Source organism: Mytilus galloprovincialis, chromosome 4 (assembly GCF_965363235.1).
Source record: "Mytilus galloprovincialis chromosome 4, xbMytGall1.hap1.1, whole genome shotgun sequence".
NCBI lineage: Eukaryota > Metazoa > Mollusca > Bivalvia > Mytilida > Mytilidae > Mytilus > Mytilus galloprovincialis.
The window spans coordinates 62,104,765-62,248,943 of record NC_134841.1 but is presented as its reverse complement, the minus strand read 5'-3'; the positions used below and the strand labels follow the sequence as shown (position 1 = coordinate 62,248,943).

The 144,179-nt window shown below is 34.4% G+C and overlaps 4 protein-coding genes and 2 long non-coding RNA genes across 6 annotated transcripts; 2 read left to right on the top strand and 4 right to left on the bottom strand.

Annotated features, from left to right (window-relative positions):
• Window positions 1-40,431: 40,431 nt before the first annotated feature.
• LOC143071063 (uncharacterized) lies at window positions 40,432-43,437 on the bottom strand. Its single transcript, XM_076245139.1, has 3 exons — window positions 43,210-43,437; window positions 42,389-42,585; window positions 40,432-40,676 (listed from the first exon to the last, which is right to left on the bottom strand). The coding sequence occupies exons 1-3, from the start codon at window positions 43,435-43,437 to the stop codon at window positions 40,466-40,468; spliced, it is 636 nt and encodes a 211-aa protein (XP_076101254.1). The 3' UTR covers window positions 40,432-40,465.
• A 31,387-nt stretch (window positions 43,438-74,824) lies between these two features.
• On the bottom strand, window positions 74,825-87,467 carry LOC143072643 (kelch domain-containing protein 1-like). The gene is made up of 8 exons (XM_076247685.1): window positions 87,181-87,467; window positions 83,294-83,446; window positions 82,478-82,623; window positions 80,587-80,668; window positions 79,602-79,754; window positions 79,078-79,230; window positions 75,720-75,893; window positions 74,825-74,970 (listed from the first exon to the last, which is right to left on the bottom strand). The coding sequence occupies exons 1-8, from the start codon at window positions 87,398-87,400 to the stop codon at window positions 74,909-74,911; spliced, it is 1,143 nt and encodes a 380-aa protein (XP_076103800.1). The 5' UTR covers window positions 87,401-87,467; the 3' UTR covers window positions 74,825-74,908.
• A 239-nt stretch (window positions 87,468-87,706) lies between these two features.
• Window positions 87,707-93,303, top strand: LOC143072644 (uncharacterized). The gene is made up of 2 exons (XM_076247686.1): window positions 87,707-87,836; window positions 92,026-93,303. The coding sequence occupies exon 2, from the start codon at window positions 92,030-92,032 to the stop codon at window positions 93,161-93,163; it is 1,134 nt and encodes a 377-aa protein (XP_076103801.1). The 5' UTR covers window positions 87,707-87,836; window positions 92,026-92,029; the 3' UTR covers window positions 93,164-93,303.
• Window positions 93,304-104,481: 11,178 nt separating this feature from the next.
• Window positions 104,482-114,755, bottom strand: LOC143070694 (uncharacterized). Its single transcript, XR_012976646.1, has 4 exons — window positions 114,641-114,755; window positions 111,344-111,424; window positions 109,169-109,273; window positions 104,482-104,672 (listed from the first exon to the last, which is right to left on the bottom strand). It is a non-coding gene; the product is annotated as an uncharacterized LOC143070694 (long non-coding RNA).
• Window positions 114,756-115,969: 1,214 nt separating this feature from the next.
• Window positions 115,970-122,154, bottom strand: LOC143072642 (uncharacterized). The gene is made up of 2 exons (XR_012977265.1): window positions 122,025-122,154; window positions 115,970-117,422 (listed from the first exon to the last, which is right to left on the bottom strand). It is a non-coding gene; the product is annotated as an uncharacterized LOC143072642 (long non-coding RNA).
• A 136-nt stretch (window positions 122,155-122,290) lies between these two features.
• Window positions 122,291-126,031, top strand: LOC143072641 (anti-apoptotic protein NR13-like). The gene is made up of 2 exons (XM_076247684.1): window positions 122,291-122,985; window positions 125,333-126,031. The coding sequence occupies exons 1-2, from the start codon at window positions 122,410-122,412 to the stop codon at window positions 125,447-125,449; spliced, it is 693 nt and encodes a 230-aa protein (XP_076103799.1). The 5' UTR covers window positions 122,291-122,409; the 3' UTR covers window positions 125,450-126,031.
• The last annotated feature ends 18,148 nt before the right edge of the window (window positions 126,032-144,179 follow it).

Below are 144,179 nucleotides of genomic sequence, written 5' to 3'. Positions count from 1 at the left end.
TACATAGGACATGGGTTTCTGAATTGTAAATTAATTTAGTTAGTTTTTGACCTTTGACCTATAAAGTTGAATTAAATTATGGAACACTCTTACAGACAGATGGACAGATTTTTTTTATACAAAGATAATGTTATTGCCCTTTATAGTCAATTTTTAATAATTTTGTAAATTTTGTAAATTTTTGTAAATTTTAACAAAATATTTTCCTCTTTAACTACTGGGCCAAGTTCATTATAAATCGACGGCAGCCCACAGTTCAAAAGTTAAGTTAATTGACCTTTTCCCAAATTGTCTTATTAATGTGAAACTAAATATATAATTTGTTTTTTTTCTTACAGATACACAACGTAGACGGGAGGGGTCCAGACCGCCACTGCAGACTCCACAGTTCAAAAGTTAAGTAGACCTTTATGTTAGTGGACCCTTTTTCCAAAATTGTCGTATTAATGTGGAACTAATGTGCACTTTGTTTTTTCTTGCAGATACAGACCTACAGACAGACGGGAGGGGTCCAGACCGCCACTGCAGACTTCACAGTTCAAAAGTTAAGTAGACCTTAATGTTAGTGGACCCTTTTTCCAAAATTGTCGTATTAATGTGGAACTAATGTGCACTTTGTTTTTTTCTTGCAGATACAGACCTACAGACAAGACGGGAGGGGTCCAGACCGCCACTGCGCAGACTCCACAGCTCAAAAGTTAAGTAGACCTTAATGTTAGTGGACCCTTTTTCCAAAATTGTCGTATTAATGTGGAACTAATGTGCACTTTGTTTTTTCTTGCAGATACAGACCTACAGACAGACGGGAGGGGTCCAGACCGCCACTGCAGACTTCACAGTTCAAAAGTTAAGTAGACCTTAATGTTAGTGGACCCTTTTTCCAAAATTGTCGTATTAATGTGGAACTAATGTGCACTTTGTTTTTTTCTTGCAGATACAGACCTACAGACAAGACGGGAGGGGTCCAGACCGCCACTGCGCAGACTCCACAGCTCAAAAGTTAAGTAGACCTTAATGTTAGTGGACCCTTTTTCCAAAATTGTCGTATTAATGTGGAACTAATGTGCACTTTGTTTTTTTCTTGCAGATACAGACCTACAGACAAGACGGGAGGGGTCCAGACCGCCACTGCGCAGACTCCACAGCTCAAAAGTTAAGTAGACCTTAATGTTAGTGGACCCTTTTTCCAAAATTGTCGTATTAATGTGGAACTAATGTGCACTTTGTTTTTTTCTTGCAGATACAGACCTACAGACAAGACGGGAGGGGTCCAGACCGCCACTGCGCAGACTCCACAGCTCAAAAGTTAAGTAGACCTTAATGTTAGTGGACCCTTTTTCCAAAATTGTCGTATTAATGTGGAGCTAATGTGCACTTTGTTTTTTTCTTGCAGATACAGACCTACAGACAAGACGGGAGGGGTCCAGACCGCCACTGCGCAGACTCCACAGCTCAAAAGTTAAGTAGACCTTAATGTTAGTGGACCCTTTTTCCAAAATTGTCGTATTAATGTGGAGCTAATGTGCACTTTGTTTTTTTCTTGCAGATACAGACCTACAGACAAGACGGGAGGGGTCCACACCACCACTGCGCAGACTCCACAGCTCAAAAGTTAAGTAGACCTTAATGTTAGTGGACCTTTTTTCCAAAATTGTCGTATTAATGTGGAGCTTATGTGCACTTTGTTTTTTTCTTGCAGATACAGACCTACAGAAGAGACGGGAGGGGTCCAGACCGCCACTGCGCAGACTCCACAGCTTAAAAGTTAAGTAGACCTTAATGTTAGTGGACCCTTTTTCCAAAATTGTCGTATTAATGTGGACCTAATGTGCACTTTGTTTTTTTCTTGCAGATACAGACCTACAGACAAGACGGGAGGGGTCCAGACCGCCACTGCGCAGACTCCACAGCTCAAAAGTTAAGTAGACCTTAATGTTAGTGGACCCTTTTTCCAAAATTGTCGTATTAATGTGGAACTAATGTGCACTTTGTTTTTTTCTTGCAGATACAGACCTACAGACAAGACGGGAGGGGTCCAGACCGCCACTGCGCAGACTCCACAGCTCAAAAGTTAAGTAGACCTTAATGTTAGTGGACCCTTTTTCCAAAATTGTCGTATTAATGTGGAACTAATGTGTCGTTTGTTTTTTTCTTGCAGACAAGACGGGAGGGGTCCAGACCGCCACTGCGCAGACTCCACAGCTCAAAAGTTAAGTAGACCTTAATGTTAGTGGACCCTTTTTCCAAAATTGTCATATTAATGTGGAGCTAATGTGCACTTTGTTTTTTTCTTGCAGATACAGACCTACAGACAAGACGGGAGGGGTCCAGACCGCCACTGCTCAGACTCCACAGCTCAAAAGTTAAGTAGACCTTAATGTTACTGGACCCTTTTTCCAAAATTGTCGTATTAATGTGGAGCTAATGTGCACTTTGTTTTTTTCTTGCAGATACAGACCTACAGACAAGACGGGAGGGGTCCAGACCGCCACTGCGCAGACTCCACAGCTCAAAAGTTAAGTAGACCTTAATGTTAGTGGACCCTTTTTCCAAAATTGTCGTATTAATGTGGAACTAATGTGCACTTTGTTTTTTTCTTGCAGATACAGACCTACAGACAAGACGGGAGGGGTCCAGACCGCCACTGCGCAGACTCCACAGCTCAAAAGTTAAGTAGACCTTAATGTAAGTGGACCCTTTTTCCAAAATTGTCATATTAATGTGGAGCTAATGTGCACTTTGTTTTTTTCTTGCAGATACAGACCTACAGACAAGACGGGAGGGGTCCAGACCGCCACTGCGCAGACTCCACAGCTCAAAAGTTAAGTAGACCTTAATGTTAGTGGACCCTTTTTCCAAAATTGTCGTATTAATGTGGAACTTATGTGCACTTTGTTTTTTTTTCTTGCAGATACAGACCTACAGACAAGACGGGAGGGGTCCAGACCGCCACTGCGCAGACTCCACAGCTCAAAAGTTAAGTAGACCTTAATGTTAGTGGACCCTTTTTCCAAAATTGTCGTATTAATGTGGAACTTATGTGCACTTTGTTTTTTTTTCTTGCAGATACAGACCTACAGACAAGACGGGAGGGGTCCAGACCGCCACTGCGCAGACTCCACAGCTCAAAAGTTAAGTAGACCTTAATGTTAGTGGACCCTTTTTCCAAAATTGTCGTATTAATGTGGAACTAATGTGCACTTTGATTTTTTCTTGCAGATACAGACCTTCAGACAAGACGGGAGGGGTCCAGACCGCCACTGTGCAGACTCCACAGCTCAAAAGTTAAGTAGACCTTAATGTTAGTGGACCCTTTTTCCAAAATTGTCGTATTAATGTGAAGCTAATGTTCACTTTGTTTTTTTCTTGCAGTTACAGACCTACAAACAAGACGGGAGGGGTCCAGACCGCCACTGCGCAGACTCCACAGCTCAAAAGTTAAGTAGACCTTAATGTTAGTGGACCCTTTTTCCAAAATTGTCATATTAATGTGGAGCTAATGTGCACTTTGTTTTTTTCTTGCAGATACAGACCTACAGACAAGACGGGAGGGGTCCAGACCGCCACTGCGCAGACTCCACAGCTCAAAAGTTAAGTAGACCTTTATGTTAGTGGACCCTTTTTCCAAAATTGTCATATTAATGTGGAGCTAATGTGCACTTTGTTTTTTTCTTGCAGATACAGACCTACAGACAAGACGGGAGGGGTCCAGACCGCCACTGCGCAGACTCCACAGCTCAAAAGTTAAGTAGACCTTAATGTTAGTGGACCCTTTTTCCAAAATTGTCGTATTAATGTGGAACTAATGTGCACTTTGATTTTTTCTTGCAGATACAGACCTTCAGACAAGACGGGAGGGGTCCAGACCGCCACTGTGCAGACTCCACAGCTCAAAAGTTAAGTAGACCTTAATGTTAGTGGACCCTTTTTCCAAAATTGTATTAATGTGGAGCTAATGTGCACTTTGTTTTTTTCTTGCAGATACAGACCTACAGACAAGACGGGAGGGGTCCAGACCGCCACTGCGCAGACTCCACAGCTCAAAAGTTAAGTAGACCTTAATGTTAGTGGACCCTTTTTCCAAAATTGTCGTATTAATGTGGAGCTAATGTGCACTGTTTTTTTCTTGCAGATACAGACCTACAGACAAGACGGGAGGGGTCCAGACCGCCACTGCACAGACTCCACAGCTCAAAAGTTAAGTAGACCTTAATGTTAGTGGACCCTTTTTCCAAAATTGTCGTATTAATGTGGAACTAATGTGCACTTTGTTTTTTTCTTGCAAATACAGACCTACAGACAAGACGGGAGGGGTCCAGACCGCCACTGCGCAGACTCTACAGCTCAAAAGTTAAGTAGACCTTAATGTTAGTGGACCCTTTTTCCAAAATTGTCGTATTAATGTGGAACTAATGTGCACTTTGTTTTTTTCTTGCAGATACAGACCTACAGACAAGACGGGAGGGGTCCAGACCGCCACTGCGCAGACTCCACAGCTCAAAAGTTAAGTAGACCTTAATGTTAGTGGACCCTTTTTCCAAAATTGTCGTATTAATGTGGAGCTAATGTGCACTTTGTTTTTTTCTTGCAGATACAGACCTACAGACAAGACGGGAGGGGTCCAGACCGCCACTGCGCAGACTCCACAGCTCAAAAGTTAAGTAGACCTTAATGTTAGTGGACCCTTTTTCCAAAATTGTCGTATTAATGTGGAACTAATGTGCACTTTGTTTTTTTCTTGCAGATACAGACCTACAGACAAGACGGGAGGGGTCCAGACCGCCACTGCGCAGACTCCACAGCTCAAAAGTTAAGTAGACCTTAATGTTAGTGGACCCTTTTTCCAAAATTGTCGTATTAATGTGGAACTAATGTGCACTTTGTTTTTTTCTTGCAGATACAGACCTACAGACAAGACGGGAGGGGTCCAGACCGCCACTGCGCAGACTCCACAGCTCAAAAGTTAAGTAGACCTTAATGTTAGTGGACCCTTTTTCCAAAATTGTCGTATTAATGTGGAACTAATGTGCACTTTGTTTTTTTCTTGCAGATACAGACCTACAGACAAGACGGGAGGGGTCCAGACCGCCACTGCGCAGACTCCACAGCTCAAAAGTTAAGTAGACCTTAATGTTAGTGGACCCTTTTTCCAAAATTGTCGTATTAATGTGGAACTAATGTGCACTTTGTTTTTTTCTTGCAGATACAGACCTACAGACAAGACGGGAGGGGTCCAGACCGCCACTGCGCAGACTCTACAGCTCAAAAGTTAAGTAGACCTTAATGTTAGTGGACCCTTTTTCCAAAATTGTCGTATTAATGTGGAACTAATGTGCACTTTGTTTTTTTCTTGCAGATACAGACCTACAGACAAGACGGGAGGGGTCCAGACCGCCACTGCGCAGACTCCACAGCTCAAAAGTTAAGTAGACCTTAATGTTAGTGGACCCTTTTTCCAAAATTGTCGTATTAATGTGGAACTAATGTGCACTTTGTTTTTTTCTTGCAGATACAGACCTACAGACAAGACGGGAGGGGTCCAGACCGCCACTGCGCAGACTCCACAGCTCAAAAGTTAAGTAGACCTTAATGTTAGTGGACCCTTTTTCCAAAATTGTCGTATTAATGTGGAACTAATGTGCACTTTGTTTTTTTCTTGCAGATACAGACCTACAGACAAGACGGGAGGGGTCCAGACCGCCACTGCGCAGACTCCACAGCTCAAAAGTTAAGTAGACCTTAATGTTAGTGGACCCTTTTTCCAAAATTGTCGTATTAATGTGGAACTAATGTGCACTTTGATTTTTTCTTGCAGATACAGACCTTCAGACAAGACGGGAGGGGTCCAGACCGCCACTGTGCAGACTCCACAGCTCAAAAGTTAAGTAGACCTTAATGTTAGTGGACCCTTTTTCCAAAATTGTCGTATTAATGTGAAGCTAATGTTCACTTTGTTTTTTTCTTGCAGATACAGACCTACAAACAAGACGGGAGGGGTCCAGACCGCCACTGCGCAGACTCCACAGCTCAAAAGTTAAATAGACCTTAATGTTAGTGGACCCTTTTTCCAAAATTGTCATATTAATGTGGAGCTAATGTGCACTTTGTTTTTTTTCTTGCAGATACAGACCTACAGACAAGACGGGAGGGGTCCAGACCGCCACTGCGCAGACTCCACAGCTCAAAAGTTAAGTAGACCTTAATGTTAGTGGACCCTTTTTCCAAAATTGTCGTATTAATGTGGAGCTAATGTGCACTTTGTTTTTTTCTTGCAGATACAGACCTACAGACAAGACGGGAGGGGTCCAGACCGCCACTGCGCAGACTCCACAGCTCAAAAGTTAAGTAGACCTTAATGTTAGTGGACCCTTTTTCCAAAATTGTCGTATTAATGTGGAGCTAATGTGCACTTTGTTTTTTTCTTGCAGATACAGACCTACAGACAAGACGGGAGGGGTCCAGACCGCCACTGCGCAGACTCCACAGCTCAAAAGTTAAGTAGACCTTTATGTTAGTGGACCCTTTTTCCAAAATTGTCGTATTAATGTGGAACTAATATGCACTTTGTTTTTTTCTTGCAGATACAGACCTACAGACGGGAGGGGTCCAGACCGCCAGGGGAGACTCCCAATTTTATGGTCCACTGAACAAAGAAAATGATAGTGCAAGTTATCTATTGAAATCAGGGATCGAAATTAGCGCTGGTCCGGTGGTCCGGTACCAGTAGAATTTGAGTCGGACCAGTATATTTTGTTACCTGATGGTCCGGCTGACCAGTAGAAATTTGTCGATAAAATCCCTGATTGAATCGCAATTTCGTTTTTTTTACAAAACAATTTACCTGCGAAATCAATTACACGGTACTGGAGGTACTAAGTATTACAATTGATTAAGTTTTTATTAATATTGAGGTTGAGGGTCCTTCACAACAACACAAAATGTGGAAATTTTTGCAATGAGTCAAATCCACGGACCAAAACATAAAAAATAAGTGACATTGGAAGATCTGAATAAATTTCATGAAATTGACAAAAAGAAACGTAAATATCAAAAATCATAGGTAAAAACATGTGAATGGTTTAATTATATAGTTGATTGCAATGTAATGAATTGTATTATGTATATCATGTGAACAATTTGCAGTGACAGACCTAGATAACAAATGTAGTTTTGTAACGAGATCTTCAAATTTTAAGTTAGATTCTGTACTTGCTAAAGAACAATCAGAACAGCACTAAAAAACTATGAGAATAAAGGAGAGGAAACAAAGGAAGGGAAAATCATGACAATAAATGTAAACATTTCTCATTTATATTAGTGGTTGTCAAATGAATTTCATTTGTGTAGGACCAGTAGCTTTGGAGCCGGACCAGTAGATTTTCAGTCCACTGGACCGGCTGGCCAGTACACAATAAAGCTTAAATTCGACCCCCGATTGAAATCCCCCCTCTTTATAAGCTAAAAAGCTACATTTTCTTTTTCCATTTTTACAGCAAATTAAGGGATATCCCTCATTTAGGGGGTCGGGTCCCAAGCTGTTATTTAGTTGTAAATCAGGCCATTACCTTTCTCGATAGAATTGTTACATACTTTTCATGTCAGGGGCTGTTTACAGCGAAGAAGGCTTTTCTTCATTTTTGAAGGCTGTATGGTTTCCTAAAATTGCTTACATCCATGTACTTAATTTGATCTTTGTTGAATATTTATTATTTATATACAATTTTGATGCTCATCAAATTGGCCGCATGGCAAGAAAACTGTTGATAGAACAGGTGACAGATGAAAAGACTCTCCAAAAAAAAATTCAAGGGTTAGAATTGGGAGAAGATGTTGACTTCAGCAATTTATCAGATCAACAACTGAAAGAATATGACAGTTATTTATGTAATGAAACTGAAGCTGACCTACATTCATCTGAAGTTTTATCCATTCTCCACTGGTCAAAAGACATGATTTTAAATGATCAGAAAAGTTTGCTTGTGAGAAAACATGAAATGACTGCATCACAAAAAGCTGTATTCGATTCCTTAATGTCTTATGAAGGCAATCAACTACTAGCATTTGTTACAGGTCCTGGAGGCTGTGGTAAATCCTTCCTGCTACACACCTTAGTTCTACAGTACGAATTTAATTGTGCAATTGTGGAAGTATTGGCAACATCAGGAAATGCTGCATTACTGGTAAATGGCCGCACTGTACATTCCTTTTTCAAATTGGATTGTAATCTGGATACATCTATACAATACAGGGATACTAGTTGGGAATCAATTTGTTGTACAAATGTTATAATAATTGATGAAATCAGCATGATGACTGCTGAAATCCTAGAAAAATTGAATCAGATTTGTAATGAAACTTCAACAATGATCAATGAAAAGCAATTGTTTGGAGGAAAGACAGTAATTTTATTTGGAGATCTATTACAATTGCCAGCAGTTACAAACAGTACTTCACAATCAAGGCAAATTTATGAAAGCCAACTATGGTCAAAATTTCATCCATTTTTCCTGCATGAAAATTGTAGACAATCACAGGATACTACATATGCAGCATTATTAAATCGTGTTCGTTTTGGAACCCACACCACTAAAGACCTTGAACTACTCCAAACTCGTGTTTGCGGAAGTGGACATGACCTAGATCATGAGTGTCAAGATATGACCTCATCAAATAGCATGGCTATCTGCTCAAAACATGTTGAACGCATGGCTTTAAATGAACAAATGCAGAATTCATTATTGCCTACCTCTCCTTTACACCATTTGCATGCCACTGATTATGATGCTGGCGGGGAATTGCTCAACAAAACTGAGTCACAACAATTAAATTTACTCAAATCTGTTATGCCACAGACTATTTCAGTCAAAGAAGGAGCCAAAGTTATGATCACACGTAACCTAAATGTTCAGTCGAAAATAGTGAATGGTACCGTGGGTATTTTAAAAACAGTAAATAAACAGGTCCTCATGATTCAAAGATTAGCATCTGATGAACTCATACCAGTAACAAAAGTTAAACAAAAGCTGTTGTTGCCTGTTGTAAATACTCCAGTTTATAGAGTCCAGTTTCCAATAATTGTAGCATATGCATGCACAGTTCACAGAATGCAAGGTGCAACATTGAAAAATGCATATATTTCTCTTGACAGTTCCTTCTTTGCTGCTGGACAAGCATATGTAGCTCTCAGTCGTGTGCAGACATTGCAAGGTTTACATCTTTTAAAGTTCTCTTCAGAAGCATTCCACACTAACGAACACGTCTGCAAAATGTTACAGTATGCTGAAAAACACAATCAACTTATTCCAACTACAATCAACCAGAACAGAAAACAACAGTGTTCTGCTGATACTACTTCTCAAGAACAAAACATCATGCCTGTTTGTATCACTTCAGCAAGTAGTAAATCCTTGCAACAAACAACAAGCTTGAACCAATACAATCTTCAAATCCTTTCACACCATTCATGTAAACTACTTAAGAAAATACCATTGATCCATCAAGGATTACAGAACATGAAAATCTTAATGCTGCAGAATCAACAACTGTTAACACATACTGCTGAACAATTGATTAGTATGATGGGGATAGCTGTTCCTGACTCAATTGAAGACAAAAATGTCAGTAAAGAATGTCATACATCTTTTCTCTCTGAATATATACCTGTTCACACACAATCAAGAGGTAACTGCTTATGGCAAATGATTTCGATAGGTCTGTGTAATAAAACAGTCTTAATGAAAACTCTACGCGTGCTAACAGCATATGCTTTACTGGAACATCAAATACATTTTGAACAGTTGCTCGCTGCAGATAGAAGTATTTTTAAACCAGTCCTGGATGAATTTGAAGATCTAATCAAAACTTCTTTGACGGATAAAGCATGGGGCAATGAATACCATTTGTATGCTCTGAGCATTATTTTACAGAGACCTATTTACATATATTCTACATTCAAAATAAATGACATTTTCAGATACGAAAAGGTCAATGCTATTGAGTTGAAAGAATTGTTTGACAATAAATCAATACTGATTGGCAGACATTTGAAATATATTCCAGATTCACAATTAGGAATACAAGTGAATTCCAGTATTCCATTATGTGGATTTTTCCGTCATTCTCACTACACAGCTATTTTGCCACGTACAAATGAATCACACAAATTTATTCCACAGTGCTCAATTTTACCATGATAACAAACTTTACTAACTACATCATGACCATAAATTATCGTCAATAGTAATGTACAATTATTCATTTTTAAATTTTTCAGAACATATCCCGAATATGGACGTTTATGTTCAAGGAATTTGTCAATCCCATTTATATTGTTTTGATGAAGAAGAAACACCTGAAACCTGCAGAGGCAAAAATTGCAAATTCGCCCACCTTAAAGAAACTTACATTGATTCACACTGCCATTTAGATTTACTGAACCGAGACTACCACTGTCATATTGATTCAATGAACATGCCTAAATATTTTGGTGGATGTATTACAAATTTCTGTTTCCCCATTGATTACAATCAATGGCAAAATTTGCAATCTTTAAGATACAAATCACATTTTACCATTGGGCTACATCCTAAATGTGCACACTTATATGATATAAATATTAGACTAAAAGTTGAAGATATGGTAACAAACAAAGATTGTGTAGCTATTGGAGAATGTGGATTAGATTATACTAAAAAATGTGCTGTAGCAATCCAAAAAAAAAGCATTCATAGAACAGTTGAAAATTGCAAATAGATTAGACAAACCAATTGTTCTTCATTTGCGTGACAGTTGCATGGATGCATTTCATATTGCAAAGGAATATTTACCTGCATCGCACAAGATTCACCTGCATTGTTTTACATCTACAATAAATGATTACCACAACTGGAAATATTTCTCAAACTGTAAAATTGGAATAACAAATATGGTGACATTCCCTACAGCATACAATATTCACCAATTAGCAAGAGAAATACCTTTGGGAGACATTCTATTGGAAACTGACAGTCCATACTTTTTACCCAGGAATGTTATAAATGGACAAAGATTTTCACATCCAGGACATGCACTGAATGTTGCAATGAGAATAGCACAGTTGCGCAACACATCAATAAATGAAGTTATAAAAACTACAACCGATAATACAAACTTCATATACAATCTCTGATTTTAAAGGTATGTACATTAACACATATCAAATCTTGCTAGAATGATTGCTTGCACATTTATTTTGCCAATGGTGTTATCAATTTTATTTCCTTTATTTGCATGTCATTTTTCATTCATGCATGTCATTTTTCACTCATGCATGTCACCATTCCATTTAGATAGAATATTACACAAATCAATTATTACCAATTTTTTTAAATTTTGAAATACAAAATTTTGTAAAAAAAGCTCTATGTATTATATAAAATTTAAACACAGATATAGCAATCAAATGATAATTAATTGTCTGAACAAAAAATTAATATTCCATAATATATATTTGCCCACCTTCCAAAAAAAGACAAACATATTGTTTAATGGTATGACTGCTAAAGACAGAACTATTACAACAACAATGCAATATATCAAAGGTATTTTTCTTAAAAAATAATAATGCAAGCAAATTAAACCTATTAACATGATTAATAGAAATAAATATCTGTTGGATTCAGCTATGCATGATATAAATAACCAATCATCCCTTTGTTTTATCATTGTCACATTACTTTTTCCAGATTCATATTTTCATAACACAAAATGGCCATATATTCCTTCAATAAAGTACTGAACCAACTGTTTCAATAACAAACAGTCCCTGCCAAACAAAGAATTCAACATCTATACATGCTTACAGATCTTCGAACTTTTTTTATTGAAAAGTTTATACAAACTACTCCACACTTTTAGAGCTTAACAATAGTCCTGTGATTAAAGTTTTCATATTACACTTTCAACAGATGTTTGATTATTTCATTAGTACAAAATTAAGGTATATATGGCCAAATTAAGTCTATTTTAACATGTTTAATGCACCATTGATTATGCACATGAACAACACCATGACACATACATGTTTAATCCTATTTATAACATAAAAACTTCTGAAAAATTAAAATAGTGCACTAAGTCTCAATTAGTTCCTTGCCTTCAATTCTAAATTATATCATGCAGACGTAAAAAAAAACATGCTCATCAATTTCCTGTATAAATATTGAAAGCAAATCATTTTTGAATTTTCTAAAAACAACAAGATGTAATAAAATATCTTAATTTTCATCTACAGAATGATGATTCCAACTCTGCAGTATTTGGCAGCAGAAAAAGTGCCGTCAATATCAAAATTGTCTGAATGTCAACTACATAACTTAACAGAACCATGTGTTTCATTTATGAAAGATATTGAGGCAATGAATAAAAACTGTGAAAGTGGTTATAGCCATTTCTGCACCTTATTGCAGGAACTAAATCCACCCCTTGGGCATATCACTTATGATATTTATGGATATTCTGGATTGCTGCACTATAATTCTGATATTACAATACACTTTATCCGTGCTCCAGATACAGACTTATGCGATACCATGTCCATAATCGCTACAAAACTACACAGTAAAGCAACTCTCCAAAACATAATAAGTTCTGCCTTTAACCAAGAATGCACTATTTTGAATATTTCAGTTGACAGCATACATTTACTCAATGATGCTGTATTTATGTTACGAGGTCTAAATCTGATTGACACGGTGTATCATCAAAGATTTTTAGTTTTCCTTTGTCTCTGTGGAAAAAAGGATACCCAAATTGCTCTAGACTATCCACAATTTGAATTGCATGTAAACCCATTTTTACCAGCTGACAATTTATTAGATTGTATGGTTACACTGTGGATAGATATACTTTGATTTGTATAATTAGCCAAGTACAAAACCACAACTCTTTATAACTACACACAATATTTCCTTGATTCTATAATGCTATGATGTTGTCGTCGCTGTCATTTTTTGTTGTCCCCCCTAAGACACATTTGGCCCCAGGCAACTTTTGATTTAAGTGAATGGATCTATGAAGGTTTACAAAAAGGTTCAATACTACAAAAGTAAGATTGGAATTGGTTTTAGGGGCTAAGGTAACTTTTTTACTACAAGGTTCCATAGTACAAATTTAAATGTAAGGTTGGAATTAAGTTTGTAGATAATTGCTGTAACTGAGGGTTAAAAAAAATTGTCATCAGTTTCCCCAATTTTTTACATAGGAGTTAATTTTTTTTTTTTAAGTTTCAAGAACTAATCATTACAAGCACAGTATTACTCATCAGATTTTCCGGATGTTTGACCACATTTATTTTGTGACTAACATCTATATCTATATAATGTCTAAAATTTTATCTCAATCCTAATTCAAAACGCTATCAAACTCTAAGTGTGTGTCCGAATTTGCTCAAACCATTCAGACTTCGACATCTGCAGTCGTATCAAGCTGCGTTCAACAAAGCATTTTATTTATCAATAATTTATTTTCATACAAATGCATGTTAATTATGTAAATGTTGGTTTTCATAAATATATAACCCAGTATAATCAATTGCAGATGTCTGACCTACCAGAACAAATCCAAAGACTCAAACAAATTGTTACTGAAAAGGCAAATGTTCAACCACAGATTTCAAAATTAAACCAGCAATTGAGAGCCATTGAGCAGCAAGAGCTATGTTTGACAAATTTGATGGTTAACCCATGCAAACCTAGTCCCCGTATGGACACCGTTAAAACACTAGAGAAAAACATATCTCCAAACCTAATGAAAGTGGGTCCAAAGAAAACCCTGTTTTCAAATCCCATACAGCCATCAACCAGTGGCCTACAAAATAAAATGCCATCCAATGATGTTCATAAGCCTGTCAAGCAGTCAGCATCAACATTCACAGATGCTGACTCTGACATGGAGTTGGCAGAGCTAACTTTTGAAGAGCCCAAAAAATGCAATAGAAAGTCCAATCAGCTCCGATTCTGATGCTGGAATACCGCTGGAGAAAATTAGGCAAAACAAAAAAAAATTGAAATTAAAAAGAAAAATTGTTATAACCTCCTCAGAATCAGAAGATGGACAGATAACATGTACCAAAAAATCAGACGATGATGATGGAAAACCAAGGAAAAAGAGTGCACGTGCACCAAAAAAGAAAAAATGCTATGATGTATAAATACAAACTTGCTTATAGGTGATTTGAACATCAAAAACTAAAACATTGTACAACACTTCATTAATTAATATTTTACTTCAAACTAAAAAACAAAAAATAGTGTTGTTTTCATCCCTGAAAATATCAACTACAGATATTGAAACATACCCTTTAAATCAATATTGGCCTTACCCCAGTAATTAAAATCATTAGTGTTCCTTACTGAAAATACCTATAAAAATATAACTGCTGAATGCCTCGCTTTTTTGTTATCAAATTTTTAGTGTAAAACATCACTCAAAGACCTTTGATATACTATTCTCATAAATTTTTTATACAACCGCAATTTTTATAATGTTCTTACGTCATATTAAGGTATCAAGTCGTCAGCGTCATCCAAAACCAGATGGTTTCCAGATAATAACATAAGTATAAGTAAATAGAAATCAATAAAATTTTAAACTATAACCACTAAAGGAAGGTTGAGATCGATTTTGGAGGTTTTTATCCCAACAGTTTTAGGAGCAAGGGGTCAAAAAGGGGTCAAAATAAGTATTTTTATAGTTTCAAGACAATAATTTGTGAATCTCTCTGGAATTGTACCACAAGGTTCCATTCGAAAAAAGAAAGTTTGATCTTGGGATTTATGGCCCCACTGTTCAGGAATTAGGGTCCAAAAACGGGGCCAAAAACTATACTATTCTTATAATTTGTATAAATTGCTTATTTCTCGATGAATTTCAATAGGGTTTTATTCTTGAATTCTTGGAGTTCTTAAATATGGTAAATCTAACAGTGTATAAAGTTTTTGAAATTTGGTCTTCATTTTTTAAATGGGTCCAAAGAGTCCAAAATTAAACTTATTTGATTTCATCAAAAATTGAACTGTTGAAGTTCTTTGATATGCCAAATCTAATCGTGTATTTAAATATTTAATCTTTGGTCTCTTTTTCAAATTGGTCTACATTATGGTCCAAAGGGTGCAAAATAAAATTTAGTTCATTTTTAAAGGAATTTTGAATTTTTGATGTTCAATGATATGCTGAATCCAAACAAGTATTTAGATACTTGATAATGAGCCCCATTATCAAGTTGGTCCAAATCGAAATCCAAAATTTAATTTTTTATTTCAACAAAAATTGAATGTATGGGGTTCTTTGGTATGCTTAATCTAACCATATATTTTGATTTTTACGCCCTGTTATAAAATTTGCTTTAATAGAGGTCAAGAGGATTTAAAATAAACCTCTGGTTGTATAAAGCTGTACCCTGGGAAGCATCTGGGTTTTTAATGGGCGGGGGGCAAATATTTTCCGTTCATGGACATGCAGTAGCTGTTCCTCCCCTTCTAAAACCACTTGATATCAGAAAATCATTCTGGGGTGTTGCATGATAAAGACATGTGGATATTTTTATATCTGAGAAACCAAATTATTTAGCTATCTACAAACTTGAATTTTGACTTTCATTTCAATATACATACTATTTGTTAAAACAGTAATTTCATCATTACCTTGAACTAATACCTGAAAAATCAAATTATTGTCAATACATGCAGTACACCAGATTTCACACAATTACACAAGACTTTTGGGTGTTTTTTATTGTCTCATTATATCATGATCTTACATGTATTTACTGTACAATGTTCATTACTCAGTAGAAAAACAATTATGAATTGTGTGTTATTTAATTACCAACAATTTCTTATGTAAGTCATGTGATACCAAAAAAAACATTTTGTATCTGCAGTAAGTGTACATGTATATAGTTATATTTATTGTTTAAACACTTCGGAATAGCTGACCGTGTTAACATCTGCAGTCCACCAAATAGTGGCAGATATAGAGTATATATTTTTATTGTATTCACTTTGGAATAGCTGACCGTGTTAACATCTGCAGTCCACCAATGGTGGCAGATATAGTGTAGTTAATTTTATTGTCTTCACTTCGGAATAGCTGACCCTGTTAACATCTGCAGTCCACCAAATGGTGGCAGATATAGTGTAGTTGTTTTTATTGTATTGTAACTTTGAAATAGCTGACCGTGTTAACATCTGCAGTCCACCAAATAGTGGCAGATATAGTGTAGTTCTTTTTATTGTATTCACTTTGGAATAGCTGACCGTGTTAACATCTGCAGTCCACCAATGGTGGCAGATATAGTGTAGTTATTTTTATTGTCTTCACTTCGGAATAGCTGACCCTGTTAACATCTGCAGTCCACCAAATGGTGGCAGATATAGTGTAGTTGTTTTTATTGTATTGTAACTTTGGAATAGCTGACCGTGTTAACATCTGCAGTCCAATAAATAGTGGCAGATATAGTGAAGTTATTTTTATTGTATTCACTTTGAAATAGCTGACCGTGTTAACATCTGCAGTCCACCAAATGGTGGCAGATATAAGGTAGTTATTTTTATTGTCTTCACTTCGGAATACCTGACCGTGTTAACATGTGCAGTCCACCAAATGGTGGCAGATATTAGTGTAGTTATATTTATTGTATTGTAACTCCGAAATAACTGACCATGTTCACATCTGCAGTCCACCAACTGGTGGCAGATATAGTGTAGTTATATTTATTGTATTATAACTTTGGAATAACTGACCATGTTCACATCTGCAGTCCACCAAATGGTGGCAGATATAAGGTGGTTATATTTATTGTATTGTAACTTTGGAATAGCTGACCATGTTGACATCTGCAGTCCACCAAATGGTGGTAGATATAAGGTGATTATATTTATTGTATTGTAACTTTAGAATAGCTGACCGTGTTAACATCTGTAGTCCACCAAATGGTGGCAGATATAAGGTGGTTATATTTATTGTATTGTAACTTTAGAATAGCTGACCGTGTTAACATCTGTAGTCCACCAAATGGTGGCAGATATAAGGTGGTTATATTTATCGTATTGTAACTTTGGAATAACTGACCATGTTCACATCTGCAGTTCACCAAATGGTGGCAGATATAAGGTAGTTATATTTATTGTTTAGTCTAATTGGAATAGCTGACTACCATTTTAACATTTGCAGTCCACCAAATGGTGGCAGATGTCATTAAAAGTTGCAAGCCACATATTGGTGGCTAATGTCATAAATCATGTAAATATTTCCTTTTTGAATTTCCTGAGGAATCTTTCTTTATAAGTAATGTTTCTGTAAAAGATAATTTCAATCTTGCCATTCCTACAAATATTATTGCATTGTATGAATCTCCAGTTAAGATAATGTATATTGTGTAGTTAGATTCTAAGAGTTCCATTCCTCATCTGCAGTCCACCAAATAGTGGCAGGTGCTACATTTTACCAAGATATTATTATTTATTTATACTGGTTTTTTTTTCCAATATAGCTATTTAAACCTCAACATATGATATTCAAAACATTCCTAAATTTTCTATTATAGCTTTAGATTTTACAATAGACATTTTACATTTTGTTTTTTATGCATAATACAAGGTATGTTTGTCATTTTATTACACATGTTACTGTACATATGTTTATTTCATATCATTTTTCAATTCGTCCCTTTATTTGTAAGTAAACAAACTAGCATCTTTTCTCTTATTAATTAAATATAATTTTATTAAATTATTTCTCACAATATCTTTTTATTGTTGCTTTAAAGCAATCTACAATTGCTTTAATTTATTTAAAATTATTCAACATATTCAGACTTTAATTGTAAACAATTTTAAAGATTTAAATAATTCATTTCCATATATTGAAAAAAAAACCAAGGAAATAAATTTCCCTGAATGCGTACCAACACAAATGCAAGTCCACTATCAAACTCCCACATTGACCTCAATAACAGATACAGTTTGTACCATCAAGCTTCAGTTTCTATAGACCTTCCTTGAAATTTTATCTCTATTTTTTGCATCATGTCAGCATTAATAAAAACCATGGCCACTTCTCCTAAAAAACATGATAGTTCATCATGCCAAAATTAAAGTTACTTGCATATTTCACAAATTGTTTAGATCAATAAAATTCAGTAAAGATAAAACTATGCCTTTCAATGAAATAAAGACGATTGGTCATTATTAAAAAAACAAATCCCTGTATAAAAATTGTGCTTATTTTTATAAAAAAAAATAAAACCTGACAACCAACAATCTAAAACTAACGGCACTCCTATCAATTAATAGAGAAATACATTTTACTAGAAACAAACTTATTATATCAAACAGTACAAACTATAACCATACAAAATCAGAACCTTTATCATATTTATAGAGTCTATTATCTTTTGATCAGTTAGCAGTATTATTCCTTCAAAGAAAATTTTAATTGTTCCAATTATATAATTTATTTATTTTGTTTTACATAAACTCTTATTAAATCACCACAAGTACTGCTACAATCCACTATTCAACCATATATTATGTAAAAAAACACATGTTTTTGTAAAACTAAAATTTTAAATGAATGAGCCATCAACACATGTCTAATCTATAAAAGTATTCAAATGTAACTTGAAAAGATGTACTAAAGGGATGAAACTCACAAGGCCAAACCGACACATTAAATTGATTATCCCATTAAAATATTTTGTTCATTATTTCATAAATGTAATTTATGTTTATCACATATTCAAAATTATCTCTAAAACAATTTTTCACTATTTAGACTTTTCCACATTTTAGACTTAGCCAACTCGGCCTTGGGGGTATAGGCAGTACTAACTTTTCAGAGTTTGCGATAAAATTCTTATTTCTTTTATTTGCGCAGTCACCAGAAACTGATTCACTGGATTTCAATCAATTGAGTTATATTTTTTTGTTGTTAATAATATTGATTATTTACTCCCTCGTTTCACTCCTCCGAAAATAAATTTTGTCTTAACTATATATCGTAGAAGAAATACCAAACACAGTATAGGGTTGTGCGTTCGCTACAAGATCGCCTTTTAATTCAACATGTTCAACATAAATATATACAATAGTCATACATAAATGAATCAATATTTACCATACACAAGTCGAATAGAAACGATAAGGTAACATATAAAAAGGGTGGGAGAGTGGGGAATAGTATACCAAACTAACCTAGTCCTTACTATCTTGTAACGAGCGTCGCATTGGTCAAACACACCTCAAATCTTCCTTATATACTGACTGCCAAAATCGTCCGTGCAGAAAGGAATTCAATGGGTAATACCCCATCTCATTTAAATTTAGAAAGACCTTTATATATATAAAACATGTAGCCGTAAAGAAATGTATTGTGTGAAACACCTACTGATGAGTCCTATTCACACATCCATATTATAATACTTTGTTACCAATTTCTATTAATTCCAGATTTTGATCTTTTACAACCTTACTACCACCTATATAATTAACATTTTGCAATAATTTTCCCCTAAAACATGCATAATAAAACAGTACCCATAGTCTGACCTATAGTCTAACGAATGCCATTAAACACGTATTATATCAATAACTGTATTAAACAGATTCTAATCATTATTCATTCAAAACCATTTTTTATACCACTGTCTCATACGCAACTTAATATACGACTGCAAAAATTTTGATTTTTATAGTATACTGTTGTCCATCCGTCCATCATCCGCACTTCAGACAATTAATAGAAAACACTTTCCCCTACTTTCATGAAACTTTTTTGAAATATTGACCTAAGGTCCCTTTTGATTTTAATAAATTTCAGGTTTTATGTTTCTGTGTTATGATATTTTATATATGCTCAAAAAAGGAGGGATTTTTTAATTTCTGGACGCCTACAGGTGCAGGAGTTTCTCGCTACATTGAAAACCCATTAGTGGCCTTCGCTGTTGTCTGCTCTATGGTAGGGTTGTTGTCGCTTTGACACTCACCCCATTTCCTATCTCAATTATTCTCATAACACTTTCACAAAATTTTATGAAACTATGGTTAATTATCTATGTCTTTTGACTTCAGCTACCTTTCAAAAATTAAAACAAGATTAACAACTACAGGTCCTCGAATAGCCTTCAACAATGACAAAAGCTCAAACAGCACAGTCAGCTATAAAGAGCCTAAAATGACAAATATAAAACAAATCAAATGAGAAAACTAATAGCCTAATAAATGTACAAAAAAAATCAGTTAAACCTTTAAGCAAGCATAAAAGGAATCGGGCACATAATGCGCCTACAGTGCAGCTATTCATTAACAAACTCCATATTCAAACTCTCAACAATTTAATTCATAGAGAGGGGTGGGGGGGGGGGGGTGGAAGTTGAAGCCCCCTTTTCCTATCAGTCAATCATTTGAATGAAGACATGTACACATCGACTAAGTTTGTTAATACACATTTCCAGTCTAGCTTTCAATGCATTTGTAACAACCTTTAACCCCTCTGACAATTTGCATCTGTGTCCATACTTGTATTTATATAAATAAATCCCATGTCAATGTTACATGTACAACATTGAATAAACAATACTGTTATTGCTTAATGTTTGGCTCAGGCTAGCTGTTGAAAAACACAATCTACTATAGAACCTTACGGAGAAAAACAGAACTCCTTTTGTCAGAAAACACTGTTGTCCACACTTGTATAGAAAAAACTAAAATCATACAGAAATGAACCTTATGTTTTCCTCCCAAAGCTATTAAGAATCAAATATGTGGAACATGATTTATCATAATCAAATAAAAGCAATTAATGTCTCCTCCATGACAGTCTTGAAATAAACTAAATATTAAATAAACAATACTGCTTGGCTCACGTTAGCTGTCAAGCAACATAGTTTACTATAGAACCCTATGGAGAAAAACAGAACTCCCTTTGTCAGAAAACACTGTCAAACATCCAAACCTACTTTCCACACTGATCTGTGTCCACACAGATATTGAAAAAAAAACAAAAATCATGCAGAAATGAACCTTATCTTTCCTCCGCATGCTATTCAAAATCAAAGATTTGGAACATAATTTATCATAATCAAATAAATGCGATTAATGTCTCTTCCATGACAGCCTTTAAATAAACTAAATATTGAATATACAATACTGCTTATGGTTTATGTTTGGCTTGGCTGTTAAGAGACAGTTTAATATAGAACTCTTTGGGGAAAACAGAACTCCTATTGGTACGAGACCACAATTAATTTGTAGTGCATTTCTTTTAGAACATAAATGAAAATTAAAAAAAATCCCACCTGCGATTTCTCAATGAAATTTTTACAGTGTGTTGTATTACTTTTGGGACAAATTATATCAAAATTATAGAAAACTTTATCGCCTCTAACTCAAAATATTGACAATTTTATGTTTAGGGTGTCTTGGAATCTTTTGACAGCTTCCTAAGTGCTCATTTTTAACCTTTTTCAGCCGGACCAAATCACTACTTTCCTTTAAAATTCTGGACCCAAATTTTTTTACAGTGTAATTTCACCCCCTACTTCCAATTTGAGGCATCAAACATGGAGAAATAAATTTGGAAGTAGTATGAAAAATATTGGCAAGTAACCCACTGTTAACACTAGGGACTATATTCGTGAACAACGAAAATCAAGGGACGACAATTGTGGTCTCGGACCTAATAGAATAGAAAAAGTTAACCAATCTTAATAAAACTTGGTATGACTAAAGCTTAATAAATTATAACACTGCTTACAAAGTTTCATAACAATAGGAGATATATTATAGACAGTATGTTAAATTCTATACTCAACTTTGCGTGTTAAATTTTGACATTAAAATTGAAAAATTTCAACTATCAACATTTGGGGCTTTAAAAATTTAAATATTGCAAACTTATACTTTTTAAATGCCTTAATATATCAATTATCATGTACTAAATACAATAGAGTACTCATTTGATTTGTCAGACTTAGCATAATTCAAAAGTCAAATTTATATGAGCCTGCCCCTAAAAATTGAGGTTTTTCAATGAAGGGGGCCTTACATGAAGATGTAATATTTTCCAGCAATTTTAAATTTGTGAAGCTTTTTGGTTATAAAGAATCCTTACATATGTATTGAATGTACTTTAAATGGAAAGAAAAGTTACAAATAACATATCATATTAGTATAAAAGGGTCTTAGGTCAAGTAAGACTGGAAATAATTTAGGGTCAATTTAGGCCATGCCACATATTTACATTAAAAAATGCATATTGAGGCTATAAGAAATAAAAAAATGTGTCTTTTTTTATCATTTCTATACTCATGTGACATGATACAACAAATCTGAGCACGAAAAGACTCTTGCATTTAACTTTTCTTGCAGACAGTATGGTCTGATACAAAGATTTTTGCCTTTTTAGTGAAAAACTTGCATGCAATTTTAGTCTCAACAGGCTTATATTTGAACCACTTGCTATTCTACAGAAGAAAATAAAGATATTTAAATTTGTGAAATGAAACAGGTACAATAGACATTGTAAAATGCTTTTTATACAAGTTTAGTGAGGTCTATATTATGGACTTCAACTTTTATGTACCAAGCTCCCCACTTTTGACTTCTTCCAAACAGGGCGTTAGACAAGGGTCATTTATACAACACATTTTGCACATATTGTCGGAGATAACCTTCTTTTCTGTAGATTCAGAGTTCATAAATAAGTAATAAAACTGGATAAAGGCATAAAAACACAAATATTGACACATAAAAATCTGTCAGATAGAAAGCCAGGATGCCATTTATGCATCAACATTGAAAAAGCTATAAAATGCCTATTTTGACCATAAAATACCAAAATTGGTAATTTTTGCAGAAATTCTATAAAATAAAACTTTAAATCTTTTAGTTTCATGCTATTTGACAAATTATCACCATCAAATAATTAAGGGAAGTTGCCAAAGTACAGATTCTATATTTACAGATTTCACCTCTTAGGTCCGAGACCACAATTAATTCGTAGTACATTTCTTTTAGAATATAAATGAAAATTAAAAACATCCCACCTGAGCTTTCTCAATGAAACGTTTACAGTGTGTTGTACTACTTTTGGGACAAATTATATCAAAATTATAGAAAACTTCATCGCCTCTAACTCAAAAGATGGACAATTTTATGTTTAGGGCGTCTTGAAATCTTTTGACAGCTTCCTAAGTGCTAATTTTTAACCTTTTTCAGCCGGACCAAATCACTACTTTCCTTTAAAATTCTGGACCCAATTATTTTTACAGTGTAATTTCACCCCCCCCCCCCCTTACTTCCAATTTGAGGCATCAAACATGGAGAAATAAATTTGGAAGGGGTATGAAAAATATTGGCAAGTAGCCCACTGTCAACACTAGGAACTATATTCGTCACTGTCAAACATACTATCCACATTGATCTGTGTCCACACTTGTATTGAAAAAAAAAAAAAAAAATCATGCAGAAATGAACTTTTTTATATATTTTCCAGTTTGAATGGTTTTACATTAGTAATTTTTGGGTCCCTTTATAATTCGCTTCTCAGTGTTAGCCTAGGCTCCTTGTTGAAGGCTGTACCTTGACCTTTAATGGTTTACTTTTATAAATTGTGACTTTGATGGAGAGTTGTCTCATTGGCACTCTTACCACATCTTTTTATATCTACTTATGTTTTCCTCTCCATGCTATTCAAAATCAAAGATGTGGTACATAATTTATCATAATCGACTGATTGATTGATGGTTGCTTAACGTCCAGTGGCAAATATTTCATGCATGTTCAAAACGAGAACGAATTTACAACAAATACAATAGGTAGGTCTTGTCATAATAGAGGCCATTGGGATTATGGTCGGGGAAATTTGGACTGCCACTGGAAAATGAAGGTATACTGAATAGGGACAGAAATTTTGCCTTGCAACAGGCCGCCTACGGACCCCTTAAAGAGTTCAAGTTTGCAAGGGTTCTTAACGTGCAAAGAGCGTGACACTCTCTTAACACAAGTCATCGGATTTAACGTCCCCATTCCGACCGGACGTGACTAACGTTGCGCACGATGTTCCTACAACACGACGTTACACCACCACGACGTCAAAGAGAGTTTTCTGAAACTTTTGACGTACATTTATTCACAATCTAATTAAAAACCAATTCTCATCGCTCCCGTTTTCTGACACGCGACATATCAGAAAACGGGTGCGATGAGAGATCGGTTTTTAATTTGATTTATTCAATTTGCAAGTTTCATTTGCTTTTTTTATGTAGTTGGTTGATTCTAAATCTGTCTCTATTAATTTTGTGATGTCTATTTACCATGAATTTATTTACCTTTAAGTTGTGGAAATCGATTAAATAATTTTTACCCTCAGTAATTCACCTTAAAATGTTGTATCGTTGTAAGTAATGAACTTGAAGGAAGGAAAAATGGGACAGAAGTATACGGTTTTCAATAAATGAATTATTATAAATAAAACTTTAATCGCAGGCTGCTAAAATTGCATGGTGCATAAAAAAATTATCATCTGTCATTGTAGATTTTTCATATCTTGATTCAACCCTAATACAAATATATCCGACAATCTGCAAGTAAATAAAAACATATTTACCCTTGATAAATTTGAATTGAATTGTACTAAAAATTTGCTAAACACATAACTTGTCGAAATACAACCATTAAATAAAACTATTATAACCCGATCTTGAATATTATTTTCCCAGTCATTTGAAGTTGCTTGCTTTTAAAATGTACTAATCTTCTCCTGAGTCGTCCGTATAATACGGGGTTGCATTAATTCAATGAAACTGTTTTTGTCGCTGTTTCCAATAAGTCTTTCAGTTACCTCCGTAGCATGCACCTTGGTTTTTTTTTCGACAACCAGGAATTATTTTTTTTAATTTCACCACGCGATTCGTTTTAAGTATCAGGAATATACAATGGAACAAATTTTGCACATGTAACGTCGAAAAAAAAGCGTTTGTTTGGATTTTTTGACGTTTTTCGACGTTTGGATAAAATGGCTACCGTTTTGTAATGTTTCGTAGCATTTATTCCTGTAAGACCCAAACATGCAGTTAATAAAAAAAGAATCTAGACTTTATGTTCTTTTCGTGTATCTAACTTTTGTTTTGGTAAATTATAAATTACTTATTGAAATATCAGGTAAAAAACCCGCATTAATTGCTTGGACAAATGAGATATCAACTTGGACAAAATGGCTACCGCTTGAAAAACGACTGTGTAGAGATGGTTTTATAGAATCTACAATTTTTGAACTCACGAACAATGAGGCAAATATTTGCTCTTTTGGTAGATGTTATAATTATCTCACATTTTTTAGACATTTTTAGCTATGTCTACTAATAAAACTACCTTTCAGCCGTTAAGTCAACGAAAAACGTCATTGAACATTTTTCTTATTCCAGCTTAATATGCAGCCACCGAGTCAAACGAAATTCGACAAAAGAAAGGCTTTAATTTTTAACCAAGAACTGACACTTCGTTGCTTCTGCCAAGTTTCGGGAAGATCAGAGAATAAAAAATAGGATCACTATACATAAGACACAAAACAGTTGTTCAAAAATGTAACGTTGGACATCCGTTTTTCCACATAGCTTTGTTGTTTTAATTCTCAAATGTACTAGATATTACTAAGCATATGACCAAGAGCTATAAGAACATAAAGGAACACATATACTGAATTAGTTTTTATAATGGTTAGTTTTTGTTAACATTTTGTTTTGTTTTGCCGAGGAAATTTCGAAGATTCTGTTTTAAATCATAGGGGTTGTAGGAAACAGAACTCCTTTTGTCATTAAACACTGTCAAACATCCAAACATACTATCCACACTGATCTGTGTCCACACTTGTATTGAAAAAATGAACGTAAATTCTTATATTTTCTCGAGGTAGACTTTCAGAAAAATAACAATTTTGTAATAGAGAAATAGAAATTGTCAAAGACTACAAGTATCTTGTTGTATTTTTTGGGTCGTTTTATCAAACAAAAAATATTTAAGAGACCAGGGAAGAAATAGCAATGTAGAGTTTATTTTAAAAAAAATGTTGAATGTCAATTAAATATGTTTGATAAAGCCATTTTACCAGCTAGTGTTACTTTCCAATTCAGAGGTCTGGTGTTTTGAAAATTTAGTTGTTTTAAAAAAAGTATGCTTGCGGTTTTACAAGATGAGTTAAATCTAAAGCATACCACACCAAATAGCATTATTTATGGAGAACTCGGATGATTTCCGATCTACCAATAAAATGTGAATGATAAAATTTTGGTGTAGTTTTACTTTAGTAAATGATGAAATGGAGAAAATCTCCTTAATTCTTTACAAATTGCTGTTTGTATATTATGAGAAGGGGGGTCCCAACCCAAGACAAAAGAGGGGTGGGGGTCCAACTATATGTTCTCATTCAAATGCATTGATCGACCAAAAAGGGGGGTTCCAACCCCCGGACTCCCCCCTCCCCCTGGATCCGCCAATGCACAAACCTTTAAATTCGTGTTAACCGATTTGACTCAAATTTTCTGATTTGATTTATTACAAAGTAAAACATTTATCCAAATTATAAAAAGTCTAAAGGAAACAATTTACAAGGCTTGGGTTCAATAATACGAAGCTTCGTTTTGTGTGTAATTTAGTCTAGTCGAAATCGTGCAATTATTTAGATCAATTGCAAGGTCTGTTTAATTTTTCATTTTATAGATTGAAAATATATGTTAATCATCGTTTTAACCTGTAGACGAATGATATTTTGTGGATCGAATCGGTCATTAAAAAAAGTTACCTTTGTTTCACTTTCAATGTTAACATTCTTTTTTCTTTAAATAACTTTACACGCACAATTCCTGTGTTATGCATCTTTAGCTTATATACCTTGTATAGCTAGTACCCCTTTAACGAAAATATCACAAACGAATATAAAAACTAAGAACTAGAAGGGAAAAAAAAACCACGTAACATGTTAAATAAGGAATATACGTCAACTAGACAGCGACCTAATGAACAGATCATCATAATATATAATAGCCAATTCAACAACTCTCTAGTCACGACCTAATGTCATTGATGTACGCAACTGGTGATTTTTAACACAGAGCATTGTTTTACACAGCATGATATCTTATAAAGATCAATGGGCCTTAAGGTTTATGACCACAGGCATCTCAGATAATTTTCCCCTTATATACCTTTTTTTCTGAGACGAGAGCCTGTGTTTATGACACCTTCTGTAGCCATTCAAGTACGAACTTTTTTAACTGAAATAGTACCAAAACAACAAATATAATGAATAATAATGATAGGCCATTTTGTACATATACAAAGGGTAAGCTTCGTGTAAAGCATGAATAGTTACTGTTTAGTTGCATCAGAGACATATAATGTATTATATGTCTCTGGTTGCATTCAATAGAAAAGGGGACTTTGTGGCAAATAAACCAATATTTTTATAGAAAATCCATAGCCTTTAATACAAAGATGTTTGTTATAAAATTTCAAACATAGATTACTCACTTGGTTTTCTATGATGTGCTGGTGTTTATTTTGTACAAAAAGTTCTAAACAACCTTTGAATTAAAAAAAACATATCCAACTAAGTTAGACATCACGTGACCTTTTTGACATTCTAGCCGCCATTTTGTCTTTAATATAGTTCCCCATATAAAATCCATAGATGCTTCAATAAAGCTTAATTTTCTCATAAACCTGACCCGTTTTCTAAGTTTTGCAAATCAATCCTTGATATTTAAACACATTTCTATCAAACAATGTTGGTCCTAACAGTTTAATTTTTGATTAAAAGTCTGTCATTTTATTTTAGACTTGTAAAAACAAGCACTTTTCTCGTCATTTCTCCGTTGCCTCCATGCTAAATTACCGATTCCCATGTCTACTTGTACAACAAATAAAGAAATTCCGTACATAAAAAAAAAAAAAAATTTGCAAATCGATTAAGTATATTTAAACATATATCTGGCGAAGAATACTACTTAAAACAGTTTAATTTCAAGTCAGAGTCTGTCAAACATCGATTTAAAAAAGGGATTTTTCAAGGTAAACGGACAGAAAGTCACATGCAGGACATAAAGTCACAAATTTGATAGGACAAAAAGTCACAATTATTTTTTTTACTATTGTTTGAATATATAAGAGAAAGATCTTGAAATGTTTTCTTTTAATTACATCTATTCATTTTTAAGTATAAGACATTGCTCACAAGCTTTGTTTACTGAAAATTTATTAGATTTGAATCGTGCAAAGGAGATATTTCTTGGCACCATGAAGCCATTTAAGTACCAAGTCACTTTGACATTTTGTTTTCATAATAATTATATGATCATTATTGATATTTATTGAATATTTTAATTACAAAGCTGCTTTATATATAACAGTTCAAGAAAAATAATTTAAATTATTTTTTTCTTGTTCAAAAAAATATTCTAAAAACTGAATTGTGACTTTTTGTCCTGTGACTTTCTGTCCTACATTCAAAATAGCGGATGATGTATATGGAAATGTTGCATCAAATCTGAGACTACTTTAACACATTATGAAGCTATTATTATAGTAGTCTCAGATCAAATCAAGGATTTGTATAGTAAGACTTTCATAGATTATATTAATATTTTCATGCAGAATCTCTGGTGTTATTCTTTTCTTTGGTGATATTTCGATATGATTGATTTCAAAATTTCTTGATAAAAAAAAATATTTAAAGTGTGACACGGGAACATTTATTTGACATATCCAGGATATACTGTTACCAGAAAATATAGCTTGCAATAAAATTATAATAAAATGTTTCTCTTCTTTTTTAAAGGTGTTTTTCTGTATATTTTATCTTTCTTTAGAAATATATTCATAAATCCTTTTAGAACAAAAAATGTTTTCATCCCATGAGAAAAAAAAACAATGCCTAACAATTATTATAATTTAAATTAATATTCTATACCTTTAAAATTTCATCCCTTTACAGAACAGGTGAACTCTGGCTTGGGTTATAATGATTGTCAGGTAGACGTGCAAACCAAAAGCAACCAGGTGACATTAAACATCCTGTGTACACATGTATTACCAGAGTTTAAATTTTGCGATAAACAAAAGTTTTTACAAATGTACAAATAAACGGCAACAGTCCTTTTGCGCCAATTACTGTTTTTCAGGGCTATCATTTGCGCCAAATTTTGTTTTCCAATATTCGGAACTCATTTGCTCCAATTTACCTGTACACATATTTATCATAAATATTATTGATAAATATATATTTATTCTTATTTTTGGCTTAAAAAGTATCATATGTTCGGAGGTATTTAGCCATGATGATGAGCATCTGGAGAGAAATGACTAAAAATGCATTAGACAGTCAATATACAGAGAGAGCATAAAACTTATTGCTTTGCTGAATATTTAATAAAGATATGCCAATAAAAAAGAAAAGCTTTAAATGAATTGTTGCATGTTAATGTCTAAATTAATTAAAATGTATGAAAGCTTTTGCTGATTATGTTGATGACACAGTGTTTTAATTGTTCCCATCATGCGTATGAACTTTAAAGTGAAGTTACAAGCTACTACACACATTAAATTTTATAGAGTACCCATGCAACAGCAGTAATTAAGAAGAAGATAGGTTTCAAAAAAGGAAACATTTGCCGTGGAAAATGCTGGTTCCAAGTCCGAATAAAGAAGTAAAGAAGTCATTTTTCTTCTAATTGGCGCAATCGTATGTTTAATTTTTGGCGCAAATGATACCATGTAATTTTAAAACATGTGACGCAAACGTAGCATTGAAGAAAAAAAGTTGTGGCGCAAAAGGACGCATTTTTGGCGCAAACGGATCTCACCCAAATAAACTTTCTCTTAATTTCCCGTTTCTAATCAGAAGAAGTATCTATCATAATAAACTTTAAGAAAATATGAATATTATGAAAATTTCTTTAAAAAAATTTTCTTTTGCTTCAAAGATATTCAAATATTTTCATTTTTCCATAATTATTATAAAGAAATATGATTCAAATTTTAATTCAAATGGATTTTTTTTTTTTATTTTTATAAGAAATTCAACGAGATTTCATTGCATATGATTTAATTCTTTTTTATTCAACATTTTAAGCTAAATCAACCACATGTCCTCATTCAAATGCATTGATTGTCCAAAAAAAAGGGGGTTCCAACCTCCGGAAACCCCACTCCTGGAATCTGCCAATGACTTTAAGTGTCCGACACCATCGCACTTTAGCGTCGGTACCCCTTTAGCGTAGCCGTAGACCATCTTACTAAGCGAAACCATTGCACTTTAGAGTACTTTCGCACTTAAGAGTCCTACATAATTTTTTTTTGGAAAAGGATGAAAATGTCTCATCTGTCATAACGACCTCCGTATCTAATATGGTTCTAAAGATTTTTATATTGTATATGATAATGTGTATTTAGATTATGACACTATAATAAACCATCGATTCACTAACTTACCTTTCTGTAAATATATAATATGGCGCAACACATCCAACGACTGAATACAAATACACAGGTATGAAAATATATTACAAGTAAGCAGGGATTTTTTTGGCGGTAGCTAGAAAGCATGCAGGTAAAAAGGTGTGCTTGATTTTGAATTAGTCATGTGTCTAGCATCAGTGTGATATGATGATGAATAATAATATAACATATGAAAAATACGTGTAAAGCATAGAAAAACATGAATTACATATATGACCAATTCATTATTTTCTATATAACGTCCATAGAGACGTTGTTCTTCAGAAGTGATTTTTTTTTGCACGGCGGGCTTTGAGCAGAATTGGCTTCCTTTTTTCAAGTCAGTCTGGTATTTTAAAAGCTCTTCATTCTCTCCCTCTCTGCTTATCAGAGCTTTTTTAATAAATTTTAGGTTTCGAGCTTCACTTAAGACACACACACAGGAGACATAACGTCCAGTGGTAAATATTTCACGCATTATTTGAATTAAGAATAAATACTGTAGATAGGTTACTAGTATCGTACCGGGAATGATGGATTGGACCTAATATTTTACGTTTATTAACGGGACTAACACTAGTTGGAGTTTTAATCTAAAAAAAAAATAAGAGCTCGTATAGACCGATTTTTTTTATATGACTTCAGTAAGAACTTCTTCAATCTCCACTATTTTTTTTTATGTAATAGGGCCGTTTTAAATAAAAGTCGTTGAAATTTTAAAAACATGTTGCCTTCCGAAATACAATGGCACCATTTAAGAGTGAAATGCTACAAAGGTTAAATGTGCAGAGAATAGGACATTCTCCCTACACGAGGTATCTGGTTATATTTAACATCTACCATTTTAATAACTGAGCTTCACTGCTTACATTAACATCCAGCATAGCCGGAGGGACGCCCCAACTTTTAATAAGCGCCTGTATTATGGAAGGGAATATCCGCCATAATTATTCAATTATTGATTTGTGAAATGCAAATTCTTAATGTGTAAACACAATTTCTTAATTTGTTCACGTACATTCTTCATTCGTGACATGAATTTCTAATTTTTTTAATTTGTGCAATGTAGTAAATTTGTTTGAGTCACGTATGGTGAGATCGCGTCTGTATAATTGTTATCGCTACCAGTCAATGAGAAGTGCCGTTTCTAAAGAAATACTACAAGTTAGAACACGCTCTTTTTTTGAAGTGACTGACCGACTCAATCCGGCTTAGTATAGTATAAACTATAGTATAAGATTATTGATTACGCTTTTCTTATTTTCTCAAGAGGTTTGCCCACTCCAACCAATTTCATGCTACACATCATGTGGCAAAATTTACAGCTGTTTTACTATCAAGCTGCCCCCCCCCCCACCCCCCACCCCCAAAAATAGCCTTGCATGACGTCATAAGAGGGTGGTAAAGGGGAGGTGCTTGCACGAAAAAAAGATGAAATAAGACATAATTTCACGTTGAACGTGAAATAATTTCTGTAATGAACGTTGCACGAAAAATAAATACTTTTATTTGAACCTTTTGTGACTGAGTCACTGTCTTCTTGTATATATTAACTCTTTGTTTTACTTGATATTCCCGATTAAGTACACACATTTATGATATAATTGGTTTACGGCTTTTAAAAAAGTTTTTCTTGACGATCTCTGCCAAGTGTTTGAATTCTATTTGAAAAATACCGAGCACGCAAAATAAGACTTTGAAAATCTCGATGCACGTAAAATTAAATAAGCAGAACACGTTGAACGAAGCACCCGTCTTGCACGACTGAACGTCAAATAAAAAAGTAAAAACACGTTGAACGTGAAATAAAAAACAGCGATCACGTTGCACGAAAATAACCCTTTACCACCCTCTTATAAGTACTCACCCCTCCCCTCCAGGATTTTCAGTAAAAAAAATGAAATCCAGCCCCTCTATCCAGATGTTCAAAATGCGTATTATAACCAATGTTCTTCAGTTAACTGAGGAAAGGAGAACAGTAACTGTTTTTATCATATCTCTTATAATATTGTCGAGTTTTCATTATGTTTGATCATGTTTGTTTTGTCAATGTATTTGCAATAACCAAAATTGGTTTTTGTATGTTTTGCAAATAAAGAATTTATTATTGTTAACCAATTCATGTCTTATTCTAACAACTTTTAGGGAAACATAGTGTCCCAGATAAAAAAAAAAGTGAAGTTGAGCACTCGCATGTTAAAACCGGCCACATTAGTCTTTATGTGCCTGTCCCAAGTCAAGAGCCTATCTTAGTCTTTGATATTAACCTGTTCTTGTCCTGAATATACATATTAAAATTTGTCGCTGGACGTAATAAAGTAGCCATCCATCATCATCATCATCCCTTGTAAAAAAAAAAAAAAAGAAACGACGCGTTCTCAACTTATTACAATAGGCTATTACTTAACAACAATGAGTTAATTTTAAGTCAGATTCACTCAAGGTCATACTATCAGAACCTGGGAGAAAAACATACCCTTTTCAGCTTGCGGCATGGAATTATCAGCTCGACATCATATGTTTCAGGTAAGACTTCTCTCCTTCCGACTGTCTCTGTCGCTGTACGGTCAGTGCCACTAAAGTTTCCGTCGGCAAATCACTTGAAATCAATTTTCCTTTTACGTGTGTTTGGCATGTGAATTTTTTTTTAGTAAATAACAGGGAGATAACTCGCACAAAAGGGTGGATTTAGTATAGGTCACGTGATTTAGCTAATGAATAAAGTACCCGCAATTTTGCCGTGTGTGAAGTCATTGGTTCATATTAGTCGTATTTCTTTTTCGTAAATTGTTTTGCCATAATAATGTTCTTATTTTTTATGTTGGGTCCCATAGACGGATCAAGGGGGTGACTGGGGGCCCTGGCCACCCCTTTTGTAGGAAAAATTTGATTTATTATAGATATAGGGAATCACTGAATCATCATGAAATGTGGTAAACAGTATGTTGGCGAGTCAGAACAGCCGTTTCACAAACGAATGAACGGCCATCGTAGCGACTACCAATGCAAGCCAGACTTCCCTCTCAGTCGACATTTGAGATCCCCTGGCCACACTTATGCAGATCTCAATCGACTGACCATTAAAATCATTGACCACAACTCTGCTTGATCTAAGGAGGATAGACTCGCTCGGGAAAGGTTTTGAATAAGGAAATTAACAACTTTGGCAACAAATGGGATAAATGAAAAGATGTATAGTTCGACTCCGTGTAGTGCTTCACATTCAGGTTATATTACTTATTATTACAGTTTCTGTTTCTATTTCTTAACCTTTCTCAAAGATACCAATTTAAATTGCTTAATTTTTTGAGGGATGTATAAGTACCAAGCCACGTTCTTCTAGTTATACCTATTCAAAACTTATTATTACATTGTAACGGCTGTTTGTTCGCGATCTTTAAATAATCAGAGTCTGTTGCAGCTATACTTTACTCTGTCAATTTAAAATATTTATAAATTTAGATCGTTCAGTGCTGTCTGTTTGCAGTGGCGTAGCTTGCCTTCTGATTATACCGAGGCAGGGGGTCTGGGGGCGCATCCCCCCTGAAGCTATAGAGGTTTTTACAATTTGAACAAGAAAAAAATCGTTAAAAATAGTTGCTGTTCAATGTTATTTCATCATAATAATGTTAATTGTATGCCTTACTATCTATACTCAAAGCTATAAAAATAACAAAATACGTGAAGGTATCACATCAGACAACCAATGAAAAGTCAGTTTCGACTGACTTGCTAGCAGTTACAGAAAGCAGGAACATATACATATTGACATACTGTTCCCAGCAGAAAGCCAGCTCAAATGCCGAATGGCTCCCAATATATTTCCAAGCCGTAGTACACTCTTATATAGTTGGCTGTACCTCACACGTCATATCACAAGAAATCATGACCTTGCTCGGTGGATAGAAGAAACCTGTACAAAATGTTCAATACAGAAAAAACAAAACAAACGCAAATATTAAGGTTTATTTGTAATAAGTTTTGTGATGATCATTTATTTGGTCGTAGGTCACGAATCAACGAATTATAGATAATCACCACAAAATGACAGCTGGATTGAACAAACGAATTTCAGGATAAACTAGGAGAAAACATATGCTACATGTAAAGTGTAGCACGGCACTTGTTTTAGTGGTGTATTCCTTCGAAGGTCTTGAAATTACATATTGAATGATTTTTTACTTTTTTTTTTCATTCACGATGAATATGACCGACGGCGAATAACTAACATTTACTTTATTCTGAAGTCTTCATTATAAATGAACAGTATTTGGTTGATTTTTTTTTTATATATAAACTGACATTATGTATTAACTAACAGACATATTTCTCTGGAATTAGTGATTCCTTTAAATATATTAAATTCCCTGCTTGTGAAAACGTACTACGAATTTAAAATAGCGAGAATAAAACTTGAGAACCACAACATATAAATTATTTTCTGTGCACTATTATATATAAATGCATATTTTGTTTTGTTTAGTACCAAAGTCAATGAACATAGTCGTAGGGGAACATGTCAACGGTTATAAATGAGGGTTTGAATGCTTAGAATGGGATTATCAAATATTTATTTTTTAATCATTGTCGCCCATAATTTGATTTTTCTTTATTTTATAATTTAGCACCATTTTAAATCCATATTCTTTTAAATTTAAATTAATTTCAGGGCCGATTTTTCTGTTTTCTTAAAACCTCATCCAGGCCCTCATATACTAGAAATTATTCTGACATTAACTAATTGACCTAATTCAATTATAGTGATTTGATCGGGTGACTCGTGAGTTGCATCCTCATCTATTCTACTCACTGTTTTCACTTGCAATGGGGTAGGACAAAATAAATCTGTTGTCGATTTCCTTTTACTACCGTAAAGAGTATTTCCAAGTAGAGGAGGAAAAATTAATTCAAATGTTCCCATAAGTCTTGAATAATTCGTAAAGGATATGAATCAATAACTGCGCCAAGAAGACATAACAAGTTGCTACATTATTGTTTAGTAGCCAGTTTGCTGCAATAATCATTTAAAAGAAAATACAGTGAAGGAAAATATATTTTTTTACCGAGGCAACTGCTGCCTCGGTTAGTTTCCTCGGTTGCCTCAACGTAAGCTACGCCCCTGTTAATTTGTCAACAACGAACATGTATTGTCTAAATTTATCAATAAATCTGATTATGTAAAAATGAAAGGCCACCACTCATTTTAATCCAGGGAGCTTATTCACAAAGCATCCGTTAGCTAACGGACCCGTTAACATTTCCGTTAAATTTCCGCTAATTTTATTTCGTATTCACAAAGCCTCCGTAAAGTAACGTATCCGTTAACGTCTCCGTTAAATGTTACGTTAACCTGAATATTTAACGGATACTCCAACGTACCCGTTAAACGGGCACTAAGAACATTTTATATAATGAATACAGTGATTGTAAACTTTTGCAATATTTTAACATGTGGTGGGTATGGATAGTTTTTGAGAGTAGCCAGGAAAAATAATAGTATGCACAAAGTTGCCCCTTACAATTGTTTAAAGAAAAGTGCAACATTTTAATATGTCTTTGCGACTTCTTGTCAATCTTTATATTGTCTATATATTTCAGTAATAATACCGCTTAAATAATTTTAAAAAAATAATGTAAAAAAAATGATACAGTCACAAACACATATCAGACGGTATATGCATGTAACATAACAATTTATGAAATATTGTTATTCTTCACAAGCAAAAGTGTTAACAACAGAACATACACAAAAATCGAAGTTTATGAACCTTTCATTTTTTTAACATCTTTAACACGGAAATGTATACATCAATAACATATCGTTTTTCACAAAATTCTATGCATTGAAGTCACGGGCGGATCCAGAATTTTTGATAAGGAGGGTCCTCTGACCTTTCCTTACAGATTTCAGGCAGTAATATTTTCGGAAAATAATAGAATAAAATGCATTATTTTTCCGATTTCTTGTAATAATTAAATTATCCCGATTTGTATGAAATGTTAATGAATAAGGTTACTGCATGTATTTTGACCTCAAAAGATTGTATATAATCATGATAATTTTATATATCTTTTTAATATATTTTTTTTTCAAGTTTTCTCTTTCAAAGAGGAGCGTAAAAAGGAGGAGGGGGAGGGTTATTCGCACAAAATAACGCGAAATGAAATTGCCATTTCACTATGAACGATCGAACACTTAACAATATCTTGCACGTTGTTCTTTTTACCGATTGTACGAAACAAGGTCAATAACGAACCTTCTTCACGGCTGCATGTGAAATAAAAATGGTATACCTATAGTCACCAGTTAAAATGGAGCACAGCTATAGCAAGCACCGCGTCACAACTGTCAGCGTGACGTCTTGATCATTTGACGTCACTCAGCTAGGAAACGTTGTCAAAAATGGCTTTGATGCAGTTATTCCATGCCAATAATCAAAACAATTTACGACGCAACAGAATTTTTAGAGACAGGTTGAATCCCTTAGACGCCTATGATGACCATGAGTTGCTGTATAGATATAGGATGTCCAGACAAACGTTAATGAGGGTGATCGATATGGTCCGAGATGACATTGTTCATGAAACTCAAAGATCATATGCCTTGACACCAGAACAACAGACGTTTGCAGCGATTAGATACTATGCCACAGGATCTTTCCAGACAGTGGTTGGAGATACAATGGGGATTAGCCAGCCATCAATGTCAAGGATTGTCCAGAGAGTGTCTTCTGCTTTATGTCGTCATGCCGGACAATACATCAGATTTCCGACAACTCCTAGATTTCAGCAAGCAGTTAAAGAAGGCTTCATGAATGAATTCACATTCCCAAATGTTCTAGGTTGTGTGGATGGCTCACTGGTACAAATTAAAGCACCCTCCACCAGAGAAGACATGTATGTGTGTCGTAAAGGATACCATGCGCTTAACATTCAAGGCATATGTGACAGTCAAAAGAAATTCCTAAACCTTGTTGTTCGTTGGTCAGGGTCATCTCATGATGCTTTTATTTGGAATGAAAGTGGAGTTAAAAGGTATATGGAAAACCATGCAGACTGTGGTTACTTGCTAGGAGATCAGGCGTATCCTCTTCAGCCGTATTTGCTTACCCCTGTTAGAAATCCCCAGTCAGACGGCGAGCTAGCCTATAACAGACTTCATCAGAGAACAAGACAGCGTGTAGAGGATACGTTTGGACGATGGAAATGTCGATGGTTAATGCTGCACAAATTCGGTGAGAACATACATATATCTGTCAGTGAATGGCCTTTTTAATTTTGTTGTTTAGATCCGAAATTAAACTAAAGACCTTTGTACCTTTGTACATATTTTAACTGTTTATATTGAATCGGTAATGTGCAACTTACGTTTTTGTATGTTGATAAACCTTGTAACATTTTTAAACCAAAATCGTGCTTAAAAATATTTCTTTCCAATGAGGGAGCTTCCTTTGATGACTTTTACTTTTTCTTTGACTTTATTTTAACTTGCGCTGTAACGGCTTTTGTCTTGTTAACGAAGTACATTATATCATGTATACGGAAAAGCATTCGGCAAATCTCGAAACAATTACATGCTGGAAGCAAATAATTCAGAAGCAGTACATTTCATGAAATTTTACATTAAAACAAAGGAGTTTACCCTAAAAAAGTATGCAAAAAATAGTTTTATACGGTACCCAACATGTTCAATTTCTTTTCAACAACTCGTTTCATAATTATGACTTTTTAAAGCTTTATTTGATACAAAGAAATTAACAAATATTCTTTAGATTAACAAAGTTGCAGCTATATATGCGAAGGAATATTTTTTGTCGTAAATATGTTCTTTTTGCCGGGCCCTAAATTTTAATTAGTGGTTCTACACCATAAGCATCTGTGTATTTTGCTGTCTTATTTATTGTTTGTCTTTACGTCGATTAAGTAATACGTGTTACCGAACCGTTTTGATACTTTGGTATATTCTCTCTTTAGATAGTCAAGGAAACAAAAAAAAAGTAGTTTAGGCAGCAACCATTTGATTTTCTGGGGGGGGGGGCTATGGTTTTTTTTGGAAAAAAAAGTTTGTTTCCAGTTTTTGGAGAAAAAAATAATTTGTTTTTGATTCTGAGAAAAAAAAATTGTTTGTTTCACCCTCAGCTGCCACTATATGTAATGCTAAAATTGAAAGAAAAAAATTGTTTTCGACTTGTCGCGAAAAAAATAGATTGTTTTTCGCCGCAGGCGAAAAAAAAAGTTTGCACAGAAAAAAAAACCATAGCCCCCCCCCCCCCCAGAAAATCAAATGGTTGCTGCCTTATGTTATTATTGTATAGCAATATAATATTTCCAACAGAAAAGTTAGCGTGCAATCAATTCTAATATTGCACTAGTGCAATAAATCTTCAAAATTCATGACGTCATCAACGACAAAATCTTAGTTTAAACCAATTTACTTTTAAACATATATTGCTATACAATAAAAGGGTTATTGCATGAATATTGGGGAATATTGTCCCTCGTAGAACATATATTGCATTTGCAAGCTCTTGCAATATAAAATTCTACTCGGGATAATATTCCCCAATATTCATGCAATAACCCTATATTACACATTTTGTCTGAATTCTGTATTTATATTATCAAATATTATCATTATTAGGAGGAGCAATTACCATTGAACTGAAGAACGCTATCAAAGCCATTATTGCAACTGGTGTATTGCATAACATCTGTGAAGAAGACGGTGTACCAATTCCTGAAGATGATGTACCACCCATGGGACGAAATGATAACGGAGATGATGTTAATGTAAATGACCATGATGACAATGCAGGAATAACTGTGAGGGCGAGATTGATTAGAGAACGATTTGAATGAGTCTGTAAATGAAATGTATTTAAAAACATGTAACATAATGTACAAGACATCTTATTCCAACATTTAAACTGCCTCTCCAATGGTAAACGCATATATCATAGATAATGTTTCGTTTATTTTAAAGCCTTACCCTTTTAAGCTATTATGACCGAATGTCAGGAGCCTGTAATTCAGTGGTTGTCGTTTGCTGCTGTGTTACATGTTTGTTTTTTTCTTCTTCATTTTTTCTACATTAATTAGGCCGTAAGTTTTTTTGTTTTGAATTGTTTTACACTTGTCATTTCGGGGATGTTTAAAGCTGACTATGCTGTATGGGATCTGTTTATTATTGATGGCTTACAGTAACCTATAGTTGTTACTTTCTGTGTTATTTGGTCTCTTGTGAAGAGTTGTCTCATTGGCAATCATACCATATATTCTTTTTGTTATAAAGGATGCTCATTGCAGCTTATCTGCATCCATCGTCTGTCAACATTGCTTCCCTGAAACAACTTTTGAACAGATATTCACAAAACTCGTTTCAAATGTTCCTTGTGGTGTCTATAGATTATATTAGATTTGTGAACTTTATGTCCAGCATGACACAAATTTGGCCGCACATGCTTAAACAAAACCCAGGGTACATATGGCAGGGCGTTAACTATTTCTAAACTATTATATATAAACATATGAAAAAGCCATTACCTACAAATGACCAACATGACAAGTGTTTTTGTATCGATGGTTGGCCTTTAAAGGTCAATTACAGTAAGAACGGCAAAAATGTCTTTGATAGTTTTTCTGGTACAGTGCTAATAAACAAGATGATGATGGAGTTGACAGGAATGTAAATGAATTTCAAGATAATGACGCAGACAGCTTAAAAGGAGCAAAAAAGGGATCTGATATTGCTGACTATGCGGTATGGACTTGCTCATTGTAGAAGGCCGTACGGTGACCTATATGGCTGTTTATTTCTGGTCTCTTGTGGATAGTTTTCTCATTGGCAATCACACCACTTCTTTTTTATGGCAATAAGAGAAAGATGTTAGGTAAATATAAAATTGACATCTATTCAAATGATCATATACACAATGTAGCTACAGGTTGTGCATAAATGCAGAACTGAAAAGTTTGAATTCAGATGGTATCTGGTTCTGTGTCTGGTTATTGCACTGGGCTGGTGTTTGGTAAGAGACGTGTCTGTTTTCTTCAATTTCTAGACGTCGGCGCTCTATCCTCAGCCTTTCCCTTTCAATAGCAAGTCTTTCTTTCTCGATCTCAATTAGTTGTTTTTGAAGAGTTACTAAACTAAAAAAAAATACAAAAACATTGTACATCCTAAACTTCCCTAAACTCACGCAACGAAAATATTACACTTCCAATTAAAGTTTACCGTATAATAATCGTATCATATGTCATTGCTATCAGGCCAGTGGGAATATATTGTGGTAACGAAATTAAACAGCAAGGGAAAAGGTGAAATTGGTCGAACGGATTTGTACTATCCCGGATCGATTGTTGACTTTCGAAACCCCTGTCAGAAGGACTGCACGTGTTTACTGTTCCTTTCAATTACGATCAATGCTTTGACGTTACGCGCGATGTTCGTACCTCATTTGAAAATCGTTGTAGTTGGCAAGATCATGCAAGTCCAAAAGATATGATTTTGTGAAATAATATTCAAAATAATGTTGTTGTTTTTTTTAAAATAAAAACGAAAACGACAATTGTTAAAACTATGTTTTATGCTGCATGCGATTAGTTTCATTTAAAAAAAACGGCTATTTTTTAGACCTTCCCGCGTAACATATATGTATTTCATTTATTGTAACCACTAAACTATGATTTTCGTCTAAACTGTTTAGTTGCACACGCTTAAAAACCAACGTTTCAGTCGAAGTTTTGGTTTGAACGTAACGAAAAATTTCGCGACGTTGTGTTACGCTTACATGTACGAACATCGCGCGTAACGTCTTTATGTGTTAACAATCAACCATTGATACTACATGCTTGATTGACATATCGTCACAATACAGTGCTAACAATTAAGAATTGGGTGCTTGTTTTGTTAAATTCATTGGGGGTGTACAAGCGTTGACCGAGGTACCTTATTTATTTTAAATGTGCGCACGGTCAACGCTTTTTCATCCCTATGAAATTACTAAAAAGAACAACTCAATACTTATATTAAGATTTTTTCGCTATGATCATGAAAACCTGTGCACTTTTTTTGTAGAAGCACGTGTCAACATGAATGTTTCAATTCATTATAGAATTGCAGTTAGCCAATCAAAATAACGTATTAAAGTGAAACATACACCTAATGTAAATATTGTAAACACGTGTCAATTGAAAATTAGGCCATATATAGTAAATCGCATATATATATATATATAAAGATATAGGCTTTTGGTTCAAGTTTATAAAAAAAAGTCTCCATCGGAAAATGGGAAATGTCTGTACCAAGTCATGACCATTGCAGTTGTTTCCACGGTTCTGGGTCATGCCTAAGTCGCTATTGCCGTTTGTAATACTTGTGCATGGACTTTCCTTCTTCTCATCATTCCTTGTCTATTTGAATTGTTTCTCATGAGTTGTCTTTTTTTATTTCCTTATTTTCATGACAATGCAGTTGTATTGATGAAATTTTGGTTGATTTCAAGAACAGTGTTGTGTTAGCAATATGGCTTTTTGGAGGGTAAAAAAGAACCACCAAGTTACAGACGGTCATTTATTTATCTATGTATTACGACTGTTAAACAATATGACATCTTATTATTCCGTCAATGGATATGTCATTAGTGTACGGATAGTTTGACACTAAACAATAATCTTTTAGTGGGTAAAAATTACAAAAGTAGAATGTTTGAAACACGGCATTCCCCGACTGTTTGCCATGTTGATTAAAAAATGTTTATACAAGAGTCATGTGTAAAATATAGGTCATAGTGGTCTCATCAACAGGAAACTTTTAGCCCAATATCCATCAATGTGTAACAGTTAGTTAAGTATCGAAGTACCTTTCATTTTCCTGGATTGATGCAGTAACCTTTGAAAATTTCTGTTTCTTATTCTGTGGCATGTCTGCATCTAAACATTGAAGTTCATCTGGGGCACTCAAGGCTGGTCTCGGGCTTTTCACTCCAAATCTATCCCGTACTTCTGCATGGCATACTGGGCTTACTGATTGTTGGTGTACACTTGCTATAACAGTAGTCTATTGAAAGGAAATATGATCAATTATGGTAAATGATTATTTAAAAAAAAATCATTATTTAAACCCGTCGTTCGTGCGTAAATGTTCTAGCGTTGCTACTCATGAAATGTTGCTTTCAAGATAGTTGCTCAAAAGATACAGCCCCTTAAAATTAAAATGCGTGATTTTAAGCTACTAAAGGTTTTTTTAGTTGTAGATGCCATGGCATCTTTGATATTTGAGATCAATCTGCGGATGGATCAAACACGCTGATATATTTCAATTTGCCTGACTGTTGATGACGTCCGATGTGTATGGTAAGCCATTAGGATCATAACATGAAAAACTTTACCCGTAGAAAATAAAGAAAGACATTATTTTTTACGGGTATTGTTTATAAAAGAATAAATACACATACAAAAAATAGACTTGTTATCAAATAAGAATGCTTTTCATAGTTACCCGTAATTGTTGGTGTAAATTAAGAATGGGGATTATTATATGCGTAACTATAGACTTGCGAGAAAGTGTTCCTTTGTTTGCAAATTTTACATTCGACTGTATGCGAATATGACTTTTTATGTAAATTAATTGACCACAGAAGTGTTTTTTTTTTAACTGTTTTCCTTTTTTTAATATACGAACCTCGGCTGTCTGTTGCTGGAAACAATCGAGTCCTTCGCTAATGCCATATATTTTCTTTTCTCCTATAAGGGACACCACTGCTTCTTCAACTGAGGACAGAAGCTCCACACAACTTTCACCCCCGCCTATCAGATTTCTGTCCCGTCTTACACTGTCTGCCCTCTTCTTTGTGTTTCTTTTGACATCGTCCCATTTTTTCTTTATTTCATCAACATTCCTATATACCATAGATGTGGCGTTTAGAACCTCCATCCATGCCGATTTCTTCTTTTTGTTTGTTAAAGTGTCACTAAAGCGTGAAAAAAGTGTGTCGGATTGACACCGAACCTTCTCTATGAGAACATCCACCTCCTTTTGTGAAAACCTTGGCTTTCTCTTTCTGTCATTTTCGTTCTCCATCTTTTTACCGACCGATTTTGAAAATTGTGACGTCTATTTATACAACAACATCATAAACGAAAATAACGTGAGAAATTGCAGAAAAGGTGACTTTTTTGCGTTTTCATTGGGACGTATCAATTCGGATAGCAAAAAAGAAAACTGACCCCGAGCAGTTCATCAAAATTGTTAATAACATTTATTGTAACACCCAGGTGTAGAGGTAGTAAATATAATTTATAATTCATATATTCTTATGTTACCCAAGGAAATTTCTTCAAAACACAAAAAAAAAAAGAAAAAGAAGAAAATTCAAGATCACTCCAAGGCATCATGCCGAACTTACCTCAAATTTTGGCGTCGATATCTTGGCAAATATGTTTTGCATTCAAGGAAGGCAGATGAGCTCCCATAAGTAGTGCGAAATGTGTTGAAATATTTAATTTCTCGCTGGTTTCAACCAGGCAGAAGCTAGCGAACAATAGCTAGCGAACAATAAGCCAGCGAACAATAAGGCGATATATCGAGAAACCAAAAAACAGAATAAGACAACAACGGCCGTTAAATAAAAAAATATTCAAAAAGGCAGAAAATCAGTTAAAATAGAGCAATTTTAACTCAATTTTGAAATGGTTTTATCCAATCCATTGATTTAACAAGTCGCATAACTTTTTAGGCTAATATTCAGTATCACAATAACTCTGCATCTATCAACGGATTATTTGTAGGTGTAGGGCCACCAATGCAGCCACTTCAATTAAGAACGTATGTAAAAGTAGTCCTACCCTGAAAAATATAGCACCTTTTATGTCATTGTTTAATCTAGAGCTCAAAATTTGAAAAAAATGTCAAAAAATTAGGGGGGTCGGCCTATTCCCGGGCTTCTAGAGAAAAATGATGAGGGGTGTCACGGCAAATGACTATATAGGTCTTGTAGAAGAGAAACAGGCGCTTCTTTTGCGCTGGGTATCGAAGGGCACTATGTTCAAAAATCTGAAATTAGAGCTCAAAATTTGAAAAAAATGTCAAAAAATTAGGGGGGTCGGCCTATTCCAAGGCTTCTAGAGAAAAATAATGAGGGGTGTCACGGGGAATGACTATATAGGTCTTGTAGAGAAGAAAAAGGCGCTCTTTTTGCGCTAGGTATCGAAGGGCGCTATGTTCAAAAATCTGAAACTAGAGCTCAAAATTTGAAAAAAATGTCAAAAAATTAGGGGGGTCGGCCTTTTCTAGGACTTCTAGAGAAAAATAATGAGGGGTGTCACGGGGTATGACTATATAGGCCTTGTAGAGGAGAAACAGGCGCTTCTTTTGCGCTAGGTATCGAAGGGTGCTATGTTCAAAAATCTGAAACTAGAGCTCAAAATTCGAAAAAAATGTCAAAAAATTAAAGGGGTCGGCCTATTCCAAGGCTTCTAGAGAAAAATAATGAGGGGTGTCACGGGGAATGACTATATAGGTCTTGTAGAGGATAAACAGGCGCTTCTTTTGCGCTAGGTATCGAAGGGCGCTATGTTCAAAAATCTGAAACTAGAGCTCAAAATTTGAAAAAAATGTCAAAAAATTAGGGGGGTCGGCCTATTCTAGGACTTCTAGAGAAAAATAATGAGGGGTGTCACGGGATATGACTATATAGGTCTTGTAGAGGGGAAACAGGCGCTTCTTTTGCGCTAGGTATCGAAGGGCGCTATGTTCAAAAATCTGAAACTAGCGCTCAAAATTTGAAAAAAAAAATGTAAAAAAATTAAAGGGGTCGGCCTATTCCAGGGCTTCTAGAGAAAAAATAATGAGGGGTGTCACGGGGAATGACTATATAGGTCTTGTAGAGGATAAACAGGCGCTTCTTTTGCGCTAGGTATCGAAGGGAGCTATGTTCAAAAATCTGAAACTAGAGCTCAAAATTTGAAAAAAATGTCAAAAAATTAGGGGGGTCTGCCTATTCTAGGACTTCTAGAGAAAAATAATGAGGGGTGTCACGGGGTATGACTATATAGGCCTTGCAGAAGAGAAACAGGCGCTTCTTTTGCGCTAGGTATCGAAGGCCGCTATGTTCAAAAATCTGAAACTAGAGCTTAAAATTTGAAAAAATGTCAAAAATTAGGGGGGTCGGCCTATTCTAGGACTTCTAGAGAAAAATAATGAGGGGTGTCACGGGGAATGACTATATAGGTCTTGTAGAGGAGAAACAGGCGCTTCTTTTGCGCTAGGTATCGAAGGGCGCTATGTTCAAAAATCTGAAACTAGAGCTCAAAATTTGAAAAAAATGTCAAAAAATTAGGGGGGTCGGCCTATTCTAGGACTTCTAGAGAAAAATAATGAGTGGTGTCACGGGGTAAGACTATATAGGTCTTGTAGAGGGGAAACAGGCGCTTCTTTTACGCTAGGCATCGAAGGGCGCTATGTTCAAAAATCTGAAACTAGAGCTCAAAATTTGAAAAAAATGTCAAAAAATTAAAGGGGTCGGACTATTCCAGGGCTTCTAGAGAACAATAATGAGGGGTGTCACGGGAAATGACTATATAGGTCTTGTAGAGGAGAAACAGGCGCTTCTTTTGCGCTAGGTATAGAAGGGCGCTTTGTTCAAAAATCTGAAACTAGACCTCAAAATTCGAAAAAAATGTCAAAAAATAAGGGGGGTCAGCCTATTCTAGGACTTCTAGAGAAAAATAATGAGGGGTGTCACGGGGTATGACTATATAGGTCTTATAGAGGATAAACAGGCGCTTCTTTTGCGCTAGGTATCAAAGGGTGCTATGTTCAAAAATCTGAAACTAGAGCTCAAAATTTGAAAAAAATGTCCAAAAATTAGGGGGGTCGGCCTATTCTAGGACTTCTAGAAAAAAATAATGAGGGTTGTCAAGGGGTATGACTATATAGGTCTTGTAGAGGGGAAACAGGCGCTTCTTTCGCGCTAGGTATCGAAGGGCTCTATGTTCAAAAATCTGAAACTAGAGCTCAAAATTTGAAAAAAATGTCAAAAAATTAGGGGGGTCGGCCTATTCCAGGGCTTCTAGAGAAAAATGATGAGGGGTGTCACGGCAAATGACTATATAGGTCTTGTAGAAGAGAAACAGGCGATTCTTTTGCGCTAGGTATCGAAGGCGCTATGTTCAAAAATCTGAAATAAGAGCTCAAAATTTGAAAAAAATGTCAAAAAATTAGGGGGGTCGGCCTATTCCAGGGCTTCTAGAGAAAAATAATGAGGGGTGTCAAGGGGAATGACTATATAGGTCTTGTAGAGAAGAAACAGGCGCTTCTTTTGCGCTAGGTATCGAAGGGCGCTATGTTCAAAAATCTGAAACTAGAGCTCAAAATTTGAAAAAAATGTCAAAAAATTAGGGGGGTCGGCCTATTCTAGGACTTCTAGAGAAAAATAATGAGGGGTGTCACGGGGAATGACTATATAGGTCTTGTAGAGGATAAACAAGCGCTTCTTTTGCGCTAGGTATCGAAGGGCGCTATGTTCAAAAATCTAAACTAGAGCTCAAAATTTGAAAAAAATGTCAAAAAATTATTCCAGGGCTTCTAGAGAAAAATAATGAGGGGTGTCAAGGGGAATGACTATATAGGTCTTGTAGAGAAGAAACAGGCGCTTCTTTTGCGCTAGGTATCGAAGGGCGCTATGTTCAAAAATCTGAAACTAGCGCTCAAAATTTGAAAAAAATGTCAAAAAATTAGGGGGGTCGGCCTATTCCAGGGCTTCTAGAGAAAATAATGAGGGGTGTCACGGGAAATGACTATATAGGTCCTGTAGAGGAGAAACAGGCGCTTCTTTTGCGCTAGGTATCGAAGGGCGCTATGTTAAAAAATCTGAAATTAGAGCTCAAAATTTGAAAAAAATGTCAAAAAATTAAAGGGGTCGGCCTATTCCAGGGCTTCTAGAGAAAAATAATGAGGGGTGTCACGGCAAATGACTATATAGGTCTTTTAGAAGAGAAACAGGCGCTTCTTTTGCGCTAGGTATCGAAGGGCGCTATGTTCAAAAATCTGAAACTAGAGCTCAAAATTTGAAAAAAATGTCAAAAAATTAGGGGGGTCGGCCTATTCCAGGGCTTCTAGAGAAAAATAATGAGGGGTGTCACGGGGAATGACTATATAGGTCTTGTAGAGGAGAAATAGGCGCGTCTTTTGCGCTAGGTATCGAAGGGCGCTATGTTCAAAAATCTGAAACTAGAGTTCAAAATTTGAAAAAAATGTCAAAAAATTAGGGGGGTCGGCCTATTCCAGGGATTCTAGAGAAAAATAATGAGGGGTGTCACGGGGAATGACTATATAGGTCTTGTAGAGGAGAAACAGGCGCTTTTTTTTGTGCTATGTATCGAAGGGTGCTATGTTCAAAAATCTGAAACTAGAGCTCAAAATTTGAAAAAAATGTCAAAAAATTAGGGGGGTCGGCCTATTCTAGGACTTCTAGAGAAAAATAATGAGGGATGTCACGGGGTATGACTATATAGGCCTTGTAGAAGAGAAACAGGCGCTTCTTTTGCGCTAGGCATTGAAGGGTGCTATGTTCAAAAATCTGAAACTAGAGCTCAAAATTCGAAAAAAATGTCAAAAAAATGGGGGGGTAGGGTCGGCCTATTCCAGGAGTTCTAGAGAAAAATAATTGGGGGTGTCACGGGTAATGACTATAAAGGTCTTGTAGACGGGAAACAGGCGCTTCTTTTGCGCTAGGTATCGAAGGACACTATATTCAAAAATCTGAAACTAGAGCTCAAAATTTGAAAAAAATGTCCAAAAATTAGGGGGGTCGGCCTATTCCAGGGCTTCTAGAAAAAAATAATGAGGGATGTCACGGGAAATGACTATATAGGTATTGTAGAGGAGAAACAGGCGCTTCTTTTGCGCTAGGTATAGAAGGTCGCTTTGTTCAAAAATCTGAAACTAGAGCTCAAAATTCGAAAAAAAATGTCAAAAAATTAAAGGGGTCGGACTATTCCAGGGCTTCTAGAGAACAATAATGAGGGGTGTCACGGAGAATGACTATATAGGTCTTGTAGAGGATAAACAGGCGCTTCTTTTGCGCCAGGTATCGAAGGGCGCTATGTTCAAAAATCTGAAACTAGAGTTCAAAATTTGAAAAAAATGTCCAAAAATTAGGGGGGTCGGCCTATTCCAGGGCTTCTAGAAAAAAATAATGAGGGGTGTCACGGGAAATGACTATATAGGTCTTGTAGAGGAGAAACAGGCGCTTCTTTTGCGCTAGGTATAGAAGGGCGCTTTGTTCAAAAATCTGAAACTAGACCTCAAAATTCGAAAAAAATGTCAAAAAATTAGGGGGGTCAGCCTATTCTAGGACTTCTAGAGAAAAATAATGAGGGGTGTCACGGGGTATGACTATATAGGTCTTGTAGAGGATAAACAGGCGCTTCTTTTGCGCTAGGTATCAAAGGGTGCTATGTTCAAAAATCTGAAACTAGAGTTCAAAATTCGAAAAAAATGTCAAAAAAATGGGGGGTAGGGTCGGCCTATTCCAGGAGTTCTAGAGAAAAATAATGGGGAGTGTCACGGGATATGACTATATAGGTCTTGTAGAGGGGAAACAGGCGCTTCTTTTGCGCTAGGTATCGAAGGGCGCTATGTTCAAAAATCTGAAACTAGCGCTCAAAATTTGAAAAAAAATGTCAAAAAATTAAAGGGGTCGGCCTATTCCAGGGCTTCTAGAGAAAAATAATGAGGGGTGTCACGGGGAATGACTATATAGGTCTTGTAGAGGATAAACAGGCGCTTCTTTTGCGCTAGGTATCAAAGGGCGCTATGTTAAAAAATCTGAAACTAGAGCTCAAAATTTGAAAAAAATGTCCAAAAATTAGGGGGTCGGCCTATTCCAGGGCTTCTAGAGAAAAATAATGAGGGGTGTCACGGGAAATGACTATATAGGTCTTGTAGAGGAGAAACAGGCGCTTCTTTTGCGCTAGGTATCGAAGGGCGCTATGTTCAAAAATCTGAAACTAGACCTCAAAATTCGAAAAAAATGTCAAAAAATTAGGGGGGTCAGCCAGCAGCGGCATAACAAAAAAACTCATCATAAATACCAGACGCGCGTTTCATCTACAAAAGACTCATCAGTCACGCTCGAATCAAAATAATGGTTGAAAGGCCAAAATAAAGGACGAAGTTGAAGAGCATTGAGAACATAACATTTCTAGCAGTTTTGCCAAATACAGGTAAGGCAGTCTATTCCTGGTGTAGAAAAACCTTAGTTTTTTCAAAAATTCAAAGCGGTGTTAATTTATAAGGTTATATCAATGGTAAGCCAAGTCAATACAAGTGCTGACTACTGGGCTGGTGATACCCTCGGGAAAGTAAATCTCTACCAGCAGTGGCATCGACTCAGTGGTTGCATTTTAAGTTTTAATTCATCATAGATACCAGTATTTAAATTTTATATTTACGCCAGTCGCGCATTTCGTCTACAAGATATCAGTGAATGTCCTGTGAAGGGAAAACAGGCGCATCGTTTGCGTAAGACTTCAAAAGGTGCTATGTTCAATTTTGTCGAAAGGAACTAAAAAAATTTAATGAAAAACTCAACTGTCAGACAAGAACGCGAAAACCAAAAAAAAAAACAACATATCATAGTTAGCAAAGACTAATTTTCAATTTCTTGTCGAATAAAGTCATAATTTCCCCATCCGAATGACATGATAAAAGAGTTTGTAGAATGTGTTATGTAAATACTGATAAAAAGAATGCTGATTACTGGCTGATTTTCTTTTTCAAGGGTAAGTCGAAAAGAAAACGACGAAGATGAAAGAACTTTAGTGCGAATGCCAGCTGGTATATAACCAAATTGGAATTGAAATTAAAAAAACACTCTTTGTCTTTTTCTGATATAATTTGTTAAAATAAAACTAGTTAAAAACACTATTAAATTTCACCTGAGTTTGATCAATAATTATCGACTCGATAAGTTCTTATCTGCACATGCAGCTCCTGTACCCGTACACAGCAAAACGTGTGTTTCATCTTCATTGTTTTCAACACTTTAAATAACCAAGTTTATAAAGTTATGTGATTGACACCTTGAAATAGGTCCTCCACAACTCATAACAGCAGCAAGATGGCAGATTATCAGCATGAGAGAGGCAGTAATGTCGCTGTGTCAATTGCACGTATTGTCGGTCATCATTTTCCCACTATAAGTCGTTTAGAGAATAAAAATTAGGCAATACACGATATATAAGACTATCCGAGATCAAAAAGAACCCCTATGCCACCTGCTAGGGAAAATCAAGCATGATGAAGCTTAGTCAGAAAGAAACCCATTGCATACAATACAATCCTAAAAAGAGAGGGATGGGCATACAGGAGCCTTTTAACAATAATTGTTCGAGATTGAATCATCTCTACTGGTTATTGTGCGATAAGACCATTTCAGGGACGTTTGCTTACGAACAGACACACAGTTATCCGTATCCAATGTAGTGCAGAGCTCGCCAAAATTGGAAATTAGCATCGTGGAGGAAGATCCAATATGTTCAAATGGAATTCGGTTCGTCTTCCTTGGCCAGATTGTAGCCCGGATTTGAACCATATCGAGCATATTTGGGACACTATTGGGCGGAAAGTGCACAAAACGACACACCAGTTCAAACACATCATGAAATAAACAATGCCCTTCATCCGAAATGGTTGCTGCTACCTTAACAACATATTAGCCGATTTATGGCAGGAAGCAGAAGACGTTGAGATGCGGTAATCCGTTAGATTGGAGGCTGCGCACAAAGTACTAATTCTTTGGCGTATAACGACCAACCATGATGCGAACAGTCATCTGAAGATTAATTTTGAAATACCTGACATTGTAAAGTTCGACTACAGTAACAGTTGACAAATGCATTTTTTGTACAAAAAACACTACATTTTGTTATTAAAATTGTGGTTGCCAATGTTATCATAAACTATGTTTCAATAATATCATACACATATTTTTATTATATTTCATAAAAAAAAGAGGATGATTTTTCAAGTTTTAAAAAATCAAGGTGTTGCAATACTTTTTTCCATGTGTATAAAATACAGCCGTTCTAAAGATGGGCCCATTAGGTTTGTTAACTAAGCGTCATTTTGAAATAAGTCACTCGTCTATTGCAAATTAGCAGTCGATGCTCAACATAAGAATACAACGACTCGCAACTATGTGAGTTAAAGAACATGGGTTGTTAACTATGCACTATATAACCGACTTCATCTAGTCAGCCGTTTAACAAACCTCATCTTCACAAAAGTACAAATCGGTCTAGGTGTCTCTATAAAAAAGTTTGTTAAACGGATAAAATATTTCGACGTGTATTCGAGAAACGATGCTTGATCGGTGTTCGTTTGAGTGAAACTTGGATTACAGTTCTGTTTCAACAGAATAAAGAATTCACGTTTATTCTTCGCATCATTTATGTTTTACTTGCCAATATGACTAAGTGCCGCCCAAGACCAAGAAGTTGTGATGATCCAGGTTGCTTTTCATACCATATTCAAGTCAAGCATTTTCATAAAACTATGGACGGAAAAGATTACCGAATTCAACAACAAAGAGATCAAAGTACTATGTATAAAACACTGCGTTGATGTCTACTCTATCGATCCCGCAAGATTTGAGGAAACTCGAGTTTTTCTCGACCACTGAGATCATACCATGATGGGGAAGATGAACAAATACTTTAAAGCCAAATAGATTCGCACTTGCGTAATTGGTACTTTAGATGATCTCATTAACCAACAAAAACACCACCGAACAGAGATCGACTTAGGACATGTGGCCGCAACTTATAAGAAATATAAAAGATAATAAGGTGAAGTGTAACTTGTATGCAGACATACTAACTATACAGCAGTTTCAGTTCCGCGTGATTACCAATTCCAGAATTTTAACAATGAGAAAAAACAGGGTTCCCGAACTTCTGAATACCTCGTGTCGCATCTATAATCGTATAATTGGGGTGGTGTAAATGATATCTTGGAGGAATGGAAAGGTATTCTCAGTCATTTATTTCTTGGTTCAAACAATAAGACATGGAGTCAGAACCTCTATTTTCAAACACAAAGGTTCGTGGTTTCATCTCCGTTTCTGCGAGACAATTTCAGGGACCGAATTTTCGGCTCTTCCTTCACACCATTTGCGAGTATTGTCTTCTGGAACAACGATAGTCTGTCGGAAGGATACGCGACTGATCACGTGTTAAAAGAGAGCCATACCACTTGCACGTAAAAGACAACTTGTTAGCTTCCAAAAAAGAGCAAGCTAATGGCGCTACAAGGCATCACTCGCACAATAAAAGTAGAAAGGGGTATGATTAATTTAACTAATAATAACTTGTTTCCAAATACACTTAAAATAACTATGCTTAAACATCTCTAGAAGGTCTATAATCTTGATGATTCTCCAAGACTGTAAAGGTTATGAGAATGTAAAGGGTACTACTAGTAACCAATGATTCAGCGGATTTCTCTGATAAATCAGAGTAACTACTATGAATATATGCTGCATTCTATTAAACAAGAGATGTCGACGTGCATCAATTTAATTGGCGTGCCGGTGCTATTGAGAGCAGTGACTTGCGGGTACACATTGTCTGTAGGTGAATTTATGATATGTATTTGTGTATTAGAGGCAGTAACATGGCTACCTTGAAAACACGATAGTATTGACGGGTAAGTTATAACTAGATGATTGTGAGGATTGAATTAAAAAAATCTAATTTGACGGATTTCTTAATCTTAACGAACATTTACTGATTTGTTTGCTAAATCTCTTCCACCACCTTTTTATACGAGCAATCTTCTGCAATTTTATCATGATGACCTATATAAATATCACTTTTTTGTGAGTATGAATCTAAAATTCCTCAATTTTTATATCGAAACTATCCAGTTATTTATCCAAAATTCTTCTAAAGTCTTGTAAGTGCTCGTTCATTTCAGGAACAAATGGCTTTAAGCTTTGTATTACTTTTCCTTCCTTGAAATAGAAATAAAGGACTTCTTAACTATGTGAGAGATGTATTAATCATAGAAAGATGTCAAAGTGACGTGACATTACATTGAGTGCGGCACATAGTAAACGCCATGTGTGTGGTATTTACGAGAGGTATGAGTATGATGCAACGTATTAACCTCAATTTTTAAGGTTTCGATATCTACTCTAGTTTGTCTCAACACATCTCACTCTGTGAATCTATTCAATTTCTCTTTCTTGTTCTTCTTGTTTTGCTTACCAAACATTCATCACCTGGATCTCAGCTGCCGTTTTATTTTCGTGAAGTTAACAAATCAATGGTTCTGCATGTTTGCATTTGTGGTCATACTTGTCCAGCTTCTTCATTATTTTTTCTCACGTTCTTTTATTGCTGCATCATATTCTTTTTGCATTCATTTTATATCCGTTTCATACGTGCTTTTGAATGAACCAACATTTCAGTACAGCATCCGAAATGGCCCTCAGAGATTTCAGGAGGGTGATATTGTGGTCATTCATGTTCCAGTATCTGAAGAAACTACACTTGATCGTCCCTTTTTATCAACGACCCTTTCTGTTGTTATTTTCCCTGAATTTTTTTTTTCAAGTTGGATGACCGTTTCCGATGGATTTGGGCTCTTTTTGGTGAGTCGTCCAAGTTCGTCCCAAAGATGTCCCATTGGCGATAATCTGAAGACATTACTGGCCACGGCAACACTCGAATGCATGCGATTATTCTCCAAAACTCATTAAAATGTGTTTACAACGGGCGTTTTCTGTTAAAAATGTAGTTTAACGATGCCTTCGGAGAAACTATAGCTAGTGGACCCAGAATTTCGTTCCTATACCTTTTTGCAGTTAGGTTTCCTTCACTAATTGTCAGATCGGGGCGTTCCTTGTAGGTTGTCCATTAATTCGCCACCCTAAAGCCAACTTGTTTCCTGTACGCACGCATCAAAAAGCATGCCTTGCACCTGCGGCAGACCATGTCTCTGCCGTCGATAAATGTCAAGTTGAATTTCGATTCAGCAGTAAAAAGGATTTGACTCCATGTTAGTCTATGTCATCGAATCTGTACCCTCTCCATTTAACTCGCGACATCCTTCGATTCTGCGTAAGGATAGGTCACTTCAACGAACGACGAGCTCTTAGGCTGCCTAGATGAAGTTAGTTACAAACTGTTTGCGCATATAGCCTATTTTTGTTTCTTCCATGAGTTTCTCCAAATCGATTACGGAGATGAATAATGCGGATTTGCCAATCTTCACATAACTGCGTTTCACGTGAGTTACAACCTCGGGGACGTTAAAATGTTGTACCAGTATCTCTAAGACGAGTCTTTAGCGCCTTTCAAAGTCATTCTAGAGACATTGAATAGTGCTCGATACATTTAATGATCAAAAGGACAACTCAGTTCCATCTCTATAAAGGTAAATGGTTGAAAAAAATTTGTTTGAAATCGGAAAATGGCGTAAAGTTATCTTCGAATTTAAACAAAAATACTAAATGATCACGAATAAATTATTCAGGTTATTAGTTTTAATCGTGAAAATATTACAAACTAATATTTTAAATATATTTTACTTAAAAAACAAAGTAATGTTTCTCTTTTTATATGTACACATGGAAAAAAGTATTGCAAAATATTGATTTTTTAAAACTTGAATAATCATCCTTTTATTTTGGATGGAATATGATAAAATATTTGTAAAATAATATTGAAACATAGTTTATGAAAACATTGGCATTTTAACGAACAAAAAATGTTTGAAAAAAAAATATTTATCTAACCACAATTCTAAAAAACAAAATGAGGTGTTTTTTTGTACAAAAAACTGCATTTTACAACTTTTACTGTTGTCGAATTTTAAAATGTCAGACATTTCGAAATTAATCTTAAGATGATTGTTCACATCATGGTTGATCGTTATACGGCAAAGAAATAGTACTTTGTGCGCAGTCTCCATTTAAACGGTCAGCCGCCACTTAACGTCTTATGATTTCTGCCATAAATCGACTAATTTGTTGCTTAGGTAGCAGCAACCATCCAATTCTGATGAAGGGCATTGCTTATTTAATAACGTGTTTGGACTGGGGTATCCTTTTGTGCAAAGTGTCCCATACATCCTTGATATGGTTCAATTCCGGGCAATGATTGGACCAAGGAAGATAAACAGAATTCCATTTGAACAACGGATCTTCCTCCACGATGCTTATTTCCAATTTTGGCGAGCTCTGCACTACATTGGATACGGATAACTGTGTGTCTGTTCGTAAGCAAACGTCCATGAAATGGTCTTATCGCACAATAACTAGAAGGGATGATTCAATCTCGAACAATTATTGTTAAAAGGCTCCTGTATGCCCACCCCTCTCTTTTTAGGATTGTATTGTATGCAATGAGTTTCTTTCTGACTAAGCTTCATCATGCTTGATTTTCCCTAGCAGGTGGCATAGGGGGTCTTTTTGATCTCGGATAGTCTTATATATCGTGTATTGCCTAATTTTCATTCTCTAAACGACTTATAGTGGAAAAGTGATGACCGACAATACGTGCAATTGATACAGCGACATTCCTGCCTCTCTCATGCTGATAATCTGCCATCTTGCTGCTGTTATGAGTTGTGGAGGACCTATTTCAAGGTGTCAATCACATAACTTTATAAACTTGGTTATTTAAAGTGTTGAAAACAATGAGGATGAAACACATGTTTTGCTGTGTACGGGTACAGGAGCTACATGTGCAGATAAGAACTTATCGAGTCGATAATTATTGATCAAACTCAGGTGATATTTAAATAGTGTTTTTAACAAATTATATCAGAAAAAAATAAAGAGTGTTTTTTTTTTATTTCAATTCCAATTTGGTTATATACCAGCTGGTATTCGCACTAAAGTTCTTTCATCTTCGTCGTTTTCTTTTCGACATTCCCTTGAAAAAGAAAATCAGCAAGTTATCAGCATTTTTTTTATCAGTATTTACATAACACATTTTATAAAATACTTTTTTCCATGTGTATACATCTATTTTTATCAGACAACACCCGCACGCGTACGTGGACGAGGGTACTTATACCGTCTTTAAGGTTGTGGCGCTTGTATTGTCATTGATAAAGTTCACTGGTCTGTATGTAGTTTTACTATCATACTTTTTTAACAATGCAGTACTCTTTGCTGATTTTGGTTATATGGTACAAAACCTCTGATATGAAAAAACTGTTGAAAGAATAAAAAGTAGACTGTCTATTAAGTCTGTAAGTGTATATAGAACTTTAGGTTATATACCAGCTGGCATTCGCACTAAAGTTCTTTCATCTTCGTCGTTTTCTTTTCGACATACCCTTGAAAAAGAAAATCAGCTAGTAATCAGCATTCTTTTTATCAATATTTACATAACACATTTTACAAACTCTTTTATCATGTTAATCGGATGGGGAAATTATGACTTTATATGACAAGATTTAGAAAATTAGTTTTTACTGACTCTGATATGATTTTTTTTTTTGTTGGTTTTCGCGTTCTTGTATGACAGTTGAGTTTTTCGTTAAATTTTTTAAGTTCCTTTCGACAAAATTGAACATAGCACCTTTTGAAGTCTTACGCAAACGATGTGCCTGTTTTCCCTTCACAGGATATTCACTGATATCTTGTAGACGAAACGCGCGTTTGGCGTAAATATAAAATTAAAATACTGGTATATATGATGAGTTAAAACTTAAAATGCAACCACTGAGTCGATGCCACTGCTGGTAGAGATTTATTTCCTCGAGGGTATCACCAACCCAGTAGTCGACACTTGTGTTGACTTGGCTTATCGTTAATATAATCTTACAAATTAACACCGCTTTGAATTTTTGAAAAAAACTAAGGTTTTTCTACACCAGGAATGCACTGTCTTACCTGTATTTGGCAAAAATAGGAATGTTTGGTTCTCAATGATCTTCAACTTCGTCCTTTATTTTGGCCTTTCAACCATTATTTTGATTCAAGCGTCACTAATGAGTCTTTTGTAGACGAAACGCGCGTCTGGTATTTATGATGAGTTTTTTTTTGTTATGCCGCTGCAGGCTGACCCCCCTAAATTTTTGACATTTTTTCAAATTTTGAGGTCTAGTTTCAGATTTTTGAACATAGCGCTCTTCGATACCTAGCGCAAAAGTAGCGCCTGTTTCTCCTCTACAAGACATATAAAGTCATATTCCGTGACACCCCCCATTATTTTTCTCTAGAACTCCTGGAATAGGCCGACCCTACCCCTATTTTTTTGACATTTTTTTTTGAATTTTGAGCTTTAGTTTCAGATTTTTGAACATAGCGCCCTTCGATACCTAGCACAAAAGAAGCGCCTGTTTCCCCTCTACAAGACCTATATAGTCATATTCCGTGACACCCCCCATTATTTTTCTCTAGAACTCCTGGAATAGGCCGACCCTACCCCCCATTTTTTTGACATTTTTTTTCGAATTTTGAGCTCTAGTTTCAGATTTTTGAACATAGCACCCTTCGATACCTAGCGCAAAAGAAGAGCCTGTTTCTCCTCTACAAGACCTATATAGTCATACCCCGTGACACCCCTCATTATTTTTCTCTAGAAGTCCTAGAATAGGCCGACCCCCCTAATTTTTTGTCATTTTTTTCAAATTTTGAGCTCTAGTTTCAGATTTTTGAACAAAGCGCCCTTCGATACCTAGCGCAAAAGACGCGCCTGTTTCGCCTCTACAAGACCTATATAGTCATTCCCCGTGACACCCCTCATTATTTTTCTCTAGAAGCCCTGGAATAGGCCGACCCCCCTAATTTTTTGACATTTTTTCAAATTTTAAGCTCTAGTTTCAGATTTTTGAACATAGCGCCCTTCGATACCTAGCGCAAAAGAAGCGCCTGTTTATCCTCTACAAGACCTATATAGTCATTTGCCGTGACACCCCTCATTATTTTTCTCTAGAAGCCCTGGAATAGGCCGACCCCTTTAATTTTTTGACATTTTTTTTCAAATTTTGAGCGCTAGTTTCAGATTTTTGAACATAGCGCCCTTCGATACCTAGCGCAAAAGAAGCCCCTGTTTCCCCTCTACAAGACATATATAGTCATATTCTGTGACACCCCCCATTTTTTTTCTCTACAACTCCTGGAATAGGCCGACCCTACCCCCCATTTTTTTGACATTTTTTTCGAATTTTGAGCTCTAGTTTCATATTTTTGAACATAGCACCCTTCGATACCTAGCGCAAAAGAAGCGCCTGTTTCTCCTCTACAAGGCCTATATAGTCATACCCCGTGACACCCCTCATTATTTTTCTCTAGAAGTCCTAGAATAGGCCGACCCCCCTAATTTTTTGACATTTTTTTCAAATTTTGAGCTCTAGTTTCAGATTTTTGAACATAGCACCCTTCGATACCTAGCGCAAAAGACGCGCCTGTTTCGCCTCTACAAGACCTATATAGTCATTCCCCGTGACACCCCCTCATTATTTTTCTCTAGAAGCCCTGGAATAGGCCGACCCCCCTAATTTTTTGACATTTTTTCAAATTTTAAGCTCTAGTTTCAGATTTTTGAACATAGCGCCCTTCGATACCTAGCGCAAAAGAAGCGCCTGTTTCTCTTCTACAAGACCTATATAGTCATTCCCCGTGACACCCCTCATTATTTGTCTCTAGAAGCCCTGGAATAGGCCGACCCCTTTAATTTTTTGACATTTTTTTTTCAAATTTTGAGCGATAGTTTCAGATTTTTGAACATAGCGCCCTTCGATACCTAGCGCAAAAGAAGCGCATGTTTCCCCTCTACAAGACCTATATAGTCATACCCCGTGACACCCCTCATTATTTTTCTCTAGAAGTCCTAGAATAGGCCGACCCCCCTAATTTTTTGACATTTTTTTCAAACTTTGAGCTCTAGTTTCAGATTTTTGAACATAGCGCCCTTCGATACCTAGCGCAAAAGAAGCGCCTGTTTCCCCTCTACAAGACCTATATAGTCATATCCCGTGACACCCGCATTATTTTTCTCTAGAACTCCTGGAATAAGCCGACCCTACCCCCCATTTTTTTGACATTTTTTCCGAATTTTGAGCTCGAGTTTCAGATTTTTGAACATAGCACCCTTCGATACCTAGCGCAAAAGAAGTGCCTGTTTCTCCTCTACAAGGCCTATATAGTCATACCCCGTGACACCCCTCATTATTTTTCTCTAGAAGTCCTAGAATAGGCCGACCCCCCTAATTCTTTGACATTTTTTTCAAATTTTGAGCTCTAGTTTCAGATTTTTGAACATAGCGCCCTTCGATACCTAGCGCAAAAAAAAACGCCTGTTTCTCCTCTACAAGACCTATATAGTCATTCCCCGTGACACCCCTCATTATTTTTTTCTAGAATCCCTGGAATAGGCCGACCCCCCTAATTTTTTGACATTTTTTTTCAAATTTTGAGCCCTAATTTCAGTTTTTTGAACATAGCACCCATCGATACCTAGCGCAAAAGAAGCGCCTGTTTCCCCTCTACAAGACCTATATAGTCATATCCCGTGACACCCCCATTATTTTTGTCTAGAACTCCTGGAATAGGCCGACCCTACCCCCCATTTTTTTGACATGTTTTTCAAATTTTGAGCTCTAGTTTCAGATTTTTGAACATAGCGCCCTTCGATACCTAGCGCAAAAAAGCGCCTGTTTCTTCTCTACAAGACCTATATAGTCATTTGCCGTGACACCCCTCATTATTTGTCTCTAGAAGCCCTGGAATAGGCCGACCCCTTTAATTTTTTGACATTTTTTTTCAAATTTTGAGCGCTAGTTTCAGATTTTTGAACATAGCGCCCTTCGATACCTAGCGCAAAAGAAGCGCCTGTTTCTCTTCTACAAGACCTATATAGTCATTCCCCGTGACACCCCTCATTATTTTTCTCTAGAAGCCCTGGAATAGGCCGACCCCCCTAATTTTTTGACATTTTTTTCAAATTTTGAGCGCTAGTTTCAGATTTTTGAACATAGCACCCTTCGATACCTAGCGCAAAAGAAGCGCCTGTTTCCCCTCTACAAGACCTATATAGTCATACGCCGTGACACCCCTCATTATTTTTCTCTAGAAGTCCTAGAATAGGCCGACCCCCCTAATTTTTTGACATTTTTTTCAAACTTTGAGCTCTAGTTTCAGATTTTTGAACATAGCGCCCTTCGATACCTAGCGCAAAAGAAGCGCCTGTTTCCCCTCTACAAGACCTATATAGTCATATCCCGTGACACCCCCATTATTTTTCTCTAGAACTCCTGGAATAAGCCGACCCTACCCCCCATTTTTTTGACATTTTTTTCGAATTTTGAGCTCGAGTTTCAGATTTTTGAACATAGCACCCTTCGATACCTAGCGCAAAAGAAGTGCCTGTTTCTCCTCTACAAGGCCTATATAGTCATACCCCGTGACACCCCTCATTATTTTTCTCTAGAAGTCCTAGAATAGGCCGACCCCCCTAATTCTTTGACATTTTTTTCAAATTTTGAGCTCTAGTTTCAGATTTTTGAACATAGCGCCCTTCGATACCTAGCGCAAAAAAAAACGCCTGTTTCTCCTCTACAAGACCTATATAGTCATTCCCCGTGACACCCCTCATTATTTTTTTCTAGAATCCCTGGAATAGGCCGACCCCCCTAATTTTTTGACATTTTTTTTCAAATTTTGAGCCCTAATTTCAGTTTTTTTAACATAGCACCCATCGATACCTAGCGCAAAAGAAGCGCCTGTTTCCCGTCTACAAGACCTATATAGTCATATCCCGTGACACCCCCATTATTTTTCTCTAGAACTCCTGGAATAGGCCGACCCTACCCCCCATTTTTTTGACATGTTTTTCAAATTTTGAGCTTTAGTTTCAGATTTTTGAACATAGCGCCCTTCGATACCTAGCGCAAAAAAAGCGCCTGTTTCTTCTCTACAAGACCTATATAGTCATTTGCCGTGACACCCCTGATCATTTTTCTCTAGAAGCCCTGGAATAGGCCGACCCCCCTAATTTTTGGACATTTTTTTGAAATTTTGAGCCCTAATTTCAGATTTTTTAACATAGCGCCCTTCGATACCTAGCGCAAAAGAAGCGCCTGTTTCTCTTCTACAAGACCTATATAGTCATTTGCCGTGACACCCCTCATTATTTTTCTCTAGAAGTCCTAGAATAGGCCGACCCCCCTAATTTTTTGACATTTTTTTCGAATTTTGAGCTTTAGTTTCAGATTTTTGAACATAGCACCCTTCGATACCTAGTGCAAAAGAAGCGCCTGTTTATCCTCTACAAGACCTATATAGTCATTCCCCGTGACACCCCTCATTATTTTTCTCTAGAAGCCCTGGAATAGGCCGACCCCTTTAATTTTTTGACATTTTTTCAAATTTTGAGCTCTAATTTCAGATTTTTGAACATAGCGCCCTTCGATATCTAGCGCAAAAGAAGCGCCTGTTTCTCTTCTACAAGACCTATATAGTCATTCCCCGTGACACCCCTCATTATTTGTCTCTAGAAGCCCTGGAATAGGCCGACCCCTTTAATTTTTTGACATTTTTTTTCAAATTTTGAGCGCTAGTTTCAGATTTTTGAACATAGCGCCCTTCGATACCTAGCGCAAAAGAAGTGCCTGTTTCCCCTCTACAAGACCTATATAGTCATATCCCGTGACACCCCCATTATTTTTCTCTAGAACTCCTGGAATAGGCCGACCCTACCCCCCATTTTTTTGACATGTTTTTCAAATTTTGAGCTTTAGTTTCAGATTTTTGAACATAGCGCCCTTCGATACCTAGCGCAAAAAAAGCGCCTGTTTCTTCTCTACAAGACCTATATAGTCATTTGCCGTGACACCCCTGATCATTTTTCTCTAGAAGCCTTGGAATAGGCCGACCCCCCTAATTTTTTGACATTTTTTTCAAATTTTGAGCCCTAATTTCAGATTTTTTAACATAGCACCCTTCGATACCTAGCGCAAAAGAAGCGCCTGTTTCTCTTCTACAAGACCTATATAGTCATTTGCCGTGACACCCCTCATTATTTTTCTCTAGAAGTCCTAGAATAGGCCGACCCCCCTAATTTTTTGACATTTTTTTCAAATTTTGAGCTTTAGTTTCAGATTTTTGAACATAGCGCCCTTCGATACCTAGTGCAAAAGAAGCGCCTGTTTATCCTCTACAAGACCTATATAGTCATTCCCCGTGACACCCCTCATTATTTTCTCTAGAAGCCCTGGAATAGGCCGACCCCTTTAATTTTTTGACATTTTTTCAAATTTTGAGCTCTAATTTCAGATTTTTGAACATAGCGCCCTTCGATATCTAGCGCAAAAGAAGCGCCTGTTTCTCTTCTACAAGACCTATATAGTCATTCCCCGTGACACCCCTCATTATTTTTCTCTAGAAGCCCTGGAATAGGCCGACCCCTTTAATTTTTTGACATTTTTTTCAAATTTTGAGCGCTAGTTTCAGATTTTTGAACATAGCGCCCTTCGATACCTAGCGCAAAAGAAGCGCATGTTTCCCCTCTACAAGACCTATATAGTCATACCCCGTGACACCCCTCATTATTTTTCTCTAGAAGTCCTAGAATAGGCCGACCCCCCTAATTTTTTGACATTTTTTTCAAATTTTGAGCTCTAGTTTCAGATTTTTGAACATAGCGCCCTTCGATACCTAGCGCAAAAGAAGCGCCTGTTTATCCTCTACAAGACCTATATAGTGATTCCCCGTGACACCCCTCATTATTTGTCTCTAGAAGCCCTGGAATAGGCCGACCCCTTTAATTTTTTGACATTTTTTTTCAAATTTTGAGCGCTAGTTTCAGATTTTTGAACATAGCGCCCTTCGATACCTAGCGCAAAAGAAGTGCCTGTTTCCCCTCTACAAGACCTATATAGTCATATCCCGTGACACCCCCCATTATTTTTCTCTAGAACTCCTGGAATAGGCCGACCCTACCCCCCATTTTTTTGACATTTTTTTCGAATTTTGAGCTCGAGTTTCAGATTTTTGAACATAGCACCCTTCGATACCTAGCGCAAAAGAAGCGCCTGTTTCTCCTCTACAAGGCATATATAGTCATACCCCGTGACACCCCTCATTATTTTTCTCTAGAAGTCCTATAATAGGCCGACCCCGTAATTCTTTGACATTTTTTTCAAATTTTGAGCTCTAGTTTCAGATTTCTGAACATAGCGCCCTCCGATACCTAGCGCAAAAAAAAAAACCGCCTGTTTCTCCTCTACAAGACCTATATAGTCATTCCCCGTGACAACCCTCATTATTTTTCTCTAGAAGCCCTGGAATAGCCGACCCCCCTAATTTTTTGACATTTTTTTCAAATTTTGAGCCCTAATTTCAGATTTTTGAACATAGCGCCCTTCGATACCTAGCGCAAAAGAAGCGCCTGTTTCTCTTCTACAAGACCTATATAGTCATTTGCCGTGACACCCCTCATTATTTTTCTCTAGAAGTCCTAGAATAGGCCGACCCCCCTAATTTTTTGACATTTTTTTCAAATTTTGAGCTCTAGTTTCAGATTTTTGAACATAGCGCCCTTCGATACCTAGCGCAAAAAAAGCGCCTGTTTCTTCTCTACAAGACCTATATAGTCATTTGCCGTGACACCCCTGATCATTTTTCTCTAGAAGCCCTGGAATAGGCCGACCCCCCTAATTTTTTGACATTTTTTTCAAATTTTGAGCTCTAGATTAAACAATGACATAAAAGGTGCTATATTTTTCAGGGTAGGACTACTTTTACATACGTTCTTAATTGAAGTGGCTGCATTGGTGGCCCTACACCTACAAATAATCCGTTGATAGATGCAGAGTTATTGTGGTACTGAATATTAGCCTAAAAAGTTATGCGACTTGTTAAATCAATGGATTGGATAAAACCATTTCAAAATTGAGTTAAAATTGCTCTATTTTAACTGATTTTCTGCCTTTTGAATATTTTTTTAATAACGGCCGTTGTTGTCTTATTCTGTTTTTTGGTTTCTCGATATATCGCCTTATTGTTCGCTGGCTTATTGTTCGCTAGCTATTGTTCGCTAGCTTCTGCCTGGTCTGGTTTCATGTGTATTTAAGTAATCTACCTTGAATCGCTGCATTTGTATAAATTTTGAAGGAACTCTTAAAAGAAAAATTTTAAAAAGAAGAACAAAACATATTTGATATGAAACAATTCAATTTATTCAAATGAGCAATCGATATCCAACAAAAAGCACCGTTTCATCTATCCTAATTAATTTGCATGCTAACGGACCCGTTAATAGCGCGTCCGCTAACTCAGTGTTAACGGAGACGTTTGTGAATACCACGTTAAATTTTAACGGACGTACCCGTTAACGTCTCCGTTAAGTTAACGGGTCCGTTAGTTAACGGAAGTTTCGTGAATAAGCTCCCAGGTGATAGATTAATTACTCAATATGCTGGCTCCTTTGAGCCTCTTATTTTGTATGAAGTTTTGTCTAATATACATTTAGCATATCTTTTTCTTCCATTGAATGTATACAAATTGTATATTTCAGACATTATGGAGGATCATGTTGATTTTCCCCTTAAAGGCAGACTATCTGCTGCAGTTCTTAAAAAAAATGAAGGCTTATTTAACAGCTACTTGCCTAATGTAAGATAAAACTGTATGTGTATTTATGTTTATTTTTCTTTATGTGTGGAAGGATTAATTTGGAAGATATTGATTTTATGTTTTATTAATACACATCTTTTGATAATACTTACCCATGTTGGTCTCTGAGCTAGCTCAGCTCTTGCTAGACTATCTGACATAACCAATCTAAAGATATATATTGCAACAACTCTTAAATAGCTTGAAATCTTTAGTCATTTGTGGTTTGACAAGGCAAATTGCTTCAGACAAATGCCTTAGATTAGCTGAATAAATTGTGTCTATAAAAACTCTGTATTATTTTATGTTGAAATATAAGCTGCTCCTCAAAAATCATTTTAGCTCAAACTCCTTGTCCACTAACCACAAAATATATAAACTTTGTGCAAGTTATCCATGTACTAACCTGATGGTTGATACTTCATATTATTCTATTGTATAAAAATGATAAAAACATTGGCATTGTTTGTGACAGGAAATATTAGATATTGACCTCAGCTCTGACTCAGTAAATAATAGTGTTTTTTGTTGTTTTTTTTATCAAAACCATTCTAACCACTTCAAATACATGTATCAAAGATTGTATAATAGCGATGTTTTTAATTTTTAGCTATATTGTTAAACCTTCTTTTCGTCTTATTTGCATTATAATTATTAATCAATTGTAATTTTCAGGTTAATGAGGCTTCAAATCTTTCTCCTGGTGACTTTACCACGTCTTTGACGTCTAAAATGGATGCAAAAAGAAGAAAAAAAGAAAGCACAGACATCAAATAAAAAAGAAAATAAGAAAAGGAGGATTTCCTTAAGGAAAAAAAAGAATTTAAACGAAAGAAAAACACCGTTAAAGAGGGACCCACTTATGAGACACAACTTGGAGGATTTCCTTAAAGAAAAAAAAAAAGATTTAAAAAAAACTGTGTTAAAGAGTCACCCACTTATGAGGCACAACTTGAAATGAACATTGATGACACTGTAAATCTTCCTCAGATTCCTCATCAAATTATAATTTCTGGTACAGAAAGCAGTTTTCTTTGACCTGGAAACTACTGGCTTAGGAAGGAATAGTGACGTTACACAGATTGCTGCACAAAATGGTAATAATTTATTCCAGAGGTATATAATTCCAATGGTTGACTTACAAATTGAGACAAGCAGGCTCACTGGCATTACATGTATAGTTAGAGTACCAACATTATGTATGTTCATGGAGAAAAAGTGGAACCAGTTTCTATACAGAAAGCAATGTCAGATTTTTTAGAATTTTTAATGTTTTGGAAAAACCTATTTTAATTGGTCATTTTTTGATATACATGTATGTACCTATTTTAGTAAGAAAACTTAAAGAATTTTTATACACAACTTATTGCAAATTAGCAAAGTAGTTTTTTTTTTAATGTAAAACTGTCATTTTTTTTAATAAGTTTGATGTTTATTCGCTTATGTATCATACTTGTGTGGAGTCTTATTCAGAATTATCAAGAAAAAAATAATAACAAAACCAGCAAGTGTATAACTGGCAAGACATGGTGTTTCTTTTGAACACACCAAGACTGTATATAGCAGGGATACAAAGGGTGGGAAATTTTGTTTGAAGAATATAAAATTTCACAAAAGATTGTTAATGCCATCAATACTTTTTTGGACGAAGAATAAATAGAAACAATATTGAAAATAACCTGAAACCGGTATATGACATGAACATGATGGCGTATTTGAATCTTATTAAAAACTAGAAAACACCCGTGACTGAATTAAAGTATATAACTATGCGTAAGCCTTATTTTAGTATTGGGATTGTCATGCCGATTATAAGACGCACAGTTTTCTCTGCTTTCAAAATCTTTCTGTTTTCACCCGTCGACCCTGAACTTATCAATTATTGGTAATTTTAATTTTTGGAAAACAAAAGGTCCTGGAATGGAGTATTCTTTAATCAACAGCATTGTCCTATATAAGTTATAAATAAATTTGAATTCTTTGATTTGCTGTTTTACGTCATGCCCGCTAACAAATTGAAAACTGTACCCACGGGGGTCAAGTCTGAAATTCAGTACCTATAGTTATATAAATATTTAAGAAAGAATGACCTATATTTTTGGCACATCCCCGTATACCCAATAATAGGAAGTTACCCCCCCCCCCCTCGACATATGACTTGACATATCAACGATATAAGGATGAGGCTTAGAAACGGGGAAATGCGAGGCTGTGCCGAGCTATTTCCCCGTTTCGGGCCGAATCCTTATATCGTTGATATGTCAAGTCAATGCACTATTATTGTCTTTATACTGCAATCTAAAAAAAAAAAAACGTTTTCAATTGTTGTTTAATTAAGGTTATTTATTTGAGTTAAATATTGGGGGAAATACCCTTTAAAAAGGCCTCACATCATGCTCGCGGAGAAATATACAACACAATGAAATTTACATTTACCTGTTGAAACCAACACTCGATGGTGAACGAAATCGTTTGAGTATGGACTTAAATATCAACCATAAGCATAAAACATAATGATTTTTATCCTGCAATTGGGTGTCCTACTATACAGATACAGCCCTACAGATATCGCATTACTGTATCTGTATATCGATGTGTGACACTCAAATAAAATATATAATATTTAATATTTGTATACTATACAGATATCACTTTAAAACTCCGCCCACTGCCGGACTGAGTATTGTTTGAACCTGTGTGACCTCAGAATGTGTATTCCCGTTGCATTCCAATGACGATGACAATTGTCGATTCCAAAACTTAAATGTGTATGATTGTGTTACAAAATCACCATGTCAATTTCAGCATGCATGTTTAGTGAATGTCAAGTCTGAAGCGTAGGACAACTCGTACACTTCTGTTTCAAATTTGACAATGTTTTGTTATTTGTTTTTACTGTTGAAATTAGTTGTTATGTTAAAATAGATAATTATTCACCTTGAGCAATGTATTATTGTTGACCATTCGAGATTTTTTTTTTTTACGAACCCGTCTTCAGCGTAATGTGTGATTTTGATATTACTACGCGGGCCTCAAGGGATTACAAATCGAAAATAAATGCTAAATATGTTAGTTTTTGTGTCTTTCAAAACACACACAATATACAGAATTAATTGCAGGATAAAAACAATAACTGTTTAGTGTCTTTAAATATAAGCTGTATTTGTACTCGGTTCGAAACAGGTGTAGTAGCTCGCTAAAAGCTCGCATACACCTTGTTTCCTAGCCTCGTACAAATACAGCTGATATTTAAAGACACTAAACAGTTATTGTCCATATAGGTTGCAAACAAAAAATATTAACAAATTAAATATGTTTTTCCAATAATTGCAAAAGAAACAATGTTGAGTCGTTCCACGCATCGTTGTATGCATTTAAAACAAGAACAGGTTGAAGAGGTCGTATGAATAATTTAATATTATTTCGGCAATTTCTATTTAAATATTCATGAGGAAAAGTGATATCGGGTTAGTTAGTGACTGTATATGACATAGAAATATACAGTCAACGCATTTTGACTGCTCAAATAGAACGAGTGCAGTATAAACTGTGATATTAAGAAACTGTGATAGAAAGAACTGTGATTAAGAAACTGTGATAGAAAGAACTGTGATATTAAGAAACTGTGATAGAAAGAACTGTGATTAAGAAAATGTGATATTAGGATACTGTGATAGTAAGAACTGTGATTAGAAATCTGTGATGTCAATATACTCAATGTAATTATTGTAAAAAAATTTTTAAATTATAACTTTATTGTATCACAATGTTATTGCTGAAAATAAATATTTATATGTCTTGCATTTCTGTTAAATTTTTTCAGTTCAGGATATGATTTCTCAATGATTGGTCAACATGCATGCATATTAAATCAATAGCATGCTTAACTATTGACTTTATTGTTTTTTTTTTGTCTCATCTGCATTGAAGTCACTTAAAAAGAGTGGCGAGAGATACCAGAGGGACAGTCAAACTCATGGATTGAAAATAAACCAAGAACCCCATGGCTAAAAAAAGAAAAATACAAACAAAATGATTTATCAGACAAGAGATATTTTTTGTAAGTATGTATACATCTGCAGGAATTTTGTATAAAGTAATATTTAAACTCCAGATTTTTGTGGTAATTTTAGTTTACATACAGCTAATACGTTTAGAAACTGTCCTTTGAATGTTTTGATTAAGGTAACAAGTTCTATAACACCAGATTGCCAATGACTAGTTACTTTAAAGCAATACGAAGTACTATATAAAAATACGAAGATTTGGTATGATTGCCAATGAGACAACTATCAACAAAAGTTTATTAGGCAGCAACGATTTTCTTGGGAGGGGGAGCTATGGATTTTTTTTGGCCACAAGTCAAAAACATTTTTTTTCTTTCAATTTCAGCAGTACATATAGTGGCAGCTGAGGGTGAAACAAACAATTTTTGTTTCTCAGGGTCAAAAACAAAATTATTTTTTTCTCTAAAAACTGGAAACAATTTTTTTTCCCAAAATATCCATACCCCCATATCCAAGACTGACATGTACATCAAAATATATATTACCATACACCAAATAGAGTTGACCTATTGCATAAAGTATTGGAAAAAAGACCAAAACTCAAAAACTTCAACCACTGAACCATGAAAATGAGGTCAAGGTCAAATGACACCTGCCAGCAAGACATGTACAACTTACAATCATTCCATACACCTATTGCTCATAAGAGAGAAAATAACATTACAAAAAATTCAAGTAGTCATTGAACCATGAAAATGAGATCAAAGACAATCGACATGCAACAGACAGAAACTTTGAAACACGAGTCATCTAATCTATATACAAAGTATGAAGCATCCAAGTATTCCACCTTCTAAAATATAAAGCTTTTTTAAAAGATGTAAGCTAACGCTGCTGCTGTCGGATCACTATCCATATGTCAAGCTTTCTGACAAAAGTCACAGGCTCGACAAAAACTGCATACAAAATACCATTGATTTATCATAAGTGGTTCATACCTCAACACAAACTTGTTGGAGCCATATAAGCGACTTGTAAATGCCAATATAATTCATACCAGTAACCTACATCATAGACCTAACACTAGTGGTTCCCCTTAAATTGACCTGATCACAAACTAATTTACTAAATTTTATCATCAGTATAAGGAAATAATTCGTAAATATAACTCAACATGCAGACATCTTATACATTCAGGTATTTCACATCCAATCTTTTATAATAATATTCTTTACAAAGCACAACTAGAGGCTCTCAAGAGCCTGTGTCACTCACCTTGATCTGCATATTAAACAATGGACACACATAAATTCATGACAAAATTGTGTTTTGGTGATCCTGATGTGTTTGTAGATCTTACTTTACTAAACATTCTTGTTGCTACAATTAGCTCTATCTATAATGAACTTGGCCCAGTAATTACAGTGGAAAATATTCTCTAAAAATTTACAGAAATTTGTGAAAATTGTTAAAAAATGACTATAAAGGGCAATAACTCCTAAAGGGGTAAACTAACAATTTTGGTCATGTTTGACTTATTTGTAGATCTTACTTTACTGTTTACAGTTTATCTCTCTCTATAATAGTATTCAAGATAATAACCAAAAACTGCAAAATTTCCTTAAAATTACTAATTCAGGGGCAGCAACCCATCAATAGGTTGTCTGTTTTGTATGAAAATTTCAGGGCAGAAAGATCTTGACCCGATAAACAATTTAACCCTGTCAGATTTGCTCTAAATGCTTTGGTTTCAGAGATATAAGCCAAAATTTACATTTTGCCCCTATGTTCTATTTTTAACCATGGCGGCCATCTTGGTTGAGTGGCAGGGTCACGCCACACATTTTTAAAACTAGATACCCTAATGATGATTGTAGCCCAGTTTGGTTAAACTTGGCCCAGTAGTTTCAGAGAAGAAGATTTTTTAAAAGAATACTAAAATTTTAGAAAATGGTTAAAAATTGACTATAAAGGGCAATAACTCCTTAATGGGTCAACTGACAAATTTGATTATGTTGACTTATTTGTAGATCTTATTTTGCTGAACATTATTGCTATTTACAGTTTATCTCTATCTATAATAATATTTAAGATAATAACCAAAAACTGCATAATTTCCTTAAAATTACTAATTCGGGGGCATCACTCAAAAACGGGTTGTCCGGTTTGTCTGAAAATTTCAGGGCAGATAAATCTTGACCTGTTAGACAATTTGACCCCCGTCAGATTTGCTTTAAATGCTTTGGTTTCAGAGTTATAAGCCAAAATCTACATTTTACCCATATGTTCTATTTTTAGCCATGGCGGCAATCTTGGTTGGTTGGCAGGGTCACGCCACACATTTTTTAAACTAGATACCCCAATGATGATTGTGGCCACATTTGGTTTAATTTGGCCCAGTAGTTTCAGAGGAGAAGATTTTTGTAAAATGACGGACGACGGATGTCCAGTGATGAGAAAAACTCACTTGACCTTTCAGGTCTGGTGAACTAAAAATGTCAGTATTCACCTCAAAAGCTTACAAAACCTTTAAACAGACTTAGGCAGCAACCATTTGATTTTCTGGGGGGGGGCTATGGTTTTTTTTTCTGTGCAAACTTTTTTTTTCGCCTGCGGCGAAAAACAATCTATTTTTTTCGCGACAAGTCGAAAACAATTTTTTTCTTTCAATTTTAGCATTACATGTATATAGTGGCAGCTGAGGGTGAAACAAACAATTTTTTTTTCTCAGAATCAAAAACAAATTATTTTTTTCTCCAAAAACTGGAAACAAACTTTTTTTTCCAAAAAAAACCATAGCCCCCCCCCAGAAAATCAAATGGTTGCTGCCTTATTAAGAAGGGATATAGGTACAATACTGTTGTCAGGTCATTATATAAAGATTGCATATTTTGGCTTTAATATTGATTCACTTATAGGGTCTTTGCATCGGAACTAAACACATTTATTTTTAAACCAGAAGCTCTGCAGGACGCAGCTTTTTTACGACCGCAGAGGTCGAAGCCTGAACAGTTGGGGCAAGTATGGACACAACATTTAAGCTTGATACAGCTCTGAATTTGGATTGTGATTAAATAGTTGACACAACATAGGTTTCTGACACAGAATGAATGTTGTCTAAGAACTTAAACTTAAAAATTTATTAAATTGGACATTTACCTATTATGGTCCAATATCCAAAATCTAAATACATGGTTAGATTCAGCATATCATAGAACTCCAAGAATTAAATTTTTGATGAAATCAAATAATGTTCAATTTTAGTCCCTTTAGACCTCAATATGGACCAATTTGATAACTGGGCCCAAATATTATTAATCTAAATACATGGTTAGATTCAGCATATTGAAGAACCCCATATATTCAATTTTTGTTGAAATCAAACAGTTTAATTTGGGACCCCGATTTGGACCAACTTGAAAACTGGGCCCATAACAAAAAAAACTAAGTACATGTTTAGATTCAACATATCAAAGAACCCCAAGAATTCAATTTTTGTTAAAATCAAACTAAGTTTAATTTTGGACCCTTTGGACCTTAATGTAAAACAATTTGAAAACAGGACCAAAAATTAAGAATCTAAATACAGTTAGATCTGGCATATCAAAGAACCCCCATAATTCATTTTGGGGATTTGTTTTTAATTTTGGACCCTTTTGGCCCTGAATTCCTAAACTGTTGGGACAAAAACTCCAAAAATCAATCCCAACCTTCCTTTTGTGGTCATAAACCTTGTGTTAAAATTACATAGATTTCTGTTTACTTATACTAAAGTTATTGTGCAAAAACCAAGAAAAATGCTTATTTGGGACCTTTTTTTGGCCCTAATTCCTAAACTGTTGGGACCAAAACTCCCAAAATCAATCCCAACCTTCCTTTTGTGGTCATAAACCTTATGCTAAAATTTTATATATTTCTATTTACTTATACTAAAGTTATAGTGCGAAAACCAAATGTCTTCAGACGACGACGACGATGACAACGCCACTGCATACCAATATACGACCAAAAAATTTTCAATTTTTGCGGTCGTATAAAAAACAATTGTTGTCATGAAACGAGTTATGTTCTTCTCATATATTTTATGATAGTATGATACTAAACCCCTAACGGGAGGGATTGTGCCAGATATTCATATGATGAAGACATAATCTTTCAATCAGTTTAATTGAGGTCTGGAGCTGGCATGTCAGTTAACTGCTAGTAGTCTGTTGTTATTTATGTATTATTGATTTTATTTATTTTCTTTTGTTACATCTTCTGACATCGGACTCGGACTTCTCTTGAACTGAATTTTAATGTGCGTATTGTTATGCGTTTACTTTCTACATTGGATAGAGGTATAGGGGGAGGGTTGAGATCTCATAAACATGTTTAACCCCGCCGCAATTTAGCGCCTGTCCCAAGTAAGGAGCCTCTGGCCTTTGTTAGTCTTGTATGATTTTTAATTTTAGTTTCTTGTGTATAATTCGGAGTCTTGTATGACGTCCATTATCACTGTACCAGTATACATATTTTTTAAGGGGCCAGCTGAAGGACGCCTCTGGGTGTGAGAGTTTCTCGCTACATTGAAGACCCATTGGTGGCCTGTTGTCTGCTCTATGGTCGGGTTGTTGTCGCTTTGACACATTCACCATTTCCTTTCTCAATTTTAATAAATGTAAAGTAAGCAATAGTTGCAAAATCGATAGACAATGACTGAGGAGGCAGGGCCAAATAATCTCCATGGAAACGAGTGTCAATGTTAATACAACTGTATACTAACTAGCATTGACTTAACATTAGTGGTTCCCTATGAATTGATTTAATCACAGACTAATACATTGTTATTGCTGCCGCCATAAAACAGCACACAACCCCTTGCTTTTCGAGGTTAGGACAATAACTAGTTTAAGCCTGCCATATATAATTATATGTGCCTGTCCCACGCCAAGCATCTTGTCAGTGGTTGTCTTATATTACAAATGTATATCCTGGATAGTTTCTGCTTTATTCCTTCAAATCTTTTTTGATTGAAGGATAAATTAGAGAGGGACAACTTTGTGTGCGCCAAGACTTTATATTGACATGTAGATGTCTTTTGTTTATGTTGTTTGGTTTCTGTTTATAGACACACATATCGGTTTTATTCATACTACTAGTAATTACAAAAAATAAAATTAGGTTTTAATAGAAAGAAACACCCATGTCTGGTTTGTCCGACTTATGATCATAAAAAAAGTATGTCAAATTACAAAATGTGGCAAACACAGCATATGCATGCATGTGTGATACCAAAAACAAACTTGATATTTTTGGTCTCATTTCATAACATTTACTGTTAATGCTTAATTCATGGAAAAAAAGTTCTACAGATTTTTTATTTAAATTTAATTTCTGAGTTTTTGCCCTCTGATATATATGCTTGTGTCAATATAAAAAATAAAATTGTTTGTGCTGAGTACCAATAAATAAGGATTCAACATCCAGTTTTATAATTATTTTGTGTAGGAAAAAATAATCTGTTAATGTCATAAAAGTATTTGCTTTTTATAAGTATTTGTCATAAAAGTATTTACTTTTTATAATTATTTGTCATAAAAGTATTTACTTTTTACAATTATTTCACAAAAACATATCCTCATCAATAACTAAAATAAATCACAAAAGGAAAGGTATTCAGATCATTTTAATATTGCAGGGAATTTGTATAACAAATAGTATAAAAATTAAATAATAGTTAAAATCTCTTTTGCTATGATGAAGATTCTGCATGTCCATTAGTTGCTTTTGTGCATTTGCCTTTCATGAAATCATCTGAAATAAAAAGGTATGCATCATAAAATATATCATTGAAAGTTGGCAAAAACAAAAATTTAAAATAACTCTGTTTAAAACTTGATATAAAAAAAAATCCAGGAACCTGTCGAAAAATATTAGTTCCTAAGTCAAAAGTCAGTAATATGAAAATGGAATAATATTGGAACTTATATTCTGTAGGAATTTATATTTGGTAACATTCCAAGTCAGGAGTCTGTGTTTCAGTGATTGTCTTTGGTTCATGTCTGTCATATTTGTTTTTTTATAAACTGTTTTGTTAAGAAAAATAGGCTGTTAGTTTTCTAAATTGATTTGTGTCATATTTTTCATGTCAGGCCTTTTATAGCTGACTATATGGTATGAGTTTTTCATTGTTGAAGGTCTTATCCACTTCTTTAAACTTTGGTGGATAGTTGTCTCATTGGCAATCATACCAAGTCTCATTTTTTTATATAGAGCACTATTCAAACATAGTCAATAGATCTGGTGGTGGAATCTGTTTTTCTAATGATTTTTAGCCAATATGCAAAAATATGTGTTCTTTCTACCTGACGTCAACATACATGGTCTCCTTTTTTCCTGACATCACAATAGGAATTTCAGAGGAAAACAAGAAAATTTGACATCATAATCGAGTTTTGACAATTGAAGAAATGAAATCAAACCAATCACATGTTAATTGAAAAAAAATAAACAAGTATGAAAAGAGATAAGTCCAGTAAGAATTAGAGAAAAACAATAATTACCTATACTTGCAACATATGTATCATTGAAAAAAGTCTGGCACTGCATAATTTCTGGATTAAAATCTGTTGTTCCACCAAATAAGACCAGCTTGTCATCTACAACACCTGCAGAATGTTGTCCACGTCCTTTTGGTAAATCTCCATTAGCTTTTGGTTGTAACCACTCCATTGTTTCTACAAAAAACAAATCAAATTAAAGGCTAAATCATTTTTGACCAAGCATTTTTATGGTACTGTGGATTCATATATTTCATGAGTACCAATTTTCGTGGATTGGAGAAAACTTGCATTTTCATGGATATATGAATTGGTGGTTTTGCCAAAGTCTGTATACAGTCATATAGAAAATTTGAAATTTATTGAACATTTAAATTTGGCGGTTCAACGGTATCCACGAAATTCTCGAAAAAATTGGTATCCCACGAATAATAGTAAATCCACAGTATTAAATTTGCAATAAATGTCAGCTACCAGCTACTAACTAAGAAATAAGTTTAACACTTATAGAAAACATTAAGTTGTTACTGATGTAGCTTGGAAATTTCATCTCATCATTAATTGGGTCAGAATATTTATTCAAAGATGCAATTAAAAAAAATGTTTTGTTTACTACTGCTAGCTGACCCCGAAAAATAGTGTTACTTTCTTTAAAATCCTCCTGCAAAAACCGCTTGAATGGATGAATGTCAATCATGATCTGTCAATATTTATCGTACTAGGACTAACATCACAGTACCCAAATTGCACCTATTCAACAAAAAGAGCTGAGAAATTCTTAAAAGTTTTCTTTGAGACTAAACCATTTGTATTTTAATTATTTGACATTATACACCGCTTACAAAATAGGTGAATATATTCAAACATACACATATGTTGTTATTCATGTATTATTGTCATTTTGTTCATTTTCTTTTGTTACATCTTCTGACATTGGACTCAGACTTCTCTTGACTGATTTTTTTATGTGCATATTGTTATGAGTTTACTTTTCTACACTGGCTAGAGGTATAGGGGGAGGGTTGAGATCTCATAAACATGTTTAACCCGGCCACATTTTTGCACCTGTCCCAAGTCTGGAGCCTCTGGCCTTTGTTAGTTTTGTATTATTTTTACTTTTAGTTTATTGTGTATAATTTGGAGTTTAGTATGACGTCCATTATCACTGAACTAGAATATATATCTGTTTAGTGGCCAGCTGAAGGACGCCTCCAGGTGCTGGAATTTCTCGCTGCATTGAAGACCTATTGGTGACCTTCTGTTGTTGTCTGTTCTGTGGTCGGGTTGTTGTCTCTTTGACACATTCCCCATTTCCATTCTCAATTTTACTAAATGTTCACAGTTTATATCAATAAATGAAGCTTTCACTGGAAATGAAAAATGTACGAAAACGCCTCTGTGCAACGTTCACAAAAAGTTTTCTTTTAAAAATGAAAAAAAATTATTGTTAAAAGCATCCATTTTAAAAAATATTAATAGCTTGAATAGTGAGTATATATGTAGGACTCAAATCTATGGCGGGTTCCAAATCTATGGCAGATTCCTAATCTATGGCAAAAGTGATGTTACAAACGTCAAAAAAATCAAATGAAATAACATTATGTGACAATTCGAACTGTTCATTTTTATATAAAAAAAAACTGCTGTCTTGTTTGATAAGGGACTTACTAGTTGGTTTAAATAAAGGGCTAAACAGGTACCATGCAAAGATTTTAAAATGTTTATTTTTACCGGGCGCATCATTTTAATCTTTAAGTCTGTATTAAGTTCTATGAAATATGGAATGTTCATTTCATAAATGTTTATAGACATGATCCCATTGTCGTACATAGATATATAGGAAGATGTGGTATGAGTGCCAATGAGACAACTCTCCATTCAAGTCAAAATTTATAAAAGTAAACCATTATAGGTCAAAGTGCTTTTAACATGGAGCCTCACAATGAACATCAAGCTATAAAGGGACCCAAAATTACTAGTGTAAAACCATTCAAACGAGAAAACCTACGGTCTAATCTATAAATTTATTTCATTTTGATAAGACATTGATTTAATTGAAAACAATTTTATCTGATGATGTATTTTAAAATGAAAAATTGCTAAATATGGTTAATCATTGTATTGAGATTACTAATTTATGATTGAACTTATCAATTCTAAATCTTTTTGTGTAAACCCTGGTAATAGTTTAAGCATGTCACTAATTCAGTTTGCTCCATCCTTTTACTCCAATTTGATAGTGTGTTCATGTATGGTACATGTTGCTGTATTTGTCCTATTAGAATCGAAATAATTCATGGGGGCTCGAATATATCGTGATTTAACCATGGGGTTGTCCCTTTATGCCGATATTCTACCCCTCGCTATCAATGAATTATTTCTTAATTAAAACGAGAAACCAGAAATCCACTTGTTTAATACATGTCAAAGGTCGTACATGTACTGCATTGTTTTCCATTTGCACAATATTTGCCATAGATTTTGAAACAACAAAAATACACCATAGATTTGGAAATTACAAAACTTGCCATAGATTAGGATTGAAAATAATGTGCCATACATTTGGGATGGCATGAAGTCACATTTGCCATAGATTAGGAATCTGCCATAGATTTGGAACCCACCATAGATTTGAGTCCTACATATATACTAATGTCAAATTGTTCTAAATATTTGCAAAAATAAAACAAAACATCTGCTATTTGATTTTTAATGATATGAATTTAAGCATGGGTGCATTTAAGGCACTCCTCATTACGGAATCATTGATAGTTTGGAGGTCGATTCAAACCCATTTTTCTATGACTCAATATGGATTAAAAATCAAATTGGTTTAAATTACCTATACAATAAAGAAGGATATGGCTACAAAATAAAACACAGAATGAATTTTTTTTTGTCTTGATCATAAAAAAGCGTTGGTGAAAAAACTGTCAAAATAGGTGCAATTTGAGTACCATCACATTAAAGATGAAATATCTAATCATTTGGTCCAGGCAATCACATTACAGATAAGTGTCTAAAAGCCGACCTTTTGAAGTATTTTATATGCTCTAAGTCTATCACTGCCACAAAATTTGCTAAAACAAAACTGGATGTTTAACCGCTATTTCACTTTTCTGTTTTGTCAAGTGTGAACACTGAATACTCTCAGATGGAACTTGCTAAAGCTTGGTGAATATGTATTTTGCAATACTTTTATACATTTATTCATCAAATTTTAAATTTCATGGAATTTAAGGGCCAATATTGACCCTTTCGAAATCTAATCCTATCGAAAATTTCAAAGTGTTAAAACATTTCAACACTTTCCTATTTACCTGTGTCAAATATATGTAGATCTCAACACTTTCCTATTTACCTGTGTCAAATATATGTAGATCAGCAAAGTGTTGATTTTGTTCACCTCTTCCTCCCATTACAACTACTCTTTTACCAATTGCAGTTGTTGTGTGAAAGGAACGTGGCTCTGGTTGTCTCCCTTGAACTTTACATTCCTTCCATTTCCATGTATCTGTTTGAATAATAATTTCATTTACATAAAAATACAGTGAAACCTGGCTAAACCGAATCCTGCACAAATTGAAAACCTGTATAAACCAAACATGTTCTAATGCACTGTAATATCAAATTGTATGCGTTGTGAACTTGATAAAACAGAACATTGGCCAAAAACCAAACAAAATCTTAAGTCCCGAAGAGGTTCGGTTAAAATAGGTTTCACTATACCAGTTAATATTTGTCCTATTTAAACCTTTGACAAGTTTTATTAAGGGATTTAAAACTAAACATTTTCAGAAGCTTTCCATACAAATGACTTTTTAACCACACTGGCATTTTTGTTCTTCCTGTTAATATAATACTACCATGGTCAGAGCAACTTACCTGTACTAAATATATGTAAATCATTTCGTCTACATTGTGTATCTCTTCCACCAAATATGACTAGATCTGTACCAACAGCACACATACCATGCGCTGCTCTTGCTGTAGGAACTCCAAGGTTTTTCTGCATGGGTTGAGACCATTTCTTATTTACTGCATTTAAAGACATTTTTAAAAGTAATAAAAATATGTCTTTATATAAATAATTGTTAATTACACATATAATTATAATTTTTTTCATAATTCTAATGCTTTTTTTTTTTAAAGCTGCCACCATTCAAATTTTTATTGATGTAAATAAACCCCAAGTCTCTTTTAATTCATAAGGGAAAAATTCTGTGTAATAAGTGTAATACAGCTTAATGTTTCACAGTGTATCCCAAACTCTGTCTGACCAACAAAATGTCAGACAAAAAATCCTTGGTCAGACAGAAATTTTCAAATTTTTTAGTTGAACATCTAGTACAATAACATAAAATTTTAATTTCAGTCAGACAAACTCTAAAACAGTTTGACACAGACTGGTTTCAGATTGAATTTAAATTTATTTTTCTTACCTCTTGCAAAAAGCATTTATTGAAAAACTAGAAATCTAAAGACACATTTCAGGTGTGAATCTAAATTAATTTACATTGTTAACTATTAGTTTCAACAGTTTTTACAAACTTAAGATGGTCAAACTGCTGCCAAATTTACAAACAAGACTGATAAGGAATTTGCATGTAACCATTCAACATTCTTTGGAATACTGTGGATTCATTTATTTCTGTTGGTACCAATTTTAGTGGATAAAGGAAAACTTGTATGTTAGAGGATATTTAATTTCAAGGTTTAGCCGAGGTCGAATACAAGCCTAGAACATTTACTCATTGAACATTTGATTTCATGGTTAACCTATACCGACTAAAATTGGTATCCAACGAATAATAATGAATTCACGTACAGTATGCAAGATGTTAAACATGCCTTAAACAAAGATAAATACCTGTATCAAAGACAAACAAATCATTAAACCATCCAAAAGAAGCACTTCCATCTGGTAATTCATCCTCTCCCTCTTCCTCGGACTGAAATATATAATGGAAGTTTGCTACAATACAAATACACTACAGCTTAGGTGGATTTTGCTTTTTCCACCTGCCTACAGTGGCATTGGGCACCCAAGTTTTCTAGTTTGTTAAATAAAGAAACTCGCAAGTACAATCAATTGAAAAATGCAGATAAGTATTTGTAATCTAAGATTTAAAAAAAAAAAAAAGGGGGAATATAGCTAGAGTAGGAACAAGCGGGCTGTTAATTGTGGGCAGTAAAAAAAAGCAAAATCCACAAGGGCTGTTGTGTATATCTTCAATGCAGGGACAGTTCATAATCATGGACAGAACGATGATCAAATGGCAGAGAAAGACAGATGGACTTCCTCCATCACTGTTATATAGTGTTTATAATATAAACTGTCCTCTTTACACAGACAAAAACTCATACCTATCATTTTGAGAAAGATATCAAAATCCAGTCAATAAATACACAAACAAACTAAAACAGTGGGAACACTTTTAGTCAAAACTAAATGTGTTGTAATAACATGAATACCAAGTCCTTACTCCTGATTGATGTACATTTTTTGGAATCTGCATGCATAACAACAAGAGAAGAACAAGTTATGCTTCTCTGAGCTTCAAATTAATTAATTGGACCCAGCATACCCATATACTAGTGATGGAAAAATAATAAGTCATACTGTCATGGTTATCTAAAAACCACTATTGTATTAGGACTTTCTTCAAAGCCCTTACATTCAGAATCAAAGTGGTCACATGAAGGTGAAGGTTTCATTCATTTTGCAGTTGGAACAACAATGTAAAAATAAACATTGCATTGGAAAACATGGGTTCAACTAAAATTGTGGACAAAGGAAGATAACTCCAATACTAAAAATTACTTTTGTATTGACATATATATATTTTGGCATCTTTTAGTCCACATAATTGATTGAAAAGCAAACACAATCTGTAAGTCCCCATTAAACACTAATGTAACAATAAACGAAATCAACATTTTAATGCATTATGAAGGACAGTCTGGACAACTGTTGGATTCCAGTTGGACTGTCATGGGCATTATTATATGAACCAGTCACTAAGGGGGAATTCCTAAAATTTATACAAGGAGTTCAATGAACAGCACAGTATATCCTAATTGAAAAGCAGTTTTACTTAGTTGTTTTTGCAAGCTTATTACATTATTTGTCCACTGAATGAAAGAAAATACTGTTTGCATTTGATATATTTAAAAAAATTTCAATGTTCAAAAATATTTTCACCAAAAAGCCTCACTTCTAGATCTAGAGTATTTTTTGTGTCTTTTATAATGCTAAATTGTCTTAGGTCTTTTAGTAGTTTTTACTCCATCTGCGGATTTACATGATTATATAATGACTTCAATTTCAAAAAAAAAATCCAGTGTCCCTTCTTCACTTACAGGGATCAGACAATGCAAGCAGTGGCTGATGCAGAAATTTCATAAAACAGGGGAGAGGATCCACTGACTGCCAAAGAGAGGGCCTTCTCCAGTCATGCTTCTGTGATTCCCTAAATAATCAACCAATTTTTTCCCACCAAAGGGGAATCACTGTCCCCCTATAATTTGCCTCTGTCTAGGTTCTGTTCTGATAACAATTTAATCAATCAATCAATCAATGAAATGTATTCATCCAAAGTTTTACAGATCAAATATAATTCATATTGTTTGGGTGATCATCAGTGATCATTTTCTGATATTCTTTTTGGTGCGTTTATAATAATCCAAAATGATAATCCTGTTAATCCCCTTTATCTGTATTTTATAAATGGAGTAGTTAGAAAAAAATGTGTTCGTACATCATATATATCTAAATCTGCCTCAGCTGACTTAGGTCCAAATCCACCAAAATAATAAATGTTGGTTCCTATAGAAACACCTCCTACTTTGTCTCTCTGTGCTGGAGGTGTACCTGTGGTTTGTATTTCTGACCAAGTTTTATTTTCTGAAAAAGACAGGCAACATAGATGACATATATGGCATTTTAAAAAGATTATTCTCTACAACTTAATCATGTTAATATCAAACACAACCATGTGCTATTTGTGTTTATTTTTGGTTGGAGTCAGCCTCAATCTGGCGTTTGTATGGTCTATTGTAATTTGTACTGTCCAATATTTTATGTGATCCCTGTACACCATTTTGTGTATCATACATGTTATATGATACCTTTTTCTGTGTCCATGTGATCCCTGTACACCTTTTTGATTCTCAGGTTTCAGTAAATTTTAAGAAAGGTTCAGAAGGATTCTAATTTGTAATTTGTAATTTTTATTTAACCACAATGAGTTAAGTTTTGAGATAAACAACTGGACACTTATAAGTATGATTGGATGCCCTTAAATGGACATCCTTGGATTTAAGACTTAATTTCCAAGTTTCCACTATAAAGCCTGTGTCATACAATATGAACAACAAAACTGTTAACACTAATTGACTTGACAAGACATTTTCAACCCCAATATATATATTTTGATATACATGTATGTTCTATAATTTACTTGTATGAGTGTACGAGTTTGTGTTAATTTTTCTGTTTTAAGTCATCCAAGATCAATGGATGGCTCACAATGAAGGAAACTTAATGTTTATTACTGTATAACTGTATTATTTACCAATATCATATTCATGCATAACATCAAACCAGCCTGACATGTGACTGAGACCACCAAACAAATACAACTTTTTTCCAACAGCAACCAGACTTGCAGTGGCCCTTGGTGATGGTACAGTCCCTCTTACTTCAATTTTCTCCCATTTCATTGAGGCTGTAAGAAAAAAAATGTTGTAAATGAAGAATCAATTAAAGAATTTTAATGACTTTAAGCATGTTAAGTGGTGAAAATCTTAAAAGTGTTATATTTTTTTGTCCCTTTTTGGTAATAATTAAGATAGCTACATTTGTTTATATACATGTAATTGTAATCAAAGTACAATCCCTATAGATAATACAACTATAATACAAGATTTCTATACTCTATTTGAGTTTTTCTCAGAATTACCTTTCAAGTGATATATCTCCACAGTTTTTTAAAGTTAAACATGTTATATCTATCAATTTAGCAGATTCATTTTTTACTCAGGTAGATTAATCAATGAGTGAAAGATTTCACTTAGAAGAAATTTAAAGGTCCCAGTGAATAAACTACACAGAGAACAATACCTGTTGTATTTGTTCAATTGGACAATAGAACTGCCAAAAGTTTAAATGGACAAGTAACTATCAAATGGGGAGCGTAGCTATAAACCGACACCGCCAAATTCCGACAGTCCAGTAGTCCGACAGTCCGATAGTCTGACAGTTCAGTGATCCGACAGTCCGTTAATCCGATGGTCCGACACAAAACCATGCTGCTGCAAAGGATGATTGTCTTCTTCTAAGCTTATAATTAGCATACTGCTGAAACGCGAGCAGTGTTTAAAATTTAACTAGAGGCTCTAAAGAGCCTGTGTCGCTCACCTTGGTCTATGTGAATATTAAAGGAAGCAGATGGATTCATGACAAAATTGTGTTTTGGTGATGGTGATGTGTTTGTACATCTTACTTTACTGAACATTCTTGCTGCTTAAAATTATCTCTATCTATAATGAACTTGGCCCATTAGTTTCAGTGGAAAATGTTAGTAAAAATTTACAAATTTTATGAAAATTGTTAAAAATTGACTATAAAGAACAATAACTCCTAAGGGGGTCAATTGAACATTTCGGTCATGTTGACTTATTTGTAAATCTTACTTTGCTGAACATTATTGTTGTTTACAGTTTATCTCTATCAATAATAATATTCAAGATAATGACCAAAAACAGCAAAATTTCCTTAAAACTAACAATTCAGGGTCAGCAACCCAACAACGGGTTGTCCGATTCATCTAAAAATTTCAGAGCAGATAAATGTTGACCTGATAAACAATTTTACCACATGTCAGATTTGCTCTAAATGCTTTGGGTTTTGAGTTATAAGCCAAAAACTGCATTTTACCCCATGTTTTATTTTTAGCCATGGCGGCCATCTTGGTTGGATGGCCGGGTCACCGGACACATTTTTCAAACTACTAAACCAAAAGATGATTATGGCCAAGTTTGGATTAATTTGGCCCAGTAGTTTCAGAGGAGAAGATTTTTGTAAAAGATTTCTAAGATTTACGAAAAATGGTTAAAAATTGACTATAAAGGGCAATAACTCCTAAAGGGGTCAACTGACCATTTCAGTCATGTTGACTTATTTGTAAATCTTACTTTGGTGAACATTATTGCTGTTTATAGTTTATCTCTATCTATAAAATAATTCAAGATAATAACCAAAAAGAGCAAAATTTCCTTAAAATTACTAATTCAGGGCCAGCAACCCAACAACGGGTTCTCCGATTCATCTGAAAATTTCAGGGCAGATAGATCTTGAACTGATAAACAATTTTACCCAGTGTCAGATTTGCTCTAAATGCTTTGGGTTTTGAGTTATAAGCCAAAAACTGCATTTTACCCCATGTTCTAATTTTAGCCATGGCGGCCATCTTGGTTTGATAGCCGGGTCACCAGACACATTTTTCAAACTACTAACCCAAAAGATGATTGTGGCCAAGTTTGGATTAATTTGGCCCAGTAGTTTCAGAGGAGAAGATTTTTGTAAAATATTACTAAGATTTACGAAAAATGGTTAAAAATTGACTATAAAGGGCAATAACTCCTATTAAAGGGGTCAACTGACCATTTCAGTCATGTTGACTTATTTGTAAATCTTACTTTGCTGAACATTGTTGCTGTTTACTGTTTATCTCTATCTATTATAATATTCAAGATAATAACCAAAAACAGCAAAATTTCCTTAAAATTACTAATTTAGGGGCAGCAACCCAACAACGGGTTATCCGATTCATCTGAAAATTTCAGGGCAGATAGATCTTCACCTGTTTAACAATTCTACCCCATGTCAGATTTGCTCTAAATGCTTTGGTTTTTGAGTTATAAGCCAAAAACTGCATTTTATCCCTATGTTCTATTTTTAGCCATGGCGGCCATCTTCAGACACATTTTTTTAAATTAGATACCCCAATAATGATTGTGGCCAAGTTTGGTTTAATTTGGCCCACTAGTTTCAGAGGAGAAAATTTTTGTAAAAGTTAACGACGGACGCCGTACGCCAAGTGATGAGAAAAGCTCACTTGGCCTTTTAGGCCAGGTGAGCTGAAAAGTGGAATGCATCATAATGGGATATAAATTAAATCCCATCTTGTTTGAACAATTTAAGGGGCAATATAGCTACGAGATATATAAAAAATCAAAAGAATGATTTTTTTTTGTTCAATTATTAATGAAAGTGAAATAGTGAAATAATTATTTCCTTTTATCAGCTAAAATGGTACGTTTTAGTCAAGTTAAGCTCAAACACATTGATAATGACTTATTCACTTGCAAGTGAATAATTCGACCTCATTAAATCTGTATTCATATGAACTTCAATTTAACCCAGCAGAAAGAGAAAGAATAACACATGAATTGTCTGTGTATGGGTATTTAAAGGAAAAGAATGTCAACATTGAAAGTGAAACAAAGGTAAATAATTTGATTAACTGATTCAATCCACACAAAATCATTCTCTTAAAGGTAAAAACAAATCAGTTAATCAAATTATTTTATTCATACTGACTGATTTGCTAATTTTCTGTGTGAAAAAATATACCAATTTTCTAATTAACAAACGTTCCATGTCTATATAGGCATACTTTTCAGAGACAAGCGACCTTGCGTTGGACTATCAGGCTGTCGGATTATAGGACTGTTGGACTATCAGAATGTCGGATTATGGGACTGTCGGATTATATATGTAGGTCTGACCCCATCAAATGAACCTGTGGTAAAGTATGATAGGGTTCGCAATAATAGGATAAAAGGTTCAAATAATTACATTATTATTAATAAAAAAGATACAAATGAATGTGTTTAGATAACACAGGGGGGTCAGTTAATTTTTTTAACCATGTTAACTGCCTTTTCTCTGTTCTCTAAGGATCTTTACTTAGCACAATCAAATTATATATTGATTTTATTGTTTTAATAGAAAATAAACTTTCTTGTCACTATTTTTTTTCTTCTTATCACTAATTAGTGAGACTGTATAAGTTTCATGACATTTGTTTGGTCAAGTTAAACTTAAGTAAGAAAACAGAAAACAATTTTAGGACGTACCTACAGATGTACAGATCAGGAGACAGACAATGGTAAACATTAATGCCCCTCTGCTACGACCAGGGCATAAATAAAGGCAACAGTACTCAGTAGTCTATCATAAATCAGTAGTCCAAATAATTATGACGTCTTGAAAGACGAAGTAAGGCGTCAAAGAAAAAAATTATAATAGCCTTTCAAGACGTCATAATTATTTGGACTAATAAAACAGTAACTGCTTGTAAAAATATGTGTATTATTAGTTAAATTTCCTATTTAATGAACTTTGATATGCCATTTTAAGATTGTACTAACTTTTATAAGAAGATGATTATTTTACCTGTATCAAGTGCAAGTAGATCATTTGATTCTTGTGGTTCTATTTCTGATTGTAAATGTAAAACACCACCAAAAACAAACAGGGTTTTTTCATAACCACAACAACATTGTCCTTCTCTAGCAGGGAATGCATTTGTTTTTTCTGCATTTTTCCATGTAATGTTTATGCTGTTGGGTAAAGATTCTAAATAAGAAACATTCTGACTTGTTTCGTTTCCCATTGTTGAATCATATGTTGATAAACACTTTTAATAGTAAAAATATCCTTTCCCGCGTAATCTGGTTTATAATGAGAGCAAGGTGCGCAAATGTGATATTATTCGTAAACCAGTTTACGATAACCGGATGTTATCAAAAACAGCTGATCAAGCAAAAAGAAAAACAAAGGATTAAAAGCTATTTTTAATCTTTTGATTTTTCGGTCATTTGACCCAATTAGGAAATGAAAAATGAGCTTCTAAATAGCTTTTAATTGTATAGAACATAGCGAAAAACGGCCCAAACTAGGAAACACAAACAAGGTTTACTGGTTTCTTTTTTTTTTACCACAGGAAATGAGCTAAAGTAGAAATGCATAGTTGAAACCAGTCGAAGAGAGAATGGAAAATGGCTGAAAACTAAGGCACTTCATTACTCAACAAGTTCTCAGTAATATAGGTAGATACGGAGTGTTTCTCGAGGGTTTAGATAGTTTTTATTTACATTAAATATTCATAATCATTTTGAAAATAATGACATGCGAACACAAAATGAGTGTCACCGAGTTTAAAAATAATTATTATGAAATAAGTTGGTATCCGGTCGTTCCGGCCCCAAACCGATCCGGCCCCAAGTCAATCCGGCCCAAAGTCGATCCGGCCCAAGTCGATCCGGCCCACGTCGATCCGTCCCCAAGTCGATCCGGCCCCATAATAAAATATGAATTAACTAGATTTTGGAGGAATTTGTCACAAACTTTAACAGTATAAATGGAATTTGAAAAAAGTGTCCGATCGATGATGGTGACAACAGGTCAGTGAAGTATTGGAGTACCAATTAACGAACTATTTTAAATCCATACGAAAATTAGTGTTATTGTGTCTGGTTGTATCGCAGTTTCTACATTTTTAAATTATGAAGTTATTTTCACTGATAACTTTTACTTTGAATTTCATGGCGATTTTAATTTATTAAGTTCACACACAGAATAGCTAAATAAATATTTACAGTCCAATGGAACTTATAAAATTTAACGCATAATAATGACTTATTTAATCAAATCATTAGTCTATAATTGGTTTGTTTATTCAACAATTGTCTGATGATTGTGAACTAAGGTAATGCCACTCGTAATCACTTAATTCAGTCCAATGCTGATTAATAAAAGTTACGTAATCTGTTTTTCAACAAGAAAATGCTAATTACTGCTGATTAATGTTGATGCCTGAATTCTTTTATATACGTTTTAATATAATTATACCCAATTATCTTGAAAACTTGTAATAAAGACATAATCAACCTATTTGTTTTATACTCATCTAAAGAACATATTTTTCAAAGGCCTTTTTTACTTTTTTTACCGTACATCTTTAACATTATAATAAAAATAATAAACATTTCTGAATTACAATTAATATATATATTTATTTTTATTCCTTAGAAATATTTTTTCTTATTGGGGCCGGATCGACTTTACATGTGGGCCGGATTGACGTGGGGCCGGTTCGACGTGGGACGGATCGACTTGGGCCGGATCGACGTGGGGCCGGATCGACCCGAAAGCAAATAAGTTTTCCCACTTTTTCCTGGAAAGTCCCTGATTCTTAATTATGATATCTTAAGATGGCATCATAATGATTGCATTTCATCTTTAAGAGAAAAAATTTAATTCAAGAAACAACACAGTAGACGGATCTTTATTGATGATCGATACATGTACAGTTATTATAATCCCTTATATATACATGTAAAATTATAAAGACTTATTTCATCATGAATTTGTAACACTTGAACCTTGATCCTGCTCGCTGGCACTGCTTGACAATGACAGATAAAAACATAACAGGGCTCCAGTAAGTTAGTGACTTGGGCAAGGAAGACACTTGATCACCTGTCACATTGCTTTGCCTGACTGTCAAAAGCGATATCTAGTGGCGCCAGTGTTCTCAATACTACATCAAAATATATTGCTTCTTCTTCCCGGTTACGAGTCAAACTCTATGAAAGTGTAAATGATTCAGGGGCATCTCATCTAGTTGCTTTCATCATCTGCCAATATATTGTATTCTGTATTCTGTAGGTGTCGCTGTTGACACTGGATTGTCTCCCTTGTAATTTTTCAAGTCTCGCGTGTATATATATTTCACTCTGGTAAACAACTCACTTGTACTTTAAAATATATACTATTAGGTGGCAACTGTGCTTAACATATTTTTACAAAAATTAAAAATATATATACATTTATTAATTAACATGAAAATTTTAAGGAAAAAAAAAAGAAAAAAAAAAAAAAAAAACAATTTAACATTACATTAATCAGAGACATATAAATTTTTAGTATACATGTCTCTGCATTAATCAAACTGGTGCGACTCGCAAATAAAGTCACCCAACAATCGCATTAGTGTTTCATTAGAGACGGAGACATTGTCGTTTTTTTCCATTGACAATAAAAGTTCCAAATCAATATGCAACGATCCTGTGTTAAAGTATATCTCATGTATAAGTTTCTGTCTTGTCTCTTAATATATACATACACCAATATATATATAAGTTTCTGTCTTGTCTCCAATATATACATACACCAATGTAAATACACAAGGCCAAAAATAAAATATTATTGACATGATTGATGGGAATCCTGGCCATGGTAAACCAGAAAAATAGTCATGACCACATGAAGATTTTTATTGTCAAAATCCAGAGATTTTTGTTTGTTTGTTGTTTGGGGTTCTCTTATTCTTATTAAGCAGCATTGTTGGCAGTACTCTTACTCATGAGTCATAAGTATTATTATTTATTCACATTCAAGTTTTTGGACCAAAGTGGGAATTGTACATGTACATGATTTATCATTTATAAAGCTTTTGTATAATTCCTTGATTTGGGTCACTTAATTATTGAACACATGGAGATTGAGGTTGCACTCAGTGTGTTCTTCTGTTGGATCAAATCAAAAACTTTTGGTTTCAAATGTCTAGAAAAAGAGTCACTATATATATTGAACAAAGGAAGACCATTTGGATACCCTTTTAGGATCTGTGGAGCTGAACAAAACTGAGAACAATGAGCCTCACTCGTGCTGAACGTTCTAGATCTGTACTGGCACAATTTAGATGTGGCATACTTCTTTTGAGGATCGAAACCGGACGGTTCATCAGCGAAGCAGAAGCTGACCTGCAAATGTGGGACTCGCGTTGTATTGAAAATGAACGCCACTGCCTGATGTTTTTTACAGAGATCTACGAATTCAACTTATACTGAATATAGAACACTCTTTTGAAGACATTTCTAAAGATGAACAATTTATTTTTAGTGCTTAATATCTGCAAATATCCTAGAAAAACTGCTAAATTTTAACAATGCATTTAATAATAAGAGAAAAAAACTTTTTGTATAGGAACAATCAAACATGAATTCTAATTTTGTCCGCTGTTAAATGATTATTCTTTTATACATGTTATAATTAATATGTATAAATGTTTAAGTGTTAAAGTGTAAAGGGCCGGGTGTTGATACATGTAATTACAACGGCTTATTGAAATATTGTATATTGTTATTAAACACATGTCACTATAATAAACAATTTGGTATTGGTATTGGTATAACCATGTTGTTATATTTTGGATATCAGACCAAACTAGGTAAATTAAATGTCCCATTTCAAATTTTTAAGATCTATGACCACATTTATTTTGTGTCAGAAACCTATATTATGCAAACATTCGATAACAATCCAAATTCAGTATTATAAGCTTGAATATTGTGTCCAAACTAGTACTTGCCCCAACAGTTCAGGGTTCAATCTATGCGGTGTATCAGGCTGCGCTTGGTGAGGCATTTTATTGTCATTTCTTTAATTTTCTCTAGACTGGTACGTATACTGTACATGCAATTTGTCTAATGATATTAATAGTGTGTTTTATTGTCTGTCATCAATAGTTGTCGTTACTATTCATTAAAGTATAATTTCATTGACAATGAAAATCTCAATTGTCTGTGATCTTCAAAATACTGCTCATTTACAAGCCTCCAGGGAGTAATTTTTGAACTCACAGAAGTTCTAGCCCAGTTTATACTTTACATGTACAACTGTGTGCAACAGTTTTATTTGTTTATTTTTTTTAGAAAAAAAAGGTTGTACTCTTATTATAAAAAAAAGAGCAAACCAGAAATTTTTGATGTTTTGAACTCCGAAATATTCATAGATAAAAGTTACCTGTGTAAAATCTAATTGCTAAAATAGAGAGGACAAATCCGATACTCTACAGGATTGAAGGACATTTACTAGGTTTGGATTGTTCTAACCAATCAATAAACTTTGATTATTCACGTCTCGTAATATCTTCCAATCAGGTAGCAAGAAAAATTCACGCACTTACTGTGCATCGTTCAATTCTTAATATCGACTCCTAGGAGTCGACAATTACTTAAAACCAGCTGGTTCAATCCACCATTTTCTACATTTGAAAATGTCTGTACCAAGTCAGGAATATGACAGTTGTTGTCCATTCGTTTGATGTGTTTTATCATTTGATTTTGTCATTTGATTGGGGACTTTCATTTTGAATTTTCCTCAAGAGTTCAGTATTTTTGTGATTTTTCTTTTTTTTGATACAACAATGTAACTTCCAATTTATTTTCACAGGTTGATGGCTGAGAGGAGAAGAAGTTTAAGAATAAGAGGAAGCCGAAAATATGACAACATCTTATTAGATGAACCTATTCTTAACAATGAATATTTTACATTTAATGCACTGCCAGTAGACTGCAAATTAAAGGTTTTTTCCTACCTGGACCACATAGAGAAAGGCTGTATTTTATCAGTATGTAAAGAATGGAATCACCTCCTGCTTCATCCAAGTGTTTGGGACCAACTGTCGATATGGAACTTCCCAGTGACATGCCTTCCATCACAAATTGTTCATGAAAGAGTTGAAAACTGTTACTCATGCTATAAGAAACGGGTCCACCTTTTTTGCAAGTTCATTTTATGCACTAAACCTCGGCCAAAACGTTTTGAATTTAAGTTTAACATTGGGGAATGTTCAAGTGGTTACTTAAAGCTGGTGGAATCATTAATGATAAATCTCAATTATCGTGAATGTAAAGTTTGCTCTTTAAACTGGAAAGAAACACCATGCCGGCCTTACTGGGTACCACCAGATGACGACAAAGAAAACGATATAATGTATAGACATCGTTTAAGAGCAAGATATTTTGGTAACATGTTTGACCTTTTTACTAAAAAGGCAACTGCTATACGGACACTAGTAATGCCATTTGATTGGTGTTCCAGAAGTGTGAAGTGTTTGACAAGATTGAAAAACATTCATAGTTTAGTTCTTGAGAAATACTTTGTATTTCAATGTCTTGACCAAAAAATGTTGACAGAAGTTTTAGCAGGGCTTCCTGCTCTACGCAGATTTATGTTGGAAGTTTGGACACCAAGTGGACCAACCCTATCACTTTACTCAGTATCTTCAAACTCAGTGACTTATTTTGATATCTCTCAGAGTAGAGGATTCTATCTAAAGAGAATTGACATGCCCCGATTAGAAAAGTTCCGTATATTGAGACATCCATGGAATGGACCATTGGTCACTTCAGATAAAATCAACATCCCCTGCCTCTACAGAATATTGGTGTCTGGAGCTCCAAATCTTTGTGCAATCAATGACCACTACTTAGAGCCAGAGTGGCGTGAGTTTTGTTACTCTAGGCTTGATGAAGTTCTACGCTCTGTTTGCTCTTGTAAACAACACAAAACTGGATGGGCAATGTAATAGTGTCAAAAAATTGTAATCACTTGACCAATGAACATTTTGATAACAAAATATATTCTTTGTCATGAAAGTTTACATGTACTTAATCAAAACATACATTTTTGCTGTATATTATAGTAACTGCTTAGTCATAAATTGTAATCTGGTATTGATATTTTCAGAAAGAATTTTTAGTTTGGCAATTATTAAGTATGCATTTATTTTGTACAAAATGCATATGATATTTTTAATTATAATATAAATGTATTGAATGACTTTGGTCTCATAATTTTTCATAAGACATCATTGGTGGATCCAGAACTTTTCCTAAGGGGGGGCCCCACTCCAGTCATGCTTCAATGAATCCCTACATAATGTATATAATCAACCAAATTTTTCCCACGAAAGGGAGGGCCCGGGCCCCCTAGATCCGCCTATGGACATGACAAAATACAAATGATTTGTCAGCAAAATCTTGAAATATTAAATACTGGGGTTTTATTTTTAATTGTTTGTTGGATACCAAAGTTCATGGATTTTGTGGGAACAGGGAACCCAAATGGTTTTTTCCCCTCTTTAATGTATTTTTTTTAATTTTTCCTCTTAAATAACATCTAAATTAACATCTTCTTAACTATCTAATTTCTTATATATTTAATTAGCATTCATAATTATCCAACAGTTAACAAATAAACTTAACTTACTAAGATGAATATGTTATTGTTATAATTGTTTGTTACTAAGTTACCATGGTTACAGTTATGCATTTTGAGTGCTGTTTATGTTAAAGAAGTTCAAGTGCCATAATATTTCATGATGTAAATTTTTAATAGTTAGTGATCATGTATATAATTAAGTGGTTTATTAAATACTTGTACATGTTAAGTCTGGACAAATCTTGTTTTGTGAGATGCAATAAAACTTAAAGATAGATGTTGATTTACATTTGTATGTTCACTGGGGGTCTCGTTGGGGGGTTCCGATCCCGGATCCCGCTTACTGTTTTGTCAGATTCCCGTATTCCGCTTACACTATGTAAGTAAGCAATTCTCATTTTTTAGTAATTTCCTGGGTCCCGCTAGACCTCATTTCCCATTTTCACGACACACTTATTTGACTTACAAAAAAATCGGCAATCCCGCGCCACGCTTAGACCCCAATGAGACCCACTTCACTCAATGTTATGTAGTTGATTTTTTTTTATAACCTTATTGGTAATAATAAAAAAAAGATTTATAAAGTCTTAATTTTATATTGTAAAATTTAAATTTCTGATGTCAAGTTTATCATATTCCAGTCCATGAATCAATTTTATTTTGAAACTTATTGTCAAGACATTTGAAAACATCACTGCAACAGTTGTTAAACATCACTGTTTTATCATAAGAAAAAAAAATCATGATATAAAGCTTTAAAATTTAAACCTTTTTTTCCCATAATTTTTTATTTAAATATATAGAATGAAAATCCCTGCTGAAATTGCTTCTAAGGGAGATAATTCATTGTTATTAGACCAATTATATAAAGTATATTAATGCATTCACATATATTATTTAAAGGAACAGCCCTTAGAAAAAAGTTTTGTGAAAAAGTTAATTATTACATTGTAAGACATCTACAAGTATTTGACATTGCTAAGAAAATTTTATGTTCGTTTCTGTTATTTTTTTTCATGTTGATAGTATATAAAATTATAGTTGTCTTAGTTTCTATGTATTGTTTATTATGTGTGATATTTTTTATGTTATAGTGTGAGGAAACAAAGAGGAAAACGTTTCTTCGTAACTGTTTAAATGGCATTGGGACCTTGATTGTACTATTTAAGTGATTGTTGATAAAATAGTGACCAAAACAATACATTCCTTTTCATTTGATGAACTCAAAAATGTATACAATACATTATGGTTAAGACAAATTCTTATAGGAGTTATAGCCCATGAATGACAAACTTTACAATTCTTTTTTTTCTTCATGAAAACAAGGATTTGTATAGCAACTAACTATACAAATCCTTGATGAAAACCATGATATTTAGAGCAAAACATTTTTTTTCTGTAATGCCTGGCATTATGATAGATAAATAAACACTCTAAGTCAAAAAACGTTATCAGCAAGGCAAGATCTATTAATAAGTCAAAGAAACTAAACAGACTAAAAGATCAGAAGTAGAAGATGAACAAAATGGAGATTTTTGTCATGGTCTATTCTCGTCTAAAATGTTGGAGAGTGTCCTTTGTTTGATATTTCTATAGACCCAGTGACACAGGCTCTTGAGAGCCTCTAGTTAAGGTAGTCAGAATTTTTCAGTTGCACCAGCTGCAATATGAGATGTGATTATAATCATCAAGTGTAAAAGATTTTTATTGTTTTGGTCAAATATGCAAATGATCTCAGATTTTATGTGTTTACATGTGTTGTATTACTATAATTTAAATATTATAAGTGATTTTTACATTTCCATTATCATTTTTTATGTTTCCTAATTACTCATACAAGTCTCTATTATTTTGAAATCCAAAGTAGTGTTAAATGCAGTTTTCTAAGATTGCTTAATGCTTTGGAATTTGACCAACATTGTAAATTGACTTAAGTGCTATTGTCATGCCATGCTTTACTACCCACTACCCTTTATTGTCCCATGATTTGTGTGTCTCCGGGGACATTCTAGTCTCAAATATATAAGAAAGAAAACAGGGACTATTTATTTGAAAATATTAAAGACATTTATGTTGATGAAAAAAGTCATTACTATAAATTGTGGAATGTCATAAAAATCAAGGGAGGCAAAAAGCAAGTTTCCCATGAACCCAGTCTCATCCTCAATAATATAAAACTTTGCATTACTCTGAATTTATTGTTTTAGGAGTATCTTTTGAAATCATTTTTATCCAAGTAGGTTTATATGCAAGGGACACGACTCCGTTAAATATAAAATGTTTAATTTAAGATTTTTTTGTCTTATCAGGAAATAGATTAATCATTGAAAACTTTTAACAATACTTTGATTTTCAATATTGAGTGAATAAGAGCTCACCACACACTTCTTGCATTTTAGTTTGCAGCAGTAAAGTCAGGAGTCTTCAAAATACTCTATACAAGTACATGTATTTTTAAAAGTTGAAAGATATTTTCGAACAGGATGATCTTCTAAATTTTTCGACCTTTGTCTACATTTATAATTAAATTATTTTCATGTATATATAAATGGCCTACGCAACTGTGGTATCTTGCCCATTGAATTCCTGTTTACTGGTTTTCAAAGCTGTGTAATTGAACTTTCTTTGAGAGACAGTTCATGCATTCATTTAGAATCATTTCTTCATTTGGGAGAGTTACAATATCTTCATGTAATCTAAAACCAGTCTTCATATCGATGAACAAGGATGCTAATTATGTATATATTTATCCATTATTTTATTGACACAGCTACATGTATATGTATGACTATGTACCATTTAAGTTTCAAACTTGAATTTTAATATTTAGCAGATTGAGGGGGGATGGGGGATGAAAAAAAATTGTGGGAGGACAATTTTTTTCTCATTTCAGATTTCAAGGGTACTAAATTGTAGAACATCAGAAAAAATGTGGGTCTCTAAATATCTTCACTTTGAAATTAAATGTTTATTATTGTACAGTAAACATGGTAAAAGAGTAATTTTATTCATTTTTACTGGATAGGCCCATACATGTATAATTTCAATTTTTATTTTTAAATAATTGCGTCATGTAACAATTAATAGTTTTCAAATACCATAGCTAATGACAACTGTTAAAGTTTACAGCTAATATCAAGTGAGAGATTTGAGTCTAAACAGTTCAGTTGTTTTATTTGTTTGTATTTTTACTGTGATGGAATCTCATAGTTATGATAAATAGATATATTGTAGAATTAATTAAATCGTTTCTCGTCTCTTTCTAATTTGATTTTTTATTTCAATTCTGGCTTTCCTATTTATACTTCTTTTTAACGCTGGTAATTTTAGTTTTTATACGACCGCAAAATTTGAAAAATTTTTCGTCGTATATTGCTATCACGTTGGCGTCGTCGTCCGAATACTTTTAGTTTTCGCACTCTAACTTTAGTAAAAGTGAATGGAAATCTATGAAATTTTAACACAAGGTTTATGACCACAAAAGGAAGGTTGGTATTGATTTTGGGAGTTTTGGTCCCAACATTTTAGGAATTAGGGGCCAAAAAGGGCCCAAATAAGCATTTTCTTGGTTTTCGCACTATAACTTTAGTTTAAGTTAATAGAAATCTATGAAATTTTGACACAAGGTTTATGACCACAAAAGAACGGTTGGGATTGATTTTGGGAGTTTTGGTTTCAACAGTTTAGGAATTAGGGGCCAAAAAAGGGCCCAAATAAGCATTATTCTTGGTTTTCGCACAATAACTTTAGTTTAAGTAAATAGAAATCAATGAAATTTAAACACAATGTTAATGACTACAAAAGGAAGGTTGGTATTGATTTTGGGAGTTTAGGTCCCAACAGTTTAGGAATTAGGGGCCAAAAAGGGACCCAAATAAGCATTTTTCTTGGTTTTCGCACCATAACGTTAGTATAAGTAAATAGAAATCTATGAAATTTAAACACAAGGTTTATGACTATAAAAGGAAGGTTGGTATTGATTTTGGGAGTTTTGGTCCCAACAGAATAAGGGGCCCAAAGGGTCCAAAATTAAACATTGTTTGATTTCATCAAAATTGAATAATTGGGTTTCTTTGATATGCCGAATCTAACTGTCATGACTGTGTATGTAGATTCTTAACTTTTGGTCCCGTTTTCAAATTGGTCTACATTAAGGTCCAAAGGGTCCAAAATTAAACTTAGTTTGATTTTGACAAAAAATGAATCAGTTAGGTTCTTTGATATGCTGAATCTAAAAATGTACTTAGATTCTTGATTATTGGCCCAGTTTTCAAGTTGGTCCAAATCGGGGTCCAAAATTAAACTTTGTTTGATTTCATCAAAAATTGAATAAATGGGGTTCTTTGATATACCAAATCTAACTGTGTATGTAGATTCTTCATTTTTGGTCCTGTTTTCAAATTGGTCTACACTAAAGTCCAAAGGGTCCAAAATTAAACTTAGTCTGATTTTAACAAAAATTGAAATCTTGGGGTTCTTTGATATGCTGAATCCAAAAATGTACTTAGATTTTTTATTATGGGCCCAGTTTTCAAGTTGGTCCAAATCAGGATCCAAAATTATTATATTAAGTATTGTGCAATAGCAAGTCTTTTCAATTGCACAGTATTGCGCAATGGCAAGAAATATCTAATTGCACAATATTGTGAAATAGCAAATTTTTTTTTAATTAGAGTTATCTTTCTTTGTCCAGAATAGTAAGCAAGAAATATCTAATTGCAAAATATTGTGCAATAGCAAGATTTTTTTTTAATTGGAGTTATCTTTCTTTGTCCAGAATCAATTTAAATCTTTGTTATATACAATATACAATGTATATTCACTTTTTACTACCAACTGATAAATTAAAATAATCTTTACCATTCAGTGATAACAAGCAGTTTTTTTACATCTTAATATTTTATGATGTATTTAAATGAGTAGTTATTGTTGCAAACTCCATTAGAAATTTTAATTGAGATTAGTTTTGGAATAAGGGAAAGGGGGATGTGATTATAAAAAATTTGGTTCAATTTTTCTCATTTGAAATTTCATAAATAAAAAAGAAAATTTCTTCAAACTTTTTTTGAGAGGATTAATATTCAACAGCATAGTGAATTGCTCTAAGAGAAAACAAAAATTTTAAGTTCATTAGAACACATTCATTCTGTGTCAGAAACCTATGCTGTGTCAACTATTTAATCACAATCCAAATTTAGAGCTGAATCCAGCTTGAATGTTGTGTCCATACTTGCCCCAACTGTTCAGGGTTCAACCTCTGCGGTCGTATAAAGCTACGCCCTGCGGAGCATCTGGTTATAAGCCTGTCTTACCTTCCTTCTATGCTCCATTCTTAAAGTTTATTTCATAGTTCAGAAGACTTTTTCTGAACTTCAACAGTTCTTTTTCATGTAGGGTAGGTGTGTATACACATATTATCTTTATTTTAAAATGATAAAGACATAAAAGTATAAGTGATTATGATATTTTTTTAAAGATATTTTGTAGGTGTATTATTTTTGTAACTGTCACACATCTTATAGAAAAAAGATGCACCTATTTCAAATGTGTTTTGTTTTTACAATTGGAAATGTTTCTTATGTGAAGATATGTGGCCACTCTTTGTTATGTTTACTTTTATTTTATACAGTTAATGACTGAAATACTTTTTGAATGTTTTTCATTGAAAAATCATTATTTTTATTTCTGAAAGCTGTTCACAAAAATACTGTACTAGTGTGGTTTTGTAGTAAAGCAAAATTTTCAAGACAATATTATCTTGTAGTACAACAATATTATATTTTTTTTTAGGTACATATTTAGTATTATATGTATTTATAGCAGTTAAATCAAATTCAGGGGCGTAGCTGCCATTATGCACATTAGGCAAGACTAGTGCCTACACATAATTTTTTCACAAATATTTTTTTTTAATTAAAAATAATAATAAACAAGGTTATCTGCAGAATTATTTTTAATGAAGGATCGTCATTATGTACTATTAATTAAGTTAAAAGTATATATCAGTCAGAACGGAATAGATATGAAAATACCAAACAGGGTGTACTGCTTAATTAAAGGGATACGCTGATCTACGCTGGGCAATGCATATTGTATTTTTTTTTTATATATATATTTCCGATTGTACTGGGTTATTTAATTCACCAGTCAGGTGTTATGGTAAATTATTTATAATTCTTTGACCTTTTCATCATGTATATTATAATTTTCATGATTAAATAACCAGTAAATTTAATATTTTTGTACATAAAATTTTGCAGCTAAAACGCTAAAAAACGTTTTCCGTCGGGGGGGCTTCGCAGACCCCCTGCCAAATGGTGCCTACAGTAGACTGAATACCTAGCTACGCCCTTGATTCATTGTTTAACCTTATTTGCTTTCTGTTCTTACAATATGAAAATGTTGTCATCCTTTAATATTTGTTTACATTTCTTACAAATTGGTCAAAATATGATTCTGATTAAAGTTAATCTTATTCAAATTGACTCTTATAAGTTACAGTGTCTGCCTCTGTATTCTGTTAAAATGTTGGATTTGTTTTCATACACTTTAAGTTTTGTCACCTGTGAGTTGCATATTTATAAAAAAAAGAAGATGTGGTATGATTGCCAATGAGACAACTGTCCACAAGAGACCAAAATGACACTGTACAAATATTTAGACTATTTCCTGTATAGTAATCACAGAGTCAAATCTGGTTCCAAATGAGACAATTGGAACTGCCAGTCCAGCTTGAGTATACCGGCTACAGTGAAATCAAAATTTGAACATTTGAACATTTTGGAACTGCACTGCATTTTTATTCCGGACAATAACTTAGTACAAGAAAATAGAAATCTATGAAATTTAAACACATGGATTATAACAACAAAAGGAAGGTTAGATTGGTTTTAGGGGTTATGGTCCTAACAGTTTAGAAATTAACTCATTCGCCCCAAAGAGATTTCTGGAAAATCAGGCATTTTCGAATATTTGCAATTGTATGCAAGTTATATGCAAATTAGCAGACTCTTCATGCTGTATCTGATGCCCATCTATTAAACTATATATTGGGATTTGGTAGCGGATGGCAATGGGGGGGGGGGGGGGAGTGGGAATATTTTCTCATGGGTTTGAACCCACCCCACGGAAAATGGCAATTTTCCGTCTATTTTCCGATTTTAAAATACATTGAGGGGGCCGTAGTGATAGTCCGACACTTCGATAGTCCGACAGTTTGATGGTCCGACGGTTAGATGATCCGACAGTTCAATAGTTCGATAGTTCGATAGTTTAGTGGTATTTCTACTTTATGTATGCAAGTCGGAAGTCATGTACAGGATTTGAGAACTGCGTATATATGATGAAAGTATCATGATCTGATTTAAAAGTAAAAAGATCCTACCTACCAACTTGAGGAAAAGCTGAACATGACTCTCTTGTGTGGTTTTTAAGGCCTACATAAGTCAGTTCTGGTCACACATGACTGTTTTCACGTATTCACAGTATTCATTTGACTGACTAGTGCTGCCCCCTGGCTTACAAATGCTGCACTATTTCATTTTTAAGATGGTTGTTTCTTAGATGTTCAAGACATCATTTGTAAGCCAGAGTTAAAATTGGCTCTTTGGTTTCAGACGACAAAACTTCTTGAAGTTATTTCCTAAATGGTCCAATATTACTAAGTTCATTGGGGCAGCCATCCTGATCGGCTGTCCGTTGTACTACGGATCGGGGCATTGGACACAATTCTGAAAGACGACCACATAAGGACCATTTCTGCCAAGTTTGGTTCAAATTGACCCAGTGGTTTCAGAGAAGGAGATCTTTAAGTAAGATCTTGACAGACGGACGACGGACGCCAAGTGATGACAAAAGCTCACATGATCTTTTATGTCTAAAAAAAAAGGGCCCCGTGTAAAACAATTCAGACGAGAAGAACCAATAAACGGAAAGCAAGTGTGAAATTACATCAACAAACAAAAACCACCACAGGGTTACGTTTTTTCTGGACCCGCAAAGTTTTCCGTAGACAGTGGTGAAACAGCACGATAAAAATCACTCTTTCCTCCAACATCGCCAGTATATAGCATGAATTCTCTGTCAGTTTTTCTGGTATTTGAAACTGTTGAATATTAAATCATTGCCCCTAACAGCCATTTCAGAGATATAATAGAAACGGGCAACAGAGTCTTTTGTATACCATCTTTTCATGTGAACTTTCAACTTACACAAAGATGTCAATTTAAAACAAATTGTTATCTGTGAAATAAGTTGAAAACAATAATGGAGATTCAGTTTTGGAAAAGTTAGGTCTGTCGCGTCTCGAAAGCCAGGTAGAACGTCTTGTGTCTGTGATTATTCTATATCATATCTAGTTGTATATATCGGACTATCGAACCGTCGGACTATTGAACCGTCGGACGATAGAACTGTCGGACTGTCGGAGCGGACCCCGACCGTGAGAGGTGAACATTGACAATACTGTGTTTCTTTGTCATTCAAGTATTACCCTATAGTTACAGCAGTCCATTCATACTAACTGGGAGTATGTGGGACTTGAGTGTCTTGCTGGGGAATTATTATTCTCGTCAGGTCTGCCTAAATGTCCGTTTTTAGTTTTTACTGATTTTTGACAAAACGGTGACCTAGATTTTACAGACTAGATTCCTATTTGCCATTTTATACCTCGTTGTGTTCCTGTACCACCTATGTATTCATTTATTATAATAGTTTATACATACACAGTCACTTACAGTTACGTAGTGGCCATCAAAAGATGCCCACCCCCACCTGATTTTGGTTGTCGCCATCACGCCTACAGACGGGATTGGGGTCTTAAGGGTTAAGGGCCAAAAAGATACCCAAATAAGATTTTTTCTAGTTTCCAGACAATAACTTGTGGAAAGGTTTTTTCTTGTTTCCAGACAATATCTTGTGGAATGGTGTATTAACCTCTCTGAAATCATACGACAAGGTTCCATACCAGAAGGGGCCTCGGTGTCCGAGTGGTCTAAGTAGTTACTACTGTAATCACTAGCAGGTCAACACTGAGGTTGTGAGTTCGAACCCCGCTAGTGCTGGTGCACTCGACTCCAATCTTAATTGACTAGGATATTGTCAGCTTTCCTATCGAAGGTCAGTGGGTTTCTTCGGGTACGGCTTCCTCCACCAATAAAAACTGGCCGCCACGAAATAGCCTAGATGCGGTGCTTAAAAGTGGCATTAAAACACAAAAATTCAAATCATATCCATACCAGAAAGGGATGGTTAGGATTGGCTTTGGGGGGTTATAGCTCAAACCCTTTAGGAATTAGGGGGAAAACAAGAGTGTCCTGGTTAATGGACAATTACTTTTAAGTAAAATTTGGATTACCTCCCTGACACTGCTTTTAAATTATTTGATGGGTAATTATCTTTGAAAAACTCCATTGGAAATTTGAATTGAGATTTTGACCATATCTTTGGGGAAATAATTGGGGGCTTTTTTTAAAAGGGGGGGGCAATTTTTTCTTAAGATATTACAAATTAAAAAAACAGGGGGAGGGGGAATTCTCAACAGCAGTGTATTGCACAAAAGCAAAAAAATGGGGTTACAATTTGCTACAGCATGGTGTATTACACATTAGCAAAACTTTGAATATAAATTCAAATCTTATAACCAATTCTAAGTTCTTTGACTACAGTTATTCTGTTTCAGAAACCTATTATATGTCAAATATTTAGTTACAATCAAATTTCAGACCTGTATCCAGCGAGAATATTGTTTCCATTTTTGTCCCAACTGATCAGTGTTGAACCTCTGAGGTCGTACCCAGATGCGCTCTGCGAAGCAATTTATATATAGGTTTTGGTTTGGCCAGGACAGAGTTCGAACACACGAACTCAAGGCACAAGCTACCACGACACCACAGAGGCGGTCGAAATATATGAAGTTCTAACAATCGTTATTCATTCATGCCTAAACACATGATTTAAAAGTACTTAAGTTATTTAGGAGTGAAAAGTAAAATATCAAAAATACGGAACTCCCAGGAAATCCAAACAGCAAGTTCCTAAGCAAATGGCAAAAAAACCGTTCAAACATCAAACACGAATGAATATCAAGTCATATTTCCGACTGGATACAGGCATTTTCTTATGCGGAAAATTATGGACTTAACCTGGTTTTATATAGCTAGCAAAACCTCCTTCTGATATGACAGTCGCATACATTCCATTATATTAACAACGATTTTTGAACAAAAACAGACGTTAAATAACAAAAATAGGGATACAATGATGTTAATATTCATGTTGTATTTCTAAAAGTAATGTTAACTATAATAAATTGATGTCAAAGTGTATCGTTCGTTACTTACAAATCAGTTATGCAATTACATATAGGTCATACATCTTATTACTATAAAACAGGGACAAATCTATACTGCATGGAATAGAATAAAAGCAGACACTGCATTGTACAAAGAAAACACGAACAGGTAAAGACCATCCCCTTATTCCATACACCGATATTTTTCAATTTTCTGCAAGAAATTCTCAATAGAAGTCTCTTTGTTAAATTTCGGCACATTTAACTTTTATTCTAATAATTTAAAATTTCACTATAAGTTTTTTCATTAAACTATCCCTGAAAAAAAGTCAAAAAACTTAAAATACACAAAATCAATCAAATAAAATAAAAAATCAAACCAAATAAACCATACAATTCAGGCATATATTTTTCATGTTTTTTTTAATGCCAGATATCAAAACACGTGACCTTTATAGACCCAAAGAGTAGAATTTCCTAGTTGACAGAAATGATTGAACCGCCTTAGGTCATGTTTATAATGATCCTTAGATGCTGTCTTGAAGTAAGTCGCACGATCATCGATCATCTTCAAAACTTTTGCCTGAAAATAAAATGAAATTACAAAGTTATGCGAAGAGGTAGAACCGGGCTAAACATAGTAGAATAGTTAACATAACTTTTGTACATGTACTTGTTCAGGTATTACAATCTTTAATTTAGTTAACATAAATCAACTGTTGGGGAAGCTGAGCTTTTTAAAATCTAGTTTCAGACAAGCTGGGACTAGAAATCACAATAATTATTATGATAGCGAATTAGCGATAACAAGTTTTCGAAAATTTTGACCTTCTATATTGCTCAGTAACTTGTAAAGTGACATCGATTACCAGAACGACCGATCATATGGTTAATATAATTCAAGCACGCATATTATAGCAGTTCAATATTCATGTATTACGGTCAGCTTGGTATTGGATTAAAAAAGAGGGACGGAAGATACCAGATGGACAGCCAAACTCATAAATCGAAAATAAACTGACATCGCCATGGCTAAAAATGAAAAAGACAAACAGACAAACAATAGTACACATGACACAACATATAAAATTAAAGAATAAGCAACACGAACCCCATCAAAACTGAGGGTGATCTCAGGTGCTCCGGAAGGGTAAGCAGATCCTGCTCCACATGTCGCACCCGTCGTGTATCGTATAAAATAAAATCCTCGTCATTTGGTCTATGTTAGAATGTTGTTTAATTTGCATGTGTTATACATGTATCTCATAGACTTTATATTATAGATTTTCGTGAGTCTTGCTACAAATTATACATTTTAAAAGGTTATAATCGGCATTCCTCTGACTGGAATGACCAATTCTAAAAATGCCTCCATTGAACAAAACATTGTATGCAAGTTAGGTATGGGTCCTTTAAGACAAAATTTGAGTAAAGTATACCGAAGTTTATTTTTAGGGTATATGGTATACCGGAGCAATGGCCTTAATGGATAGGTTTAGGTTACGAAATGAATTTAGATTTTTTTATGTACTAACTACAGTAGACTTCAGCAAATTTGTAGCTGACATGGATAATAGCGTCTAGATAAAATTGAGAATGGAAATGGGGAATCAAGGCCGTAACTACCCTTGAGGCAAGTGAGGCAATTGCCTCACTAAAATTTCGACACTGATTTTTTTTATGCATATTTATAAATATAAAAGTCATCTGTTGTTCTGTCTCAACCTTAATTTCTATAACTTGTCATAATTCCTTTTAAACCATTCTTCCTGGATATAACTCAGCATCTCAACGGGTGATGTTTCTCGATTACATTAACCTAGTAACGATAATCATCATGGATCTCTAGTTAAAAACAGGCTCTTGCAGAAAAAACGATAAGTAGACTGACAAATCAAGTACAGGTTTTCGGAAGGTGGCAGTCCTGTCTGAGTATTCATTTCTCCGTTTTCACCAACTTTTGACAAATCAAGTACTGGGAATCGCAAGGGGGCAGTCCTGTCTGCGTATTCATTTCATGGATTAGTTTTTATCCATGTTTCTTTAACCTTAAAAATTTAAAGAATGTATTCCATATTCCAATTTGATATTAATGAGGAATGGTAGAACCTTCAACACAAGATGTTGTCTTTACTTATTCGGGACTATGGAATTTCGTTTCTTTATATTCGGGTTTTCGGAATCGGACACCCCAACCCCTAAATTTATAGATTTTGGAACTAAAATACCACCAACTATTTCCAGAAATAATTTGAAATTACGGACCTACATGCATGTAAACGTTCAAAACTCCATTCCAATTCCCCTGTACCCATATCATATATACTTACTCTATAGATAGAATCATATACATGTATCTCATCTCATTCTATCCCTAGTTTGTCTACTCTTTGTCAGCATAAAAGAGTGTTTAATATTTTGTAACTGCGACTGTATGATGGTGCTTACAGGAAAGCTTTACTACCGATGCTGCTACCGAATTGCTGATGGAGTAGATTGTGCGGTCTTGCCATGCTCCATGTTCATCGCGATATGAATATCAGTAGACCAAATTAGGATTCTGAAACGATTTGACTGAACCGGCCATAGAAAAATTTGGCAAACTCTACTGACTCGATGTTTGCTCTATGTTCTGGCAGCAGACTCAAATCAGTGAAATTTTGATGATTATCTTGCATATGAATTTAAATAAAGTTGTTAAAAATTTGGTGTTAGTAAAAGTCTTTAAATATAAAAAAAATATATAAAAAGTGTCCAAATTCAAAACATTATCAAACTCTCTAAAAATGCCTAGAATGCAGGATTTTGCACCATTCATTTCATACACTCCAAAAACAATTTTCGCCTCGCTTCGCTCGGCTCAATTATTTTGCCTCACTAAAATAAGATGCCTAGTTACGGCCTTGGGAATGTGCCAAAGAGACAACAACCCGACCATTGAAAAAAACATGTATATTTACATCTTGTAATTTGTGTTAATAATTTGTTGCTGTTGTTGAAGTTTGCCCTCGATTCCTTTCTACTTATATTTGTTGCGAAGTTATTAGAACAAAGCCAGTAGCAAAAGTAGTAAAACTGGTGTCTTACGCAGCAAATCTTCTGTCATTTAAAAGGTACTTGACTTCTTTCTCACCCATGGATTTTTTTCCCCCCCTTTTTAATTGTGGTGTAACCATATTTTGTATGAAGCGTGAAGTGTTTGTACGCCCAAAAATACATTGGATTTCAGAATCATCAAAACTACCTAAAGAGTGCATACGCTGTCACATAAACTTAAAGTCATAAGAAACCTCAAATTAAAAAATAAATATGCATATGTTTTTTAAAACTAAATGGATAGTTTTCATTATACAACTTATGTACATAAACTTTTTTCTGAGGAAAATTCTTTAATTTGTTCACATTTAGAAGAAGTTTACTTATTTCTAATTGCTTGCTTCCAGGAAGCCATTCGCCGACATATTTTCCGTATGCATAGTGACCCGAGCGTAACCCTCCTCGTAAAAATCCGGTATCGCAATAGGCATGGGTCTGTCATTGAAATAAACAAATATCTGATTATACATGTTAAACACGTGCTCAATACCCATGCTTTTTTGTGATTTGTTTACTATAAGGTGACAATCGGTAAAAATCGGCTTTAAAACACGGCATTTAATGAGCAGCCATATTTTTTAAATCATAACAAACAGAGATAAAAAAAAATGACGATTATAATTATGATATATTTGCGAAAATAATGATAAAATCGTGCACAGAGGACTAAGTTTATGATATATACATGCATTGGTTCAAGAATTGGATAAACTTATTTTTCACAACTCACTCGTTTCATATGACTTTAACATTAACCAAGAAAACTAAACATTGGCCATTGAACCATGAAAATGAGGTCAAGGTCAGATGAACCATGCCAGACAGGCATGGATAGCTAACAATTCTTCCATACAACACATGTTGCTGTTTATAGTTTAAGAAAAACAGACCAAAACACAAAATGTTAACACTGAACAATGAACCTTGAAATGAGGTCAAGGTCATATAAAACCTGCCCGACTGACATATAGATCATAAAATATTTCCATACACCAAATATAGTTGACCTATTGCATATAGTATTAGAAAAAAAGACCAAAACTCAAAAACTTAACTTTTACCATTGAACCATGAAAATGAGGTCAAGGTCAAATGACATCTGCAAGCTACATGTAGACATGTACACCTTACAATCATTCCATACAACAAATACAGTAGACCTATTACATACAATATATGAAAAACAGACCAAAACACAAAAAAACTAACTATAACCACTGAACCATGAAAATGAGGTCAAGGTCAGATGACACCTGCCAGTTGGACATGTACACTTTACAGTCCTTCCATACACCGAATATACTAGATCTATTGCTTATAGTATTTAAGATATGGACTTGGCCACCAAAACTTAACCTTGTTTACTGATCCATGAAATGAGGTCGAGGTCAAATGAAAACTGTCCGACAGCATGAGGGCTTGCAAGGTACACACTTACCAAATATAGTTATCCTTTTACTTATAATAAGAGAGAATTTAACATTACAAAAAATCCATATTTTTTTTTTCAAGTAGTCACTGAACCATGAAAATGAGGTCAAGGACATTGGACATATGAGTGACGGAAACTTCGTAACATGAGGCATCCTTATACAAAGTATGAAGCATCCAGGTCTTCCACCTTCTAAAATATAAAATTTCTAAGAAGTTAGCTAACGCCGCCGCCGGTTCTCTATCCCTATGTCGAGCTTTCTGCGACAAAAGTCGCAGGCTCGACAATAAATCCTGTTTTTAATGTAAATCAACGACAAGGAATTTCAAAATTTCCGTTTAAATCACAAAACACCATTAAAGTTCTGGCTGAAATAGTGGTTATACGTGGTACAGTTCACACTTGGATATTATAAATATAAGGTCCTTTTTCGGGACGTCAGGATTTAAATTACTTTAAATTCGGAACCTCGGGATTTCATGTTTTTAATACCCGGGATTTCGGGATTAGAACCCCTCCGACCCCCCTCCCCCCCTTTCATATAACATTACCTCTAAGCCGATCATTGTTAGTGTGTCGTGCATGTCGTGTTGTTCCTGTTGCGTAGTGTTATACATGTAACAGTCATGATGGACTCTAACGGCTAGAAGATGATTCTAAAAAATGAAAATACAAAAGTTGATGCAATTTCTGTGGTAGTGCCTTAGTTTTTGTTGGTGGAGGAAGCCGTAGTGCCCGGCGAAAACCACTGCCACCTTCGATAGGAACACTGATAATCCTAGTCAATTAAGATTCGAGTGCACAGCTCGAGCGGGATTCGAACTCACAACCTCGGTGTTGACTGGCTAGTGATAACAGTATTAACTACTTAGACAATTCGGCCACCGCCTACGAAAAGAGATGGTAGGAATTTATACAAGTACAGAAATTGATATCTCTGCAGCAAGCGGTAAAAGAAAACTAAGATTTTAAGAACAGAGAGATTGTGCAAGACTGTGATATCGATCATTGTGAATCCTGTTATAACGACGGATACTGCAGGCGCTTTAATAAAATACCAAAAATTATGACTGAAACGTTTTCCCAAGAAATGCTAGAACGTCTGGTAGACTTTTGTCTTTATATAAATTGTTATTTAAAAAAAAAACCAACAATAATGATTTTGGCTTCGGTTTTGTTGAAATGTGCCCAACAGATGCATTTTTCAGGAGTTTATGCAATTAATATATCTGGCTGAATGGTGTGTAATCTGACATGAATTATTACATATATATCTTTTAGGTAGCAATCATTGCGGTGAGATCTTTTGTTAGAAAAATGTGTACATATTTTTTTCCTCATCTTTTATAATTTTACCAGCAAAGCCGGGTTTCTAAGTTATTGTGAAACTAATGCCTGGTTCGCATGTTCATTTATGCTTTGTTCACACTTACATTTAATTCGAATTGAATGCGAATCGAATTCGCTAAACACTCTTCTTATTCAATTCGAATTGGCTAATTCGCATTAACCAATTCGCATTAGAAATCCGTTTTTTGTTGATACGACGTTCGGATGTAAGTAAAGCAAATTTGAGACACATTGCAATTCGAATAAGAATATACGTTTGGACGTAAAACGTTTCGAATGCGAATTAAACTAATTCGAATAAGTTAATGCATGCGAATCGAATTCGAATTACGTGTGAACGCAGCATATACATATTCTAGAGTTGGCGGAAATCCGATGTGGATTGATACGATTATCGAGGGCTTGTATTTCCTATCATAAGTTCCTTGATAGAGGGTTGCCGCTGCTCACAAACCAAGATTTTCAAGTGGTGAAGTTGAAATAATCACATCGTAAGCTATAAGGACGCCATGACGAGACGGTTGACAATAGATAGGTTCCATTTGTCTTAACTACAATCCTATCCCCTTTTCACCAAATGCGACCTTCAGAATTAGCCTTATCACCGGGTGTAAATATATATACCATTGCAATTAAAATTAGTTTTAGTATTATAATTTACGTTTTTGATGGTAAAGCGTTGGAAATCATTAGGCCTACAAACTTCATACTTATTTGAGTAATGGTATCCTGCATCACACAAAGTAAGAGAGTAATACTTACTAAAATAACCAAGGTGAAATTTATTTAAGCGGAGTTTATATAAAACATTAATCACATGTATTTTAATTTGTAAATATTGATGCATTCTGAACTCTCCCGGTACCACCTAAAGACAGAAACAAAAAAGTAAAAACACACTGTAATTTGCAACCCCTTTCAATAAATGCTTTTATAGATCATTTTTGTTACATAACTTTACGTCGTTTTTTATTCAGAGTGTTCAGTTAGAATTTTAAACCCAAAAAGTTCTTCAAAAGAAGCAAAATTATATCAGTAATTTAAACTTTTATAAGCACAGCATTACATGCACCATAGTTTGTTTTATTTTCCATTGAACAAGTGTGAGGGTATCTACACATACACCACAGTTCCATATCGATCCTCTGATTGGTTTATCAGAAGATTGAAAATGGTCATGTGGTGTATGTTAGATATCTCACAATTTTAGCCAGAAACTACAATGTAACACATTTTCTTTCTTGAATAATCCAACCCTAAAGTAGTGTCGGGTAATTATCTCATTGGCGATTACCCCAGATTTTTTCTTTTTCTTAAAATAAATACAACAATGAACTTAAATAACTGTATTTATTCAAGTATCGAGTAGTACTCACCACATTCGGAACGTATTTGAAATTTACACCGTCATTTACAGAATGTTGTCCGTTCACGTACACCAAAACCACAACACATATCTATAATGTAAAGCATGCCATTTTACTACTGTGTTACCCTACGACAGGTGCACACAAGACCACCTTTAGTTTTTTGATGGGGTTCGTGTTGCTTTAGTCTTTAATTTTCTATGCCGTGTTTGTGTACTTTTGTTTTTCTGGTTGTCTTTTTTCTTTTTTAACCATGGCGTTGTCAGCTTATTTTTGACTAATGAGTTTGAATGCCCCTCTGGTATCTTTTGTCCCTCGTCGACTACAACGGAGAACCTAATCGTAATTTTATGCTCCATTTATTATGTCTCATTTATGGGCATTATGTTTTCTGGTCTGTGCGCCCGTCCGTCCGTTCGTCCGTCTACCGTTTCAGGTTAAAGTTTTTTGTCGAGGTAGTTTTGGTGAAGTTGAAGTCCAATCAACTAGAAACTTAGTATACATGTTACTTTTGATACGATCTTTCTCATTTTAATGCCAAATTACAGTTTTTACCCCATTTTCATGGTCCACTGAACATAGAAAATGATAATGCGGATGGGTCATCCGTGTACTAGGGACACATTCTTCAGTTAAACCTCAGATGAAAATATTACGTAAGGGTGTGTTGATTTGGTATTGTTTACTGGCAGCATCATATATATATATATATATGGTACGAGATGAATGTCTTAAACTTTTGCTGACAAACTGCAGGCGCGGATCCAGAGGGGGGGTTCCGGGGGTTGGAACCCCCTTTTTTTTTGGGACGATCAATGCATTTGAATGGGGACATGTAATTGGAACCCCCCCCCCTTTGTCATGGATTAGGAACCCCCCTTTTTAAAATGGCTGGATCCGCCCCTGAACTGACTTAAGTTTTGATTTTTTTCATTGTTGACAACCATACTGAATAAAATTCATCAAATATGAACAATGTTGGAAGTTTCCTCTGAAATAAGACCCCGTTCACACTAGGACATTTTTATCGATTTAAACTAGACCGGTTCACTTTAGATCGGTTTAAGGGCTAATGTGAACGCATTGAATCGATCTTCAATTGGTGTAAACTAAAACACCAAAAGAGGTAGTTTAGTTTGAATCGATCTAAAGTAAACCGATCTTACTTTAGATGTGAACGCAGAGATCGGTTTAAACTAGTACGATTGAATCGAAAATAACGTATGCGCATGTATAGCGGCAAAACTATCTCAGAGGTTCGTTGTTTAACCCATATTTCTCTGTTAAAAGACCTTTAAAACAAACTGTAAACATGTTGTCTTCGCCATAGCATAGATTTGCGAAATCTGTGTCTTCTTTTCTTATGTTGATTTTTTTCTTTGCAGGAAACGCAGTATTTCCGGCGTCGTGTTGTAACTTCGTTGCTACAGTTATTGTTTTCAAAATTAAAGAAAACTGCAACAACACCAGTATTAAAATTTTAAATTGTGATTCAAGAGAAACAATAACTTTATCCAATTCTTTTTTCCAAGTGTGTGTATCAGTGTATCAACACATGAATTTGATAAATCAATTCTATTTATATACAGTGTTTACAGTTTTACGGGCAAAAAGGTTAGATCGATTGCGTTTTTAATTGTAGTGTGAACGCAGTGGTTCATATTAGACCGATAGAGATCGATATGATTAAAGATAATGTGAACGCTAACTGGTTTTATTTAGATCGATTCAAATTAGATCGATAAAAAAAATGCTAGTGTGAACAGGGTCTAAAACCATTATAAAATAAGCAGAATGAGCTATTTCAGTAGATGTAATTTCAAACTATTACTAGATGCATGGGTTTATTTTTTTTTGTTGGATTATCTCCTTAATCAGAGGTTACAAAACTGTCAATGAAGTATTTTTTTAAACTTGGGGCAATAATTGAAATCTAACACATCTTTAAACACAATTGAAATCAAAACAAATTTTGCATGTCAATGTTTTAAAGACTTTCATGGTCTGGTCAGTAGAGGAAGATAAATAATCTTTTCTCTGTTTGGCCATGGAAGTATTAATAGTAATTAGTATAGTCAATATAATACTTTCATGGTTTGGCATGTTGATTGACAGTTTCAATACATTGCCTATTTGGCTTGTTGAGGTTTCTTGTCGACGGTTTCACAAGCCCAATAATCAGAACTTCTGTGATGTCACGATTTATCATTAATATAAAAAGATGTGGTATGATTGCCCATGAAACAACTCTCCACAAAAGACCAAATGAAACAGAAATGAACAACTATATGTCACCGTATACGGCCTTCAATATTGAGCAAAGCCCATACCACAGAGTCAGCTATAAGGTCCAGTAATGACAAATGTAAAACAAATCAAACGAGAAAACTAACGGCCAAATCTATGTACAAAATAATGAATGAAGAACAGATATGTTTTACAGCAACAAACGAATTACATATAACCTCTGATTTCAGACAGGCACATACAGAAGGCGGTTAAACTCGTTTGAAGGCGTCAATCCCCCTAACCTGGGATAGATGTTTCACAGTACAACTGAACATAAGAACAAAGTTACAACAATCAGTTTACAAAGACTATATACATGTAGTTATTTGTAGACTTTTATCTGCTCTATGGTCGGGTTGTTGTCTCTTTGACACATTCCCCATTTCCATACTCAATTTTATTTATCTTTCAATCATTTAATCATTCCTGTCATTTCCAGTTTCGAATCCCTTTATTGTTGTTGCTATAAAAATAGACAAAACACAATACAAAACTATTAAGACTTATCTTTGTAAGGTCAATTACTCATAAAAGAGTCAATCAAACAATTTTAATTGTTGATTTATTTGTTCAGAAATTAAAGATAAAAATCATGGGGGAAATGAGAAGTCGCTAGATCTTGATCGATATTCTGAAGGGCCGATTCTGAATAATTTGAGTGGGAAGTCGCTAGATCTTGATCGATATTCTGAAGGGCCGATTCTGAATAATTTGACTATCTTATTATATATTTATCAATGTATTAGACAATTCATTGCAATTTCTCTCTGTTTTATTTTGTGTCATACGAAAAAAACAACTTTATACTATAAAGTACCCTACTGATCTTTCAACTAAAATTTATTTGAAATTGCGGTCCCTTCTTAATTAGATTCAGAGGACGACGACATCACACATGGGAACCAAGGAATGGTAAAAAAGTAACATAAAACATTCATCATATACTAGTAACAACTGAAAACATGTGAGATTAAGATTGCTACAGCACTTATGCACTCATTTGAAAATGATACAAACCTTAAAAATAATACAAAAATGTGTAACATGTCCCATTCTGCAAGATAGAGGAGTTCACTTCATATCATTAACCTTATATTTCTTTCTTTCTTATCTTCACAGTAAACATTCAGGCCTACTTCTTTTCGTGTGTTTGTTATCTTTGCAATATCATAAACTAGAAGTCACTGTAAATGAGTCTGCAACTCTGCTTAAAATCTTACAAATATTTCATGCATATTCATGACAAGAACTTGTCACAATAAAAAGGGAATGTTACGCTCCCCTCAGATTGTTGTTGAAATGGTCTTTGAGCATGCCAGTTGCGGATCCCTTTTTTAGGACAATCAATGCATTTGAATGGGAGCATATAGTTGGACCCCCCACATTTTTAAAATGACTGGATCCGCCCCTGCATGCAGAGTGCACAGGGGCGGATCCAGCCATTTTAAAAAGGGGGGGTTCCTAACCCAGGACAAAGGGGGGTTCCAATTACATGTCCCCATTCAAATGCATTGATCGTCCAAAAAAAAGGGGGGGTTCCAACCCCCGGGAACCCCCCTCTGGATCTGCGCCTGCTGCATGGTAGTGACACACTATCCAAACAATGCATCAGACATTCCAAGCAGCCAAATTGGCTTACTTTACCTTTTGATGAAGAACTCTAGGTGATCATAAAATATTGTCTCAAGGGTTTTGCTCTAAATTACCTTAGCTGTATTTAGCAAAACTTTTAGGAATTTTTGGTCCTCAATGCTCTTCCTTTTTTTGGCCTTTTAACATTTTTTGATTTCCAGCGTCACTGATGAGTCTTTTGTAGACGAAACGCTGTCTGACGTAAATATAAAATTTCAATCCTGGTATCTATGATGAGTTTATTTACCTTACTTACATGTAGTTTGTTCACCTTGGCTTTCTCTGTCTGAACCAAACGTTATGATTTATAAGATTTGAAAATCGCTCATAATAGTTGATGTGTTCCCTCAGTTTAAGTTTGTTACCCCAATTTGTATTCGGAATTATCAAATTATGTCTATTGTCAATTTGATCAGTGGTATACTACTGTTGCCTTTATTTGTTGTTTGTTGTAAGTGGCAAAGCTTTCTTAATGACATTGACATGACCTCATTGAGTATTTACACCAAAAACATAAAAAGATAAAATGTGAATTGTCCCATAAAAAGTTTAATCCTCAAATCTGTACCAAGGTCACAAGCCCAGAAGTGTGTTTCAGTGAACAGGACTGTTACCAAAAGACCTTTATTTTTTCTATTTCCTTTTATCTTTGAATTGATATATACTTAAAAGTCATTCTGAATATACACTACTTATAATGAATAAAGTGAATAATTTCATTTTTAAATAATTTAATAATAACAATCTATGTATGTATTACATTAACATATATCAACATGTAAAAATTTACATAGTATGTACATCATGTACATATTTGCTTAAATATAAACAACATGTTATAGTTAATGTTTAAATATTTTACATAAGTCTTAATTTTTTTTTGACAGATTGAGATACAACAACTATATTTTGATATTTTATACATGTACATATAATCTTTGATATGTTAGAATAACTTTACTTAATACACCTAAAATGATTGAGTTGTCTCCCATTGTAAACAATGCTATGGACTTTCATTTGTAAAGGTTTCATTTTTTAAAGGCTCTTAAAGATGTTGAGGTAGGAAAGGAGTTAAATTCAACATAAGCACCTGTAAGTTCCTATAAAAAAAAATAATGCCTGCTTTAAATTTTTCACACCAAATGCCAATAAAAATTTCAAAATAAAAGTACAATTTTTTATAACATATTTTTCTATCAATACACATCATAAACATTCATGCTGCATTAAAATCTATGTGTGAAATTAATTAAACCATTTGGACAATGTTGGATAGTCTATAATTTTATCAGACCAAAAATAATATTTTCTGTTTAATATGGTTTCCGACTGACTTTGTTTATTTCTTTAATTAAATTTTCTACATGTTATTTAAAAAAAAATGTCGGTGTTCTCCCCAGGATTTTTTTATAACGGTGTGGTAATTGCATGATTTTCGACTTTTCTCAGTAACTAATGTGCAACGTACGTGTTAAATCCTGACCCTATATATATATATATATCAAGGATGTTATCCCACTATTTTTTTAGTAGACACAGTACATTTTACTGGTCTAATCATGTTCCAAAAAAACTCATTTTCATGCTGATACGCTTAAATACACCAACTAAAGTTGACATAAAGGGTATAGATACTGAGTACATGTTCATAACTGGCACCCAATTAATCATTCATTCAATTCTTTGATAAATTTGGTGTTGAATTGGAATTTGTCAAAGCATGAGAATTTTGATTCTGGTGCTGAAACTCTCCTGAACTTCTGATGACATTTCTAATGAAGTAGTTGTAGCATAACTGGTCACCCATACATCTTAAATGCCGACCACAAGCCATAGAATATTGCTCATCACCCATGTATCGTAACATTTGTCCACATAAACTATTTATCTCGCCATTTTCTAATAATCCAGGCGGAAGTGAAGATCGTCTTTCTTGATTTGATATTGGGTTTTGATTTTGTAAATCTTGTGTACTATTATTTTGTGTGGAATCAACAGTTCTAGTAGCAGCATCTGCAGATTTTGGCCGTTTATTGAATTTGACTGATTCTCCTGTTGCTTGAACTTTTAAATGATCTGACAAATGCTGTGGTACATGTACCTGGGTTGGTTCTTCAGCTTCCTCATCATCTGAGGCAGGAGATCCCATAGTGTCAATTGTTTACTGGAAATATAAAATGATTTTCTGTTAAGAAAACAATGGACCTTTCTAATACTATTCAATTTCATATCTCTTTTTTAAATACAACATACATTTTTAATCATTTTACTTACATATTTTGTATAAACCACAATATAAAAACAAACTGTGTATTTAACCTTCATGCCTGCCTACATATAGACATACATCGTACATGTACATGTATCTAGTGTATAAATATAAAAGGCTCAGAAAAGTTTTTCGAAACATTATTTCATTATAACCCTTAAAAAGAATGACATGTGATGTTGATTTCATTGACCAGTAATTATGATGCATGATTTTTTCAGTGGCGGATCCAGAAATTTTCATAAGTGGGGGCCCACTGACTGACAAAAGAGGGGGCCCGCTCCAGTCACACTTCAGTGATTCCCTATATAAGCAACCAATTTTTTTCCTAAAAAGGGGGGGCCCGGGCCCCCTGGGCCCCCCCTCTAAATCCGCCTCTGTTTTTTCTAAAAGTCAATAAGAGCTTTGCTGCTTTACTTGTGGTCAAACTTGTAAACATACATGACGATGTATGTACAAAGAGAGATAACTCTAGCTCCAAATTTAAAGGTTATGGCTGTCTTTTATTTACTGGTATCAGATAAAGCACTAGGGATAATTGTCATTATTATTTAAAAGAGAGTAGTTTTTTTCATCTGTTAAAAAAATGAAAGGCCTGGCAATTAGTGGAATCCAACAATAAGTTTATATAGCCTTAATACATGTACACAGTTTTTTTTACCAGTGATTTACATATTTTTAACAACATCCTGACATTCAATTTACAATACACAGCTACTTTAATACAAACACTATTGATGAACATTTATTTAGGTGCATTTAACATGTTTAAATGTATATAAGTACATATGTAAATAAATGGTACATCTGTAAAGCTGTATATAAATTTTAGATTCATTGTACATCTGCAAAGCTGTATATAAACTTTAGATTCATTGTACATCTGAAAAGCTGTACAATGTATATTAAATGTCCTTCCTGGAGATACATTTAAAATGTGCATCTGTGAAAATATATATAAACTGATGAACACGCATGTACAATGTGTCTTACAAATGTACTGTTTATACAATGTTATACATGAATATGCATCTCATGTGCATTTTGTAAAATTACCATTAATGTCATTTGGCAAGATTTTTTACCTTTATTCTTCATGAAGGTCAGATGCGTAGCTAAGTTTACTTTGTTTACCTCAATAGCTTCCTTGGAAGTAGCAACCTCATTCAAGGAAATCATGATGGGAAATGCAAGTTCTAAAATATTGTATAAACTGGGAGATATACACATAGATATAGGAAGATGTGGTGTGAGTGCCAATGAGACATCTCTCCATCCAAATAACAATTTAAAAAAAGGTAAACCATTATAGATCAATGTACAGCCTTCAACACAGAGCCTTGGCTCACACTGAACAACAAGCTATAAAGGGCCCCAAAATTACTAGTGTAAAACCATTCAAACGGGAAAACCAACGGTCTAATCTATATAAAAAATGAGAAATGAGAAACACATATATATTACATAAACAAACGACAACTACTGTACATGTATACTCCATATGCAGGTTCTACTGGAATGTTAAAAGTACTACAAAGAAATGGAAAGTTAACAACTGGGGAGCTGAAATCTCTCCTATGTAGTAATGTTTTGTTCTCAACTGATCAAGTATGTTGTTATTGATGAATTTTGAATGACAGAAATGGAATCTTTTTCACAATACAGCATGAGCTTCTGGGGGGTTTGTCCCCGACCTGGAGATCCTGGGGCTGCTGGGGGCCTTCAAACCCCTTGCCTAGGTTCAGGCTTACACTTATAAAAGGTCTTGCTTTGCCACGGTCTAAGTGTGACGCAGGATTGCTGATTTTTTGTAAGCGTGACATGTGAAAGTCAAAATATTGTGCCATGAAACAGGAAATGAAGTCTAGCGGGACACGGGAAATAACAAAAAAAATGAGAATCTTTACATTCATGGTGTAAGCAGGATACAGGAATTTGACAAAACAGTAAGCAGGATCAGAACCACTCCCCCATAAGACCCCCTCTTAAAGTCATAAGAAACCTCAAATCAAAAAAAATAATGCATATGTTTTTTTATAACTCAATGGATAGTTTTCATTACAAAACTTATGTACATATATATATACTTTTTTCTGAAGAAAATTCTTTAAATTATTCATATTTAGAAGAAGTTTACTTTATTTTAATTGCTTCCTCCCCCGACATATTTTCCTTATGCAAAGTGACCTCAGTGTGACCCATCTCGTAAAAATCCGGTGTCAGATCACAATACCCATGGATGTCCTTAAAATAAACTATTATCTGAATTTACATGTTAAACACGTGCTCAATTTCCATGCTTTTTTGTTGATTTTTTGTCGATTGTTGACAAACAGGTGACAATCGTTAAACTTCCGCTTCAAAACACAAACTTTAATTACCTGCCAAATTTTCACAACACTGACCGATTGAAAAAAAAATTGACGATTATACCAAATTTACACGAAAAAAATACAGAAGACTAAGTTAATTATGTTTGTATGCATTGGTTCAAGAATTGGAAGAACATTATTTTTCACCGGTCACTCATTTCTTATGACAGAGTACAGAGAAAAGCACTTATCCTATGTATGGATATGCCTACAACATCTGGCAGAGAAGCACTAGAAGTAGAATCAGGAGTTATGCCAATAGACCTGAGGCTAGAACAAATAGCCATTAAAGAGATTGCAAAGATTAAATCCAAAATCTGCACAGGAACCTGAATCAAACAGCAACTTGTAAGGTATGAAGAACATGACGCATAAGACAAGTATCCAACACCAATGGGCAAAGCACTAAGCCAAGCAGCAGAAATGGAAAAACAGACAAAGATAAACATCAATCTCATAGAACCAGAGTTTACCTACAGACTGGGAGAAACTCAAATGACTCAATCAAAACCTCTATATTGGAGTCGACTAGGCAACTCAAAATTGAAGACAAATGAGCAACAAGAACTTTGCCAGGAAACCCTTTACCAACTCATGGGAGACTGCACACAAGAACAAGCAATATCGTTTACAGATGGATCATGCTTAGGGAACCCAGGACCCTGTGGAGCAGGTGCAATTATCTATGCTGAACACATTAAACCTGCTGCCAGATTACATAAACCTGTGGCACAAAGAGGATCCATCCTTCTGGCAGAACTCATAGCAATTCTCATCGTCCTAGAATACTGCATTACAGAAAACATCTACAATGCAATACAAAGAATCAAAATTTTCTCTGACAGTCAAAGCGCTGTGGGATTACTTACACTGAACTGGGCCCCAAACAGCTACATCTCCGTAATAAGAGAAATAAAAGAAAATATTGAACATCTTAGGCAAAAAGGACTCAATGTAATTGTATCATGGACACCAGGACATGCCAACATAGCTGGTAATGATGAGACATCCTTGCAAAAACAGCATCAGAGGAAGCAAAAGAATTACCACCGGAAAATAACATCATAACACTACAGAACGTCAAACAAGCAGCGTACAAAAGAACAGAAAATAAATGGCAGACATGGCAGAGAAGATGGGAAATATCTGAGAGAGGCAGGGACCTTTATGAAAAAATACAAACTACAAAACACTCAATTATGTATGATTTTCCAACTAAAAGACATTTCAGTATATTCGCCCAACTAAGAACTGGCTATACAGAACTGAATTACTACAAGAACCGAGTAAGCCAAACCAACGCCATAGAGTCATGCAACTGTGGAGCACCTGAAACCCCTCAACATTTCCTTCTGGAGTGTCCCGGCTATGAAAACGAACGAGAAGATATGCTACACCAAATATCCAAAGAGGTTGGGGTCAGAAACTTGAATTTAGCTACTATGCTAACGAGACTGGACGGCGAGAACACAGAAGAGACAAAAGCCAAATTACAAACAGTGGCACATTACATTGACAGAACGGGCAGATTTAATACTGCTGTTCCTCAATTCCAATCTTAACCAGCGCATACCAAATTTAAAGCACAGAGAAGAAAATACGTCAAGGAAAACGCACCAGAGAGGATAACCGCACATTGGGACAATTCGTGCCAACAGGCCTTAAGATTGAGGATTGAGGATGACTTTAACAGATGCAAAGTCAGTTTATTTGCATATGATCTCAATAGACAAATGATAGATGTACAGTTTATATGCAGCTCCATAAATGTATAGTTTATGTACAAAAATGTATAGTTTATACATGTCATGCATGTTAATTTTGTTATATATATAATATATGCATCTTACATGTGTATGTTTCTTTGGCTACCAATTAATAAGTCTCTGTCAGATACATGTACTTGGGATACTTTTCTGAAATTGTACGAAGGCTATGAATAACACTCAGTTTAAAAAAACTTTAGATCAACACTCATTTCTTGTTCTAACTTCTGTTTGTTTTGATTCAAACCTCCCCCCCTTTTCTTTCCTCATAGTTACAGTATACCATCTATTTATGTCTGTCGATTAGTCCCGTAGTTTAGTTTGTTACACGTAAGGAAATAGATTGATCAATATCTTACCAACAGAATCAGGATTCGTTAGGGATTTCTTATAACTTTTTAATCGACTTCTTCCTGAAGGACAACCCTGTATAAGTTTCAGCTATTTCTGGTTTTATTTTGTATCCCAATTTCTGATTGGTTCGAATTCGTGAGTGAAATTCTGAAATGATTGTTTTGGGGTATCCTAAAATAATTGACCAATTAAATTTAAGAAGTATGACGTCTTCCGTACTAAAAATAACATTTTGTTTTGCCTTGCTCATGTGATTGGTATGAACCAATAAAACGACGTTTCAAGTCGATGTTGATCCTCAGCCATCTTTGATACTTCGTATATTAGATCAGGAATATAGGGACAGTTCGCCCAAAGTACGGCGAGTCCCCGTTAATTTACAAGACAATCATGTCGACTAAAGGGATCTCATTGATGGATCCTTCTAATAGTGGAGGAAATGGATCTTTTAAAACAAGTTTCTTCGCCGATATTCATAAACAACTGGGTTTGTTGCCAGGATTTCGAGGATTGTCACAAGACATGAATAAATTAGACCAGGAAACACAAACACCGGGTAGTGGGTCGCCATTGGAAAATGTAAGAACAATGTCAGAAACAATTGCAACAGATGTGATTATGAACTATGAAAAAGAGGAGAAGAAACCATCCAATAAGTACTGCAAAACAATGAGACGAACTGTTCGCGAACTTTCAAATCGCCATGATATTGCTTTCAAGGGAATGGTAAACAAGTTGAAAATAACAGAAACAAACGCTTTTCCAACTTTCGTTTCAGTAGTCGATGAAATATTTGAAGACGGGCAAATAAATTGGGGGAGAATAGTAGCAGTATACACATTCGCAGCAAGATTAGCACAACATTGTAAAGACTCCTGTCCAGATTGTGATGAAAGAATTTCACTGTATGCTGGAAAATATGTAGCAAATAAACTTGGTAGATGGATACTTGATAATGGAGGATGGGTAAGAATGAAAAAGAGATATTTTATCACCACAGCAGTCACAAGCAAGCTCTACCAACACCCCTTTTCAGATTTGAACTTATGGTCTGTCAGTCATGACGGCTTCAATTTTAAAGTTTATTGTAGTCTTATTTTCCACTTGCACATTGCATTCAGAGCAGGACAGTAATATGTAACGTACATTTTAAATGCATTACATTATTTTGCCGAATGCAACAATGAGTAAACTGCCATCTACATGAACATGATAAATTGTACATGTACATGTAATGATGTTTGTTTCTCTAGATATATTCAATGATGTATGGGTATATAAATTTGCATATGCATGACACACATGCAAGGACCTTGCATTTTTTGACATGTACATGTACATGTATGTCATACCAAATCAAAACCAACATGTATATGAAGTTAATTAATAGGATCCCTGTCCGTTGTATGATTAATGGGTTACAATAATGAAGACTTTTCTTCATTTTTTAGTACAAACATTCAGGTCAGAATTTACATCTCAAAAATATTCAATCAGTTATTGTCAAGTCGGCACCAAAATCTTAACCATTGACTAGTACACAGACAGATATTCAAACAATGTTCTACAGTTACAAATATTTCCTCTTTACAAATATAAAATTGCTGATTTTTTCATTTCTGTTCTCCAGCTTAAGTTTCCTCAACCAAATGTTATCATGAATCTTATACACAATGTGTATTGCCAGCTGGAAACTCTAGATCTGATCAAGCACAAATTTGGGTAACATCACCTCTATTAGCCATCTACAGTTCTTGAGTAATGTCCCTTTATAACATACATGTAATATGTGTCCAGGCCCCAGGGGGCACATTCCCCATTTCTTTTCAATGTACCCAGTATACCCTAAAACTGTTATCATTAAAAAAAAAATTGTCCAACCACAACAAAAATATTTTATTTTCAATGTCAGCTGTAAATTGGCTGTCATATATTAATTATATAAGCATTGTAAACAAACTGGTGATAGACAATATAAGGAGTTTTTAACAACCTACATGTATACATTTTGAAGAATATTGTTAAATGAGACAAAATTACAATTCTTGCTTGATCATAGCCACATTTGTATATATAATATATATATATACATTTTATTTTGCCAAAGGTCAATCACTCATGCAGTGTACACTCCTTTTATTTGAAGTAATCTGTACACTCAAACTGATCATATACAATGTTTATGCAGTCTGATAGTCAGTCTCCACTTTCCAATTACTTCTGGCTAACTGTACATGTACAGTCATTACAGTGTACGTAACATTTACAGTAATCATGAAGTGAACAGAGTTAGATTAAAAAATATAATTACAATTTTAATTACATCTTGGACTTGAAGTATCAAATATGTACATGTATCTATGGGTAACAAGTATGTATGTACTGCTTTTATTAAAAGTAGTGTACATGTGACCATTCAGTATACAATATATATACAAAACGTTTATTATGGTTGATATGAATAGGAAAAAAGATATTTGCCAAACATGCCAAAGGGTGAAATGAGGTGATTTGATCACCTGATCAAACCTTTAAACATGTGCCAGGTATTTGTGTTGAATGTATGTGAAACAGGATATAAAGATCAAAGGTGGCATATTTTGTTTAAATGGATATTTAAATGATTACTTGTAAATGTGCTATTTATAGGTACATTTACATTATTTGGGAATTCGTTTTGGTAAAACTTTTTTTTAAAGGCCCACATACAATATATATACATTTATCATGTTTAAGTCTACAACGTGTATATATGATTCACAACTACTTAGAAAAGTCATGAATGTTACTGTAATTTAAACAAATGGTAAATGTTCAAGTTTTGTATATATACAATGTAATAACAATGATCATGAGATGATACATTTACATATGTTTATAGACTCTTTACACAGAAAAATCAATCCATAGCCAATACATTCAAATTTTAAATTTAAAAAGAACCACAGTATTATATATTGCTATATATTGATTTGAATCGTTACAATTTAATTTTGTTTATTAAATTTTATTCAAGTTAGACTTTATTAATAAAGAAAAAATACACATTAATAAAGAACATGATTTTTTTCTCATTTGGTGTACATGTACAGTGTACATGTATTTACAGAAATGTAACAAAACTTGAAGTTCTTTGACCATGATGACAGCTGTATCTGATAATGTGTGATGACAAGAAGTTAAGCAACCAAAAGTAGAGTATTTATATATATCTTTATGAAAATACATTTTATATATATGAAACTAAAGGTTAGGATGATATTTAGAATGTACATAATATACATGTATAATATTTTATTTTATTTATTTTTAGGATGCCTTTGTGGATTATTTCCCTGAGCAAGGAGCTGTTGAGGATAAAATTTGGAAAGGACTTGTTTATACTGCAATGGGACTTGGTGCTTTAGCTACAGTGATTTCAGCCCAATAATAATCTCAATAGGCCACATGTAGTTGATTTTTAGCTTTTTCATCTGCCATCTAATTCCCCATACAGAATTTTAAAAAAAATAATTATAAAAATATATTTGACTATATATATATGTAGCTATCAAATTTAGGCCATTTTAAAGTGTGTTTGTTTCAACTCTGTCCAATATATTTGAAATGATTAATATTGAGTGATAAAAATGATTATAAAACCCCAAAAAAATAAAAATATGTAAAAGGTAATTAATTGTACTATTCTGACATACCTAAGTTGAATTAGAATGATTTTTACCATGGTATTTTGAATTTTCTGATTTGTTTTAGATCAATGTGATTAAGAAAAACAAAAAACAAAATATAGAGGCAGAGGAAACACACATAATCTTTAAATTTGGTTTAAATTGATTTTTTTTTGCTGCTGTGCCCTTTTAATGTGCAATGAGATAAAATTTTAGAAATCAAATTTATGTGGCCTGGTCTCAGGAACATTTCAGTTTTAGTCATTGTTTTACACAAGTACATGTGTGTTTTTTTATGTTACAATAAATGAAAAGAAGAAATATTATTAAATATTTAAAAATAAGTAACTTGAATATATGTTTACATGCACTGACATTACTGTAGATGTCAATATTATGAGTCATACAAACCAATGACCTTCATGAAAAAAAACACAAAAAATAAAAAAATAAATTCTATGAAAGGGAATCAGTATATTGAAAATGAAAATGAAAGAGGAAGTGAAATTCAGCAAGCAAATAATCAGTTTATCTTTCTATCATTTAAATTGCATTGAAGTTATTTTTGCATTATTTAAACCTTTATCTGGAGGAAATACATCAATGCAACTGATGTCAGCAAACATTACAAAGACAAGTTAGCATTTGATTCTGATAATTTTTAGCCTTTTGCAGCTATTTATAAAGAGAGTATGTTCAAGCTCAGGTCAATGAAAAGCTGCTGTAGTGACAAACTACAAAAAAAACCCCAAAAAACAGTTGAAAAAGCACAACATGAAACTAAAAACTGAGCAACAAACAATCCACAAAAAGCTGGGGTGATTTTAAGTGCTCTGGGTGGGTAAGCAGATCCTGCCACACATGTTTCCACATGCTTTATAGATATAAGCTATGTACAAATGTATGTGATTAGATTACCACATCCATGGTGGCCTAACTATTATTTGGTAAGTGGCAGAAAGGGCCACATCCTCATGTTGGGGTTGTATATTGCTATCATGTCGTCACCATTGTCATCCGAAGACATTTGTGTAACACAGTGTTCCAGATCTGTATAAAAGAACTACAATATCTTAATGGCTAATACATCTACAAGAACTAGACAATATCTTGAGTTTAAGTGTATGAATTTCTATGAAATTTAACCAAGAGGTTGAATACCACAAAAGGAAGGTTGGGATTGTATTTTGGGGTGATGACCAACTGTTTGGTTGACTGAATGATTGTTGGTTGCTTAACGGTGGTTGGTATTAGTAAACATCATCTTTGCTTAACGGTGGTTGGTATTAGTAAACATCATCTTATGTCTGTCTGTTGTCCATAAAGTTTAAAAGAAAAATTCTTCATTGAAACTGCTTCATGGTCTATTCATGCTATTGACATTGAAATGTTTCATACATTACATGTCAAAGAGTTTGTTTTGAGTCCCTTACCGAAAAAGTCGAAAGTGAGCTTTATGTTTCTGTCTGTCTTTGTCTGTCAGGAAAATCAATCTTATCTTCAACACTTTTTATGTGACCGCAAAAATTTGTTTGCATCGTATAATGCTATCATGTCGTCGTCGTCATGCAAAATTGCAAAAAAAAAGGGGGTGCATGATAGTAGTTTACAAATTGTTTTTTCCAAACTTCTCAAATTTCAAATTTTTGAAAACTGAAGAAGAAATCTTTAATTTCACAATATTGTGCAATAGATTTGTAAGATCTTGCCATTTGTTTTGTGTAAGAAACCAACCCATATAATGTGAAATATTTGATCACAATCCAAATTCAAAGCTGTATCAAGCTTGAATGTTTTGTCCATACATTTTCCCATTGCCCCAATGCAACTGTTCAGGGTTTGACCTCTGCGGTCGTATAAAGCTGCGCCCTGCTGAGCACCTGGTTTTCTTTGTGTTTGAAGACGATGAATGATTTGATATTTGGTCTATTGTTTTATGATTAGTAGCAGATCAAGTTCAAATTTTGTATTGGTCGGATGATTTTGTGTAGAGTTATGGTCCTTGTACTTAAATTCCCTCAAATAATCTGCTTTCCTCACTTTTTTTCAGCTTGGAAGATATTGATTAGATAATTGGTATATAATGTTATTACGGCAAGTTGCAGATCAAGTTCGAATATTTTTCTGTGCTGATGATTTTGTGCAGAGTTATGGGCCTGGACTTCAAAATTCACTTGCATGTTAAGAATCTATTCTAAACTTTTTTTTCGTCATAATTGGAAGTGATTGACTTGCTTTATGTAATATAGATACCCAATGACAAGTTATAGATCAAACATTTTTAACCGGTAGGGGACTATACATGTATTGCCAGACAATACTCACAGAATGCTTGTTTATAAAAATAAGGAGGTGTGGTATGATTGCCAATGAGACAACTATCCACCAAAGTTCAAATGAAATTGATGTTAGCAATTATAGGCAACGGTTACGGTCTTCGACAACGAGAAAATCTCATTCCTATAGTCGTCTCTAAAAGGTCCTGACATGAAAAATATGAAATGGAAACAGTAAATCTATATAAAAAACCTGTACATAATTTGTTTTTGTTTTCGTAGAAAGCTCGACACAGGGATAGTGATCCGGCGGCGGTGTTAGCTAATTTCTTAAAAGTTATATATTTAAGAAGTTTGAAGACCTGGATGCTTCGTACTTTATATATCGATGCCTCATTTTATGAAGTTCCGTCAGTCACATGTCCAATGTCGACCTCATTTTCATGATTCAGTGACTACTTGAGAAAAAAAAAAATAGGAATTTTTTATAATGTTAAATTCTCTCTTATTATAAGTAACAGGATAACTATATTTGGTATGTGCGTGCCTTGCAAGGTCCTCCTACTTGAAAAAAAAAAAATAAGATTTTTTTATAATGTTAAATTCTCTCTTATTATAAGTAACAGGATAACTATATTTGGTATGTGCGTGCCTTGCAAGGTCCTCATGCCCGTCAGATAGTTTTCACTTGATCTCGAGCTCATTTCATGGATCAGTGAACAAGGTTAAGTTTTTGTGTTCAAGTGCATATCTCGGATACTATAAGCAATATGTCTAGTATTTTCGGTGTATGGGAGGACTGTTAGGTGTACATGTCCAACTGGCAGGTCTCATCTGACCTTGACCTCATTTTCCCGATTCAGTGGTTATAGTTTAGTTTTTGTGTTTGGTCTGTTTTTCTTATACTGTATGCAATAGGTATACACTATATTTGGTGTATGGAATGATTGTAAGGTGCACATGTCTAGCTGGCAGGTGTCATCTGACCTTGACTGCATTTTCATGATTCAGTGGTTATAGTTAAGTTTTTGAGTTTTGGTCTTTTTGTCTAATACTATGTGCAATAGGTCAACTATATTTGGTGAATAGAAATATTTTATGATCTATAAGTCAGTCACGCAGGTTTTATTTTACCTTATTTTCACGGTTCATTGCTCTGTTAAGTTTTTGTGTTTTTGTCTGTTTTTCTTAAACTATAAGCAATAGGTCAACTATATTTGTTGTATGGAAGAATTGTTAGCTGTACCTGTCTGGCATGGTTCATTTGACCTTGACCTCATTTTCATGGTTCATTAGTCAATGTTTAGTTTTCTAGGTTAATGTTTTTGTGACTGTTGTAATAAAACTTTATATTTAGGGACTATCAACACAATATCAATGATTAGTAAAGAAAACGAGACATTTCAGCGTATGTACTCTTGTTGTTAAAAATCACACTTTCATCGTACCCACGGAGCCAAGTTATGCCTCTTTCTGAATGTTGGATATATTTTTGGACTAGTACTATACTTTACACGTTCAAAATTTGTTACAAAAAGACTAGATGCATTTTTTTAATGAGACAAAACGTTATCAAGAACTGATAGAAGTCATTAATTGTGGTCTGTGGTCCCTACTCTTAAATGCTAATTGGCAGTGAAGCAGTAAATGTTTATCATTTTTGTCGAAAAAACGAGACATAGCGATCCTACATTCCGTCGTCGTCGGCGGAGGCGTCCACAAATATTTACTCTGTGTTAAAGTTTTTAAAATTCTTCAACTGTCCTGGATTTCTACCAAACTTGAACAGATGCTTGTTTTTGATCATAAGCACTAGAAGTTAATTTTGTCAAAAAAATTTCATGTTTTCCTTATTTTACTTTTTCTGCCTAGCAGAACATGTGGTTAAAGTTTCTAAAATTTCGATATCTTTCTTAAACTATCCTGGATTTTTACCAAACTTGGACAGAAGCTTGTTTATGATCAAAAGCTAGTATCTAGAAGGAAATTTTGTAAAAATGTTTTTCCTATTTTTTCCGTATTTTACTTATCTATGGACTTAAGTTTTTTCTTAAAGTTCACATTACATACAGGCTGCAGTTAAAGTTCTTAAAACATTTATTAGATTCATAAAGTAGGCGAGACACTTGGGTTCAGCAGAACCCTTCTTTTGTTTTTACCTAGTCGATGGATCGAACATAGATCTCGCACACTAGTGGCAAACACGAGACGACCGAAAGGGGAATTGGGTGTATACTTTTTATAGTTTGACCCTTAACAATTTTTTTGTGCGATATCGCGGTCGACATATTTTGTAGACGCTCTTTTATTGTTCAATGTTTAAAACCATAGGTTGAACTAGTGAATGAATTCAGTAACTTTTCTGTGTTCCTTTAGGCAATTTAGTTCTCAAAGTATTGTAGTTTTGATACATCATTTGCTTTTCTGTTTGTGTTTTGGCTTTCCTGGTGAAGTTAAACCTAGAACATTGCGTATGACGTCTAAACTCAATTATGAACAATTCAATACTACTATTGAATGTTTTGGGTTATAAAGTCACATATGGAGGAAAGTCATTACATGTTTCATATACTAGTTTGTCCGAGTCTTTTTAGTAAAAGAAGGAAATATCGAAATCTTAAAACAATCTCAAATTCAGGAATATAATACGCGAATAATTAACTACTCATTTCTAAGACGTTTCACATAGTTTTGAGTCAGTTTCTTTTTATATTTATTGTTCTTCAAAAACATATATATGTACCAGTAAAAAGACAAAATTCTTTTATCATAACTTCGTACAAAAAATTAAAAAAAGACAAAATGCTTTTCATTGTTTTTTAGTTCTTTTGTCATTGCTCCTTTTTAAAAGGTGAAAAGTTCCATAGTTTTGGTTTTGACATAAGTAGGCTTTTTGGATTCAATTCAAAGTAATTGTTCAATATTTGAAAGCTATATATGGATAATCTATAGACGTCAGGTTTTTATTACCACAAAAATGTTGTGTAATTCACGGTAACTAGAGCGGATTATTTAACCTATACCTTTACGGTTTTATCTACCTACATATAAATATTTTAAATGTGATTAATTTCTATATTTAACTGAACGAATTACTTTATGTACCCGTACACCTTTCTTTACCTTTTATGAGGATTGTATATACATTTCTCAATTGAATAACTCAAATGATCAATTAAAAACCAATTCTTCAGAGAACAATTGAAGGTCTTTCCACCTCGATAATAAGAATGAAATTTAAAAAACGATGTTAGAAAATGTCACTCCTTGTTGATGTAATTTGGTTCTTCGAATTGATATAAAAAAATAAGATTAATAGGTATATGTAGAAGACTTAATTGTTTTAGTACGAACAGAAAATAATTTTTAGCAAAGGTCAAAATCTAGAACGTCAAATTGACCTTGACCTCAATTTCAAGGTCATAGGTCAGTGATCTCAAATCAAAAGACCCCAGGTCAATCATTTGTATGGTTTTGGAGAAATACTAATTTCAAATACATAAGGGGAGAAAACTCCTATAAGGGTTAACCAAAACACTTCGACTGAAATAGATTGAAGTTGCGCCTTTTTGTAAACAGTAATTTGGCAAACAAATCATATCATTAACTGTAACAGTTTCTTTTCAATAACGATTACAAGCAAAATTCAAAATTTATAACATGACCTTGAACTTCGACCTTGATCTTTATTTCAAGGTCATAGGTCAGTGAATTCAAAACGGAAGACTGGAGGTCAATCACTTGTATGGTTGTGGAGAAATACTGATTTGAAATACATAAGGGGAGAAAACTCCTATAAGGGTTAACCAAAACACTTTGACTGAAATAGGTTGAAGTTGCGCCTTATTGTAAACAGTTATTTGGCAAACACATCATATCATTTACTGTCACAGTTTCTATGGAATAACGATAACAAGCAAAATTCAAAATTTAGAACATGAATTTGACCTTGACCTCAATTTCCTTCAAATGGACCAAAGATTTCATATCAAAAGACTGTAGGCCTCTACGACTTATAACGTATGAATTTATCCAACAAATCGCCTATCTTGAATTTTCAAAGGGAAATAACTCCCATAAGATGTCTTCCGATCACTCAAGTCAAAATAAACCAAATCATTCTCAAGAGTAGACGAACAATTTGGTGAAAACAGTTTGCTAAAATCTTTTATAGTTTAAGAGATATAGCTATAACAAGAAAAAGGGACACGGGGAGATAACTCCTATAAGAATAAGTGTTCGGTAACACAGGATGAGTTTTGAAACCCCCATTACTGTACAACATTATTGGCCAAAACATCCATTCGATATAATGTAAGACAAAAAAGCATCTCAGACGGCAGAAAAAAAAAATAATCAGAAGAAAAACGAAAAGTGGAAAGACCTAATAATAATAATAAAAAAAAAAATCGTAAGGGGTTCTACGGAAAACTTGTGTCTTGCCTGCGATTGCTGCTGTCAATGTAAAAGTTTAATGTTGACTTAAAAAGTGAGTCCATTTATTTTTAAAATACAGAATTTAAAAAAAAATCGAACTTTTACTTTAAATGCAATTTCATGGTCTTGAGGATTAGCTTCTGTTCAAGTTTTATAGCAATCCACGAAGGTTTACAAATGTATACGTATAAAGTCGAAAAAAAAATAAACCCCAGTCTGTGTGTAAATGTTAACTGTAAACTGAAAACTACTAGTAATAGGCGAGTGACTTATTTCAAAAAGACGCTTAGTTAACGTCTTTAATGCACCCACCTAACATACGGCTGTATTCTATATCATTTGAAAGCTAATAATCTATACTTTCTGTTTTGCCCGGTCGTAAAAAAATCGTACGGTGCATTTTCTGTTAAACCAAGGTCAAAGGTCATGAATAAACATTCCAATTTTTGCGATTACTAAACAAAAAGCCATTTTCCAATTTTTGTACCGTAAAATCTTCCAAAAGATCCTACTTTATATAACATGATACATTATTTCCAAATCAAACAAAAGATAAGAGGTTAGATGCGCAATATTTCCCGAAAATTGAAATTCATCACAAATCCTCAAAAAATGAAAAATTGTTCCAAAAGCAAAATATATCCTAGGGGGTCGATATTTGTAGGCTAAACAAAATAGATAAATGTATATGTTTTAGGTCAAGGAATATTTGTTTTGTAATTTTAAGAAACAACTATTAATTATTGTTCATAGAACAGCCTTCTATTGAAGTGTTTGTAGTTGTCCAACAATCTGCCATCTGCATATAGCGATCATTTTGTTATTCTATGTTAATCTAGCACATTGCTTATTGTCAATATCAGGGAGAAGAATACTTTTCCATAATAAGAGAATGGATATTTAAAGTTCGAAAAGAATATATACGAGCTAAATGAGGTAAAAATATGTTTTTTACGAAGTCAATCTTATTTACTTTTTGTAATCATGTTTAAATGCAAACATGACTTTGCGACTAAATCGTAGGCAACATTGAAATAAGTAACCTTGTTTATATAGAAACACTTGGTTGTCTTAAAGTGGGATGTAAACGAACTAAATATACTAGTAATGCTGCTGCTTCTTATTTAGTTTAAAATCGTGTAACATATTAAATATGTTTAGACGTTTGATCTTTTTAATTATTTGAATAAAAGATGCTTTGAGTATTATCAACATAAGCTTTTAAAATACAAATGCAGGTCATTGTGTATGTAAAAGAGGGACGAAATATACCAGAGGGACAGTCAAACTCATAAATCGAAAATAAACTGACAAAGCCATGGCTAAAAATAAAAAAGACAAACAGACACACAATAGTACACATGCCACAACGTAGAAAACTAAAGAATAAGCAAAACGAACCCCCCAAAAACACTATAAGCAGTTGTGAAATAAAAAAAAAAATGAAAAAGTTGAATACCCTTCCCGACCTCATAAGATCATTCGTTGTTTTAGGCGGTGATCGTTTCCATGTTGTGCTGTGTTTTGTGGACTGTTGTTCGTCTCTTGGACTTTAATTTTATTTTGTTCATAGTTTTAATTAAGTTTATTTGATTCATGGTTTGAGATGTTGATTGTCCCTTTGGTATTTTTTTTTATTTTAAGACATTAACTTGCAGTAATGAAAATCGGCAAAAAGATTGCCTCAAAGTAAAGTGAAGAAGATAACAGCAATAAGACAAATATCCGCGAAAATAACTTAATTTGCTCACGGTGATATATATATAGAACCAAATCGTTATCATGATACATTTAGCTCCAATGATCTACAATTTTAAAAACTTTTACTACTTGAAGAGTGACGAAATATATCAAAGGGACAACAAACTCATAATTGAAAACGAACTGACAAAGCCGGGCAAAAAACGTACAAGAAAAGCAACAGTATACAAAACACAACATATAAAACTACAGATTGAGTAACACAAACCCCCAAAAAATATTTGGGGTGAACTTAGGGCTCCCAAATGGTAAGCAGATCGTGTTCCACAAGTGACACCCGTCTTGTGGCTCATGTAACTCCTAACTCGGTGGCAGCCTTATTCGGTAGGTGACATTCAAGGCAGAGATGACGGTATTTTGGTTACGTCGATTGGAACTTATCAGTCGTCTTCTAGAGAAAGAGATATTTCATAATTGTCAACCAACTCGTAGTGGAGTCCATGAAATTTTCAAAGGGATGATTTCAACTTTGCATTTGAACTCTGGTTCAAAACCATGTTCAAACCACCATTTTTCTTCAAATGTTCCGTACCAAGTCAAGCATATGGCAGTTGGTATCGAATAATCTGTTTCTTTGTATGTTGGCGTTTGTTTTTGTAGCAGTTCACTGTTTCTGTTATTCCGTTGTGTTCCTCTTATAGTTGATGCGATTCCCTCGGTTTTGGTTTGTGACCCAGATTTGTTTCAGTTACTAGTAAATCGAATGATGACTATTGAATGGCGGTATACTATACTAGTAGTTGCCTTTATTTAATATCTTCATTGTGAGCAATTACGCACTATCACGAAAATCATGATAGTAAATGCAAGCTCTGGAATATTGTATCAACTTCAGTGGAGATATGTACTCCAACAGAAGATGCCGCTAAATCGCGTTACAATTGGGCATGTGTTTAAATAAAGAGTTTTATTTAATTTCACGGGCAGTACGTCGACTGAGCATGCAAAGACAAATTTAGGAAATACAAAACCCTGCAGTTATACATAATATCATAAATATTCCCGACTTGTAAGTTGAGGCTCAATGGAATCGATCTCCTCCTTTAGCAGTAAGGATATGCAGGCGTTGCTTTAATGCTGCTACATAGAAATGAAAAGTTACAATTGGGTAGTAAGGAGTGTTTTTATTGGTTGATTATGATAATCTCTTTTGTCGTTAAACTTGTTCTCAACCAACCCTCATCGTCGATTTCAAGAAACGTGATAGAGTAAACTATATCTGTTGACTCTTTTATTTTCAATTTCAATGGAAAATACGAGTCCAACATTGTCACAATTTTGGCACTATTCAGTGAGATGACATCATCTTTATAGTGGAAAGTGAAGTTTCGAGATAATAGTAGCTTTTTTTCAGTCGTCATCAGAAGCTCTTGCATGAAGTCATCCTCGTATGAAAAATAAACTAGTAATTCAAGCTATTCAGGAAGTCTAGTTGTAACTAGAATCGTTGCGTATTAATGATTTTTTTTCTTAAAAATTATTGTTATTAATGAATTAATGCATTTAAACAATGAACAACGCAATTAAAGCAATCAAGTAGTCAAGTTTTATAATTGGTTTACTATTTTTTTTATTTATTTTTGTCTAAATTTTCAATTTCTTTTTTTATTGTTCACATTAAATAAATAATAGATCTTTTCACTACATCAATATTTATAATTAAGCTACAAATCAAAGAATTAGAAAAGTCGAAAGATGTTTATTTTAGTCTGTTATTGCAATCTCTTAGTTTTCCCCCTATATTTTAAGCCATAGTATGATTCGCGCACATATTTTTTTACCTTAAATTTTTCAGATTCTTAAGAATTTGTTTATTAAATATCATATTGACCACATACAATGTTTAGATAGGAAGAAATGCTTATAAGCTGTTTTTCGCAGATGGCGGTATTTTGGGCAACTGTATGAGTTGTTATGATTTGCTGTTCTATTAGAAGTAAGCATAATTCTAGGAAATTTATGATGTAAAAAAACTTCTTTGATAGTTATTTCAGGGTTTTACTTAGTATTGAGTGATAAGCAGTTGCATCAGAAAGAAAAAAAAATGGGTTTTCACAATTTTTTTTTTAACTTTTACTCGAATTTCAGGAAACATGTGCTGTCTATCAAAAACACGCTTTAAATATTAAAAAATGCATTTAATTAATGACTGTTAATCTCTCTGTGAATTTAGTATATAAAAGTCATATTATGCAATCAGCTGAAATCTTAGAAAATATGCACTTCTTCGTCCTTGGCCTTCGATCTTGATTTGACGGAAATTGCCCCGTACGATCGATATTTTACGATCGGGCAAAACAGATAGTACAGATGTGTAGCTTTCAAATAATATATAATTTAGCCGTGTGTTAGGTGGGTGCATTAAAAATTTAATTTTATGGTTAAAGTCACTCGCCTATAAACCCATCTTTCAGAAAAATACAGAAAATGAAAATTTCCTAAAATTCCCCGGAGGTTTGACAAAGTCATGATGACAGAAAAACTTTAACCTTGAACTGTATTTACTCGGTGAAAAAAAAGTCCATTTATCTTTCAAATACGGAAAAATGAAAATAAATATCTTTAATTCAACATTTTGGTCAGAAACAAGGTACTGTCCAAATTTCCTAAAATTCGAGGAAGGTTTGATAAAGTTATTGATATCTAAAAAAAATTAACCACAGATTTAATCTAAATGTAAAAGCCGCCGACGCCGACGACGAAATCTAGGATCGCCATGTCTTGCTTTCGCGACAGAAATGTTGCTGGCTCAGCAAAAACGAAGAGTCGACCAGATAACAAACAGGCAATTAGGAAAGACACTACACAGAAAACTTAAGATTGAGCAACGTGCGATGATACCCAACCGAAAACAATACATAAAAGAAAAGAGAAGCAACCAGGAGAATTGCGAAACATTTGCTTATTCAGGGTAAAAATGCATGTTCTCATGCAAAAATAAACAATATGTACGTATACATTTGTACAACACGATAATGATCGATAATGATGAATGAAAAACATAATACGATAATACAATGATACAGATACTTTCAATATAAAAAAGATGTGGTATGATTGCCACAGAGACAACTCTTCATAAGAGACCAAATGACACAGAAATTAACAACTTTAGGTCACCGTACGGCCTTCAACAATGAGAAAAGCCCATACTGCAAAGTCAGCTATAAAAAGACCCCGAAATAATAAATGTAAAACAATTCAAATGAGAAAACAATGTCGTTTTAATGTGTAAGTTTGTCAAATGACTGTGTGATGCGCATCTGTATGTGTGTTGTTGTGTCTGTGCTTGTCACTCTCGCTTTCAGTATTCATCACTGGCTAGCAGCTTGCTGTGAAAAGGAGAGCCGAGTGCGTAAGTTTTCCTGGCAGTTACAGCCTCTCATGCAGTAAGACATATGTGGCCCACATATGGGATCCTCCACCAGGTGATAGATGGAAACTGGGAACCTCACGGCCTCAGGCAAAACCACAAGGTCTCGGAGGAGGTTTGGTCCCTAGATGCAAGGCATGCTAGGCCCACCGGTGAGTGGATACGCCCTGGTGTCTGCAAACTAAACTCCCAGGTATGGATAAATAGCCCCACTACCTTGTTGGTGACTGTGGAAAGTCGAACGCTATGGGAGACAACCCAGAAAGAAATCCGGACGGATGCAATCCGTTAGCATGTGAATGCAATCATCTACGGGAAGGACTTCCAGAGAGAAAACGTCCACCAGAGCGGAGGTTGGACGTTGGACTAATAAACCAACTCTGTAAAAAAGGGCTTGTTACAAAAACCAGAAATTGTGAAGAAACCCAAAACTGGTGTTCTGCTGAGGAACCAAACATGACAGATTTGGGGGAAAGCCGAAAGGAAGCCCAAAAGCCGATAGGTTCCATAGTAGCGCAAAAACAGAATATGTATATAGGATGTTGGAATGTTAGACCAATGGCAGACATATCAAAAGCAGCACAAGTAGTAAAGGAAATGAAAAATTATGGTATTGACATACTAGGTATCAGTGAGAGTAGATGGAAAGGATCGGATGAAACCAAGCTTCACAAAGCGGAGACACAGTGATCTATGTCGGGGATGATGCACATCAAGTCAAGGAAGTAGCCATAATGATGAATGAAAGAGCTAAGAAAACATTGATGGAATGGACACCAATCAACAAGAGAATGATAAAAGCGAGATTCAATTCAAAGTATAAGAAGCTGACAGTTATACAATCATATGCTCCAACAAATGATACAAGAGAGGAAGAGAAAGAACAATTTTACCAACAACTACAAGACAATGTTTCATCCTGCAATACGAATGACATGCTTATAGTTATGGGTGACCTGAATGCAAAAGTAGGCAGAGACACCAGCCATATGCAAGAGATGTTAGGGAAACATGGATGTGGGACAATTAATGAAAATGGTGCAATTTCTGCCAAATCAACGGCCTTATCATAACAGGCTCCATTTTCCCACATAAGGAAATACATAAAATAACATGGAAATCCCCTGATGGAAAAACAACAAATCAGATAGATCATATAATGGTACGTGGGGACATGAGGACATCAATATTAGATACAAGAGTAATGAGAGGAGCAGATGTGTATACTGACCACTACTTAGTAAGTTCAAAGATCAGAATCAAACTGGCAAGAAATAGGGTTGACAAGAACAAATACAAAAGAGAGAGATATGACCTAAACAGGCTAAAAAATGTGGATGTAAGGAAAAAGTACAATATTGAAGTGAGAAACAGATTCCAAGTACTGGAAGAAGGTAACATGGAAGATCCAGTGTTGAAATATGAAAGTGCAGTAGATATATACACTGAGGCAGCTAAACAGGTATTGGGGAGCAGTAAAAAGATCAGTAAACCATGGATAACGAACAATACATGGAAAGTGGTTGATGAAAGAAAAGAAATCAAAAAGAGATTAGAAAGATTAAAAGGGAGACTAAATGAAGAATACAAGCAGAAAAATAAAGGTGTTAAGAAAAGTGCCCGAGAGGATAAAAAGTGGTACAATATGATGGCTGAAGATGCAGAAAAAGCAGCAGAATATGACAGAAGCAAAGATCTTTATAAAATCACTAAAATCCTAACAGGTGAAAGAAACATTTCTAGAAACATTGATAGAGCATGAACTAGTACAACACGTTCGTTGCGCGACACATATTTGTGGGCATATTCTTGATGTGGTAATTACTAGAGAGGATAGTCCGATTTTGCTCGAAACATCGTTAGTTTAAAATCCAAATCTTTGTGATAATAAGGGAAATCCATCTGGCGACCACTTCGCGCTCCTGACCAAACTAGATGTGACTAAACCTCCTAAACAACGAAAAGCAATTACATACCGCAAGTACCGTGACATCGATATGTCTGATTTAAAGGATGACTTACGAAACATCTCAAATCCCGAGATCAACCAAGAGTCTGCTGAAAAAATTTGTCGAAAGCTACAATTCTCAAATTAAGTCAATGATCGACAAACATGCTCCAATTAAATCAAAGACAATAACAATTCGACCTAATACTGAATGGTACACCGATGAGCTACGAAACTCTAAAATGGAACGTCGGAGGGCGGAGCGAAAAATGCGAAAAACCAAATTGACAGTGCATCAGCAAAGGAGTAGGTCCGGTAAGGGCCGATTTCGGCCTCAATTTTGAAGTTCATCTAACGAAAGATTTTAGACACTTTCTAAACACTTAAGTGTCTATTTCAATTGATTCAATTCGTTAATGTGGAAGATTTTAACTTAATAAGTCATTTAAAACGCCCCGATTCAAGCTTAAATATGAAAAATCTATCAAATATGCCAAAAATCGTCACTTTTCAGATGGTTTTTGTCAAAAATGAAAGTGGCCGCATCCGTGTTCATCCTCAACCTTTATATATATTATGTATTATCATCAAATACAACTTACATTTCATTATTATGAATGAACACGAATGCGGCCACTTTCATTTCAGACGGAAACCGTCTAAAATTTAACTAAAATGCTACAATTGTGAAGATTTCAGTAATTTAGCATGACTTAATGATGCTAGTACCCGATATATGTGCATTGTGTTGTCAAAAACAGCCCATATTTATGAAGCAGAGGCATTCTACTTTGCAATAAATATCTAAACGATTACATTTTCACAATTTTCTAAAACTGCTATATTTTGAGGCCAAAAAGGGGTCTTACTGAACCTACTCCTTTACAAAGAAAAGTGTCTCCAGACAAATAAACAGCTTCTAAAATGTAAAAGAGACCGAGATCAGTAACAATCAGAAACAGTTACATAAAATAACTGGAGATTTAATGAGGAACAAGCGTGAAGTGGTTCTCCCTTTGTCTTATGATGAAAAGGATTTAGCAAATAGGTTTTGTGAATTTTTTCTTGGTAAAATTGATACCATTCGAAATGGATTATATGCATCGATTGGCGAAATGTCGGGAAGTCGAAATTATCTATCAGCTGATCAGAAATTCAAAGGCGTGCATTTACATGTTCTACCTCCTGCAACACTCGAAGAAGTCAAGAAAATTATTCTGAAAGCGCCATCCAAATCTTGTGATCTGGACCCTTTACCAACACACCTTCTCGAAGAGTGCATAGACACTCTAGCGCCTGTCATTGCGAACATAGTGAACATGTCGTTGGCTGAATCAATAGTACCTTCAACTTTCAAAGAGGCAGTTGTGTGGCCATCACTTAAGAAAGCGAACCTAGACAAAGAAGTTCTAAAATATTACAGCCCAGTTTCAAACTAGCCATTTGTATCCAAAGTTGTCGAGAGAGTTGTTGACACGAGATTTGGATCTCATATCATGTTGAACTCTTTACATGACGATATGCAGTCAGCATATCGCACCGGACATTCAACTGAAACAGCACTGATCCGTGTTCATCATGACATTACATACGCACTCGACAACAACTCTTGTGTAATATTGCTGATGTTGGATCTCTCAGCAGCGTTCGACGTGATCGATCACGACATTCTATTCGATCGTCTACAGTATACTTTTGGTATATCTAGAACAGCCTTGTCGTGGCTTCGTTCATACTTGACTAATAGGTCGCAATGTGTCTCTATTGGATCTGTTCACTCCGACAAAATGGTTCTGAACTATGGCGTCCCACAGGGTTCCGTGCTTGGACCGAGACTTCACTCCATGTTTTCGTACCCGGTTAGTGAAATATGTAAGAAGCATGGCATGGCATACCACAGTGATGCGGATGATACGCAAATTTACCAAGTCATCAAGCCATTAGATAACTGGGATGACATTACCGAGCGCCTAGAAGCTTGTTTGGAAGATATCAAAAATTGGATGTGTACAAATATGTTGAAGTTAAATCAGGACAAGACCGAATTGATTGTTTTTGCTCCAAAACACAAAGTCAAAAGTCTTAGTAAGTTACAACTGAATTTTGACGGAACTATACTAAGTGCATCTACCTGTGTTCGAAATCTTGGAGTTTTTCTCGATCAAACCCTCAGCATGCAGCAATAGACAAATGCAATTACCAAATCCTGTTTCCATCAGATTCGTAACATAGGACGGATTCGATCATATATAACGGAGGACGCTTGTAAAACTCTTGTATGTTCTCTTGTTACGTCGCGACTTGATTACGGTAATGCTTTGATGTATGGTGTTAATGCCTCGAGTCTATCCAAACTTCATCGTGTTCAGAACACGCAAAAAGAAGTTTGAACATATAACTCCAACACTTATGATTCTTCATTGGCTACCATTCAAATTCCGATGCCAGTACAAACTGTTGCTTTACGCATTCAAAGACTTGCATGGACTTGCACCTTCGTATCTTAGTGAACTAATACATTTTTACAAACCAGCACGATCGTTGCGATCTGAAAATGCTTCTTTAATTGAGATGCCAAAAAATGCAGGGACCAAAATGTATGGTGAACGGAGGTTCGATGTGGCGGCCGGGACTCTGTGGAATAGCCTTCAAACAAATCTTCGAAATGAACAATCGCTAGAACTATTTAAGAAAGGACTAAAGACGCATCTATTCAAAGTTGCATGTGTGGATCGCTCATAAGTTAAGACCTGGAACTGTGATTTGTTGTATTTGACTGATGTTGATTTTTTAATATTTTGTACATTTTATTCTGATTTTATGTGTTTCTGTATATGGAATATTTTAGTAACTTATTTTTAAATACAAAATTCAACAAATTTAGAAATATTTAGTTATTCAAATTTATACTTATTCATTAATAATTCTTTTAAGTATTTTTTTACCAAGTTGCTGTAGTCTTAACTTTTTATAGTTGATATGATGTATGCTTTATACATATTTCGGTATATTTTTAACTTTGTAATTTCGTGTATGTACGAACTTGTGTACTTTTGTTTTAACATGTAAAGCGCTTAGAGTAATTGTATTTTTATATAATGCGCTATATATAAATGCCTTGTAATAATAATAATAAAAGAAAGAGGCAACACACAGGAGTAAAAAGTAAAGAAGGAGAACTGAAAAGTGAAGGAAACGACATACTGAATAGATTGGTAGAACATGGGCTGAAATTATAATAGACAAGTTCGATATAGGAGAATGGACAGAAGCAGAAGTTAAAAGAGCATTGAAGAAGACACAAAATGGGAAGTCAGCAGGAATAGACATGGTAACACCAGAGATTTTAAAGGCAGACATCGACCTTACAGCAGAGAAAATGGCAGAAATATTTAACAGCCTATGGGAAGAAGACAAATTAGACTGGAGAAAGGGATTGATTTGCAAGATCTTTAAGAAGGGCGATATGACAGATTGTAACAACTGGAGGGGAGTGACTCTTCTACCTGTTTTCAGTAAAGTATTCTGCAGAATGCTTATAGAAAAAATAAAGGAAGGAATAGACAAAAGATTGAGGAATGAGCAGGCAGGATTAAGACCTAAAAGAGGAACAACTAAACAGATTTTTTTATCCTTTGAAACATACTAGAGCAAACAAATGAATGGGGGGCAGCTTTAATAATACTTTTTATAGACTTCGAAAAAGCATTTGACTCAGTCCACCGAGAGAGTCTGTGGTATATCACGAAGAGCTATGGAATACCAAGCAAGATCATAAGAATCATAAAGGGAATATACACTGGATTTAAGTGTACCCTCATCGACCAGGGAGAAACATCAGAATGGTTTGAGATAAAATCAGGAGTGAAACAGGGTCGTGTAATGTCAGGTTTTCTTTTCCTTCTAGTCATAGACTAGATCATGCGGAAAACAACTGTAGACAAAGCCAGAGGGATAAGAAGGAACTTTAAAACTGTTCTAGAAGATCTTGACTTTGCTGACAACATTACACTTCTTTCCTCAAAATTTAGCGACCTTGATGAAAAAAAGCAGAAATTAACAACTGAAGCTGAAAGAGTTGGAATGAGACTTAACCCCAAAAAATGTAAAACTCTTAGATCAAAGCAAACAAAGAGTAAAGAGCTGATAACACTATACGACCAGAAAGTAGAAGATGTAGACAAGTTCACATACCTGGGAGCTGTCATTGACAAAGAAGGAGGAGGAAGTAGCGACATCAAGAACAGAATACAGAAAGCAAGAGGGACATTCCATCGCCTAAGAAATATATAACATACAAAAAGAATTGGCCGAAAAACAAAAATACACCTATATAAATCATTAGTTAGACCTGTATTATTGTATGGATGCGAAACATGGAAACTTACAAACATTGAAGAAAAGAAACTAAATACTGTAAAACACCAATGCCTACGAAAGATCCTAAAAATAAGATGGCAAAGTAAAACATCAAACAAAACAGTAAACGAAATTGCTAACACCAGAAACATCGGTTGTGAAATCAGAAGGAGACGGTGGACATGGATAGGACATATATTAAGGCGTGAAAGAGACAACAACAGCTATGTAGCCCTACAATGGACACATGAAGGGAAAAGAACCAACGGAAGGCCAAAAACTACTTGGAGAAGAACAGAGAGAGAAAGGAACCAACAAGGATGGACAAGTTGGAACGT

Coding starts and splice junctions, on each gene's coding strand:
- LOC143072641 (XM_076247684.1), top strand. CDS start 122,410: ATGTCGACTAAAGGGATCTCATTGATGGATCCTTCTAATAGTGGAGGA. Junction 122,986..125,332: donor TACTTGATAATGGAGGATGG/GTAAGAATGAAA, acceptor ATTTATTTTTAG/GATGCCTTTGTGGATTATTT.
- LOC143072643 (XM_076247685.1), bottom strand. CDS start 87,400: ATGGGAAACGAAACAAGTCAGAATGTTTCTTATTTAGAATCTTTACCC. Junction 83,447..87,180: donor TCTACTTGCACTTGATACAG/GTAAAATAATCA, acceptor TTTTTCTTACAG/CCTCAATGAAATGGGAGAAA. Junction 82,624..83,293: donor TATGCATGAATATGATATTG/GTAAATAATACA, acceptor TGTCTTTTTCAG/AAAATAAAACTTGGTCAGAA.
- LOC143072644 (XM_076247686.1), top strand. CDS start 92,030: ATGGCTGAGAGGAGAAGAAGTTTAAGAATAAGAGGAAGCCGAAAATAT.
- LOC143071063 (XM_076245139.1), bottom strand. CDS start 43,437: ATGGTATATAGGAATGTTGATGAAATAAAGAAAAAATGGGACGATGTC. Junction 42,586..43,209: donor TCCAGCAACAGACAGCCGAG/GTTCGTATATTA, acceptor TCCTTTCAATAG/ACTACTGTTATAGCAAGTGT. Junction 40,677..42,388: donor TCAATCCAGGAAAATGAAAG/GTACTTCGATAC, acceptor ATTTTTTTTTAG/TTTAGTAACTCTTCAAAAAC.